Source organism: Labeo rohita, chromosome 25 (assembly GCF_022985175.1).
Source record: "Labeo rohita strain BAU-BD-2019 chromosome 25, IGBB_LRoh.1.0, whole genome shotgun sequence".
Lineage (NCBI taxonomy): Eukaryota > Metazoa > Chordata > Actinopteri > Cypriniformes > Cyprinidae > Labeo > Labeo rohita.
The window spans coordinates 5,619,145-5,763,323 of record NC_066893.1 but is presented as its reverse complement, the minus strand read 5'-3'; the positions used below and the strand labels follow the sequence as shown (position 1 = coordinate 5,763,323).

Sequence of the window (144,179 nt, the reverse complement as noted above, 5' to 3'; positions counted from 1 at the left end):
TCAAAATCATCCTACATCGCCGTTTTACCTTCTTTGTAAAGGGTGTTTGATCTTGTTTGCATGTTCACTTTGCAAAAACTGTGTCAGTACCTTTGTAGTGATGTAGGATGATTTTGAAATGATTTTTGAAGTTAAGGGAGAGTTTTTTGACATACCCTAATTGTCTTGAACCAGAACACAGAGTTCAGGCAGAGCAAAACAAGCAATTGAGGTTAAACCGTATTTACATTGTATTTTTTTTTATGTATAACCAATCGTTTCACTAGATAAGATCCTTCTTTCTTGGCTGGGATCATTTACAACTGCATTTGTGATCGCTTGAAGCCACATTTAAACTGCATTTTGGAAATTCAAACTCAAGGCACCATAGAAGTCTATTATATGGAGAAAAATCCTGAAATGATTTCCCTCAAAAAACAATTTCTTTACGACTGAAGAAAGAAAGACATGAACATCTTGGATAACAAGGGGGTGAGTACATTATCTGTAAATTTTTGTTCTGGAAGTGAATGTCTCCTTTAAGTAGCATTTAGACTAAATTTACCATCTAGAATTGTGTTTTTAAGAGGGATCACACATTAAAGGCCAGTCATGGTCTAATGGTTAGAGAGTTGGACTTGTAACCCAAAGGTCGCAGGTTTGAGTCTCAGGTCCGGCAGGAAATGTAGGTGGGGGGAGTGAATATCCAGCAGTCCCTCCACCCTCAATACCATGACTGAATTTAGACCGAACCCCTAACTGCTCCCCGGGTGCCACAGCATTGGCTGCCCACTCCGTGTTTGTGTGTTTGCACTTGGAGGGGTGTACAGAGCACAAATTGAGTATGGTTCCCCTCCTTTCCTACCCCTTAAAATGGACTAGTACAGGTTTTCTAGAAACATGGTACAAAACTTGCTAGTTTCCAAGAACTCTGTACACAAGCTCATCAGCTTCTAAAAATCAAAAGTACTTCTTAACTTCTACTGCTTCCAAATTAAGCCGTTACTTTTAAAGCACATGATGTATTCATTGCTATTCAGTGCTAATTTTATTCAAAAGGAAACCTCAAAGATCATGAATTCAAGACTTTAACTTTCGTAAGCCTGGCTTTTTACCCCAAGACATGATCGTCAAAGGAGATTGGCCCAAAGCTAGAGAAGAATGCAGACAGTAAGGAACCGCTGGCCGACACAGACCAATTAAAGCACATCAGATTAAATAGACGCCCCAGTCAGATGGCTTAGGAGATAAAGGTGTACTCCAAAACCAGACAGTGCTGGAATATTTTTAAACTACTTACACTCCCATAACAAATCACTTTCATGCAAGAACTTACGCCACCTTTGAGGAAGCACCGAATGGAAAACTACAGTAACTCAAATATGTTTACATGATCCCAAACAGGATGTGATTACGGATTTTGGGAGTTCGCCTAAACAAGTTTAGCAACACTGTATTTGATACTGCGTGAACTTTGCAAGGATGCATTTTCCATTCATCCAACTCTTGGCACGGTCATGCACAACAATTTCCATCTAAACGCAGCCAACTTATCAGTGCAGTTATTGCAACTTGAGTAAAGCTTTGGTTATCTAAACATCAGACACTACTGGGGCTAAACAAGCGTTTGCGGGAAGCAGGTGTGTCCAAAACCAACATCCCTGAGGACGCTTACCATTGGCAATGTAAACTTGAAAGACTAAACAACACCACCTCACGGCGGTGTTATAAAACCAAACACTGAGTTTGGATACTGAACTACAAAGACGTGCACTTCTTCCACACCAGTCGCCAATAACATCTCAGCCACAGAAGACAAAATACACTGGCTGATCAAGCGGAGCTTGATGGTTTTCTAGCTTGCCAAACATAAACACTGACTGCGAACCAACACGAGACTCTAAAAGTAGACAAAGGAACAAAGGACAGATAGATCAGCAAAAAACAAACTCAACCTTATAATCAAATACATCTGGGAGTTTTTCACATTGGCGAGCATCCTCGAGAAACTCTGGAACTTTAGCGATTTGTTATATATAGCAGTACCGCAGTAAAATAAAACTACAACCATATGTATCTCTCGAGCCTTCCACGTGAAGAGCATGCATTCACTAACTTTTGAACACTTGCTTAACTTTCCAAATCGAGGCTGAAACTAACATTGGAGAGGGCAAAGTCTGCCGTTAGCAGTGGGGAAAAGGCAAGCTTGGAACATAGTGTCCCAACCAACATTGGTCCGCAGCCCCCACACACTACAAAAAAATCATGAGCTGCATTGATTTTGAACTGCTCTCTTTTGCCGAAGCTTCTAGGTGTCATCTTAGGACTGATCGTCCAGCATAACTTGGCAAAGCTTCAAGAACATCCTCAATTCCTGCGAACAAGTATGCGGATAAAACATCCCAAAACTGGTACCTGTAAAAGAAGCAGTCACAACACACTAGAACCCCCATGCAGCTTGCGAAGTCAGCGATCAGATTGTCCCGTCCTCTGTTGCGCCGGCTTTAAGACGTACTACAGGTAAGCGGCATCCGTTAGAGCGTGAACTCTTGGCATTGCATCTGCAGTAGAGCCCCAAAGTGTTTCTCCTTACACTTTCTGACTCGCTCTCCTGTTTCCAGTTGCTGGACCGCACACAGTCGGGGCTTTGTTAGGTGGCGATTTCCCTTGGCGCGGTGCAGACAGAACAACACTTCAGTCAGCAAACAAACACAAGCGTCCGCAGCAGGCGAGCACAACACGTACAGTCGTTCAGCACTCGTGTGTTCCTCTCTGCTGATACCCTCAGTTTCCCCCTCCCATCTTGCCTCACTCTCTCTCTCTCTCATTCTGCCGCTGTCTCACTCTCCCGTTGGCTCTGACTTTGAGGCGGGAGCGCTGGGTTGGCAAATAGACTTGCTGCAAACCGATGACGGCCCACTGCAGGAATATTCTGAGCCAGGAAATTTTTAAGGGCCCAAACAGCCCCTGCAAATGGTGCCTTTAGGGAAATTTTCTTCCCATGAACGCTTTCTACGCTCTTAAAGAAAAATGTCAATAAAAACACTCACCATGGGTCACTACCTGGAGACAAGTGACCGATGTGAGGGGAAAAATACAACTCTGGAGGCAAAGCTATTAAAACATAAGTAGTTACTGGGAAACAACAGGAGAATGACTTAATCTATTATTATTATAAAACCAAATCAAAGCAAAAAAAATAATGTTCTAAGCATAATCTCAAACATTTCCCCCGTCTCTCATTGTCTCAAACAATTAGTCCCAAACTCACAGCATTGGTTGGGATTGGCAGAAAGCCACATCCTGATTGGCTAGAATGTATGGTCTCGTTTTGTTTTTCCATTTACAGTGCCTAGACTTGTCACAAAGACTAATAATTAGGCTAGTTTCCCCAAAATAGTCTGCCAAAATTTTACCTACACATTCCAAGCTATGTGTGTTATTTTTCTCAGTCTGAAAGAAAAGACAAATGAATCTTCATGCATCACTTTTTCATATGCCAAATAGACTCTAAATAAAGCAAGCATCCCAATAAAAGTCATTTTGTCATTAATTACTCACCTTCATGTCGTTCCAAACCTGTAAGACCTTAGTTTATCTTCGAAACACAAATAAAGGTATTTTTGATGAAATTGAGAACTTTCTGACATCAGTGGACACGGAAGTTATTATTTTTGTTTACTTAGTGCACAGTAAGTATTCTCATAGCCATTTTATCAATGTCCTTACTACCTTTATAGGCCTTGAACGTGGTAGTTGTGTTGCAGAGTCAGAAAGCTCTCGGATTTCATCAAGAATATCTTAATTTGTACTCTGAAGGACTGTACTCTGAATGAAGGTCTTACAGGTTTGGAACGACATGAGGGTGAGTAATGAAATTATGAGTAATGAACTATCCCTTTAAAGTCATCCACATGGCTTGTTCACTTTAACTTCTCTGGCAAACAGACCAAAATGTTTGTTGTTATACATTTTATGTATACCGATAGTCAATGACCAGTGCATCAATGTTCCTACATCAGCTTTGGCATCATTAAAAATATGGATAACAACAGCTTAACTGTATTTGCCAAAGCACAAGAACAAATCTCACTGGTTCTCGCAAAAGCGCAAACAAACCACATTGGTTCATGCGTCAATCAAGCACATTTAATCTTCTGCTTAGTGTATTAACGCCAAACTTCACTAATTCTTGCATGTATCATGGAATGACATCAAATGACAACATATTGGAAAATTAGAACGAAGGGCATGAAAATGACTTTAGAAGACTTAGAATATAGCACATTGGTCATACTGACTACTTTTATGATACTTTTTTGACTGTATGAACTGTCAGTGCATAGAAAAAAGATTTTGAAAATTATTTTTTAAATCCATATTTTCTGTTCAATTTAAAAATAAACAACAAACAAGTTTGGAAAGGCATGAAGGTGACTAGGAAAATGTAAAAAATATTTTGGGGTAATCTATCCAATTTATATGGAAGCCCATTTCTGCCACTGAATAAAAAAAAAATGGTAATTGCAAAATTTTATTTGACAATTTTGACTTTTTTATTTTAGAATATATATAAACACAATTATAAGAAAAAAAAGTCAGAATAGCATGTTTTTATCCCGCAATTGAGAGAATTATATTAGATATATAGAGCGTTTATATCTTGCAATTGTGACTTTTTTCTAAATATTGCAAGTTTATATCTCGCAATTGTTTTTTTTTTCCTCAGAATTGCGAATTTATATCTCGCAATCGTGACTTTTTTCCTTAGAACTGCAAGTTTATATCTCACAATTGTGAATTTTTCCTCACAATTACAAGTTTATATCTTGCAATTGTGACTTTTTTTTTCATTAGAACTGTGAATTTATATTTTGCAATTGTGATTTTGTATCTTACAATTCTTGCTATATATATATATATATATATGCGAGTTAAGTCAGAATTGTGAGATATAAACTCACAATTTTGAAAACAGTCTTTTTTCGCTCCCTTAGAATTGGACTTTGTTACTCACAATTGCGATTTTATATCTCACAAATATAAGAACTTGCAACTGCGTGAAGTGCAATTGTGAGATAAAAACTCACAATTTATTTTTTATTCAGTGGCAGAAGCAAGATTTCATATATTTATGATTAATGTCAGATTTTTAAAAGTAAAATGGCAAACAGTACAGTATTTTTTTGGAGAAAAAAAAAAAAAAAACACCTCAGTAAAAAAAGGTTGCCTCTCTTTTGTGTGTGTATACTTAAATATTATCAATTACCTAACCACAGAAACAGATTACGTCACCCATTGTGTCGATCTAAAACCACTGAGAGGAGCTAGACCTCAAGCATCAGTTTTAAATCTTAGCCCTCTCTGCATTAACAAAGCAGCAACCACAGTGATCTTCTCCCAGACTGGATGACGTTATCCCTACAGCAGCACAGACTGATTACGGAGCAGAAGCTCTGGAGACTACAGCGCCCATGTGATAAGAACCTTCCCTTTGTGATGAGAAAGCTGCATAGAGGACAACTGCTTTCTTTAAGACCTTTCCAAAAGAAGTAACGTTAGGAGAAAGTTCAATGGACCATTAACAGAAAATAGTTCTGCATGATGCGCTTGACGTTCTTGAATAAAGCAATTATTTTAAAGCCAGAATAAGGCTATGTGAGTAAACAACTAGATTTAAGAGCAGGAAAGCATGGTAAATAACACGAAAAGCGCATGTGAGAAAGTGCATGTGTCTTGTGTCCTAATGATCTGACTATGAATGGACTGGTCACTCAAAGACTAAATGCTGGACTCATTGAATCCAATGAATAACAGTTGCGAGGAGGCAGTAGGAACGAATGATGCTATGCGTTCGTTTCTCAATGGAAATAGGAGAAAAGTAACACCCCTTCCTCCCAAAAGCAAGATTTACAGGTTTACTGCTTTATTCCACGAAATCAAACCCAACGCTGTCCGGGTTTTACGGTTCGTTAGAAGAAACGTGGACCTTTTAAAACACGGAACAAGTTCGTAAACTAAAACAACGCTGCAAATTAAATCCGCATGCGGCTGGAATTGCTCGTTGCACATCAAACCTGACTAAAACATTAGTGTTTGTTAAGTCACAGTCAATTTAGACGATTTAAGAGTCTCTTGCAGTGGAAACGCGGACTATTCAAACGCCCTGCGTGACCTTACGAACGCGCGTAATGTAACGTAAATGGAACGTAACAATGAATTCGAACGCAAACGGTCACCATGCGTTAAATAACAAACAAAAGAAGCAAATTGGCGTGAAAACTTGAATGGAAGTCAATGAACGCATGCTTACGCCAGGTCGATGTTAAAGTGCTTACCTATTTAAGGTGTACGAACCGTTCCGTTTGAACCTCATTTTGGATGAAAAAAGTTTGACGATTAAATCCAGAACTGTAAAAATATCAGGCTGCTAACGGAGTATGTTACAGTAAGCTGCTGAAACACAAAGAGAGGGGAGTCCTGAGTACGAGACCGCCTCTAATGTCCGTTTGTCTCAGTAGGACTGGCTTAAAATCAGACAGGGGGATGAGAAGATTAACAACACTTCATTGTGTGCCTGTGAAGTTATTCATGCCAATAATACGTTGGGTAAGTTTCTTCTGGCGAAACCGGGGCTTGGAGGATGTTTGACTGCGCAAGGAAACTGGCAAACAAAGAGCGAGCGTTTTGCCAGACTAAAAAAAAATAAGCCGCGTTTAAATATACTGCCAAATGCGTGTGTGTTCTTGTGTTTGTGTGTGCAAAGCGAGAGAGGAAGAAAAATGTTGGGGTCGTACCACCAACTTCCACTCATTTATCTTCTTCCAAACAGTGAAAGCTCAAAGGATCCTCGTATAAGATAAGTTTGAGCTGTTTCCCAAGACATACATCGGGAGGAGCTAAAAATAGCCATAATGATATACTTTAGGTTGGTCTCAACCACAAGACCCCACCCAATACAGCAACACTGCCTGGTTCCACTTAACTTCAAGTGCCAGACTAAAAATAGATCCTGACCAAAAGTGAGAGCAGTACAGCTCTGAAAGCAACAAAAAGAACAGTGCATTCCTCACGTAGAAGGAGAAATTGAAAGATTAAAGTGTGGTATTACAATAAAATTACTATTAATGTAGGAATGACTCTTAAGTTTAAGGTTAAATGCTAATTTAAAGGAATAGCTCACCCAAAAATAAGATGAAAACTTTCTTCATGGGAACAGATTTGGATTAATGTAGGATTTCGTCACTGTGCTCACTAATAAATCCTCTGCAGTGAATGGGTGCCATCAGAATGAGGGTCCAAACAGCTGATAAAAACATCACAATAATCCACACCACTCCAGAACATCAGTTAACATCTTGGGACATGAAGCGCTTCATATGTTTCAGAAGCAAATTGATAATTATGGCGTTTTAACTTCAAACCTTCACAAATATGAGTCTATAATCAATGCTTTTTCCAGTGAAAAACTCAATTTCCTGTTGTCAATCTCATTAGAGATTTTTTTTTAGACAGTTTTTAACTTGTAAACGGTTCTTGGTCTGTGCATATTTCTCTCCTGATTCAGCAAGACTACTTTTTCCACTCAAAAAAAGCTGTATTATGAATAGAGGACTCATATTTCACTTGTAAGGAATGATTTGAAGTTAAAAATGCTGCAATGATGTATTTGTTTCTTAAAAACACGCAGCTTTTCGTTTTACAAGATGTTAATGTATGGACTGGAGTGTCCACTTGTGGAATATGCTGATGTTTTTAGCAGCTGTTTGGACTCTTATTCTGACGGCACCCATTCACTGCAGAGGATCCATTGGTAAGCATGTGATGCAATGCTACATTTCTCTAAATCTGATGAAGGAACAAACTTAACTACATCTTTGGTGGCCTAAAGGTAATTCAGTTTCTAGAAAAAAAAACAACCCACACCACTCCAGTACATTTACTAAGATCTTGTGAAGTGAAAGCTGCTTGTTTCTAAGAAACAAATCCATAATTATGAATTTTAAATTTTAAATGCTTCTTCCAGTGAAAAAGTCCATCTCCTGTTGTATTCTCACATCAAAATCCACCAACATATTTGTTTAGATCTGTCTTGGACAGTTTTCACTTGTAAACGGTGCTTGATCTGTGCATATTTCTCTCCTGATACAGACAAGACACTCAAAAAAGCAATATTATCACTAGAGGACTCATATTTCTTACAAACATACAGCTTTTCACTTTGCAAGATGTTCATTGATGGACTGGAGTGGTGTAGATTACTTGTGGATTATTGTGATGTTTTTATCAGCTGTTTGGACTCTCATTCTGACGGCACCCATTCACTGCAGAGGATCCAGTTGGTCAGCATGTGATGCAATGCTACATTTCTCCAAATCTGATGAAGAAACAAACTCATCCACATCTTCGATGGCCAAAAGTGATTCAATTGCTAGCAAATATAATCCACACCATTCCAATACATCAAACAACATCTTGTGAAGTGGAAAGCTGTATGTTTCTAAGAAAAGAAAAATCAATAATTACAGCATTATAACTTTAAACCATTGCCATCTCCTGTTGTATTCTCACATTAAAATCCACCAACATATTTGTTTAGATCTGTTTTGGACAGTTTTCACTTGTTAACCATGCTTGATCTGTGCATATTTCTCTCCTGATTCAGACAAGATTACTTTTACCTGCCATATTATGAATCGAGGACTCATATTTCACCTGTAATGAATGGTTTAAAGTTAAAAATATCTTAATGAATTGTTTCTTACAAACATGCAGCTTTTCACAAGATGTTAATTGATGTACTGGAGTGGTGTGGATTATTGTTTTTATCAGCTATTTGGACTCTCATTCTGACGGCACCCATTCACTGCAGTGGATCCATTGGTGAGCAACTGATGTAATGCCATATTTCTTTAAATCTGATGAAGAAACGTACTCATCTGCATCTTGGATGGGCTAAAGGTGATTCAATTTCTAGCAAATTTCATTTTAGGATAAAATATATTTGGTTTCAGAAAAAAAAAATCTTAGACAACACACATCTTTCAATGTGAATTAGACATTTATTTTATCATCAAGAAATGCTTACAAAACAGAAACCTAAAATAAAGCGACGAAACACTAGTGCAACATTTGTGTTCGACTTTGTGTTGGAAATTCCTCATGTGTGGCTGTGTTTAATTTCCATTTAATGAAATCCTCTTCCTGTTCTTCCAGTTCAGATTCCTATTCAGCATCCTGTAGGGTGTGGTGATTTCAAGCTCACTTCAAATGCACACTCATGACTTGAAAGGGAGCCAATTCTTACATTTGTAATGTTACCGACCCTGCGGTACGTGTCTTGCGGCGATCACACAGAATATGATAAATGTGTTTCTCTCTCTGTAGGTGAGTCCCTTGCGGAGAGCTTGGCTGGCTGGCAGGACCATCATTATAATTACAGCTAGCTGGCAGTGTCCTGAGTGATCGATCCCTGCGGCTGCAGTCTGCAAAGAGTTATGCAACCCTCAGCGAGAACCATCAGTGCAGCAGGACAAACCAGCCGTACAGTCCTGGGACAGACTGCTGAAACACGGACACACACACACCTACCAGTTTCATAAGCGCAGGACATGGTTGTGGCTAAACCTTTGGAAGCTGTTTTCTTGTGCTAGCTAGTTATTCTTATCACATTTTAAATTACTATGACATACAAGGCTGTTTACTCTGTATCTGGGTAACAGGGCAAAATCCCACTGTTTTTGGCTGAACTAATGCTCAGTATCAATTTCGGAGACAGTTTTGGGAAATTCTGTCTGCCAGACTCTTACAAAACGTAAGTGCAAGTCTCCCACATGCACCATCCATCACTAGGGTATGAGGTAAATGTCATGTTCAAGAACAAGATGGAAGACCAAGAAAAATGCTCAGATCGAGAATTAAGTCAATATTCCAAAAACATAAATTCCAGGAGCACTCAAAAAAAAAAGTATGTTTGTTCACAAACACAAAAAGGAAGTTTTAGTAAAGGAACAGGGTTGCCAGGTCTTCATTCAAAACCACTCCTAATGCAAAACTAAATTAGCCCACATGTATTTTTCCTTGGTTTTCCCCTTCATTGGGAATCCCTTCCATCGAAGGAGATCTCTTTAACCCACATACTAAAATACAAACAATGGCAAAAGTGTAAAATTATCCCAATTCTGCGGGAAAATTGCATACTTGGCAATACTGCTAAGGGTTTAATGAGCAAGTTTATTTCAACACATCTGAAATCTTTTAATTTAAAGTATCTTTGAATTTATTTTAAAGACACACACACATATACATATGTGACCCTGGAGCACAAAACCAGTCTTAAGTAGCACATGTATATTTTGTAGCAATAGCCAACAATGCATTGTATGGGTAAAAATTATAATTTTTTATTTTATGACAAAGATCATTAGGATATTAACTAAAGATCATGTTCCATTTATTTATCCATATATTTTGTACATTTCCTACCATAAATATATCAAAACTTAATTTTTGATTAGTAATAGGCATTGCTTAGAACTTTTTCTCAATATTTAGATTTTTATTTTTATTATTTTTTATTTTTTTTTCAGCACTCTCAGATATTCAAATAGTTGTATCTAGTTGTATCGCTATCCTAACTAATCATACATAAATGGAAAGATTATTTATTTAGCTTCCAGGTGATGTATAAATATCAGTTTTAAAAAAATTGACTCTTATGACTGGTTTTGTGGTCCAGGGTCACATAAATTCTAGATTATATAATTCACATATAATTATAGATTATATGAGCGATATCACACTTGTAGCCATGCGATAGGTAGGGTTGGGTATCGTAAGAATATTATCAATTTCAATTCCGATTCTGCTTATCGATTCCGATTCTTTTCAATTCCTAGTTTCGATTCCAATGTGAATAAAAGATGATATCAAGCATATTTATTCTGTTTCTTTTTTTGCTAAACATTTAGTTGCAGCTGAATACCATGAACAAAAACCAACAGGCTACATTAAAACAAGATTCACTTAAGAGCTGTTTGCAAAATAGAGCTGTGTGATTCTTTCAAATGGAAGTTTAAAATAATCTAAAAATGTTCTTTTAAATGCAATTTGTGGCTCTCTTACGATTCTGAAGAAAAAAAAAAAACATTAGACAACTAAACAAAATCACATGTAGGCCTAATATATAAGTAAATGGTTCAGTGATTCACTCAAGATTGACTTGGTTCATTACTGGATGAATCAGTGTTTTTGAATGAATGATCAAAGACAAATACATTATTAACAGCCCCCTTTCGCTCTCTACTGGCATAACAACGTAATCGATAAATCTTTAACATTATTTGGAACTTAAAATTAACTTTCAAAAGGATGATTTACTCCATTTTGATCTCTACCATACATATCAGAGTTTACATCCAGACTATGAACTTTAATCCCATGACTTCTGTCATTATCTGAATGTTTGTAACACAGAAATAATGAGCTGTGTGGTTGAAAAGACTGTGAAACTGTTTCATTCATATACATGAAGGTCAGCAGCAGCACAAACGCAGATTTGAATGATCAAATCACACTAGTATGATCGTTCACTGCAGGAAGAAAGGTTGAGGAATCAAACAGATGAATCATTGTAATTTAGGAACAGAATCACGTTGGAATTTAAATCGTGTTTGTGGTCTGTAACAATCTGTTAAATTAAAATGCTTTGTCATATTTGTGGTGACACCTCTATTGCAACATGTTTAGCTCATCACAAATATTATAGGCTACTTTGCTTTTTCGACTTCTGATCGCATTTAAATTCTGAGTATTTAAATTTTATTTTTTTAAAATGAAAATAACTGATCGTTTCGCTAGATAAGACCCTTCTTTCTCGGCTGGGATCGTTTGAAGCCGCATTTAAACTGCATTTTGGAAGTTCAAAATCGGGGCACCATATCAGTCTATTATATGGAGAAAAATGCTGAAATGCTTTCCTCAAAAAACATCATTTCTTTACGACTGAAGAAAAAAAGACATGAACATCTTGGATGACAAGGGGGTGAGTACATTATACTATGTGAATATTTGTTTTGGAAGTGAACTTCTCCTTAAATAGAAATATTCAATTAACAAAATCTCAAGATTAATCATTTGATTGGTAACAGCTCTATATAGTGTCTTATTATTCCAATTGCATTCAATGATTAAAAATCATTTTTAAAAAATCTCTGCAGTAAATGTGGATCTTTAAGATAAATTTCAGTAGTGCTGCTGATCTTGACTCGGTCTCAACACACTTTGGTCTCGGTCTCAGATATTAGGTGGTCTCGAATACAGCCCTACGTGACACAACAACAGTATATAAAATTATAGCGATTTGGGTGTCTGCCATGACACTCGCTGTGAAAAATAAATGATACAAACGGTGAAACGTATTGCACTTGTTTCAAGTAGCGTAAACTGTCATTGCTCAGACCTAGCACAAGCCATGTGGCTGTGGTGACGTCAATATTTGCTGAATGTGTCTGAGCTCCTGCCTGACGTTGAGCCTGAGGCGCACATCATGCACAATCAAATCAATCAGCACCAGCCCCGGATGAACCATACACAGCACTGCGTCTCATAACAAGCCTAATTACATGAAGAAAGATCAACAACAATACATCAAATATTATTTCTATTTGTTGTCTCGGTAACCTAATTAACATAACATGATTTTGGCGGCAGAGTCAACGCTATGATGAAGTGACTGACTGATTCCAAACCCCGATTGAGCAAGAAGAGTCGATGAAACCTCAGACGTCGTCAACAATTTGGCGCCAGGAGCAAGTTTATAAACTTATGTAACTGAATTTATGTTTGGATAAATAGCTGAAGAATGTGATATTAGTTTGCTCATAAGTGATATGATAACATAAGTGGGAGGTTGAGAGGAGACTATAACAGCCGCTGTGTTCATCTCACTCCTCTAGAACATTCCTCTCATGACTGCAAACTGCCCTTCAACATTGCTTTTAAACACACAGAAAGGAGCTGTTAACTTAACGTGTATCATTTAGCAGTGAAGACTGTGAAGATGAACCATCAAAAAGAAGAAGTATGTGGTGTAAACATGTATAAATATGACAAAATAGGTATGAGGCGCATGAACTTCTTTTGTAGTAGTAGTAGAAAGATATACTATTAGAAATAGAAGGCAGTTATGATTGGGGGTGGTAAAATGCTCCCATCTAGTGTTTAAATGAGGATATAACATCCTTTTGGACCTGGAACTAACATATGGGTTCAGAAGAAATGGAACTATGACAGATAAGTCATATGAAATACTTTAATGATGTGTTTTCATCCATTTCCCCCTTTACTGTATGGAAAAGAGCAGCCTGAACATTCTGCTAAATGATTCTTTTTGTGTTTTATGCAAGAAAGCATGTTGAATTAGTGAAATGACATATAGATGAGTGAATTATGATAGATTATTTTATTTTTGGTTGAACTATTACTTTAATTCCCCTGATGAATGATTATGAAACTTCTTATCAGGTGGTTTTTCTTCATGTTTCTGACTCGAGACTGAACTGGGGTTTTTGTGGGTAAATTCAGTGTAACCGTTTTGTCTCGTTGCAATATCCTGTAATTTAAAGCATAACGCTTTAAGTCATTATACGGCGTACGGTTTCGTTTCTGTTTCATACACTGAAGAACATCTGACACAAGGAGTTTCACATAGTCTGCAGACACGTGAGGAAGGGTGAGATTTTGACAGGATGTCTGAAAATGTTCTGGGAAAAGAAAAATGCAGAAATGTCTACAAACAGACTATTTGCATTCATTTTTGTCATTTTTTAATGAAAGTCACAGACATTTCCACTAGTGTCGTTTTCATTACAGTTAAAATTACAAACACTACTGTTCAAAACTTTAAGATTGGGAAGATTTTTAAAATGTTTTTGAAAGAGTGTATCTTTTTTTTTCTTTTTGTTGATAACATCAGTCTGTATATGATGTCCTGATACGGACCATGGAAAACCATGGAATTCAATAGGATATATATATATATATATATATATATATATATATATATAGGGCTGTCAGTCGCTTAACATTTTTAATCTAATTAATTACATGGTGTTTCGATTAAAAATAAAAAAAACAAAACAGCTTTGTTACCAACAGCCTTCAAAATACCTTGTATGATCCACAACGAATATGCAGTGGCTTCAAAGATAATATGTTCTCTGCAAAATTGAGCAAAAACATAATATTATTTTAAAAAATAACACAATATCAACTTCTTTATACTGAACTGTTGTATAAAATCACATTTAATGCTCTTGCATTATATATATATATATAATATATGAGACAAAACACATACAGGGGCATTCTTTTGCACCAATATCTTGAATTTTAGGGCACATCTGCATTTATGGAGTTGAATAATATATGAAATATAAGATGACGTACAGGTCTGGGGGCAGGGCCAGTGCAATAACTGCTTTAAAATATTTTATGCGCATTATATTTCGTAACAAATTACTTAACACGTTAAATGGACAGCCCTAATTTCTTTAGAATTATTTTTAGTGTATTATTTTTAGAGTATTTTTAGTGTAATTTTTAATTTGTAATTTTTATATTATATATATACAGGGATCCCACTCGTTCATGAACACCAGATTTAAGGACTTTCAAGGATTTTTAAAGCACCATTTATTTTATATCAAGCACCTATCAAATTCACACGCCAGCATATGCAGCGTCATGAAAGACAATATACTTACAGTACTTAAAATTTCACTTACACTTAACATTTAAAAATTTCAGAGTAACAAGGTTTTGAATGTGTAGGTTTAATAAATTTAGACCATTTTGAGCAGTCATGTTTAAAGGAATTTTGAATTTCTCAAATATTAATAAAAATGTATATTCTTGCATCAAACTGTTTTTTGCTGTAATTCTTGTAAAAGATTTAAATTTGAAAGAATTTCTCAATTTTTGATTTAATAAAAATGGTTAAACAGGGCTCTACACTTACTTTTCTTTTTAGGAGCACAGTCAAAAATTTCAGGAGCACCTTCTAATCAATAATCAAATTCTGATCAAATATTAGCCTTCCCATTACAAGACGATATTTGACTCCTTAAAGTGATTTACAGGAAATTTTGTTTTTATCTTTGTAATGGAATTTTTTTAACTTTATTAAAAGTATGTCATCTTTTGTCAAATTATATATATATATATATATATATATATATATATATAGGCTTTTATAAAAATTTCTAATTAAAACAACAGAATAAAAACAAGTACAATAAGAATAAGTTACCAATTAAAATCAGTAAAAAAAAATTTTTTACTACAGAGGTGGCACAGAAGAACACAAAAGTGGCTTGTAGGTGTATTTTCAGATGGTTTAATGAGGCTCAGTGGTTACATGAATTTCATAACTTCATGTTGAGGTTAATGTTTTATATATAAAATTTTGAATATAGAAATATTAAATGATTTAAATAACAGAAAAGATACTTTAAAATGACACTAAAACTGCCAGTAGGTGGCGGCAAGTCACTGATTTTAATCACTGAATCGTCATTGAATTGATTCATTCGAACGGCCTCTTCATTCAGGAATGAAGCAAGTGACTGTGTTTATGAATGTGAAATTGAATCAGATTTGTTTAAAAACACCCATTCATGCATAAACGAAACAACGCTGTGTTTGAATGGAGATGTGCAGCAGCACAGCTGTTACTTTGTTTGAAACTATTTCCGTTGACAAAATAGAGCAAAATCAAGCAATACTGTTCAGACAATGCAAGTCACTTAATATTAGCTTCTTGTTTAGTGGACTGTTGTATTAAATCAATATCATTTGCAAACTCTCTTAAAGGAGAAGTCCACTTCCAGAACAACAATTCACAAATAATTTACTCACCTCCTTGTCATCCAAGATGTTCATGTCTTTCTGTCTTCAGTCGTAAAGAAATTATGTTTTATGAGGAAAACATTTTAGGATTTTTCTTCATATGGACTTAATGGACTTGATTGGTGCCCCGAATTTGAACTTCCAAAATGTAGTTTAAATGCAGCTTTGAAGGGATCCCAGCTGAGGAAGAATGGTCTTATCTAACGAAACGATCTGTCATTTTTTTTCGGTAAATAAAAATTTGTATACTTTTTAAGCACAAAAGCTTGTGTAGCACAGGTTCTGGGATGCGCGTTCACGTACTATTGAATCATGTCGAAAGGTCACAACGAACGTAGGCGGAACTACAGACCCAGTGTTTACAAAGTGAACGCGACTAAGAAAGTGCAAGTAAGTCAAACGCTGTTTACAAACAAAAAGTACAACAATGTCGGGCGATTCTGAAGTTGTAGGAGAAAATAAGATGGAGTTTTTCGACATACTCTACGTTTTTGAGCCGGAGTACACAGACGATGAACATGATTCATAATAGTGATGGGAATTTCGGATCATTTTACCGACTCAGACCTTTAAGTCTCATTCAGCAAAATTAACGAATCTTTTTTTGAGTCGTTTAGTTCATTTTAGCAAAATATAATTAAAATGTTGTGTGTTACTTCCCTAACACTTCTACTGCTTACACAAACATTGATCACACTACAAACAAGACAAAACTATAATGCTATAAGAAACAGAAAAGATTAATTCATTGTTTACCTGGGTCTTTAGTCTATAGCTCACCTCACGTCTTATCTGACAAGTTTTCAGGTTTGAGTCGTTCGTTCATCACGTGACAACCCTATAAGTTTAACCAATGCAGTGTGAGCCGGAAAAAGAATTGATTAGTTCATCTCAGCTTTCGGGTTCAGTAAGATGAACAAACGACTCAAAAAACTTGAAGACTCGAAACAGGTGAACTAATTCCAGTACAGAACCTAATAGGATGTTGCGCATGCGCGACTGAACGACTGCTACACGAGCTTTTGCGCTTAAAAAGTATTAAAAAAATTATTTTTCGAAAAAAATGACAGATCGTTTCTCTAGATAAGACCCTTCTTCCTTGTCTGGGATCGTTTAGAGCCTTTGAAGCTGCATTTAAACTACATTTTGGAAGTTCAAAATCGGGGCACCAATCAAGTCCATTATATGAAGAAAAATCCTGAAATGCTTTCCTCAAAAAACATAATTTCTTTACAACTGAAGAAAGAAAAAAATGAACATCTTGGATGACAAGGGGGTGAGTAAATTATTTGTAAATTGTTGTTCTGGAAGTGGACTTCTCCTTTAATCAATAAATCTGCCTCTCTCCTTTGTTCATCATGATCAATGCAGCTCACCCACAGACGACTGGTTATAAGTGCGAGGAGGGGCATTTTTACAGCATGATTAATTTAAGCATTTATATGTAATATTTATCCAGAAATGGACAAATATTAATTCTGCTGTTCAAAATAAATAAAGAAACAGTGTAGGAGAGTGGTTATTATGTGCAAACAATTGGAAACTAATCATATTTGTGCAGTGTGTGCATGTCAAAAAAAAATCAATTCCAATTTGAAGCTTGTGACAAACGTGCACATCAACCTGATCACTTTATTTAGTGTTCATGTAAATGATACATTCAGATTCATCAATCTGAATTAACTGAGTCAGACTGAACCAAAAATTGTGCATGTAAACATAGTTGTGTTCAAGGAATCAACATCTGTCTGTGATACATTACTCACCGCTGCAAAAACACGCAAGTATGTTAGAAACCTAGAAACGCCCATTTGCATGGCCAACTATTACCCTAGTAAATACCCTAATCGTTGAAAGTAGAACTTGAAAGAAAAAAAAAAAAACGTGTTACTTTAATAGAGAACAGAAACCTCAAGGTTCAAAAACAACACAAGCACAGTTGTTGTTACTGTCTGTCTGAGGTCATTTCAGGGCGTCCTGCAGCTGTCAAGTTTTTACTTGCTAAAGACCACTAACTGCCCAGTAAGACAACTGTTCTGTGCTTCAGCGAAAGCCAAAAACACTGCACGCATCATATTTAGCGCTTCCCTTAGTAAATGTGCTTTTTATACAGAGATATATATGTATTGTTCTATGCAATACATGGACATCTGTTCTGTCTCATGGTCACAGTATTGGTGCATTTAACATCAGCATGCAAGTATTTCAGGATCTATATTGTGAAGCACTAATGGCGTCTTATTATGTGGATTATTTTCTGTCTGAAAAAAACAAGATGTGTTCTCAGCTTAGAAGCCACATCCACAGAGAGACGTGAAAGACGTTACGCACCTCTTCAACATTTCCCATTGCTCTTTTGAATCTGTTAGTTCCTTTTAGACGTTTAGCAATGAATACTTTCGCTTTTAGAATGAGTGGGAGCGGATATAAGAGGGAAAAAAAAACAAAACTCAAGAAAACTCACTCAAATTCTCATTCAAACTGAGTGCATTTAATTTAATGGCTCCAATGGTATCTGAGCCAAGGGCAGTTTATAAAAAATAAAATAAAATAAAATAATAAAATAAAAGAGCCTCATTTTTGTCGAGACTTTGAAATCGTTTATTTCTGCTGGTCTGAAACTATTGACGTGGCTCTTTCTTTTGCTGAATGGCATGAGGTTTTGGGTAGATCAGTAATATCAGCACCTATGGGATCTTCTGTCTCTGACTGCAGCTGTGAATGAGCTTTGGGTTTGACTCAATGCCAATGGCACAGGAATGTGAACTGATCTGACCTTGACTTGCTGTCCAGTGGCTGAATGTATTGCAGTCCTCCTTTTAATAATTACACAGCACACGTCAAAGAAGTTAAAGGTGATATTGTGCAATAAACAAACATTTTTGGTCCACTATGAATAAATGCTTCTAGGGAATACAAAAGATATAGAAATTCAGGCCAATATAGATTACAAAAATCATGTTTTCCACCTTATGGTCAATAACCACTATAATCACTTTTTTTTAAAATAATAATTTGCTCTGAAACAAATTAATGAATAAATTAAAAATATTTGTTTGTTTTACAGTTCCTAACACTTCCCTTTCCTATAATACACAGCTATATTGTAAGAAAAATAATAAATGTGTTTTGTTATAAAGACAGCAAAATTAAATAACACAATTAATTATTTCACATTTAATATTTTATATCATTGTACTATTTTTTTTTTTTTTTAAATATTACTATATTAATACTAACACGACTACATATTAAATATTACTATATGTGACCCTGGACCACAAAACCAGTCTTAAGTCACTGGGTTTTATTTGTAGCAATAGCCAAAAATACATTGTATGGGTCAAAATTATTGATTTTTCTTCTATGGCAAAAATCATTAGGAAATGAAGTAAAGATCATGTTCCATGAAGATATTTTGTAAAATTGTTAAATTTTTTATTAGTAATATACATTGTTAAGAACTTTATTTGGACAACTTTAAAGGCAATTTTCTCAATATTTTGATTTGTTTGCACCCTCAGATTCCAGATGTTAAAATAATTGTATCTCGACCAAATATTGTCCTATCCTAACAAACCATACATCAATGGAAAGCTTATTTATTCAGAAATAATTGACCCTTATGACTGGTTTTGTGATCTAGGGTCACATATAAATATTACTAGGGTAATACACAAGATAAAAAATTCAGACCAAAACAGATTACAAAATCACATTTTCTGTTATTGTCAATAACCGCTTTTGTTTTCAAAATAATTTATTCTGAAACTAATTACTGAACAGACAAAGTGTCCAAAAAGAAAAAAAATAATAATTTAATTTAATTTTATTTTATTTTATTTTATTTTATTTTATTTTATTTTACTTTACTTTACTTTACTTTACTTTAATTTACTTTACTTTCTACATTATAGTCAATAAACGCTATCACCACTTTTCTTTTTAAATCCTTTTCTATGAAACTAATTACTGAATAAATAGTGTCCAAAAAAGAAAAATTAATATTAATAAATAAATAAATTAATAATACATTTTTAATTTAATTTAATTTAATTTAATTTACATTAATTTGCATTATATACAATTTATAATGCCCATAATATAATTATCTCTTTGTGAGGGGACCCACACAAAGCGATGAGGTTGCTAAAATTACTGAATAAATAGTGTCCAAAAAGGAAAATAAATAAATAAATAGTACATTTTTATTTTATTTTATTTTATTTTATTTTGCAAATTAATAAGGCCCATAATATAAACATATCTTTGTGAGGAGACCCTTTCCTATAAAACACAGCTATATTGTAAGAAAAATAATACAAATGTGTGTTTTGTTACAAAGATAACAAAATTAAATAATACTATTAATTATTTTACATTTAACATTTAACATTTAATATTACTGTACTATATATATATATATATATATATATATATATAATTTGGAAGGAAAGAAATAATACGGTTTCCATAGACGCCAGATAGATAGATAGATAGATAGACAGACAGACAGACATATATAGATATATTATAACTACATTAATACTAATACTATATATAATAATAATATAATAAATATTACGTATATTTATAAAATAAATAAATATAATAATATTACTATATAAATATTTTTAAAATATATTATTTTAAACATTTATAATTTATTAAAACATTATATTTAATTTTTAAAAATACCTATATAGTAGTATTTTATATATTGTATTAGTATTAATATAGCAATATTTTAGTTGTTAAAAAATACATTTAGTACAATGATGTAAGCTTTTCTTAAAGTATAGCAGTATATTATAAGACAGCAGTACCCTAAGATAACTTTATAGACATAATATATTTTTAGACATAACTTTATTTATTTATTTATGTATGTATGTATGTGTAGTTGACATCAAGTACTTTTTGAAAGTTGTGTCTTAAAACTACTCTAAACAGCATTTTTCTAATTCTTTAAAAAAATATATTAAGCATATATCTTTTATAATCTCATGTTTATAGAGACGCAGAAAAAAAAGTTGTTAAAAATTAATTCAAATTCATCTGAATTCAAAACAGACGTTTAAAAAATGTGAAAATCTTGATGTTGATTAAAGAGCGGTCCATGAACACATCATGCATCAACAATCCTTATGTATGACGTCCAGCACACATAAAACAAAACCCATACATAAAGGAGACATATGGAGCTCAATATGTCATTTAAAATGGCGCAGCTGTTCCGTTCAGACTGATGTTTACAGACACGAAACGCGCAGCACAGACGTTCAGTGACAATGAAATAACGGCATCCAGCCTGAAGAGGGAGCGACAGCGTTATAACAACAAGCGAGGAAACCTGTGGAACCACTAAACACACTTACTTGGTTCTGTACCATAAGAGTTCAATGAACTGTCAAACTCATTTGAAAATCATTAAACCGTTGTCAATGGCAAATCTTTGCTTTTGATTCCATTAGAAAGGCCTTGAAATCACTTTTTATGTGATACAAAGAGATTTGACTACAAAGGGTAGCTATTTAAAAGCTGCCGAACAAAACCAATATTAAAAACATCAAAAGAACCTGTCACAGCGTGTCAGCCAAAAGACATGATGAAGTTTTAATAATGACAACAGCATGAGTGAAATCTGAAAGGACAAGACATGCTGTACCTCAGGACCAAATCAAATTAAAGACAGGCAAGATCACATGACCTTCTGTCTAATTAGAGCTCATTGGCCGACAGCAGACATTCCTCTTCAACAGCCAATCACAAAGACTCTGACTAAAGGTCAAAGCAACCGGGCATACGGGTTTGTTTTTGGTTTTAATAGACTGATGGAGTCTGTTTGAGCAAACATTACATAAGCTACCTCAAGACACTTTTATAAAGCTAGTTTATTGACGTTTTGTGTGCTGATGTTTGCTTTACAGTGCTAATGGCTACGTGAACCCTATGAGCTAATTGTTAGCAGCTCACTTAAGATAAAAGAGGTTAACACAATCACAAAAGGTTATCCGTTGTCACAATTGTCAGTCTTGCACGACTAGCTGAAATACACATTGGCCACAACACAGGCGATTCATCTACAACATTTTATACATCAAAATACGTTATAGATTCTACAAGTATTTGAGTCAAAGAAACAAGTATTTAGGAATTTACTTCATGCATTTAATATAGTTTTAAGAGCTTAATTTTTAAAAAAGGTAAAAAGTATATTATTTAACAAATATCTTGACGTATTACTTAGAATTTTCGGTTGCACCACATGACATTTTACAACCTGAACTATCCTTGCCTTGTCATGAAATGTTTTGATTTATTGATCCTCACAGTCATTGGGGTTTGCAGGGGTTTTCACTATTATTATTTGTTGGTTTGTTTTTTGCACATTGGTTGCACCACATGAATTTTTTGGCATTTTTTTAAATGTTACGTTTTGTGATTTATTTTTTCTAATAAAAGATAATAGTTTGTCAAGCTACTTATTTCTTTCATTAATTTTAATTATAATAAAGACATTTTTTTGCAGTATGCACCTCAAAAATATGAAAATTTTGAATTTGTAAATTAAAAACATGCTCATCATAAAAGAGGAGGTGGATTTTGATGCAAACATGTATAATTTTAGACATTTACAATTTATTAAAACATTTAATTTTTAAAAATACCTTTATAGTAGTTTTTTATATATTGTATTAGAATTAATATAGCAATATTTTAGTTTTTAAAAAATACATTTACTACAATGATGTAAACTTTTCTTACAGTATAGCAGTGTATTATAAGACGGGGTACCCTAAGATAACTTTATAGACACAACAATATATTTTTAGACATAACTTTATTTATGTATGTATGTATGTATGTATGTATGTATGCATGTGTAGTTGACATTAAGTACTTTTTGAAAGTTGTGTCTTAAAACTAATCTAAACAGCATTTTTCTAATTCTTTAAAAAAAAAAACATATATCTTTCATAATCTCCTGTTTATTAAGAGAGCAGAAAAAAAGTTGTTAAAAACTAATTTAAATAATTCTGAATTGGTTGGTTGCACCACACTTTTTTGGCAGACAGCAGTTTTTTAAATGTTATGTTTTGTGACTTTTTTTTTCTAATAAAAGATAATAAAAGTTTGTCAAGCTACTTATTTCTTTCATTATTTTTTAAATTATGATAAAGACATTTTTTTGCAGTATTCACCTCAAAAATATGAAAATTTTGAATTCGTAAATTAAAAACATGCTCATCATAAAAGAGGAGGTGGATTTTGATGTAGTTTTGAATAAATGTGTACAAAATATGAGACTCATTGACCCCTAAATAAGCATAAGGTGTTGTTAAAAATTCAAATGTATTTGTATGTAATTGAAATAGTGCATCATGTAAGAGCTGTGGCAGTTCAGGGATGTTTAAAATACAATAAAGAGCTTAATATTACTCAACTTTGGGCTTGTTTTGAAACATACTGGCACTGTTGGTTCTGCGCTAAGTATAGAATTTGCAAGCAAACTAGCAACTAAGCAGCAATGCCAAGTAAAACAAGTACAAACACCAAGGACAGATCAGGACCTTTCAGAAGGAAAACACACTGCCATAATTCAACAGCAAACAAAATCAAAAACACTTCTCAAGACTGCAAAAAATGGTTTCATTCATCAGATCCTAACTAATCACAGGTTACCTCCGCCTTATTCCATGTGCAGCACTTACATTTGTAGAATCACTGTCTAATAATGATCTAAAGGAAACAAGTGCATTTCAAAATAACTGTGCGTCAAATATTTAAACAATATAGCAACTAAATGACTAATAACTGAAGTTGGCCAGTCATAAAATCTTGACCTGGAATAATAAACATCGCGGCTATTGTAAAATCTGACACAGTTCCCATAAAGCACTGCTCTGAAAACAATGGCTCCCTCCACCCAGTGGACAGCACTTCCTTCCCTCCGGTCTTTCTGTAATGGCTATTTTTTCTACATAGTGGAAATCTCCACTCTAATAAAAGTTCTATACTCCATCCTATGTGTGTCAAGTGCCCTCCTTGACACCAATAGCTTATAAAGTCTATAAAACTACTGCTAGCATTCAAGCAGGGATGCTAACCTGTCCCCTGACAGAACCTGACTGTTTCTTACAGACCTTTTGTCTAAGTTAAAGATTACATAAAATCTGATATTAAAATTCTGGCATACCGATTAGCTGATGAATACTGACGTGTTATTGCAGCTAAGCGATAAGATGACAATTACTGACATGTTATAGGCGATAACAATAAGTTCATAATTACTGACGTGTTATTATTGATAACCATTAAGATGATAATTACTGGCATGTTATTGCTGATAACTGACATGTCATTGTCGATAACAGATAAGGTGATAATTACTGACATGTTATTGTTAATAACCGATAAGTTGATAATTACTGACGTTATTGCTGATTAATGACATATTATTGTCAATAACAGATAAGGTGATAATTACTGACGTTATTGTAGATAACCGATAAGCTGACCATTACTGACATGTTTAATGCAGATAACCGATAAGATAATAATTAACAACTTGTTACTGCAGATTACTGACATGTTATTGTCGATAACAAAAAGCTAATAATTACTGACATGGTATTGTCGATAACAAATAAGGTGATAATTACTGACATGCTATTGCCGATAACTGATAAGATGATAATTACTGATGTTATTGCAGATAAATAATAATCTGACAATTACTGACTTGTTAATGTCGATAACCGATCAGCTAATAATTATTGATATGTAACTGCAAATTACTGACGTTATTGTCAATAACAGATAAGGTGATACTTACTGACATGTTATTGTCGATAACTGATAAGCTGATAATTACTGACACATTAATGTTGATAACGATAAACTAATAATTACTGACATGTTAATGTTGATAACAGAAAAGATGATAATTACTGACACATTACTGCAGATTACTGACATGTTATTGTCGATAACAGATAAGCTGACAGTTGACAAACTGAAAACGACTGACATGTTTTTTACAGATAAACACTAAGATATTTATTGTCATGTTATTGACAACAACCAAAAAGCTGATAATTATTTATGTATTGCTGATAAACAATAAGCTGAAAATTATTGACAAGTTGTTGCCAATAAGATAAGTCTGTAATGGTCAACAACCAATAAGATGATAATTACTGACATGTTATTGCAGATTACTGACATGTTATTGTCGATAACCGGTAAGTTGATGATTACTGACATGTTATTTGTGATTACTGTGGTTATTGGCGATAACCTATAAGCTGATGATTACTGACATGTTACTGGCGATTACTGACATGTTATTGTCCATAACCAATAAGGTGATAATTCCTGACGTTATTGTCCATAACCAATAATGTGATAATTACTGACATGTTATTGCCGATTACTGACATGTTATTGTCTATAACCAATAAGGCGATAATTACTGACATGTTATTTGTGATTACTGTGGTTATTGGCGATAACCTATAAGATGATAATTACTGACATGTTATTGGTGATTACTGACATGTTATTGTCCATAACCAATAAGATGATAATTACTGACATGTTATTGGTGATTACTGACATGTTATTGTCCATAACCAATAAGGTGATAATTACTGACATGTTTTTGGTGATTACTGACGTTACTGGTGATAACCAGTAAGCTGATAATTCCTGACATGTTATTGCCGATTGCTGACGTTACTGGTGATAACCAATAATCAGATAATTACTGACATGTTATTGGCGATTACTGACATGTTATTGGCCATAACCAATAAGGTGATAATTACTGACATGTTACTGCAGAGAGCCGATAAGTTGATATTTACTGACATTTTATTACAGATAACTGATAAGTTGATAATTACTGACATGTTATAGATGATAACTAAGAAACTGAAAATGTAACAGTGTTAAAAGTGCAAATAAGCATTATATCCATTATGTATTTGTAATATCACCCAATATTAATACAGTATGTTTAAAAGAATCTGTAAAATCAATGTAACAAAAAACAAGAAAGAAAGAAAGAAAGAAAGAAAGAAAGAAAGAAAAACATAAAATATCAATCAACACTGATACAATATTGACCAAAAGAAAACTAAAATTGGCCGATAACAAAGTTGGTACAGCTACTGAATTAGCTGACCCAAATTAGTTCTTGCATAATATCCTGTTCGATGACTTTCACGTTGTCTTTATTGATAAATTTGCTTGCAAATAAACACAGGTCAACCCATTCTTGTGCCTGCATGTTGGGTGAATCACAGGGCAGAAACCAAAATGCCCCTTATGCAAGACATCAAAACAGGAAAGGATTTGGCCTACCAGTCTGCAACGGCCAGCATGATGTGGTTAAAACAGACAAAAACAGCAGCAGCAGTTCAAGAGAGGATGCTTATGTAATGAGATGGGAATGTGAATGTATGGTCACTGTCTTTGGACCTGTTAAACCAGCTGTATGATGGCATAAACCCATAGGAATGCCTGACAATGCCTGACCTTCTGTCTGTAACCAGATTAACATGTGACTTCTCAATGTCAGACAGCAAAGAGATGCTCTCAAAATGACACTCTGCTGCCTGATTCATCTTGCATATGCTTAAACCTAAATGAAATACATATATAAATTACTTTTACTTTTGCATATGGGAATCCGCATGTAAGTCAGTGAGAAAAGTCTGCATGGCAACAGCTAGTCAACACCCTGAAGGCGTTGATGGGTGACATTTATTTGAAGTGACAAAGTGACCACAAGTCACTCATTCTTCAATGAGAGTTGCTGATTTGATCCAACATGAGCAACAGATAGTTTGACTTTATGCAAACGAGCAGCGACGTAACGCAGCAACAACAAATGGGAGTGCAGACGGATGTTCACAAAGCTCTTAAATAGTGACATTGCTCAGAAGACAACGGCTAAGATGATTAAAATCTATGGAATCTATGGAAAATCTTATTTCCACTACGGAATAAAAAAATAAAAACAGTAACTGCGACTATTTAGCTTACAATTCAGACTTTTTCCTTGCAATTGTGAGATATAAACTCAACAGAAATTCAGGATTGCGAGATGTAAACTCAAAATTGTGAGATACAAATTCAGAATTGCTCAAAGTTCTAAGAAGAGAAGCTTTGTTTAAAAAAAAAAAAAAAAAAAAAAAAAAAAAAAAAACTATTTGAGACTTTTTATCTTACAATTATGATTTTTTCCCCTTGCAAATGTGAGTTTATCTCTGACAATTCTGACTTTTCAGTCAGAATTGCAAGATATAAACTTGAAATTGTGAGAAAAAAATTAACTGCAAGACATAAATTAATAGTTCTAAGAAGACAAGCTTGTTTAGTTTTTTTTTTTTGCTAAGGCATCAAAAACAAATTGCATCTTTTATAAATTCTGACTTTTTTCCCTTGTAAATTTAAGTTTATCTCTCTGACTATTCTGACTTTTTTCTTTGTAACTTTGATAAATTCAGAATTCTCAAAAAAAAGTTGCAAGATATAAACTCAAAATTATGAAAAGTATGAACTGCAATATAGAAACTCAGTTATAAGACAAGCTTTTTTTGTCAAGGAATTTTAAAAATGCAACTTTTTATCTTAAAATTCTGACTTTTATACTCAGAATTGCAAGTTTATACTTAGTTATTATATTGCGAGTTATTATATTTTTTTTAGAATTAAGAGATATAAGCTTAAAATTGTAAGAAAAAAAGTCAGATTTGCGACATAAATTCATAGTTCTAAGAGGACAAGTTTGTTTTTTGCTAAGGAATTTTAAAAATTGCAACTTTTATCTTACAATTCTGACTTTTTGTCTCGAGTTTATATCTTGCAATTGTGAGTTTTTAAGTTGCAAAATTGCAAGATATAAACTGAAAATTGCTATATAGACATGAAATTGTAATACAAAAAAAAGTAACAATTGTGAGATGTTAACTTAAAAGTCACCAAGTTCACCAAGAAATAAAAAAATAAATAAGGTAACTGTGACTTTTTATCTCACAATTCAGAATTTTTTCCTCACAAATCTGTTTATTTGACACTTCAGATTTTTTTTTTTACTTGCAGTTGTGAGATGTAAACTAAATTAAATCAGACTTTTCAATCTCACAATTCTGACTTTTCATCTCAGAATTGTCTGTTTATTTCTTGTAATTGTGAGTTGTTAACTGGCGGCAATAGGACTTTTTTTCAGAACTGAGAGATATAAATTCGATAAATTCAAAATAGTGAACTTAAAGTTCTTTTTCCCTTCGCAATTGTCAGACAAGCTCAGAATTGCAAGATATAAACCCAAAATAGTGAGAAAACAGACCTGAAATCAGAACTGCTCAAAGTTCTAAGAAGAGAAGCTTGATTTAAAAAAATAAAAAAGGTAATTGCAACTTTTCATCTTACTACTATGCTTGTTTTCCTTCCAAATCGGTGTTTATCTCTGACTATTATGACTTTTTTCCTTGCTACTTTGAGATTAACTCAGGAATGCACAATATAAACCCAAAATTGTTGGGAAACAGTCATAATTGCGATAAATAAACTTACAGTTCATAGACAACTTGGTTTTTCACTAAGGAATAGAATTAAATAAATAAATAAAGAATGTAATTGCGACTTTTTATCTACCTTTTTTCCTCGCAAATCTGTTTATCTCTGACAATTCTGACTTTTTTCTTGCAATTGATGCAGAATTCTGAGATGTTAACTAAAAGTTCTATGAAGACATGCTTGTTTTTCCACCAAGGAATTAAAAAAATAAATAAAGTGAAAATTCTGACTTTTCAAACTCACAATTCTGACCTTTCATCTTGTGAGTTTCTTGCAATTGCAAGTTGTTAACTTTTTTCTTCAGAATTTCAAGATATAAACTTAAAACTGTGAGATATAAACTTAAATCTGCTAAAAAAAAGTCAGAATTGCGAGATGTTAACTAAAAGTTCAAAGAAGACAAGATTATTTTTTCACCAATAAAAAAATTAATAAGGTAATTGTGACTTTTTATCCCACAATTTTTTTTTTTTTTGTGAGGAAAAACTGTTTTCCTCGCAAATCTGTTAATCATTAACAATTCTGACTTTTTTTAGTTGCAGATGTGAGACATAAACTCAAAATTGCATGATATAAATTCTGAATTGTAAGATATAAACTTACAGTTCTAAGAAGACAATCTTGTTTTATTTTTTGACAAAAATAAATAAATAAATACGTTAGTTGTGACTTTTTTATCTTACAATCTCTGACTATTCTTAATTTTTTCTTTGCTCTACTGTAAGATAAACTCAGAATTGCATGGTGTAAACCCAAAATTGTGAGAAAAAAGTCAGAATTTCGAGAAATAAACTCTAAGACGAATCTTTTTTTTGCCAAGGAATTAAAAAAAAAGGTAACTGTGACTTTTTATCCCACAATTCTGTACATTACAAAACAGTTTTGCTGCTTCATTTTTGTCCTCGCAAATCTGTTCTTCTCTGACAATTGTGACTTTGTTTACTTGCGATTGTGAAATTTAAACTCAGAATTGCATGATATAAATTCAGATTTGTGATACATAAACTCAAAATTGTGAGAACAAAAACAGAATTGCAAGATATAAACATTTCTAAGAAGACAAGCTTGTTTATTTATTTATTTACTTTATTTATTTATGTTTTGTTTTGCCAAGGAATAAACAAATGCAACTTTTTATCTCATAATTCTGAATTTTCATCTCAGATTTGTGAGTTTATATGTTACAATTGCAGTTTATTAACTCATAGGAATTCTCAGAATTGCAAAACAAAAAAAAGTTACAATTATCTATTTTATGACTTTTAATCTATTGCAGAAATAAGTTTCCATTAAAGCAATTTTTTTACCATGTTAAAAAAAACTAATTAATTTCATTTTTAGCTAATGAGGTAAATTCCACTAGACATAAATGGCACATATAAATCTCTAGTCATCTTTCATCAGTCAATTCTGCAGCAAAATAAAAAAAATTAATATAAATATATCTACAAATAATTGTCCTGTTATATGCAACACCAGTAACCTAACATGAACTTGCACATTTAAGCATGCTCATTACTTTGCATATGCAGTGCAGCTGTATAATTAATGAATTAGAGGCTGATAAAAATAAGTGCCATTTTGAATGCCAATATTATCCAAAATAAAAACAGTGAGGCTCTAAGAAGATCTAAACCTGTGGTGAAAATGAAACAACCAAATATAAGCTTGAACCACAGTCAGTCAACAGTTTAAAAATAACAGCGTCTCTACTGTTTTGAAAATCATAACCGTCAGATTAAACATCTGTCATCATGGCTGTTAAAAATAAGCAGGCTTGCTTGAAGGAAAATATGTCAACTGAACTAAAACTTGATTAGACATGCTACCAAACAATGTACAAAACAAACCTGACATCAGTACTGAATCACGAAAATACATCTCATTTTTATGAAATTAATGATTTTGACATTTGAATGAACTCCTGATGACTATGAAACACACCAACCAGAACAATCAAGTGTCCAATAATTGGAAGCTACCATTCAGGAAGTTAAATAATAATCAATATGGCTACCACCATGAAGGGGGTCCAACCTTATGCAGAATAAAACAGTCACTATGAGTCAAGTCTTCACTGCATGTGAGATAATATCACTTTAAACATATTTGTGACCCTGGACCACAAAACCAGTCTTAAGTCGCTGGGGTTTATTTGTAGCAATAGCCAAAAAAACATTGTATGGGTCAAAATGATTGATTTTTGTTTTATGGCAAAAATCATTAGGGTATTAATTAAAGATCATGTTCCATAAGATATTTTGTAAAATTCATACTGCAAATATATCAAAACTTAATTTTTGATTAGTAATATGCATTGCTAATAGCTTCATTTGACAACTTTAAAGGTGATTTTCTCAATATTTCGATTTTTTTGCACCCTCTGATTCCAGATTTTCACATAGTTGTATCTCGGCCAAATATTATAAAAGTTCTAAGAAGACATGCTTGTTTTTCCACCAAGGAATTAAAAAAATAAATAAAGTGAAAATTCTGACTTTTCAAACTCACAATTCTGACCTTTCATCTTGTGAGTTTCTTGCAATTGCAAGTTGTTAACTTTTTTCTTCAGAATTTCAAGATATAAACTTAAAACTGTGAGATATAAACTTAAATCTGCTAAAAAAAAGTCAGAATTGCGAGATGTTAACTAAAAGTTCAAAGAAGACAAGCTTATTTTTTCACCAATAAAAAAATTAATAAGGTAATTGTGACTTTTTATCCCACAATTTTTTTTTTTTTTTGTGAGGAAAAACTGTTTTCCTCGCAAATCTGTTAATCATTGACAATTCTGACTTTTTTTAGTTGCAGATGTGAGACATAAACTCAAAATTGCATGATATAAATTCTGAATTGTAAGATATAAACTTACAGTTCTAAGAAGACAATCTTGTTTTATTTTTTGACAAAAATAAATATTTCGATTTTTTTGCACCCTCTGATTCCAGATTTTCAAATAGTTGTATCTCGGCCAAATATTGGTCTATTATTGCAAACCATACATCAATGGAAAGCTTATTAATTCAGCTTTCAGATGATGTATAGATCTCAATTTCAAAAAACTGACCCTTATGACTGGTTTTGTGGCCCAGGGTCACATTTTGTCAAAAGTACTATTTATGTTTTTATATATAAAACATATTTGAATTAATCTACAAAACAAAAAAGAAGATACTTTGAAGGTATTTCTTGTTTATGCCCATACGATGAAAGTCAATGGGGTCCAATGTTTTTTTGGACCCTATTGACTTTCATTGTATGTCCAAAAAGACACTTTCAAACTGCAAGGTAAGTTGTAACTCAAAGTGACTTCTGAAAAGTTTGCATGGGAAAAGCTCATGCAGTCAAATTAATGTAAAACTAACCTCCTAATAAATATCCATCCAACCGTTCGCCAATAACTGCCAAAACGAACTATTTATTAAAAAGCCTTGACCTAAAATAACCTGACAGGTCAGGGTGTAGCTTCCCATGTGGCAGGATGTCATAAAGGAAACCACACAAGTAGAACGGAGTACCATGGTCTGTTTAAAGTTACAATTTTAATGTCTGACAATATCCTGTTTGAAATGCTACTGAATAACTGAGCCACTTGCAATACAGTTCAGTAGAGTCAGTGAGTTGTTTATATCCCACTAAATACCAAAGATTTAGTTTTAATAAAAACATCTTAAATTACATAAAGGTAGCATGAAACTTATGTGAACTATGAAAATTCAAAAAGGTGGGCAAAATAATAAATATTGAACTCACCCCATTAACCAGTCCATGCTGTTGGACTGATCCACGCCAGCTCCGCTTTGACTTTCACCGGCTGCCTCAAATTATATCCAGGGCTGGATTTGGTGTTTATGCAGTGCTCCCTAAATGTATAACAGTTTTGGACACAGAGCTGCTCCTCAATGACTTGAATGATTTCTAAAGAGCCTCGGTTTGAACTGGTGATATGAGGGCTGGCGGGGCTCGGTTGTCAGAACTGTGCTGATGTTGGTGTTGTGGGATGCCGGTGCTCCGCGTCTTGATGTCTGTGAAGTACACTGAGTGTCTAATGCTTCAGCCCCGCTGCTGCTTGATTTCAGGAATCCGGAAGTAAACAGAGACTGTGTTTCAAAACCCAGTGAGACGACTATCTGCACTGAAGCACGCAACGAGCCCAAAAATTGTTCAAAAATCCTGTCTAGTCAGGCAGCGTAACGTTACTAGGTTTGAAACACAACCGCCGATTCCCCCCAACCGTCGTTTCCGTAACGGTCATTGTTCACCTCTGCGGTCAGAAATAAACAAAAATATCCTGCAAGAGACATCTACACATTTTAATAAATATTTATTCCTCTTTATCGGACCCTGCCCTTTCTTATTTTAATTTTTTACTTTAATCTGTAATAATAATATTGAATAGAAATAATAAAAACGTTTTTTCTTCCACTTTAAAATATATTTGTATATAGTTTAACATGTTTTATTTTGAACTTCACTATCATACATTTTATTTTGAACCTCAGTATTGAAGTCGTCGGCGTTCAAGTCAAGGAATAAAGAAAAACGTCTCGTCCTACCAACAGATGGCGCTGTAGACATGATTATGTTTTCACATTAACAGTTTTCTAACCCTGCCTGACGTGCCACCTGAAATTTTGTTTTAACTTTTAAAAAAAATATTTTTATATTTTAAAACATTATTATTAACCCTTTAACTGTCACTCCCTGTCTATCTTGAACATAAACATGGAAATGCACTATCGAAAGTTAAATATTTATAATTCATGAACAAAAACATTTTGTAATATGATTCTGATGTACAATTTCCATGGTAGTGCAATGTCTGATTTTAAAATGGTTTTTAAAGGATGGATTTTGAGATTTTAAGTTTTCAGTTGATATCACTGATCTATAATAGAGATTACATTATATATTATATTACATATCGATCAGTGGTTGATATATAATTTCTTAAGATTTCTATTGCGTGATAGGGAAAAAGCAACGACGAAAGTCTTTTTGTGGCAAAGGTCAGAACTCATGTTATGATGTAGATTTTTGAGGTGCACTCTTGTCATATATTAATCTATTACTTTTCCTACATAATTTGAAACACAAAACAGTGGGAAAATATTTATTTAGGAGTCTTAGACCTTCCCAACGATGTATAGTTTGTCATGATTAGATTAGGATTTATTTGTAATATCGTGAAGTAAACACAGAGTGGACGGTGACCGTTGAAGGGTTAAATTTGCTGACTCGTTTTTTATATACTATCGGAGTAATGTGTTATTTCCATTTTCAATTTTTACACATTTTATTTAAAAACATTATTTTTATCAATATCAGTATCTAGTCTTTAGATGTACTTTAGTTTTAGTTGTGTTCGTCTGCAGCGTCATTTTCACTCGCGAAGCAGTGACTTTGATGTTATACTACACTCTGCAACAATTTATTTTTAAGAAAAGCATTTAAAAGTCCAGAAAACCTTACTTTGCCCTAAGAGTGGGCGCGGCCATTTGTAAATTTAATGTATCTGGCTTCCGGGCTCATCAGCGTCAACTTATTTTTTAGCTGTACAACAGTAAAACAGTTTTGCTGCTTGATATTGAAATTGGTGTGTTTCGCCATGTTATTTTAATATATTAAGTATAAACACATTGGTTTGTGGTGCAAACAGTTTTACTTTTTACTGCACGTTGTTGTTCTTCTGGTTATGGCGGCTAATAAACCGGAAGTCTCGCCCATATAGGTTTACTACCGCGTTGAAGAATGAGGTAGATAATCAAGGACAGAAACAAATTTCAGCTGAGGGAGTGTTACCTTAAGTCCCTGAAAATGGATCCTTCTCTTCAAAGTGAGTTTCTGTGGAGTGAATACTAAGAAAGAACAACTGAAAATCTCAACATTTTTATTAATTTGCATTTTTGTGCATATTAAAAAAATTTAATGTAATGTAAAATATCGTAATCATTTAGAATGACATGGCATTCGGGCCGATACAAGTACCAATTTGCACTACCAGTCAAAAGTTTTTGAATAGTAAGATTTTTAATCTTTTTTAAAGAAGTCTCTTCTGCTCACCAAGCCTGCATTTATTTGATCCAATATACAGCAAAAAGAAGTAATATTGTGAAATATTTATATATATTTTTAAGTAACTATTTTCTATTTGATTTTTTTAAAAATATAATTTATTCCTGTTATCAAAGCTAAAATTTCAGCATCATTACTCCAGTCTTCAGTGTCACATGATCCTTCAGAAATCATTCTAATATGCTGATTTGCTGTTCAACATTTATTTATTTATTTATTTATTTATTATTATTATTATTATTATTATTATTATTATTATTATTATTATTATCAATATTTAAAACAGTCCAGTACATTTTTTTTAGGAGTCTTTGATGAATGGAAAGATCCGAAGATTAGCATTTATCTGAAAAACAAAAAAAAACAAACAAAAAAAAAACTCCTGTAACATTATACACTATACCATTCAAAATCCTGGAGTCAGTGTAATTTTTTTTTTTTTTTTATGAATAATGTTACGAAAGATTTATATTTCAGATAAATGCTCTTCTCCCTATTCATCAAAGAAACCTGAAAAAAATTCTACTCAACTGATTTCAACATAATAATAATAATAATAATAATGTTTTTTGAGCAGCAAATTAGAATATTAGAATGATTTCTGAAGGATCTTGTGACTGGAGGAATTCTGCCAAAATTCAGCTTTGAAATCAGAGGAATAAATTACATTTTAAAATATATTCAAATAAAAACAGTTATTTTAAATAGTAAAAATGTTTTAAAATTTTGCTTTTTTCTGTACTTTGGATCAAATAAATGCAGGCTTGTTGAGAAGAAGAGACTACTTCAAAAAAAACATTAAAAATCTTTTGACTGCTACTGTATATTACTGAAAAACAGTTATATAGCAAATATACAGGGTGGGCCATTTATATGGATACACCTTAATAAAATGGGAATGGTTGGTGATATTAACGTCCTGTTTGTGGCACATTATAAGCGGTCAGAAACTTGTAAATAACTCATGAAAGAATAAAGTTACGTTAAAACCAAGCACACCATTGTTTTTCTTGTGAAATTCCCAATAAGTTTGATGTGTGATATATCCATATAAATGGCCCACCCTGTATATTCAGATATGTGTTGAGTTTTAATGACTTAAGCAAAACTGGTTCTTTTATGTCTCCTGATTACAAATAGTTACTTAAATTGCACTCTGTTCCTCACACAAAGACTTAAAATATAGCCCATATGTCTTTATGATGCTTATTTTTACAAACTGACAGCCCCAGTCACCATTCACTTTCATTATATGGCATAGGACAGCCTGGACATACTGTTAAACATCTCTTTTTTGAAAGTCATATAAGTTGTGAAATGACATGAGCATGAGTACAAGATGACAGAAGGTTCCCTTTAAGGTTATGATCTGGTCTTACTTGAAATTTTAGCACACAAGGTTATTTCCCATTAGACATTTGCCTTGTGCGAATACTGTACAAATCAATACACATATCTCTGATTCCAGACACGCCGTCTCCTGTCTTCCTCTGAGCGATGTGTTTGGCGCCTGAGGAGTCAGACCTACCTGTGATTCAAGCACACATCTGGCCCACCTGACAATTATAAATGGTGTCTCCTTTCATTGGCATCATGGAAATCACAGGAGAGCAGACGTGATGTATGTGGAAGGAGAAAGAGGTGTAGTGAATAATGCATGACTGCTGTTTGTCCTCCTTGATGACAAATAAACCAGGAACAACAATGTCACCAGCAGATGGCAGCACCATACAAAGGCCAAGACAACTGTGGTGAAAAGTGTGATGTAAGTAGTACACAGCTTGCTTGCAGGGCACATTTAAAAATATATATTTTTAAATAAATGTTCTGTGAAAGGAGGTGTAGCCTCTAGAAAATCATCAACTTTATTAGGTCTAAAGAATTATATGAGCAACAAAAAGCAAAATAAATGCATTTTAATTAAAAATTAAATGTAAACACTTATAATAATAATAAAAACATATGCTAGAATGGGTAACAAGGCTGCAAATTTAGCCAAAATGAAGTCGCCACTAATTAAGGGGCAGCTGATGAACACCACAGAGACCGAAGGAGGGACGGATTGGACTTAGGAGAAGGACAAAGGAGTGAATGTGGGATGGTGACATGAAGGCAGGCTGACAATACTGGTGGAGGTTCAGGTGGAGGAAAGACACCCGGGAGGAGGACGAAGAACAGAGACCAGGATGGAGATGACAGAGGGAGGAGCCAAGGAGGAAACAGGAGGAGCCAGGGAGAAGACAGGAGGGATTTGGAGCAAGGGGAGCCAGGCAAAACCCAGGCCGCAGCCATGAAGGCGACCTTTGGTGGAGCCGACGGAGGGAGGAGCCATGGAGGAGGAAGGACTGAAGACTCCAGGGGGCTGACCGATGGTGGCGGAGCAGGTGGTGGTGGAGCCCGAGGGGGAAACAGAGAGCGATGAGCCATGGTGATGTCAGGATCCGGAGGGCCATGGGGGAGCAGCGACAGCAACAGAGGTGGAGATGTGGGTCCGGAAGGCTGCAGTGGAGCCGGAGCGAAAGAGGACCAAGGTGGAGCCGGAGGGAAGGAGGAGCCTGACAGAGCTGGAGGGACGGAGAGACAAGGTGTAGCCGGAGGAGTGGATGGTCAACAACTGACCAAGGTGAAGCCAGAACATGGCCTCCCTCCAGTTCAGTCCCGTGATGTCTGGGAGATCCAGACAGAGGGAGGGATGGAGGGGGCTGGCAGGAAGGCAAGCTGACAATACTGGTGAAGGATGGACACCCAGGAGGAGGAACAGAGTCCAGGGAGGAGATGTGGAGGGAGGAGCCAAGGAGGAAACAGGAGGAGCCAGGGCCAGGAAGAAGACAGGAGAGACTTGGAGAAGGAGGAGCCAGGTGGGACCCAGGCCGCAGCCATGAAGGCAACCTATGTTGGAGCCGACGTAGGGAGGCGCCATGGAGGAGAAAGGGCTGATGACTCTAGGGGACAGCCAATGGCAGCGGATCAGGTGGTGGTGGAGCTCAAGCAACCGAGGCGGAGGCGGGGATCCAGGAAGGCTGCAATGGAGCTGGAGCGACAGAGGACCAAGTTGAGTTGAGGTGTGGCTGACAATACTGCTGGAGGTTTAGGTGGAGGACGGACACCCAGGAGGACGACGACAAAGAGAGTCCGGGGTGGAGACAACGGAGACAGGAGCGAAGGAGGAAACAGGAGGAGCCAGGGAGAAGACAGGAGGGACTTGGAGCAGGGGGAGCTAGGTGGGACCATAGCCATTAAGTTGACCTACGGTGGAGCCGATGGCACCATGGAGGAGGAAGGTCTGGCGACTCCAGGGCAGTGACCGACGGCGGTGGAGCATGAGGTGGAAAGCCGACAAGCCAGGGTGACGCTGAGGATCTGGAGGGCCAAGGCGGAGCAGATGGCTATGGCGACTGAGGCGGAGGCAGGCATCCGGAAGGCTACAGTGGAGCCAGAGCGATAGAAGACCAAGGTGGAGCTGGAGGGAAGGAGGAGCCTGACAGAACCGGATAAACAGAGGGACGAGGAGGAGGAGTGAAGTCCCAAGGCAGCAGATGGTTGATGACTTACCAAGGCTGGGGGCGGAGACAAGGTATCCTCCAACTACGATGCCGATGAAGACTGGCAGATTAGCGGCAATACCACCGGACATATGGTGAGCAGGAGATAGCCAAGGCGATGGTGAAGACTGGTGCAGAGGTGGTGGGACAGGGAGGCTAGGCGGAAGCTCAGGATGCTCAGGGGACTTAGAAACAGTGTATGGTGCCCACGCAGCGGGACCGCCAGCGACAGGGGAACGACTTCCATAGTCATTGTAATACAGACAGACAGATCAGGGCAGACAGATACATAGTCCACTGGGCTCGGCTCACCCTCAGCAACGGTACAGTGGGCGGAGCTTCCCTCCGTGCTTTCGCTGTCCCCATTGCAAGCACTGTAGTCAGCTCTCACACCTGGTCTGACGTCACAGGCTCTGGGGTGATCCTCAGCTCTGTTGATCCTATAGGCAACGGCTTTTGGGCCATGGTGGGCTCAGGCTCTTACTCAATGCAGCGGGGTGATGGTGGGCTGGGCTCTGGGTCCTGTTGTGGGGCGGAGCATGGCCTCCCTCTAGTTCAGTCACGTGGTGCCTGGGAGGTCCACGATGGTAAATCACCCCGATCCGGAACAGGGACTTCATGGTCTCATTGTCAAAAGGCCTTCCGTTCCATTCTTTTCTTCTGTTCTTGGGTCTGGTATTCTGTCACAAGTGCGGCTGTAAAATGAACATACAAAGAAGTTGAAATCAAAGAGTCTTTAATAAATCCACAAGAGGGTAAATCCACAACAGAAGGGCATACACACAACACAATGTTAACATTCACATTAACAATACCAGACCCGTGAGCACAGGACAGACTACAATATAAATACTAAAGCAAATGGAGATCATTAATGACACACACCTGAATCAAATGATACAATCAAACATGAGGGAAAACTAGGTCACGGAGCATGTGAGGGAAGAAAACATAATGAAACAGGTCTATAGGTGTGACACATAGGTAACAGAGTTGAATAGTTCAGCTTGACTATAATTTGTGTAAAAATGTAAAAATTTGGTAAGATAATTTGCTCGCCTTCAAAAGGTGAAAATGATATTTCTTTTGTCTAAATCAGGGGTCACCAGACCCGGTCCTGGAGGGCCGGTGTCCCTGCAGAGTTTAGCTCCAACCCTAATCAAACACACCTGAACCAGCTAATCAAGGTCTTACTAGGTATACTTGAAACTTCCAGGCAGGTGTGTTGAGGAAAGTTGGAGGTAAACTCTGCAGGACACAGGCCCTCCAGGAACAAGTTTGGTGACCCCTGTTCTAAATAATAAATTTAAAAAAAAAAGGTAAATGAAAAAAAAATCACTTTTAATTAAAGCTTGTAAATAATGTAAATTTATTATCCTACAATTATTATGGTCAAAATAATGAACATTTTCTGTTATTTTTATTGTTACATACAGTCATGAAGGTCAAGACCCCCATTTTAAGGGAGAGACATTTTTTGTCAAATTTCTTAATTTGCTAGATAGTAGTTTATCAAACTAATTAAAATTTGTTAATTGGTTATCAAATAAAATATTAGGTGCAAAGTAATAAATACAAAAAAAGGTTATTTTATACATATACACTATATGGTTCAGATATTGGATATCAGATATATGGAGAGTGACATATATATTGTAAATTCCCATTTGTGTGTATAATGTTACTTTGATGTGTACATTTCAAAAAATGATATTTTTTTGTAAATTAGAGAAAAGTCATGTTTAATTAAAATGTGTTAATAACTTGTTAACTGATAAAATGTTACAATTTTGGTTTGAAAAATCTAAGCAGAATTTTTTTTAAGTTTTTTTTTTTCAAAGTATTTATTACTTTGCACCAAATATTTTATTTGTTAACATATTATTAACAAATATTGTATTTTTTTTTTTACAATAACTATACACATATATACATAAACAGAAAAAATTAATTATTATGACAATGAAAAATAAATACAAATTATTCACAAACTTTAATTAAAAGTGATTTTTTTAAATTAATCTTTTTTTTTTAAATTAATCTTTCTTTAACTTATGGCAAATATAAGTTCATCAACAAAGAATATATATATATATATATATAATATCAAGGAGGTCTCTGAATGCAGGGTAGCTTTTAGCATTAGGACAAGAAAGCTGCTAAATGTTGCACTCAAGGGAAGATCGGCTGCAGGTCAAACAGTCATTAAAATAATTACACTCCAGGTTTGTAAAGAGGTCTGTTATAAATTGTAGTGGCTGGTTTTTGTTTTTGTTTTTTTTTCTATTGACTCTACATTGGAAGGCAGCCACACTAACATAGCATAAAAATGCTATAAAGTGCATGAATACATAATTTTGTGCCACCAAAAGTTTATAAAATTTGTTATGGCAAGTCTCTGCGGTTTTTCTTTTATAGTGTAGAAACATTTTCACATGCTTTTGATTTACGGTCATTCGAGGACACAGGCAATGGGGCAAGAAATCCCACGGAAAGTTACCTACCGACTCCAGCAAATGCAATTGAAGAGAATTGTTGCTATGATGTAACAGTTTTATAAGTCGCCATATATAAACTCTGGGACCGGAGAGCACTCTGGCACACAACGCGACTGCATCTGGGAACAATCAGCTTCAGTGGAACTTGTCACTCTCATATCCAATAGCTTACAATAACACACTTTTCTTGCACTCAGACAAAAACCTAATTAGGCAGAATTAAATATGCTTTATTAAATTAAAACATAATGCATTATTATTCTTTGGAAAATAAACCAGTAGCAATTGAAGCAAGTTTTGCAGAGCCTTTTAAAACCTGCTCATGAACTTCTTGTTGAACATACACTACAACAAACCAAGGCGACGTTAAAATAAACATTTTGCAGATAGTCTGATTGCAAAGTAGTAAATAAAAAATAAATACATTTTTTTTTTAAATAATATTTCTAGCGAGACTTTATCAAAAATATTAAGAAATATAATTTTTAATTGTATATAATTATTATTTCTAATAAGATAAACATACTGTGTTATAAACTAAAACAATTTAATAGCAAAAATTAAATAAAAAATTAAATACGCACATAATTTAGTTCCAAATTTATTCAAAAGTTACTAAAAATGTTACTAAAAACAACAAGCATGTTTACAGATTTTCAGCCTAAGAACTGAAAGAATATAGAAAGAATATTTGGTGCAAAATAAGTAATAAATACATTTAAACAGTTATTTTTATTTCTCGCAAGACTTCATAATAACTACTAAGAAATATATTTTTTTACATAGATTATTACTTCTAATAACAATTGAAAATCATTTTTGTAATAAAATAAAACAATTTAATAGCAAAATGATGTGCACAAAATTAAATATGCACATAATTAAGCACAATATTTACTCAAAAGTTACAAAAAAATATTGAAAAACAACAAGGATGTTTGCAGATTTTGTAACAGAAACTGAATGACCAAATATATATATAACAAAAAACTAAAAGGAAACAGAACAATTAAAAATTATCTGCAAATTATAAGATTTAAAATCTATGTAAATTATGATTGTTCTTTTTTTACTTCCAAAAATTGTACATTAAACAGTATTGTACTGTAAAAATACATGAAATGTAAGGTTAGAACTATTACATTGTCTCCCCTGTGTATAGTTATGGAAGTTTCTCTTAACCAATTATTAAGTATTGTCGTATTTTTACAGTCGCCATTTATCATTTTTGAAGTTTTTACTCAGAAATTGATAGTAAATTTACAATTTCAAACAAATGGGACGTAACACTGAATTAGTTTCTCTCCCTTTAGCAATGAGAATGAAATCTGGTAGCCACAGCATTCCTGTTGAAAGTGGATGTTTGAGCTTTGATGGTGATGTGAGGGATGAAGACAGGGTCTTTTGTGTCGACTGCATGTCATCATGCGGTCATCGTCAGCTGGGCTTCCGTAATCATTATCTCTCCAGAACACGCAGTCCAAACACTGCCTCATTTGAATTACTCAACAAACATCTGATTACGTCACACGGGTACATGTATGAATCACCTCCACCCCGTGTCATATGCCTTCATTTGCTTGTACAAAGTAAAATTTGTTCTTTTAACATATTCCACAGACCAAAAGCCGCAGATACCCACACAGTTTTTTCACTGCGCTCACATTCAAAAACAAGACGAGGAATGAAAGAAAAATCCCCAAGCCCAGTGAGAACAGAATGGTATTCTCGAGTGGGAAGCGGGGAATTTTTCCTCCTTTTCCCAATGGATTTAGTGTTCCTGGTCATACGGAGGCCTTTCTTACCGCTGGCTTTCACCTTGACCCTGTGTTGTAAGTGGGCAGCTGGGATTGGACTCAGCACTGTTGGTGTGTTGTGTTCACTCAGGTTTTTATACCACCTTCTTCTCTTTCCCGGGGGTAGACGATGAAGACAGGTCTTTATTGAGGAGAACAATGGTGAGGAGTTATGGCAAAAGAGACTTTCAAAGCATGCGTGCTATATGCAGAACTTTAAAAAAGGTCAGGTATGCAAATCCCACTAAGTACACACTATACTGTATGTCACAGTTCAGTGTTTCTCAACTGGTTTTGCTTCAGCACACTGCTGAAAATATTTATCTAACATTGAACACTTTAAAGGTGTGCTATTATGCTTTTTCACTTTTTAAATTTTAGTCAGTGTGTGGTGTGTATCTTTGGGCATAAAAAAGATCTACAAAGTTACAAATCTCAAAGTCCACTCCAAAGGGAGATATTTCGTTTTTAAAAAATCTCTTTCCAAGAACTACAACGAACGCCTCCTTTGGGCTACAGCGTTTGTTTTCTACATGCATTATACATACATATATATATTCGACGTTGTCGATCATTTGAGTTTTTGAAAACCGCTTAAAATGGTTGAAAACAAACGGGACTATGAACCATTTTGAAATCGGGATTACTACGTTACATCTAGCCCATTTTAAGAAATGTAAGATGATTTTTCTAATGGCTTCGACTGTTATATTTTACGTCGAGACAGCCTGTTTTACCACACCACAGAGCAGTGAAAAACACTGAAAACGTGAAAAATTCTTTATAAACGTTTTCACAAATCAATCTCTATCTAAAATAAGTGATTTTGCATTAACCCGGATTGTGTGATTATTGGAATCTGTCGGAGGGCTACGCAAACACCACGTTCAACAAAGTAAAATGAACTCGACGCTTTCCTCAATGAAACAAATAACTAAACATCTAATAACTACAAATGCTGACACATTATCATCAATATTTAAATAAAATTACTTTAAAATGCTAAAATATCACTCACCTGAAGCACTTGAGAGGGGAATTGCCGCCTTTCAGTCAAATTGGCGCGGTCGTCGTAGCAACCGAGGTCATCAGCCAAACTTAATGTGTTTTCCAAGTGTAATCCAAATGTTAGCCAGAAGTCGATGTTTACCAATGTCAGCCATAACTAAACCTTATTTGGTTCTAATGTGTTTGTTGTTATCTGGACCTTAAAAGGAGCTGTGAACCAAGCAATAATTTCCCGCAAATTCTAAACTTGCAAAACATATATGGTAACAATCTGGTCCATATCTGTTTAGCCATGCCATATCTAAGCCATATGTGCCAGCTATCTGCCACATTTGGCCCAAAAGTTCTTGCTATCTGGGAGCCTTGCTGAACAGAAGAGACGGAAAAAACAAACAAACAAACAAAAAACAATACACAATGTTACAGATACCAATTTGAACGCTATGTGTGAATGCTATAATAAATGTATTAATAGAGCTGTTGTAATTATTGTTATCATTTTGTAATTTTTTAATTTTATTTTACAGAACAACAGTAAAATTACAATGCTAACATTTATGAATGTTGACTTTTATTTTGGCGGAAACCCGCAAGCAGTCCTCAGCACTTCTTTTTACAGCAGCAGATTTATGAATGATTCTCATCACGCTGTTTCAGAGCAGATTTTCCTTGTGTTTTGGACTTTGAACCCTGGTTAACAAGCTCGTGCAGCGCTGTCAGAATACATACAAAACGTTTTGTAGCTTGTTGAGTAATGTTTAGAGGCCATTTTGCGATTTCAGTCATCATACAGTAACCAGCAACACCCTTCCTCTTCTCATCGAAGACATGCATAATGATTTTTGCGCCTTTCTCGGACAGTTTTAAACAAGTACTGCTCACTGCAGAGCCAAATGGCCTCCAGCTCCACCTCTGTGTGAACTAATGGGTGGAGTTAGGGTTAGGATAGGGTAAGGGGTAGGGTTAGGGTGTGGTTAGGTGTCTATCTCCACCCATTACCTCCAGCGAGGGGGAGCTGGAGCTCCAGCTCCTCCCATCTGGCTCTGCAGCGAGCACCCTCTCGTTTTAAAACAACGTTTCCATTAACCCATGTTTTTGTTATGCGACAAAAACGTAATTTGTTCCTCTTGCGATTTACCATGGCAACGGATTTTGGTGGGATTTGGACGGATTTTGGCTTTTTTTTAATCGAAAGAGGCATATGCTTGTATCTTTACAGAAGCAGCGCGGAGAGCCGCTTCAGAAAAGTGTGCGACGCTGCTGGTATAAACATAACATCAGCTCGGGTGATCGCGTCGGAGCCGTTACGCGCCGCAGATGCATGCAGCGTACATAGTCTAAGCATTAATATCAGGGAAAGCCCCTTATACTTGAGAACTACTACTTATGAAGTGTTTCTTGGAGTTTGTAGTACATTGAAGAATGGTCATATGACTTTTTACATATGCCATGTGACTTGCAAATGCGGGAAAAGCCCTTTCCGTTGCAGTTTTCCGAAATATTCCTTTTTTGCGAAATTGATGCACTTCTATTAGGCGTATTTTCAATTCACAGTTTAAATTTGCGCATCTTGAAGGGCAATGGAAACGCAGCTACTGTTCGGTATAATTGATTCGGTCTTTTCGCTTATTCGGCCAAACACCGAAAAAGCTTTTTTTTTTTTCGTCTGAATAATTTCGGTTTCCAAACATTCGGTGCATCCCTAAAATTTAGGGATTTAGACATTTACTCACCCTCAGGCCATCCAAGATGTAGATGAGTTTGTTTCTTAATCAGATTTGGAGAAATGTAGCATTACATCACTTGCTCATCAGTGGATCCTCTGCAGTGAATGGGTGCCGTCAGAATGAGAGTCCAAACAGCTGATAAAAACATCACAATAATCCACAAGTAATCCACTCCAGTCTATTGATTAACATCTTGTGAAGCGAAAAGCTGTTTGTAAGAAACAAATCCATTATAAAGGCATTTTAACTTTAAACAGTCACTTCCAGCTAAAATATCTAGTTCTCTAACAATATTGCTTTCTCCAGTGAAAAAGCTGTCTCTTCTGAATCACAAGAGAAATATGCACAGATCAAACACTGTTTACCAGCAAGAAACAGAGCTGAACAAATATGTGGGTGGATTTTGATGTGAGAGGACAACAGAAGATGGACTTTTTCACTGGAGGAAAACATTATGGTTTATGGACTATTGATTATTTTGTCCAGAAGTGATAGTTTAAAGTTAAAATGCCTTAATAATGGATTTGCTGTTTTACAAACATGCAACTTTTCGCTTTACAAGATGTTAATTGAAGGACTGGAGTGGTGTGGATTACTTGTGGATTATGGTGATGTTTTTATCCGCTGTTTGGACTCTCATTCTGACGGCACCCATTCACTGCAGATGATCCATTGGTGAGCAAGCGATGTAATGCTGCATTTCTTCATATTTGATGAAGAAACAAACGTATCCACATCCTGTTTGGCCTAAAAGGGAGTTATTATTATTATTTTTTTCCTATTTATTTAATGATGCACAATTATATGGTTTAGTCTTGCATTTATTATGTTTTTCCCTGCATCCCCAACCTTATTTGAACATATTTGTAACCTTTTTTTTGGTTAGGGTTAGGGTTAGATTACTCTTTAGATTATTTGAAGTGCATTCTCAAATTAAGTTTGCAAAAAGAAAAAAAAAATCAAATATATTAAAAATTCCTTTAATATCCACTAGATATAAGTTACATCAACATAAGAAGAGTTAAGATGCAAAAGCCTCTAAGTCCATCTGACGTTTTTTTTGTTTTGTTTTTTTTTTTTAAAAAGCATTTTTATCAGGCTTCTATGTATAGGTTTCTACCTAAGTACTGGTACTTCTGATTGGGCTGAGGCTGGGATTTAGCGAGTTTGAGGTAAAAGTACTTGATGGATGTATACTATGTGTTGAGAGCATTCACTCAGTGTCATTACCTCAATTTTGATCGAGGTGGCTTTGGTTGATTTTTTTTTTTCTTTCTTTTCTTCTTGATTTTGTTTTTATTGCAGAATAAAAAAATAAAGAGCTTTCACAATTCAGACTTTTTTCCTCAAGTTTTATATCTCACAATTCTAATTTATCTTCACAGAATACAAAATATTTTTAAAATATATTTTTGCGAACTGAGAAATATAAATTCAGAATTACGAGAAAACAAAACCCAAACCCAAAACCCAGATAAATGTTGCAAATACCTTTATTTATTTATTTATTTTTATTTTTTTTTTGTCCTATGGCAGAAATGGGCTTCCATAACAGTCAGATGAACTCCATTTTTTTTTTTTTTTGTTCTTTTTGCTCCGATTTTTGCTCATGCCCGATTTTTTTTTACTATTTGCATGGAGCATCACCAGAAAAGCTGAGGTGACAATGCCTATAAACTTCTTTTTGTACTTTATCTAATTTCTAAACTATGGAAGATTGCTTCTGCTACGGAATAAAAATAAGTAATAAATTAGGTAATTAGGATTTACACTGCCGTTCAAACGTTTGGGATTAGTACGATTTTTAATGTTTTAAAAGAAGTCTTTTCTGCTCATCAAGCCTGCATTTATTTGATTAAAAATACAGAAAAAACAGTAATATTGTGAAATATTATTGTAATTTAAAATACTGGTTTTCTACTTTAATACATTTAAAATATTTTTTTTTCCTGTGATGCAATGCTGAATTTTCAGCATCATTACTCTAGACTTCAGTAATCATTTTAATATGTTGATTTATTACCAATGTTGGAAACAGTTGTGCTGCTTAATATTTTTTGGAACCTTTGATACATTTTTCAGGATTCTTTGATAAATATAATGTTAAAAAGAACTGCATTTATTTACAAATAGAAATATTTTGTAACAACATACAATACCATTCAAAATTTGGGGTCAGTAATTTTTTTCTTTCTTTCTTTCTTTGAATAAATTAATTGTTTTATTCTGCAAGGATGTGTTAAATTGATAAAAAGTGTTAGTAAAGGCTTATATAGTTTCTATTTTCTATAAATACAATTTCTATTTTGAATAAATGCTGTTCTTTTTTATGTTTTTATTCATCAAAGAATCCTGAAAGAAGTATCACAGGTTCCAAAAAAATATTAAACAGCATATATTGATAATAAATCAGCATGTTAGAATTATTTCTAAAGGATTGTGTGACACTGAAAACTGAAGTTATGGCTTATGAAAATTCAGCTTTGCGTCACAGAAATAAATTTTAAAGTTTATTAAAATAGACAGCTGTTAATTTAAATGACAATAATATTACACAATTACTTTTTTTCTCTATTTATCAAATAAATAAGTCTTTGATGAGCATATTTTTTTTTTCTTTAAAAAACATAAAAATTCTTACTGATCCCAAACTTTTGAACGGCAATGCATCTACATTTTTTCCCTTGCATTTTGAGTTTATATTTTAATTATAATAATAATAATAATTAATTGATTTAATAATAATTATAATTAATAATAATAATAATAATTAATTGATTTTTTTCTTTCAGAAAAAGGGCTGAATTGTGATATATAAACTCAGAATTGCAAAAAAAAAAAAAAAAAAATAATAAAATAAAAATAAAAAAAATAATAAAAAGTCATAATTACCTCTTTTATTTTTAAACCTGTGGCAGAAACAAGTTTCCAAACTAAACTGTATAAAACTCTTTAACTCTAACATTAATAGAATATTAGAATGAATTACAATATGCAAAAATAAATGCTGATCGTTGGGAATCTTTGATCTTGCACAACTACGCTACTCCAAAAATCGCAGAAAAAGAAATAACGAAACATTTTCATATTTTGTAATGTTTGTATTTCGTTTCATCGTCACAAAATGGGTACATGGGGAGGAACAAGCCTTTCAAAAGAACCTGAGGTATTTTGCGTCAAGCAGCCTAAGGTATCAAGATTTTCTCTTTAAAAAAAACCCCTATATCAATTAGTTTTGTTGATACGATGCTATTAACACAACATATAATAATAATAATAATAATAATAATAATAATAATAAAGTTGCCAACTATTTAACAGTTTCAGCAAAAAAGGACAGCCTGCATCTTTTATTACATGTTTTAAATAATGATAACAATGTCTTTAAAATTATAGTACAGGGAAGGAAAAGGAAATACAGGTAATGTCTCACACAAGGAAAACAAATTACAGCAGCACAAATACAAGATTTGCCATACAGAAAAGCTAACTGAAAAATACAGACATAAATAAATCGCTGAACTATCTCCCATTCACATTTGCACACAAACACACCCTTTCTGTGTTATATTTAACCTTTGGAGCGTTCTAGAGATGAAACAGAGAGGATGAAGGGAAAGGAGAGAAAGAGTAGAAGAGAAATCGGTGCTAAAGAGAAAGCTCAGAGCTCAGACATGGAATTGACTCATTAAAAGCTCCCCTGAGAAGAAAGCAAGCAGAATGTATTGTCACCGTAGTGCAGATTCTGTTCTTATCAGTTACTGGTCTTTCATATAATGTTTACGATCCAATAGAAACCAGGTTTAAATGCGTCTAGTTTAGGGATTTATCTCCTCTCTCTTAAGTTGTCAGTCTACATGAGCATCTGCAAAGGGTCCATCTGTCAGGCATTCGCAACATCCATCCACACATCCTCCCGCAATCAGACCCAAACAAACAATAAATAATGTCATAAATATGCAGAACAAATGGGGGACACAGACAAACCCCTTTAGAGTCCCTGTCATGTTTTCTTTTTCATCCCTTCATTTTGTCTCGTGTGCTTGTTAATACAAAAATCAAATTGTTGAAAATCAAAATGAGTCGCTACTCATTTGACAATGCTGGGGTATCATACATATTTTCTTCTAGATGACTCTAGATTATTCATGCTGGATTAAAGTCTTTAATAATTCAAGCCAGCAGGCCGGAGAGACAAACGAAAGCCATACCAAATATGCTTTAGTTTGTGACACACACCGCAGGACATCAATGGTTACACGTGATTTTTTTCGTAAAGCGTTGTGGTACCCTTTTAATGAGAACGTCCAAAAACTTCCCTCTTAAAGCAACAGAAAGTGCATTTAAACATCCTGGTAATAACCGGCACTCCCTTATAAAGTCAAAAGAGGAGAAACAAAAAAAGTAAAAACACATATTGCTTGTAGTTGCGTATCAGTTTCGCGAGTGTGTTTTTGTACATATCACTGAAAAAGAGAGATCAACACTGAGAAGGAGGAAAAATAAAAACTCCACAATCTTTATATTATTTCTCATTACCAGAATGAACCAGTAGAATAAATTAAAACTGTAACTAAGGAAACGTTCGTGTTCGTATACTATTCGTCTGTAAGGAAAATCAGCAGCCTTGACGCATGCTTAGTGAGAGGAACGTGGGTTGCGCAACAGTTCGAGCATCACCACTTGGGCACAGGAGGGGAAGGACAAGACCCTGAAATCTGGGTAACAAAAGAATGACAGAGAACATTATGGGAAAACGCCCACAATGCGTTTCCTTCATGACATGCCTGGTTCCTCCTCCAGGATTCCATGAATGCTGGGATACAGGAGCAGGGTGCACAAAGAGGCCTTCATTCAGCCAGTAAAAGCATGTACCACCGAGGCTTAGTCTGTGCTGACTCCTTGTGCTGTCCAGGGCGGCGTAATAAAAGAAACAAGTGTGAGCGTAACAGCCATGCTTGATTCTCAATACACCAAAAAGGCTGGTAAAGCTTTTATGAGGAACAGGGGGGCGATTCTGCGACTGCAGTCTCAGCTCGTTGTCATCTGGGGATGGCTATGGCTTAAAAACAGTAGAAAGACAAAGCAAAGTCAATCTGCGTCCGGTTCCACCGGCTCAAAAAGACAAAAAACTCCCATTTCTGAGAAGTCTATGAACTAATATGAATGTTCCACAGCCTCGCCAGGCCCCACTCTTAGTCATTCTTGCTCATAAGTGGCGCCCGTTCGTCTGTGCGTAAAGTCCCCAAGGGCTGTGCAGGTGATGTCAGGATACTTCAATGATTTCCATGCTTCCAGAAAAGCTGGACTGTTTGCTGATCTTCCCCAGTTCCTCCCGTGAACGTGTCTCCGATATCCCCTCTTCGAACTCCATCTGACAGCTGCGCCTCTTGAACTGCTTATCGGCGGCGCTGGAAGTGGGAGCGTCCTCGTGCCAGCTGCCCCTCGAGTCTCGAGGCTCCCCCACCTTCTCCCGTAGACGCACAGCCTCGCATGGGCCGGGGAGGCTGCTGCACCCCAGTGCAGGAAAGTGTACCGCTCCTCCTCCGCCTCCGTTACTGTTCATTGACTCCGAGCTGTAGAACCAAGGGGCTTCGCCTGTTGGCGTAACAGGGGTCGTGGCCTGTACGGTGTCTCGATGCTTGGTCCACATGGGCCCGGTGCCCACAGTGGGAAGGCTGAGCAGCAGGGAGGGCTTGAGATTGTCTTCAAGACTTGGGCTTTTGTGTGCGGGGAGTGAGTGTCCGAAGTTTAGGCTGTGCGTATGCACAGGAGAACTTCCAGCGCTGCTACCATTGTGCTTGCTTTTCCTCCGCGAACGAGGTCGGGAGCTGCTCTCAGGAAAGAGGCTTGGAGATTCAGCTAAACTTGGGCTGATAGGTGAGTACTGGCATACGCCATTGGCTTCTCCGGCCTCTGGGCTATCCAGCTTGCAGAGTTTGGGAACATCCTCGGTATGCGTAGGCACGAGGCGAGGACAGTGGTTGGGCTCGTAGACCGATTTGATATCAAGCGAGAAAGAGCGCTTGAGCCGGTTGGTGTCCAGGATACGCTCTGCCGACAAATTCAAGCCGTTGAAGCCCTGCTGGAGGGAGGATGGAGAAGGTAGCTTGGCGTCCAATTCCGTGCCGTCCTTCTCAGCCTCCAGGCGACCCTTTTCAGGATCACCGGAGGATTCTCCTCTAGGTTCTGACTGCTCCAACTTCTCCTGTCCTGAGGACAGTGCTTTTAGCAACCTCAGGCCTTTCTCGAACTCCAGCAGCTGTCCCAGGAAGTTAAAGTTGGGTGATATCGAAGGTCTGCGGTCCTTCACGAACCTGGAAACACAAGAAGAGTAAAAACGATCACCCTAAGGACAAATCCACACGTTGCCAACACAAAGATGCATCATGTGAGCTTGTAAAGGTAAATGTGTTAAGGACGACGGGTATTGTTTACAAGTCTCTATGTCGCAGGAAACGGATCTAAAATTACAGCTAGCAGAAAATGTCTTTCTGAGACTGTGCAATTTAAGCTGCAGGGTGTCTGAGCGAGTTTACCTGTACGCGTCATCTGATGACAAGCCCATTGTCTTCATGATATAAGCGATGGCGATGGTAGCGGACCTGGAGATGCCGGCTAAACAATGGACAATGACTCGACAGTTGGAAACCTTGGCTTTGTCTGAAAGGGAGAAGGGAAGCATGTGAGCAAACACAAAACACGCGAGACAACCAAACACCTCTTCAGCGACAAGCCGTATCATTTCTGCAAATATACTTTGAGGATCAGATTTGTTCTTCACAGGAGATCCTACTCAGTTTTCAAACAGGTTCACTTGAAGAAAATCTGGTTCTTACCAATAAACTCGTTGGTTTTGTCTAGCCACGGCAGGAGTTTTTCACAGTAGTTGTCATTGACGGGAATGCGCATGAAATGGCTTTCGGAGATGAACTCTGGCTTTGGGCAGGTGTTGCTTGCATTTAACACATACGTGATGCCGTTTTGAGCCATCAGGTCCTGAGAGTGCAAAGAACCAAGGTATGATATATGCAGTGCAATTACGTTTCTAACATTTCAAGACCTTACAATCAGTCGTACCTTGTTCAGTACATCTTTTTGTGAGCCCAGATAGAGATGGGGCAGGATTCGTGTGGGACCAACATTTGCCACAGGTAGACATGGCTGAGACAAGCTCATAGGCAGAGTGGCCACTGGCTTGCCTTCACACAGGCCCGGAAAGCAGGATGAGAATGCTGCAAAACCACCTGAAAAACACAGAGAAAATGAGAGAACATGTTAGAAACAAATAACCCCCTACCTATGTGAAAGAAGAAAGACGAGACCAACAAGAATGCTGGATTTGGCGACTGTCAACATGGTCATTGTTGTAACCTATGTCGTTATGTAAGGGATGCAACTCAAAATCTCTCAAGCAGGACAAAGGACTCAACAAAGAGCAACCTGTAGTAATAATAAGAGGCATATTTCAAGTCAAAACCTTTCTTGCTAACAAAAGACCTGCTGATGTCACATACCATTTGTCAAAACCAAAGCAAGAGAGGATTCAGATGTTAAGATTATGGCAATCTAGGTCAGTGCATGTATGAACGTAGGCCAGTTGGCCTAAAGAAAGATTTGGCCTCTTTAAGAGGCGGGTGGCTCCAGTTTTGGTATTCGACCGCTGGAGTTCCTTTTCCTGAATGACCTAATATCCTCAACTGAACAATTGCGTCAGGCTAAGAGAATGAGGGTGGTCACAGGTGCAAACCAAGCCCTTGATTCATAGCTCTAGGGCGTTGGGTGTCTGGACAGCGACATGCATACAAATGCAAGGTAAAAATCTGCAAATGCATTCTGCAATCGGGAAAGATGAGGAAGAAAGTAAAGTCTTCATTGAGCCGTGCAGTGCTGCCAGAAAGCGTGAGCCCCGGCAGATGGGTTTAGACCTTAATCTCAGATGAGCTCCATGAGAATCTGGGACATGGTAACCCTGGGAGCGTGCACACACAGCAGTCAACCAGGGAGCCATGAAATCATTTCATCCCGGCCAATAGTCCAAACAAAAGTGACTGTGTTAAACAGATCTGGGCGGGAAGGAGGAGTTAAAACGAACAAGTCAATAAAAATGAGTCATGGCAAATAAAGAGCGAGGTGATAAGGTGGTTTACAACAAAGAGAAACGTCAGTATTGCATGACATCATCCCGAATCTATACATCAATTAACCGTGAACTTTAAAAGCCACCTGCTTTGCGCTAACTGACAACGAGGAACACCTGTCCCTCTTATCCATGTGCAAATCACCATTGTTTGTTTGGGGGTGCCTGGTGCTTGAGAGCTTGAGCGACAACCTGTCTGTTTCCTGCTATTAATGGCAACGGCTGGTACAATGACATCATCTCTCAGCACAGAAGACTGAGGGGTGATTTGCATGTCACTCAAGCAGAACCAACGAGGCCCCGGTGCCTCCTCCATACGCTCTCAAAATCATGTAGATGAATGACTGCCGACCAAATGTTCTACCCCCCACCAAAACGAAGCCCACATTGATACAACCATCAAATCTTGGATGTCTGGTCCCCATCCCCCAACTGTAACTCCCCTCGCCAGCCCAGTGACATAACTGCCTAAAAAGGGTTGGTCACTATGTCAACACTGTCAAGTAACACTCCAGATTTTGCCTGGTTAAGGCTTGTTAAAACTGGCTTCCTTTTCTACATCCCTCAAATGCATTGCTTTTGCCAAAACAGGGAAGCAATGCTGACCTCCCATCCTTCTTCCTTGAACTCAAAGGTCAAGGATTTCAAAGGGGATCTGAGAGCTGTGAAAGCAAGACCACAGCTCTCCTTTGGAGATCTTTCATTTTCTCAAGGATCTTGAATATTGTCCTGCTTCGAAGATCAACTTCATATAGCTTCCTCGAAAAAGCGTGTTACTGGACCACAGCAACACAAACAGGAACAAGAGCAGCACACTGTTGAAAAGCCAAGAGAGGAAATACTTGAGTGAGGTCATCAGCTATCATTTCTAACTGGGCGGTGGTGGTGACAGTTAGGATTACAAGGAAACCATAAGCTTCCGTATCTGTCTTAACATCTTGCTAATGTTGAATCAACGAACGCCTACGAGCAGTTATTTGCACCATGAGCAGTCAAGTTAAAGAAGAGCTCCAAATACACTTTTAAAAGTTCTTCTACATGCACAATGCACAGACGCAGACTTAGGCAACATTAGTCACTTTTATAGACTCCAGTTACGTAAGAGGGCAGTGGTGACGTTTCTCGAAAACCACTAGGCTTGAGTGCAAGTGTGTTTTCAGCAAGAGAAGTGTGCCAGGGTCAATCTCACACTGGACGAAAAGGCAATGTGCCACTCGCACACTTCCTCTGTTTTTTTTTTCCCTCTTTCTCTCCGAAGCTTACATAACCTCTATTCACCATCCAATTTTCTCTGACGTGCCTCAGATCTCAGTTCTTCAGGAAAGTGCAATAAACTTTGAGGAACTGTAACATCATGGAAGAATTTGCAGGGTGAATAGCTTGTACAGAGCCTATAATGCTCAGGTTTAATACTTGCCTAAACTCTCCTGCAGCTGCAATACCAAGGTTACATTTTGCGGATATGGCCATTGACAATCGAGTCGTGTTTGTGTTTAATAACAGAGTGCACAGTTCATTAACTCCGGCCTTTGATATCACTTCATTGTCCTCCGGCACCTGACCTCCATCTTTGGGAGCCCCTCAGTTTTTTATCTTTTCAGCTGGGCTCTATAGCCACTCTCACACAGGCTTCCATTCAACGCTCTACATCCAGCAGCATTGATGGGCCCCTGAATGAAACTAACGCACATCAACACACACACACAAGTCTCCAGATGCAGAAGACATGACGCCATTGAGGAGCAGCCCCCATCTGTCCTCATCTCTGCGCGCACACACACACTTATTAGCATCTCAATAAGGCCCCAATGACATCATTGCACACATGCATGCTGCACAATGAGGAACACAAAAAACAGCAGGGGGTTGGTGGCTACCTCATCACTCCCGGCGCTTTGTGTCATGCTTGACAGATTAGAAGTGTTAAACCCCGGGACCCTGTATCATCGAATCATTAACTGTTGGCGCTATTACAATTATTGCATTTCTACCCTAAAGCTATTACGAAAACACAGACGTCAGTGCAATAAAAGTAAATTGCTTGGCAAAGTCCAACTGTTTAACTTGGTGACATCAGTAGAATGCATACGTAGTGACTCAAATATGCATGCCTGCATAACGTTACGAACCATGGACGCAACTGTATTACTAAATGTCCTCAAATCAAATAAATCAATTGCACGTCTATTTCATTTTCTACTACTCCAGAAGAATCATAAGAACTGTATAGCAATGCTACCCAATCTTTAACATGAATTGATGGACTTCTAGAATTCTAACATCTGCCAGAAAAGAAAGAGCAAGATATTACCAGATATTACAAGATATTATGCATAACCTCGAACCAACACGTGTTTGACAGGTACTGTTTGAAAAGCACCATCGGTCCAGGTGACAACAGTTGCTACACACCTCTCAGCTTGCGTTCTTTTCTCATCTTGCGGACTCTGATTTTGAGCCTCATGTCTGTTGGCTGGATCCCCGGCCAGAAGCAGTTCTCCGGAGGGGATATGACCACGTCTAGGGGCATCCGCACCAACACGTCCAAGAACTATACGTCCAAAAGGTGCCGAAAGAAGGTACAATCCTAAAAATCACTCAGGAGGGAAACTCCACAGGAAAGCGACAACTGCGTCCCCCCTCACAGAAACGAGGGCAGGAGAAGTGTGTGGTCTTTCCTCAGGAGCGCCACGGATCCTTCCTCGATCTCATTCTGTGTGGCAACAACTGAAAGTGGAGCTCGCTATTGTTGTACAGCCTCCGTTCGAGTCTTTCCCCGCCTTCTCTCTCTCTCTCTCTCTCTCTCCCTGTGTGACCTTAGAGTGAATGAGCTCATTTGCCATGAGCATAGTCTGCCCTGTCTCTCTCCTCTCTCGCTTACTTTCACTCTGTCTCCCCCCCGTCCTTCCTCTCTCTCTCTCGCTTTTACTGTGTGCGAGCTGAATCTGGCTTATGAGTAAGGCATGCAACCGCATTCCTTACTCACCGAGCAAATATGCAGCCACCTTAGGGGCCCACTCAATGTTTTTCTGAAAATGAAAAATATAACACCCTCTCAACTTTGTAAGACAGGAACCAGACTGTGGGTACACACTTTATATATGTACACAAAGAAGCGTTTGATCTTCTCTTTTCACACTTCTTCTAAATGCGTTCAATTTACAATAACAAAATGCATTACACTGTGCACATTTTAAAATGTAAATCAATAAATCTATGATTATATATTAATTACTACTATGGGCCAGATTTACTAACATCTTGCGCCAGCACAAAACGTCTTTTGCCGTTAAAATAGTACTGTCAGGATTTACGTGCAGTGAAGAATTAGCGCTGAAAAAGCCGTGGACACAGTTATTTTTGCTCCTGAACTTATTGAATATGCATTTGTAGGAGTTTCCCTTTCAGACGCAAAATTTATAGGAGGAGAGTATTAAAACGAACCACGCAATGTGATTTACATTTGCGCTGGTCAAATTACTGGTATTTGCGGCATTATATAACGCCCAAAAAAGCATGTCTTAATGCTTAATTGCATAAGTGTATGAGTAAATTCTGAGTCATCTGCGTGTAAAACAGACCTTCCGGAAAACTGTCCTCTGGATTCACAAACGCTTTGTAAACGTCCGACTCAGGTTTGGCTCCAGTATACTGCATAAATGCAAAAAAGACTAATAGGCCTTATGCCTAACAATAAATATTCAATAACGTGTGTCCACCAAAGAGTTTTTAGCCAACTTTAAAAAAAAAAAAAAGGTTAGGCGCTCTTCTTAAAACGACCAGCTGGTGGCACTTGAAAACGCTTTAGGGGCATAGCATTTTTTCCAACTGAGACACTTTAGTTGCTATGATTTGGACTATCCACGTCATTTTAAAGAATTTTACTACATATAAAAAAGCAGTAACCAGTAATATTGACTTTTCTATTGTTGTAGGTAGTTGTTGTACAATTATTATGGCAGTGCATCAAAATTCAGTGTCATCAGTTTGGCAAAAAGAACACAATGTTTTACGCACCATTTACATGTGGTAGGGAGCAGGTGTATATTTCTTTCGTACCAACTAACATTTTGAAAATACAAACATTTTCATGATTTTAAAAGTTTACGCCAAAACGGCTTTACGAACGATTTACACAAAAATCCGTTGGTTCATAAATGAGGCCCGTTGTCAGTAAATCACACGTAGAATTTTCCCCTCCCATCTGTTCTTTCATGGAATTGCACTCTAATGCTAATTTGCCCTGTTTATTAATTAAATCTGGCCCCATAAATGAATTTTGTGTTATCAACCTCTTTCCTGATTTTTTTGAGGGGACGGTCTATGGGCGGGCGTGTGCTTGGACCTTTTCCGATCTTTCAATCTAGTATTGCGAAAAAAGGATGCACATTTTATTTATGAATATTTATTATACCGTTTCTGCTCTGATAGCCACAAAACTATGCCAAATACTTTGATTTTGTGTTTTAACTTTTTTTTTTTCACATTCAAATGAAACTTACGATTTCAGCCAGCAAAGTGTAAAGGGATAGTTCACTCAAAAATGAAAAATCCGTCATTAATTACTCACCCTCATGCCATTGCCAAACCCGTAAGACCTTTGTTCATCTTCAGAACACAAATTAAGATTTTTTTAATTAAGCTTTCTGACCCTGCATAGACAGCAACGCAACTGAGATTTTCAAAGCCCAGAAAGGTAGTAAGGACATTGTTAAAATTGTTCATGTGACATCAGTGGTTCAACCGTAATTTTATGGAGCTACGAGAATATGTTTTGTGTGAAAAGAAAACAAAAATAACGACTTTTTACAACAATTTCCTTTCTTCCGTGTTGGTCTTTGACACATGTTCATGTTAGATTTTCATGGATGAAAATCTGAATCTCAAATAATTAAAAGGTTTATCTTGATTAAGTTTCATTTTTATTTTATTTTATTTATTTATTTTTTGGCTTCATTACAGATGTGAATCTGACTCATGAGCGCTGTCCTATCAAAAAAAGCGCACTGGAGAATGCGTACTCCGTCATGTCTGTATAGTGCAGACTACACGGTAATATGTTTTTAATGGGATTTTTAAGAAAAAGGGAATAACCAACATGGGAAATTTCCGTCGGTTCGAAGTTCTGAATTCGGTTTCGATTACTTTTCGATTAATCGCCCAGCCCTATGCTTTTGTTAATGCGCTATAAAGGCTGGCACGGAAACAGAAGAAATTGTTGAAAAAAATCTTTATTTTGGTTTTCTTTGTGCACAAAAAGTATTCTCGTAGCTTTATAACATTATGGTTGAACCACTGATGTGACACGGACTATTTTAACGACGTCCTTACTACCTTTCTGAGCCTTGATCGTGGTAGTTGCGTTGCTGTCTATGCGAGATCAGAAAGCTCTCCGATTTCTTAAAAAAAGTATCTTAATTTGTGTTTGGAAGTTAAATGAAGATCTTGCCGACAACAGACATGTTAATATTAATGGGATTAAAAAAACTAAATAACCAACATGGAAAAATTACGTCGGTTAGAGGTTCTAAATTTCGGTTTTGATTACTTTTCCAGCCCTACGTTTTTTGAATGTGCTGTAAAGACTGAAACAGAAACAGAAGAAATTGTTGAATGAACTCGTTATTTTTGCTTTCTTAGTGCACAAATAGGAGTCTCGTAGCTTCACAACATTACGGTTGAACCACTGATGTCACATGGACTATTTTAATAATGTCCTTAACACCTTTCTGAGCCCTGAATGTGTCAGTTGCGTTTCTGTCTATACAGGGTCAGAAAGCTCTCGGATTCCATCAGAAATATCTTAATCTGTGTTCCGAAGATGAACGAAGGTCTTACGGGTTTGGAACGACATGAGGGTGAGTAATTAATGACAGAATTTTCATTTTTGGGTGAACTATCCCTTTAAATTCCATCTGGCTAGTGTTTAAGAATTAGGTCAGTAGGCAGAAAGGCAGTCTTTTGTGCTTGTTTGAATGCATTCAACCACATGTGTTTACACTATGAACGCAACCTGGTCGAATGCGTTTTTTACTACGTCTGGAAGTGGACAAGCTCAAAGCGTTTCAAACCCTGTTTACAGCTGTATTTAACAGTGTTAACTAGTGACCAGATCGACAAATACGCATCTTAAAACCAGGTGGAAATTGCCTAAAATGACCCTGTAGTGCAAGTCTTCTATTCCCAAAAAATGGACATACTAAATGCAAACAAACACATCTGAGAAGTGCGTAAATATAGCTTACTTAAAGTTTAACATATTTGTCCATCAGCCTAAAACTGTTCTAAAGTGCATTACTGCATGTTGCAATAACATACTTGGTTCAGTCAAATGCAATATAGGCACATGAAGCATTCCTGCTGAAAAGACCAGATCCAAGCTGGTGTATGCTGGCTAGTTCTGGTTTGATTGCATCATTCACTACTTTGTGAATGTTTACAGCATGAAACATCTCAATGGCTGAGTATGATCCTTGTAAAGGTGCAGTAGGAAGAAGTTGTATCAAAATACAACACATTACACTGCAGGATCGTCTATCAGGTGAAGCAAAATAACCACATCATTCACGCAGTGTGGCTGCAACTCCACAAGCCTATATGTGCAGATTATGGGGTGTTGCCACAATATATTGAATCTATTTATACAGCGCTTCTGGGATCTAACAGAGGATGGTGTGTGCATGCGAGAGGAATTTTTGTGTGAATGCGTGTGTGGAGTAGGAGGGGGTTAGCGCTGATAGCGCTTGTTGTCAGAGCACCAGTGACATGCGATACGCGGATACATCAGTCCATGATGTAATGCTTACGGGGCCCCAGCTGTCATGCCTGAGGTGTGAGGTAGCCTCCAGTCGAGCGCAACGCCAGCTCCAATCACTCAACGCTCACATGTGTGCATCAGCCTAAGTGTGTCCAAATCCCCCCGTCTGCGATAAAACAGCGTGAAATTTCACTGGAGTTTGACATACATATCACATAAATGGATCCCAATGGGGGATCTCTCATTTACACTCACGATATGGGGCGAAAGAACTAGAATTCTCACCGCATGATTAAGCTTCTAGATGTCTTATGTATACAAGCCATAAGTGAAGTCATGATGAAGTCATGGAAAGAAAGAAACACAACACGTGCGCGTAGACATTACATGCTATGCACGCATGGCTATATCGTTTCACCAACAAAACGGCAGATACAGGCCATACTGCAGTAAATGTGTGTTTAATGCTGTGCTGAATGATTAATCGTAATAAAACAGCAAATGCAATATGGCTTAGTGCAATTATCAAATCGCAAAGGCTGCAGTGTTTCAGAGTGAAGCACCATCTCTGCATCTGCTCTGAGTTTGGGAACGCAACATGCGCCAACCATCTACCTATACGTGTAAGGAGAAGTGCTTATCAACAAAGGTAAAACTTTAAAGGGATAGTTCACCCAGAAATCTAAAATACGCCATGATTTACACAACCTCAAGCAATCCTAGGTGTATATGTCTTACGACTTTCAAACAAATGCAATCAGAGTTATATTAAAAAATGTCCTGGCTCTTCCAGGCTTTATAATGGGTGTTGAGATTTTGAAGCAAAATAAAGTGCATCCATCTGTCATAAAAAGTGCTACACACTGTTCCAGAGAGTTAATAAAGGACTTCTGAAACAAAGTGATGTGTTTAAGAAAAATATCCATATTTACAACTTCTTAAACCATGATCTCTAGCTACCCTTCCAAAAGTAAGTATTCTTAAAGTTTATTTCATGAAGTATACTTAAGTAAAATTCAGGTATATTATTAAGTATACTTTATGTAGTAAGTCAGTGTACTTGTAGTATACTTGTAAGTGTACTATTTCAATACTCCTTGGGACTAAATTGGCCCACTTTCTAGTATATTAAAGTATACATTTAAGTATACTTTAAAGGGGTCATCGGATGCAAAGTTCACTTTTATATGTTGTTTGAACATTAATGTGTGGCGTCACACCGACAGAGGCCGCTCCCACGATAGTTGATTGACATGAGCGTCTTACCTCAGACCCGCCATAAATCAGCTGTAACAGTCCGACCTCCATTGTTTTGATGCCGGAGCAGGGATGTAAGTTAGACAAGAATATCTCTGATTGAGCGATTGAGGTGTTGTGTTGCTGAATGTAATAATGACATAGTGGTCCTTATATACTCCCGACATCTGAGCCATTGAAGATGCAGTGGATTACATTTGTTGGTGAAGGAAATGCGCCTCCCGATCTACATAAATGCGTCTATGTTTGCGCAAATCATTTGTGATCCAGCTTCACTTACAGCAGAAGTGAGTATAAGGGTTTTTTTATGCATCTCTGCATAGCTCTTCACTCTTCACAGAGAGAAGAGAGGGGCGGGGTGAGCAGAGCTCATTTGCATTTAAAGGAAAATCAACCCTCAGAATGAGATGATTTTTGCAGAGCTCATTTTGACAAGGTAAAAAGGGTGTTGTTTTACACAACCATTGAGAATTTTTAACCAAAGTATATTATAGACTTTTCATTAAGACCCTAAAGAATCATATCAACTTGTGGAAAATGGGCATCCGATGACCCCTTTAAGTTTAACAGTGGTAAACTTTAAGTACACAACTAGTTTTTAATCTATGTTTTAGTTTGTACTGCAAATATACTAGAAGTGAACTTGTAGGTATACTGATAGTTTACTAATTAAATACTTGTCTCAGTAAACTACTAGTTTAGTAGTTTTATACTGCAAGTATATTAAAAGGTTTTCTTTAAGTGAACTTTACATCATACTTTAATTATACTACTACCTCCCTACTATTAATTTGTATATATTTTGTTATATGAATATCTGAACATACAAAATATCAAAAGAAAGAACAGTGTATCTACTTGTGTTTGTGCATTCTTTTTTATAAACACTTGAATGTGGGTAAGTTTAATCAATGATAATAAAAGATAATTAAACAACAATTTGAACAAAATGATGAAAGAAGACTATGAAATGGATTCAGAATGATCAAAATGTAAATGGAGTTGATCAACACCACAAAGCTTGACAGTCATTATTACCTCTTCATGGGTCACATTTTATTCCGTAACGTTATAGTTTTGATGCTGTTTTATGACTGCTGATCACATTAAAAATGTGTGAAAACATCTGTTGTTTCGGTTTCTTTATTGCTTGTCTTTTGGAAATTCTGTACAGAAGATGTGTAATAGCTGTAATAGCACCCCTACCATATAACTGATGGATTTTTGAACAATATTGCTAAAATATATATATATATATGTATAAAATAGACTTTTGCTGTGTAAAAGTCAAGTACACTTAAATGTCATTTTAAGTATATTTCTGAGAAGAACGTTAAAAGTATACTTTCCTATTTTTAGTCTAAAAGAAGTATACTAATAGCACACTTGAATAAACTTCTTTTTCGCTAGGGTACCGCTAACTGTCGTACGTGCATTTGCAAAAAGTGGCGTTTCAGTGGATGATGTACGATGTGGGTGGAGCAAACACAGAAGCACAGAGGACAGAGCAAAACACTGGTCATGAATTAGAAGTACAAAACGAGGATTTGTAAAGAAAAATGTCGGATTTTGATATAGGTCAAAAGGAGACTGGTTTTCATTTGCTGTAAACAAACCTTGGTTCTTGCAAGACTATAATATTCTCACAGAAGCTTACGCTACGCTTGCGTCCTACGTCATCCACTGGAACGAGACTATTTTGTGAATGTGTGTACGATTGAATTTTATTAAGTTGTAAATATGGTTATTTTTCTTATACAAACGCATCGATTCACTTCAGAAGGCCTTTATTAATCCCGGTAGCCATGTGGAGTACTTTCTATGATGGATGGATGCACTTTATTGGACTTCAAAATCTCAACAGCCATTTACTGCCATTATAAAGTTTTAAAGAGGCAGGACATTTCTTAATATAACTCCAATTGCATTTGTCTGAAAGAAGAAAGTCATAACACCTAGGATGGCCTGAGGGTGAGTAAATCAAAGAGTAATTTTCATTTTTGGGTGAACTTTCCCTATTATATATATATACATAGATATATATAAACCAGACATTTTGGCCAAATTGTGTAGTCCTACAAACAAGCACTGCAAACCTGGATTTTTTCATCAGAAAAATTACAGTTCAGTTACATTCAGCCCCAGGTGTCCTGCTCTATTTTTAATATCATTCAATCATCCTTTGTTGCACCCACCTGTTGACGTGCTTTAATCAGACACACGTGGCCGCAGCAAACGTGCTATTTTAATTTGAAGTGTCAACTCGGACATATCCCAGCCGTTAGGCAGCAGCCCACAAGGTTTCCAGACGTAGGAGTTTCCACACACGTGATGATTACACATTTAAATACCACTAATCTTACTTACACTCAAGAACTTAAGAAGGTTCCAAAAGGGGTTTTTCGCAATGACGCCATAGAAGAACCATTTTTGGTTCCCAAAGAACCTTTCAGTAAGGGTTTTTTTTTTTTTTTCAACAGAACATTTAAAGTACTTTTCCCACTAGGAACTTTACTTACTTTTAAGAATTGATCGAAACCAGTTGTAGATTTGAGCCCTACAGAGAGTGAACTGTCACTACTGTGTTCTTGAGAAAGACACTTCCCAGATTGCTTGAGGGTGACTGTTCTTGTATGGAGTGTACCGTAAATCACTTTTTCCTTTTCCAACTTCTTAACACCACTAGTTTTATTGTAAAGTTATATATCCCCTCACAAGAGGATATGGCTTTTGGTTGGTGATCTTGCTGTGACTCAATGTTTCTATCAATACTTCCAAATCTCCTAAAACAACCTATGAGGTGATAAAACACCATTGCTTGACTCTTATTTAACAGCGCCAACCCTGTTAAGCACTATTAATGCTAAAAAAGCTATGATCTAGATCTTGTTCAATTCAGAAAAATTTGAGGCTTCTAAGTGTGAGGGCTCAACAGGATGCCGTCACTCAGTACTGGGCTGAAACCCAATGTACAGGTCAAAGGTCAAGTTCATTAATCAAGGTCTGCCATGTTTCAGCTATGTTACCGAAAGACCCGGTTTTAACCGGTTTTAACACTCTTTTGGAGGCCAGTTACATCAGATGTGAATTTTCAGATGTTTTGCAAGGATGTGTTTATAGCCAAAAGCTTAAAACAGTCTTGTGTGATTCATACAAGTGGATGATGACATTTATGGGATTAACCAAGAAATTTGTTCTTATGTCACTGTGACTCGTGAAAAAGACAAGTCGTCCCGTGAAGATTATTGACAAACTGTTGCACTCCTTCCTTTTCCTGAGCTTAACATTAATGCTATAATGGCAGAAGTTCAAATATGGGAAAAAACTAAAAATTCAATGGGGAAGCTGCTAATAAAACTGCAACTGGAGTCTGTTATGAAATATTAAAGTAATATTACTACTATAGCTGCAAATCACATTGTGCTGTTGTTTGTGAATGTGCAAAATGAATTCAATTTTAACATTTGCACCAATGGTTGTGATATATGGGCAAACATGCATCAAAACGTCACCTTTGTATTATATTTATATCTTACCACATTTCATGCATCATCTATTCCCACGTTGTCCATTCTTTTCTTACTTAAGAAGAAGTGGTGATTGAGAAACTAGGGTTGATCTATTAATGTGGACGAAGGTCTCTGTTCCCCAACCCTTCCCCCCTTAAAAGACAGCGAAAGAAAGCAATCTAAACCCCCTATGGAGAACTATGATGTCATCGGGCCACATGTAAACCAGGATAGAGGTCTCCAGAGAGAGTTACACAACTGGGAGGATGTGCTTCATGTGGGAAGGGAAGGGGGAGATGGAAAGAGAAAAGGAGAAAGCCTGAGAGAGAGAGAGAGAGATAAATGAGAGGGAGTATTAATGCTTGCAATAAGACATCAGAATTATGACAAAGCCCGCATTCTTTACACAGGGGCTTCAAGCTCCGCTGGAAATCCAAATTTAGCCGAGGATGGAATGGAAGGATTTTGGGCCTCAATCAGGAAATGAGCGCCGGGTTGCGTCACTTGTTTGTGTATGTGTATGTCCTGTGTTCTGCAAACTTTTCCTGGAATTCATTGCATTCTTGAAGAGCCACCAAAACCCTTGGAACTTTTGGAAGAGGCTGTTCATTTAACATGTTAATTTAGAACTGAAAGAAACCACCAAAATGTTATCAGGCTCCCTGACCCATATGTGAATTCTGTAATAAGGATTTTCCTACCATTGGAGCAATTCAACACCCAACATGTAATATAAAAAAAAAAAAAAAACTTATAATGAAATTATGTTCAACCAACAAACCAAAACAAACTAAAGTGGTAGCACAAAAACAAGTTGTTCTAACTAATTGAGTTGTGACCCTGGAACTAATTAACCTCATGTATATATATATATAAATAAACAACAACCGCTAACATAGCACATGTTAGATGTAACTTATTTACCATGTAAATTTAATAAGTGGGATTTTACTTGTCATTGGCATTCATAGTCATTGCTCACATGGTCTATGTAGGTATTCGCATAACCGCCCACAACCTAACCACGACATCTACAACCACAAGAGCTTCAACATAACAGAATCTCTTTTAAATGTCAAACATAACCACATTAAACATTAACAGGTCTTTCTCTTTTCTCGTTTACTAAAAAACACAAAATATTCCAACATTTATTCATCTTATCCTGTCCTGTGCAAAGCATGTTGGGAATTAGAAATTCAAAGCAGAAATTTAAGTTGACACAATAATAAGTTAAAGTAATGATCAAAATAATTGTCAACAGAACTCTTCAAATTAATGTTTGAAACTTTAATTATTTTAGTACATTTTTAATAAAAAGTTCTAACTTGCAACCATGCATTTATTTAATTAAATATTACAGATCCACTGAATTTATTTATTCTTAGAATGTAGAAACCCTAGAAATCACATAGTAATGGCCTAAATACCTTAGCAACTGCATAGCAATGTTTTGGCAACATTCACAGAACCTGAAAACTGTGTAAGAGTATTTTGCACAAATAACACATGTCCTTCAAAAATAAATAAAATCTAGTTATAACACTAAAAATGTGTAACAGCATTTTACCAGCAACAAAGTAATCCATATAGTCCCCTCTGGTTTTACTTGGCCCGCTCAGAGCAAGATTCGGGTCACGACACCAATATAACCCCTTTAGTTCTACTTGGCCAAATCCGAGTGGGATTCGAACGAACGTTTTTGGCATAGGAGGCGAGAATGCTAAATGGCATAGGACGCTAAAGAACCACAGCCTTCAGTGTCAGTTGCTAATGCACCTCTTGAGATCATGGGAGTACTCTTATTAGTTGGCCTCTGTTACACTAACCCCCCTAAACCCCACTACCATCACCCCTTTACTTGGCCTGCTCTGAGTGGGATTCGAACCAACGTTTCCGACATAAGAGGCAGGCACTAACAAGGGCACTAAAGACCACAGCCTCTAGTGTCGGTCGTTTGTGCACCTCTCAAGATCATGGGAGTGAGGTTTATCAACACAGCTCTTACACGCTGGCCTGTTACACTCACCACCCTAAACCTCACTACCATCTTGGTCACGGCACCAATATAATCCCTCCAGCTCTACTTGGCCTGCTCCAAGCGGGATTCGAACCATCCTTTCTGGCATAGCAGCCGTGCGCAGTAATAAGGACGCTAAAGACCAAAGACTCTAGTGTCAGTTGCTAGTGCACCTCTTAAGATCATGGGAGTGTGGTTTATGTACACAGCTTTTACTAGCTGGCTTCTGTTACACTCACCCCCCTAAACCTAACTCCTATCCGGGTCATGGCACCAATGTAACCCCTCAGGTTTTACTTGGAAAACTCAGAGTGTGATTCAAACCAATGTTTCTGGCATAGGAGGCGAGAATGCTAACAAGGACGCTACAGACCACAGCCTCCAGTGTCAGTTGCTAATGCACCTCTTGAGATCATGGGAGTAGGGTTTACCTATGCAGCTCTTACTAGTTGATCTCCATTACACTCACCCCCCTAAAACATCTGGGTCTCGGCATCAATATAACCCCTCCAGTTCTACTTGGCCCGCTTAAAGTGGGATTTGAACCAATGTTTCCAGCATAGGAGGTGGGAGTGTTAACAAGAACGCTAAAGACCACAGCCTCTAACACCAGTTGGCAGTGCACCTCTAGAGATCATGGGAGTGAGGTTTACCTACACAGCTACTAGCTGGCTTCCGTTATACTTGGCCCCCTAAACCTCACTACCATCCGGGTCATGACACCAATATAACCTCTCTAGTTCTACTTGGCCCACTCCGAGAGGGATTTAAACCAATGTCTCTGGCATAAGAGGCGTGCGTGCTAACAAGGACACTGAAGACCACAGCCTCTAGTGTCAGTCCGTTGTGCACCTCTTTTTTATCTATAGGTTTATCTATACAGCTCTTACTAGCTGGGCTTCATTACACTCACCCCCCAAAACCTCACTACCATCCGGGTCACGACCCCAGTATAAGTGGGAATCGAACCAACGTTTTTGGCATAAGAGGGACACACGATTAAAAAGATGCTAATGCACCTCTTGATCAGAGGAGTGAAGTTTACCCTCACAGCTCTTACTAGCTGGCCTCATGGAGAATTTACTGAATTACATAGAGAATTTACTGAAACTAAGTTGTAAAAATTGCAGCAAATGTGAAGTTACAAACAAATTTGGCAGACATTTTCTTTTCTGCATTTGGTAAGATGTCTCTTTTCCAAAATGACTTGCGTTGCATTACTGTACATATATATTTTATCAGTTCATGCATTCTTTGGGAATCAAACATATGACCAGGTTGCTAGCGCTGTGCTCTACTGTTTGAGCTACACGAATTCCAGAAACCATAAACTTGGCCCGCCCTGCATGAAATATGCTGCTGCTTGGAGGTCAGCCAGTCATACCAAGTCATTTACATAGAATTCTTTAAGGTCCAGTAGCAAAACCAGCCCTTTGTGGGTGGAAAAAATTAATTACGAATTGCTGCAAGAAACCATCGCTAATGGTGTAAAAGAGGATAAAATAAAAAGCTCCAAAAGTGCTGAATATGGTCCCTCTGGTTCTGTATGTTGGGCATAGAGTGGAAAAATATTCCTGAATTTAATTACGTGCACTGAATGTTTTTATTTTTTTAAGGGAAATTTGGATGGTAGGTAGATTCAAGAAAGGAAAGTGGGTGTGGGTAAACCAAAGAAAGAAAAGAGTGAAAAAAGAGGGAGACAGTAGCAGAGAGTAGAGGAGAAGTAGTTCATGTCATGCTGAAAGTATTTGGCACTGGTCAGCCCGCTGACATTTCTTCATTTCTTCAGCTTGTTTCTCAGAATTGACATAACACATATAATTTGAGGTCTATGAGAGCACAGAGAAACTAGAGCCAAGTTTACAGCGGGCCATATGTAGGACAAATGCTACTCATTTCCTCATACCACAAAGTGGTGTATGTGTATGTCGAGGGTACAGGGTGGAGACCGAAAGGTCATCTTTTCGACCTTTGCGAATCTGCGGCGTGTATATGTGTGCTGTTCAAGTAGGCGACTGGCGCCAGATGTGATGACCACAGGAGCCTGAACTAAAAATAGAGCCATGCTCTAATCAGAAAGACATACGGCCAGAGAAAGAGTTGAGTGTGTGTGTGTTTGTTGAAAATAACAGAGCACCACGAATGTCCCTAGAGAGCTTACCTCATCCTAATGGCAACAGTGGCTCTTTTTCAATAGAAACATTGATCCCCGTGCCTCTCTGGGACGATAATGGAAACGGGTTACGTAGACACAGGAAGCCAAGCTGCTGCAGGATGAAGTTTTAGATGTTAACCATCTAAAGTCATTTAAGATATGTTGTACATGGTGTTTTATTATGGCAAAGATTTAAAAGGATCGTTCACCCCAAAATTTTACTTGTCATCTTTTCCCCTTAAGTTGTTCACCACCTGTATGAGTTTCTTTCTGTTGTTGAACACAAAAGAAGATATTTTAAAGAATGTTGGTAACCAACAGTTGACAGTAGCCAAAAAAATGTAAGTCAATCGAGTACAAAAACCGTTTGGTTACCAGCATTCAACAGAAGAAAGAAACTCGTACAGATTATCAAGGGATTTTATTGTTTGCATGTTGCTTTGGTCACTATTTTTCACTTGTAAGACACTTTGGATAAAAGTACCCGGGTTTCCTTCCAAAGTTTCCATCTTCCATTACTGGCATTAACCCTTTTTCGCACAAGTCAAAAACCACTTCAAGCGAGCGTAATTTTTTTTTTTGCAAATTAAGGGATTTTTATTCAAAATTTAGTGTTTCTATCTCACATTTTTAATGTGATACTTAAAAATGCGCATTAAAACAGGGTGATGGAAACATACCTAGTGTCTCCTAAATAAACTGTTATTTTCTTATTTTCTAACCTAAGAATAAAGTTAAGGACGCTTGAAAACAGAACTGCACTTAGGAACATTCTTACAAACTTTTTAGAATTTAAGACCTTTCGTAATGTCTTAAGAAAACCGTGACTCTGGCACATCCCCTTTAGATATGACTTGGGATTTTCATCGCACATTTCATCCATCAGGCAAATATTCTTTGATACGCTACACAATTTCAGGCATTCAGATTTCTTGTTTCATTTATATAACTTCTGAAAGTACAGATGTTGAGCTTTGGTCCTTATATGGGAAACTAAGGTTTGAATCTGGCTTGCACAGATTCACTATTGCACAGATGGACTAGAGTGGTGTGAATTATTTGTGGATTATTATGATGTTTTTGTCAGCTGTTTGGACTCTCATTCTGGAAGTGGAAGTGATGTAATGCTTAATTTCTCCAAATCTGTTCTGATGAAGAAACAAACTCACCTACATCTTGGATGGCTTGAGGGTTGCAACACTAAAGCTGCAACACTAATCCAGTCCAGAGCGGGATCTCATTTGGTGCCATTTTTGTTCGTGATTTCACTGACAAAATTAACTTTGACTATACATTTATGTTTAGAAATGCATCTTGGAATGTTGCTGAATGTTTAGGATAAAAATACGATTGACTTTCCTGTTAAAACCAGGTCTTACAAAAGTTAAAGTCAAACAAATATAATAGGAAACATTTTTTCCAGAGTCTCTCAGACTTTTTCCTATGCTGGTTTAAATCATGAATGCCCTCCTGTCCTTTACCTCAACTGGGCGTAGAAATGGCGGTAAAATTGGAGCTTTGGCTGACCGTGGCGAGTCTGGAGTCTGAGAGAGAACGTAATGTTGAGGGCAGGCTTACAGTGAAAGGATATATTGATATTGTTTTAGAGCGAATGCGTCACCACCTGTTCATTACCTCATTTTGGCGAACACACACAAACACTTCAACAAGAAACGCCCAGTTGCATAATAGGAGCCGGGAGCGAGACAAAGCTGAATTCAGCTCCAAAAGCAGCTAAATACAAAGGGGGAAGGAACAGCCGCACTCTGCTCCCTGCCAAGCTAAAACTTTCATCTTCTAATTGAGCATAATTTGCTACTTTCTGCCGAATTCCTCCCACTTTTGCTGAGTTAACTATTGATGGGACAGAGGACATTTGGTGGATCTTTTCCATGTTGGTCATAACGCATATTTTAGATTTTTTTTTTTACTATTTTTGACCGTTTTATCACCCTAAAATTTTACTAGCAGAAATAATTCTTAAAAAAGTTGTATATAGGACAAAATTAAGAATAATACCATTGACCCATATAATACCTTGAGAACACATATAGGTGACCCAGTGGACTTGATGTCCTAACATGCATAGAAAAACAAAGGCAGATGGCTACAAGCTAGCGAGATTAAGAGCGACTGCACATCTGCAGGACACACACGTTCGTTTTGCAGCACGTCCCTGTGGGTGAGGTGTGAAAGCTTCAAGCGGTGTGTGTAAATGTGTGTGTGCCATTCCAATAAGAAGGACGGCATGGACGAGATGCCTGTGGAGCGAGATGGAAGATCAAATTCAACAACAGCTCGCATAACATTTCAGATCCTGTGATCGCCAGACATTAATAAGAAACATCGTGCCAACTCAACAGGCAACAAAGGGCGAACCCAAAGAGTTAAACCCTAAGAGTTGGTTCAGGTGTGTTAGTTTTATCTAAACTATGCAGGGAGTGACAGAGATGAAGAAGTTTGCAGACAAAATAAATACACTTGTGATTTGCACCACCTCATACTTTTCAACGAGCTAAAGGCAGACGAGATCTTTCACGTTATTAGGGGTTAAAGGACTTAGCCTATTGTAATTGTTAGAATGGCCAAGGATCAACAATCTCCACGTAAAACTGATCAGGCAGACCAAACCGTAAGTCGTAGAGACTTGAAACTTGGAGGGACTGTAGTACTCAAACTGTCTACAACATCACCAAGGCTCACCCCAATCGGCCTGACGGGGGCGCTACAGCAATCAGAAGTACGAAATCGCTCATAACTTCTAAACCATTCATTGCAGGCTCAAGTGCCTTATGTTGTTGGAGGCCTTGGTTCACAACGGATTCGTTCGTCACCTACAAGTCCTAGGTTTTTCATCCGATCGAACCAAACCAGTGTAGGGAGATTCTCTGGAGAGTTAATATCAATAATGATCAAAAAAGATAAATTTCGACTAACTGTCAGATAGGGACACCAAAATGTTTGAAAGGGGGAGGGCAGCTTTTACTCAAATGGGTATAACTTTTTAACGGAATGAAATATCTTCACCAAACTCAGAACATGTATGTAAGAACTGAATTTGAGGGCACATGAAAAAAGTCACTGAGCTTGGCCACTTCCTGGTGCTATAAGAGTGGAAAAAACATAAAAACTAAAATGGCTACGCAACCGTTTGTACTATCAACATGAAAATCGGTACGCACAGTCTTGGTCCAAAGTGCCACAAGTGCCTATAAAGACATTTGCGTATATCAAAAAACATGGTCACCTTTGGCCGGTGAATTTTGAGCACCTATTATACAAAGTTAATGGAGGTCATTAACAGAGGGTGCAATCACATTTTGCAAGAGCATAAACGATTGTATATTGTACAGTTTTTCACACATACACACAATATTCATATTATATGATAGACCTCCTCATTCTACTTTTCATCTAGAACCACTGCTGTCAGTCAAACCATTTACTAAGAAGATGTAAAAAAAAAAAAAAAAAAAACTACTTTTGCGAACTAGTCCTAGGTTTTTCACTCAGTCTGAAAAACAAAACAAAACAAACAAACAAAAAAAACACTGTAGTACAATTCTCTGGACTCTCTAGGTCAATAATGATCACAAAAATGTTGAAATGTATCCTTTGGGAAGCTATAATGAGGTCGTTTAGAAAAGGGGCCTGTTCAAATATACCCAAAAGCCTATAAAGCCAAAACGAAAACTCAAAACTTCACAAAACCACAGCACATGCCATACGTAATTCTAAACAAGCGTGCAAAGTTTAAGGCAGATTGGACCAAAGCTTGCGCTGTAACAGTCATAGACATTAAAAAATCATATTTCTATGGCAAATTACCTGGATTTGCCAAAAAATGCTTTTTTAAATTGCTGCTTACAGCTATATATTTCTCCATATATTCCTCTATATCACTGCATAAACATGACCAAGTATGCTGGCTAACTGACAAATTTGCACACTAAACAGATAATAACGGTTCTTTGCGTTAACAGTTCATGTCACTCAACCTGAGCTGCTAAACAGTACTGGAAAATTGGTGAAATTATGGTATTGTACCATTTTAGATTTATGGTATATTAATAACCTTTTGCCATCCAACTCTAAGGTCTACTGACCAAGATTTCACAACAGTTCCTAATATTTATAAGGTTTTTTAAATGATTACATTTTCCCAGATATGAATTTGGGAGAAAATCGTGATCCACGGAACCATGACCTCAAATGAGAGGTTCTTTATAATGAAAAAAAAAAGGTTCTTGAGATTTTTAAAATGTTTTTCACACTAAGAAATAAAAATGTTCTTATAAGAAATAATCACTGAAAGGTACTTTAAACAGCTCAAAAGTGCTTCTTCTATGGCCCTGCTGTGAAAACAACAAAAACAGCAACAACGAAAAACCTTTTTGAAACATTTACCCCCAAGAGTGTAGACAAACATCTCTGAGAAGCACTTATAAAAAAATGCTCTTTTAAAATAAAGTGTTGAGATTTCAAGAAATGAAACTATCACTTGCTTTCTATTACATCAGTCAGTGTTGCTTTGAGGGACTTTCAAAGGTGGTTTATGCATAAATGGCACTCTTTTATCCAGATAGCATTTATAGTAAAGGAAACAGTGATCATCTAAGACAGGAAGTGGTCATAAACTTCCTGTTCATTTAGAGTCTATCACTTACAATCATCACTTTTCCGATCACAACACCATATCTAATCTTACACTTAACCAAAAACACTGCTGCACAACTCACTAGTTCTGATTCACACCCTTTGTGAACTGCTTGCATAACAAAAAGTTCCAAACTTTCCCAAAAGATACTTTGGTTTTTACATGTACGCTAGTGTGTGCATACAGTTTTTCCGCAACGTATTTTGTCCACAAGGTGGCAACACTTGCTCCTCCATTGTTTTGCAGTAAAAAAAAAGAAACTTAAGAGGCCTTTTCGTTACAAAAAAACTTTTGAAGAGAAATAGTGCAAACACTGGTGCATCAATTCAGTTTAACAAACACACTAATGTTACAGTCCGACTTCAAGAAAATGTGGCCCAAATCTGATTCTCTTGCTCATGTGTGACTCATATGTGACTTTTCTTTGTTCATTACAAGGTCAACAGCACTAACCATACGGGAATCTGATCTTTTCGATTCTGACTCGGGCCACTTCCACATGTGGTCCTAAATCAGATACAGGTCAGATGTTTTGCAATGCGACCTGCATTCATCATAATTCTTGCTGACTGGATTCAGCTCACACGAAACTTGAGTAATGCTCACAGTTGGTCCCAGTAGAGTTTGACATTAGCGTGTTGCTAAGCTAACAGCACAAAAATGTCAAAAATATGGTAAAAAAGATGATCAACTTTCCACATCAGTGCTTTTTAAAAAGTACTTGCCAGCCACCACCAGTACTTTTGATCATTTTCATACAACTTTCATAGCCCCCAGAATATTGTTGTTTATATATCTGAAAAAAAAAACAAAAAATCAAAACAAAAGAATCTGCTTTTAAAGGGGACATCAGATGCTAAATTCACTTTTTACATGGTGTCTGCATATAAACGTGTTCTAGCATGTTAGACACAACCACCCTACAATGCTAAAAATCCATTCACTACTTCTTTTAATCCTTAAAAAACCTAAACAGTCACAATTATCGAGCTGTTTTGATTTTCTGAGCAGTATGATGTCATAATGCTCAAGCCCCGCCCATTAACCGCTGACGGACTGTCCCGTATCGGCACGTTTCCACCCTCAGCCAGTTGTAGCAACAACGTCTTGTAAGCAATCCACTGAGGACAAAGTGGATTTGTTTTGTTTTTGATGATAACGCACCACTGAATACACAAAAATGAAAAAGAGGGGCGGGGCGAGCAGTAGCTCATTATCATTTAAAGAGACATGCACAAAAATGGGTCGCTGTGAACAGAGCTTATTTTTGACTAATTAAAAATATGCTTTTTTACACAACCATTGCGGAATTATAACTAAAGTTACATTGCAGATGTTTCATGAAGACCTTAAACTTGTGGAAAATGGGCATCTGATGTCAACTCAAGTTTATTCTAGCTTCTAGATTTAATCAACACCACCCAAGCTGCACAGTCCTAAACTATTTTCTGTGTCTGCATTTTATTCGGTAACATTAGGCGGTTTTAATTTATATGCTGTTTAATATGCTGACATACGCGATTGCTTGTTTCTGCTTCTTCTTTGCTGTGTTTTGATCTGGAGATTCAGTACTCTTTCAGAAGATTTGCAATAGCGCCCCCTACCTAACAGGGAAAACACAGAAAGCTGGAAAATGGCAGGAAAAGAGTTAAAGGAATGCGTTTCTTTATATATAATATATATACACAACCAGTCAAAAGTTTTTGAACACTAAGATTTTTAATGTTTTTTTTTAATAAAGCCTGCATGTATTTGATGCAAAGTACAGCTATGTTTACTATTTAAAATAACTGTTTTTATTTGAATATATTTTAAAATGTAATTCATTCCTGTGATTTCAAAGCTGAATTTTTAGCATCATTACTCCAATCCTTCAGAAATCATGCTAATATTCTGATTTGCTGCTCAAAAAACATTTTTTATTATTATGTTGAATAGAACGTTTGAATAGAAAGTTCAGAAGAACAGCATTTATCTGAAATGGAAATCTTTTGCAACATTATAAATGTCTTTTTCATCACTTCTGAACAATATAAAGCATCCTTGCTAAATAAAAGAATTAATTTCTATAATTTCTGTACCAAAAAAAAAATGATAAATGCTGATCTTTGGATCTTTCTATTCTACTCAACTGTTTTGAATATTGATGATACTAATAATAAATGTTTCTTGAGCAGCAAATTAGAATATTAGAATGATTTCTGAAGGTTCATGTAACACTGGAGACTGGAGTAATGATGCTAAATATTCAGCTTTGATCATAAAAATAAATTACATTTTAAAATATATTCAAATAGAACGCAGTTATTTTAAATAGTAAAAATATAGTACAATATTAGTGCTTTTGCTGACACTTTAATTAAAAATCTTACTGTTCAAAAACTTTTTTCTGGTATAATCCACATTTATATATGCATATGCTAACATAAAATACACACAACTAAAGTTCATGTAATGAAGATACTCAACTAAAATAACTAGAAGAGATCTGTAGCAAAATATGCTATATTTAAGAGCAACGGGAGACACGCAAAAGCTTTCATCCCTGCAAGTTCTGGATCGAATACATCCAGAAACATTACATCATCTCCTCTAGAGCTGTCCTTTAATGTTTATCAAAGGCCGCCAAGAGCCATTTGTCATCCATATTGTCTTAATATGGTCTTAATAAAATCATGACGTCTTCTCTTCTGGCCTCATTTACACAAAAAACTATTTTCAGAGTCTGAGAATGATAATACAAGCACGGATATTAAAAAAATATTTCATGCAGTGTCTATGCAGCGATTGAGCATAGTAAAGCAAGCATTTTAGCAAATGCCAGTAATAATTGCGTTTTATACTTTAAAGTGTTTTATATTAATATCCAATAGTCTATTTTTAGATTAAAAAAGTGTTTTTTCTAAATCAAAGGTGCTGTCTCAGCTTCAGCGATGGCCGTTTTAACTTCCCATGTCATGTGTGGCACTTTTCTAATTTAAGCTTTCCGAAAAACACTAAATGTGATTCAAGTTGGTCTTAAGCTTTAAAAGTGACAGACGCTTCAGCGCATGCAGTCACATAATCAAAGATTTGCAGAAGTGGTGAAATTTCCCCAAATCCTGACTGAAATAAATTTGAGCTTCTTTACACTGCTGACACATTTGGATCAAGAAGCTTAGCAAGAAGTGAGAGGAAAAAATAACATAAGCTTCACGAAAAACTGCCTACTGTGAGGATTTCTACAGACTCATCACTTTGAGAGATGAACTGTGCTGTGACGCTCGCTTTTAACAGAAAGTATTTATTACAGGGAGTGACAAAAAGTTGGTATTTTTGGGATGTAAAAAATGTGTGAAGTGTTTTCTTGGGGTTTGATGTCTATATGCGGGTTAATGCCTTTGGCGAGCAGCAGCTCATTTGTTTATCATGACATCATTTGATTGACAGCAGGAGATTCCTGTCAGACCAGTGCACAGCAGCTGCACAATGGTTAGCATTACATCTTTAATGCTTTTCCTCAGAAGTCGTGCAGATAAGGATGGGCGTTTTGATTGATTTTTACAACTCCATATTTATTTACAATATTTGCAGTATCTATTGCTTTATCTAAGACTGATGTATTTTGAAAGTACTGTAATATATTAAGTATATGTGAAGTAAATATTAATGTTTATGTATTAAATATAAACAATGTATTAATATATATTACTATGATATATTGCTTCAAGATTTACATTGTACAATAATATCTTGTTACAGTATTTTTTTATATTTTAACAATACTATATATATATATATATATATATATATATATATATGTGTGTGTGTGTGTGTGTGTGTGTCAGTATTTACATAAACTGTTTTATATATTATTGTTATAGATAATATTGTTAAAAAAAAATATTAAAATTAACTAAAAAGGTGCATGAAATCTTGCCTTGTTGTTGTTGTTATTATTACTTATTATTACTTGTTACATAAAATGGTTTAAAAAATACTATTAAAGCACATTTAAAAAAAAAAACTTTTCCTAATAATTCAATGACTAATATGCAATAATAAAAGCATTAAACAAAAAATAAAAGTCAAATTTAAAAAGTTATATTAAAAACAACAACTAAAATTAATTATACATTAAAAATGATTAAAATGTGCATTACATTTTGCTTTATTATTTATTATTATTATTATTACTATTATTTACATCAAATAGTTTAAAATAAAATGGTTTAAAAAATACTATTAAAATACATTTAGAAAACTTTTTGAATTTCTACTAACTTAATGACTAACATGCATTAATAAAAGCATTTATTATTATTATTATTATTTTTTTTAATGTTACATCAAATGATTAAAAAAACTAGTAAAATACATTTTTTAAACACATTTTTAATTCAATGACCAATATGCATTAATAAAAGCATAAAACAAATAAGGACAAACTGCATATTATATTATATTATATTATTATAATATAAATAAATTATAATATAAATAAATAATACAAATATTAAAAACAACATATTAAAAATAATAAAAGGTACATGACATTTTTCCTATTTTTTATTATTATTGTTGTTGTTGTTTTACATTACATCAAATGGTTTAAAAACATATTAAAACATTTTTTAAATGAATTTAATAAAAAATTCTACTAATTCAATGAACAATATGCATTAATAAAAGCATTAAAAAAAATAAAAGGACAAAAAAGTTGTATTTATTAAAAATAACAATTAAAATAATTTTAAATAATTTCTTTATTATCATGAAATGTTATGTCACAAATAATTGTTTTCAAAAAGCTAGCTTGATCAACCTACTAAAAAACTTATTAACTTATTATTATTTTATAATTACTTTTATTTATAATAATTACTATTAATTCAGTGACCAGTATTAATAATAAATAAAATGTAGTCAAACATAAAAAGTTACATATAAAAAGTTACAGCCTTTAACAACAGTGGTAACGGGAAGATTTAGGTAAGTTTTAGAGAATTTCGTTGTTGTCTACGGCAAAAAACGACGCAAAGGAAAATCACTCTGCAAACCTTGAAAAGTGTTTTAACTCGACAACTACATGGTGCAAAACAAGTACTGGAGCAGTCGAGCGTGTGCATTCCTCCAATGATGACATAACAAAAATGTCTGTCAGCGAACAACATAAATCATCAAGGCCTCTGATTCATTTACACGGAAAACAAAACAGTCAGACAAGACAGAGCCGTGAGGGAAATTAAAGAGACAGACAGATACGTGTAAAGTAAATGTGAGGGAGTGACAGCAGAAAACAAGAGTGTGATGTAAGACTCGCCCTCTGCTGGTGTAAACCAGAACTGACACGTTCCCGTCTCTCTCCAGCAGATCAGAGCTCAGGTCTGCAGAGTTGGCGTATGTCTGTACCTGTCAGCAGAGACACCCTGTGGAAGGTGCCGTCCAGCTTGCTCAGGAGGATGTGGACGAAGCTGTCTTTGGGAAGCTGACCGGCGTCTTTCGTGCTCTGATCGTACACCACCACCTCCTGCCTCCGGCCCAGATCAACCTTCAGAGCACAAACACACACAGGAACACATCAGTCAGACTCAGATGTCACACGTCACAGTAAGCTGAGGGCAAACACACAGCTGACTATTTTCACAATATAGCAAGGCTGCTACGATGACATATGTATCGTACAAAAAAATAGCTCAAATAATCATAAATATAATTTATATAATCAGATGGAACAATCAGATATGTAAAGTCAGGGCCCTGTGATTTCCACGATGCGGGAAACGCGGACTGAATCTCGGAATCCAGTCATAAAAATGGAATTTACCCTATAACACGGAATGTGACGGAATTTGCCAAGTTTGGATGAATACATCGAAAGTAGGTCAGTACACTTAAGTCAAAACACAATATGGACTAGTGTCTGTGAATATTAAGCTGAAAATATACTATTTAAATACCTGCATGTTCTGCGTGTCTCTGTGTGAATGAATGGCACAGATGCACAGTTTCATTTACTACACACATGCTGAAGTGCGCGTGACGCTTGCAGTGTTTTTAACCTTTGCCGCCTCAGTATATGAGTACATGAACACAAACATAATCTCTAGAACTACTCTGAGAGTCACTTCATGAGCATTTTACCATTTCTTTTGAGAAAAACTGTCCACGTAAACAGACACCTTTAAGTCTTTACAGCAACCCGTCAAAATAAAAGTTTGGTTTAACTTGAAGAAATTGTGACGGAACTATTAACAAGAGAAAAAAAAACTTATTTCATAGAGCTTTTAATTAATTACCCTTAAATTGTGCAAGTTTTATGATTTCAAGTAATTAGACATACTTTTTTAATATTTTTTAGTGCTGTCAAATTATTAATTGCGATAAATCGCATCCAAAATAAAAGTTTTTGTTTACGTAATATATGTGTGTACTGTGTATATTTATTATGTATACATAAATACACATGCATACAGTGTGTGTATGTATATATATATATATATATATATCCTTGCATATGTCTGTCTTTATATAGTAGTACACACATATATTAAATAAACAAAAACTTTTATTTGGATTAATTGCGATTAATCATTTGACAGCACTAATGTAAAACAGAGTCTAGAAAAATTAAAACGGGGGAAAAAACGGAATCCAAAAAAATTAAACCTGGGGGAATAAAAACTTTGGGAAATTAGAATTTGGGAAAATAAATAAATAAATAAATAAATAAGGAATTTGGGAAAAAAATTAATTGGATTGGCCCTATAAAGTGAATATAAGTGAATATTACTGATTATTCATATAAACATTTATTAACATAAATTTGTATGAATACATTGTTATAAATACGTACAAATATAAACAAATTAAATTATAAATTCATTTATTCATTTACAATCCTTAACAATGGATATTGCAGCAAATAGTATAAATATTATAAATAATAAATATCTAATATTGTAAATAATACATTTTGTTAAACATCATTGTATACAAACACATATTTAATGGGTATAATATACTGTATAGTATTAATACATTTGAATATAAATGTTTATATACACAATATATCTTAATACATTTAAATATTAATGTTTGTTACAATATTTACTGCAGTATAAGACTGAACATTATTGTACAGCATTGTTCATATTATATATAAAATGAATATTGTTGTGTTTATACAAACTATATTATGTAATATGTACATATTTAAATAGAAGTTATACAAACTAAAATATGATATGAATTTTTATTTGTTTACATAATATATTTGTATAAGATTATTATTATTATTTATTATTTGCAGTATAACAGTTATAACAGTAATAACAGTAATTACTGCAGCATCAGTGAATATATATTAGAATATATATGAATATAGATTATTATAATACAATACATTATATAAAGGATGAATATTCAAATGTTTATTTAATACATATATTTTAATAATACACATTTGCATATATTGATAAGGTTGATGGACTGGAATTAACAATATACTGTATATTATAATACACATACGAACTGAACATTAATGTTTTTATAAACAATATATTATTAATATTACACTCAAAATTCACTAAAAAACAAGACAGATAGATAGTGGAACTGACACAAGAGGGAGGGAGACAACATTTTGGCCATGCATTTGTAATTATTGACCCATTAATCAATCTGTCCGGATTATCAATCAATGCAGTTCTGATCCTACCACAGTGTATTTTAAGAAATGCATTAGCTTTTAATATGCATTACATTTACGTCATGCTTTAGAGTGTGAAATCGACAGCAAAGGTGTGGGATTTTCTCATATTCCTGCTCCAAATGCCAACCCTTTGCAGAAAAAACACATCTTTTGCACATTGAGCGGTGATGGTGAGGCTTAACGTGTGCACCGGTGCATAAGACCTGAATCTGAGTGTGTGTGTGTGTGTGTGTGCTGCACGCGAGCCCCGCTGTCTCAATGTTGTCAGGCAGTTTTTAATCACATGACCATCAGCCAGAGCCGCTGCAGAATGACTCACTACAATACTGGAGCACTACTGGAGAAAACACACAGACAGGAGAGGAGGGGAGGAGAAACCAGGCCAGTGACAGGGGAGGAAGATGAGGAAAGATGGAGGGACAGAAAAAAAAAAAAGGGATGAGAAGAGGACAGTCATGCTGAAAGCAAAAAACACACAATATTGGCAATTAATAGGAATACATGGGTGTTTTGCAACAACTGCATTGGTTGGTTATATCGGTCAATATATTCACTGGAATACACAACACCACTGCAATTCTCAATCACTATAGTCAAAAAAAGCAATAATATAAGCCAAGTATGACTTTATTTCCTTTGTGGAAAACAAAAGAAATTCTGAAGACCATCCAACTGAAATGGAGATGAAATTAAGCTTTCGAGCGTCACAAAGCGGCTCATAAGACTGTGTAAGAAACAGAAATTTAAGCTGCTGTTTACTAAAAATCATGAAAATAATCCATTGAAGCTTAAATAAGCAAGTTTATCAGAATAGCAGAAACTGGTGATGCACAAAAATTGAATTCTTTGAAGTCACTGAATTCTTCATGATATTTAGAGTGCTGTATTGTCAGGTCATTTAAATCAGTCTTGAAAATTATAGAAAAATTCTTTGTCAGCAAACTGTCTAATTATGTTTCAGGTGAACAGATTTTACATCTTGTATCCATGCATAAATATCATTGGAGAAACGTTAATTTAATTTAATTTAATTTAATTTAATTTAATTTAATTTAATTTTAATTTAATTTTATTTTATTTTATTTAATTTTATTTATTTTATTTTATTTTACTGCTGTTCCAAAATGTATTTTGGATTTACATTTATTGATGTCCAGTAAAATTTAATATAATTTTGTGTAAAATCCTGTGTAAAAAATGAAGAAAAGACAAAAATACATGAAAATGCCTTTCCCCCCTTTTAAAACAAAAAAAAAAATATATATATATATATATAAAAAAAAAAAAAAAAAAAAAAAAAAAATCTAATTGTGCAAAATTCTGTGTACAAACAAAAAAAAAGAAAAGAAAAAAATGAAAATGCCTCCCCACCCCCTTTTTAAATGTAATTTTGTGCACTGACTTTTTTCTGTTTTCGAAACAATATTTTCGGTTGCTGAGATTTCAGGGCACCACCAATAACAATGTCTGATTTGTCAATGAATTATTCTTTTGAGTCAGATAATGAATCAGTTACACAAAATTAATTTGAATTAGGTTTTTTTCCCTCAATAATTCAAATGATTCAGAGTGAGTAAATAATGACAGAATTTTCATTTTTGGAAGAATCTGATGAGGTCACTAAATTTCCAAAGTGGTCTGTGTTGTTATCGTTACAGTTGTGGTTTGGAATTGTTTACTACTCTCACGGAATTACAATGTTTATTAAAATTTCACAGTTGAAGGGACAGTTTACTCAAAAATGGAAATTACCCCATGATTTACTCACCCTCAAGCCATCCTAGATGTATGTATTCTTCTTTCAAACAAATATAATCAGAGTTACATTAAAAAATGTCCTGCCTCTTTCAAGCTTTAAAATGGGTGAATGGGTTGAGATTCTAAAGCCTAAAAAAGTACATCCATCCATCATAAAAAGTGCTCCACATGGCTCTGGCTAGTTAATAAAGCCCTTATGAAGTGAATCAATGCATTTGTGTAAGAAAAAAGTCCATATTTAAAACTACTCTTGTGAATCCACGTATATTAATATTATGGCCTGTATAATGTACAATATAACGTATAATACTTATAAATTATAATTACAAAACATAATTTACTATATAATATATTTTACTTTATTAATTATTTTGTACTATATGAAGTATAATACATATTATTTTATTTATTAAATTATTTTAGACAATGCATTGCATAATGTATAATATCTATTATTTACTAAACATTTCAGATGATGAATATATATATATAATGTAATGCATTCTGTATAATATCTATTATTTTATTTAATAATTATTTCTGACAATATTATGGCCTGTACAACGTACAGTATAATGTATAATACTTATTATTTTAAACAACAAATATGTAATGTACTGTAAGATGTATAACATATTTTACTTTATTAATTATTTTGTACTGTAGAAAGTATAATATATATATATTTTTGATCGATTAAATTATTTTAGACAACGAATATATAATGCACTGTATAATGTGTAATATCTAATATTTATTAATTATTTCAGACAATAAATATATAATGTAATGTAGAATGTGGAATAATATGCATGATTTTATTTAATAATTATTTAAGATAATAATATTATGGCCTGTAGAATGTACAATACAACGTATAATACTTATTAATTATTTTAGACAATACAAAACATAATAAACTACATAATATGTTTTACTTTATCAATTATTTTGTACCGTATAAAGTATAATATATATTATTTTATTTATTAAATTATTTTAGACAGTACATGTATGAGATTATGGTTCGTAAAGTTGTAAATATGAATATGTTTCTTACACAAATGCATCGATTTGCTTCACATGGCCTTTGTTAACCCACGAAGCTGTGTGGAGTGCTTTTCATGATGGATTTAAATACTTTTTTGGACTTCAAAATCTCAACACCCAACACCCATTTACTGCCATTATAAAGCTTGAAAGAGCCAGGACTTCATTTAATATAACTCAGACTGTATTTGTTTGAAAGAAGAAAGTCATAGACACCTAGGATGGGTAGAGGACGAGTAAATCATGTGCTAATTTTCATTTTTGGATGAACTATCCCTTTAGCTACTAAAAAACATCAGCTGATTGTTACATAGCAAGAAATCTATCTTTAAATAAAAGGTCAAATCTTACTTAACCTGGCCTCTTTATTTGAAACAGCACTGACCTGATTTCAAATCCACATCAATGGACTTCAGTCAGTTCTATCTATAGTATGACGTTATCATATTCCCTTTCATTCGAGTTAAGCTGAGCTTTGGACTTCACCACACATTATATTGATCACTCATTTAGAAATAGCACGGCACAGGCTTGCACAAACAGGGTGTATCTAAAAGCAAGTAAGACGGTGAGAAGACGTACGTGTGAGAAACCGAAAGTCTGTGCGTGTTACATTACGACTCCATCAGCTTGGCGTCGGGCCTAAAAGGTGATGTCACCTGCCGAAGGTCGGCCGCGGTGGAAGATTACCGTGTTTCCCTGCCAAACCACTGCGAAAGTTAAATAACAGCACCTGGTTTTAAAGTGCCTGGAGTACATTTACACGTATTGCTCTTCATTTATCTTGAGCGATTATGCAATTGAAGCTTAGCTGTTAGATAAGGTATTAAACTGAGGCTATTGATTGATAGAGGACAGTGAGAAACTAGGCCTCGCTCCTCATCGTCCTGTCTGTCTCCCGCAGGCCCCTCCCCCTTTGTACAAGGTGTTCCGCCTTAATTGGATGAAGGCTAAATCTAGATGTTGACATCATCACATGAGGATTATGGGCTCTCGTGAAGGGCTGCTGAGGCCTGGGTCACCTACAGGGCAAACACGAACGCTGCCATGTTCACACGTGTGACTGCGTTAATAATAAGTCCTTGTCAACGTGTCAACGTCAAAATTATAAGTATATTATTACTTCAATTAGTGACGTCTAGTTTGCCTTAAAATTAAAAATTTTTAAAAAGAAGAAGTGCATTGCATTGTGGGATTTTCACTGCAGTGAAAATTTATAATATGTAATGGCCTGTATAATGTATAATGTTTATCATTTTATTATTTTAGACAATAAAGTATTTCATGTACTGTGTAATATAAATATATATTATTTTATTTATTCATTATTTTAGACAATAACAAAATGCAAATGTTTTTGGTATATCTACTCTTTTGTTTAATAATTATTTCAGACAATAATATTATGGCCTGTATAATGTACAGTATAATGTATAATATATTTTAATTTATTAATTTTGTAATGTATAAATTATTATACGTAATACTTTATTTATTAATTATTTTAGACAGTGAACATTGTACTCTATACCATATAATATCTATTATTTTATTGCATAATTATTTTAGACAATACTTTTATGACCTGTATAATGCAAAATATATTTTACTTTATTAAATATTTTGTACTGTATAAAGTATAATATAAATTGTTTTAGTTGTTAAAATATTTTAGACAATGAAGATATAATGTAATGTATAATGTATAATATCTATTTTATTAATTATTTTAAACAAATGTACTGTATACTGTATAATATGCATGCTTTTATTTAAAATTATTTAAGATAATAATATTATGGCCTGTAGAATGTACAATATAACATAATACTTACTAATTATTTTAGACAATACAAAACATAATTAACTATATAATATATTTTACTTTATCAATTATTTTGTACTGTATGCAGTATAATATATATTATTTTATTTATTAAATTATTTTAGACAATAAACAATGCATTGCATAATGTATAATATTACTTATTAATTATTTTAGATGATGAATATATATTGTACTGTATTCTGTATAATATCTATTATTTTATTTAATAATTATTTTAGACAATAAATATATAATGTAATGTATAATGTATAATATCTATTTTATTAATTATTTTAAACATGTACTGTATACTGTATAATATGCATGATTTTATTTAAAAATTATTTAAGATAATAATATTATGGCCTGTAGAATGTACAATATAACATATAATACTTACTAATTATTTTAGACAATACAAAACATAATTAACTATATAATATATTTTATTTATTTTTTTATCAATTATTTTGTACTGTATGCAGTATAATATATATTATTTTATTTATTAAATTATTTTAGACAATAAACAATGCATTGCATAATGTATAATACTATTTAATAATTATTTCAGATGATGAATATATATTGTACTGTATTCTGTATAATATCTATTATTTTATTTAATAATTATTTCTGGCAATATTATGGTCTGTACAATGTACAGTATAATACATAATACTTATTATTTTAAACAACAAATATATAATGTACTGTAAAATGTATAACATGTTTTACTTTATTAATTATTTTGTACTGTATAAAGACTGTATAAAGTACAATATAACTTATTTTATTTACTAATTATTTTAAACAATAAACAATGTATAGCATACAATATCTATTATTTTATTTAATAATTATTTCAGAAATGTATAATGTGCAGTATTATGTATAATACTTATTATTTTAGACAATAAATATATAATGTACTGTATAATGTATAATTATAGCATCATATATATTATTTTATTTATAAAATTAATTTAGACAATAAACAATGCACTGATATAATGTGTAATATATATTATTTAATAATTATTTCAGACAATAAATATATAATGTACTATATAATGTATATTTTTTATGAATTATTTTAGACAATAAATATATAATTTATAACATATTTGAGACAGTAATTATCTACTTTATTACAGTCTATTATTTTGCTATTTATTTTAGATAATAAAGATGTAAACAATGTTTTATATAATATATAATATGTACTATTTAATTATTATTTCACACAGCAAATATATAATGGCCTGTGTTATGCATAATATATATTACTGTATAATGTATATAACGTATTCTTTATTCATCACTATTATTTGTACTGTATAATATATCAAATAAATATATAATGCATTTAATATTTTAACACAAGTTAAAATTCCAACTAATGAAACTATATTAAATACAGTTGCATTAAAATACAACTACAATATTGTTGTGTTCATTCAGGTATTCCATGCATCCACAAATGTACTCAATGTGAATAGTATCAAGTACATACGGCATACTCAAGATATATTTAAAATAGTATGGTAATATGCTATTCCGAACATAGCCAGAGACACTTCGAAAATCCTGTCAGCAAATGCTATGGGGTTGTAATTAGGTACCCACTTAATACTAAACCAAGCCATGGAGAGGTTCAGTAATAGTTAGGTGTCACCCGCAAAGACGAGCGTGTCAAATAGCGACATGTTCCAAGAGCCACAGGATGCTCCCAAGGTCACACAACACATTCAGATCGCTTACATGCTGTGACATCAGCAGGATTTAAAAAATGGCACGTTCGATTTCTATTTGTGTCACCTGACGGGGCCTGTGCGGACACGTATATCCTGAGACCGTCTCTCCAGTGCCATTCATTTCTCGCCTGCCTCATCTGTTAGAATTTAACTTGTTGACAAGTATGTCCTCTGTCCCTTCACACGTTCACTAGGCACATCAGGACACAGTCAACAATGTGCAAGTCATTTTTCACATCAAAACTGTAGGAAGCTACAGGATGGCGAGCTACGTACAGCTTTTTAGTGTGTTTCCGCTCAAGTCAAGTCATTTATTTCACCTTTTATTTCAGCTGTAAAGCAACTCTACAGAACACAACAGTGTCATTTATTCAGTTCATAAATTTAGTTTGATAACAGTGTCAGTGTTACAGACAAGTGTACAGACAATCTCTATAATATTTATTATTTTAGGCAATAAATATATTATTTTAGATGGGCTGGAACAATGTACTGTATAAAGTATAATATCTATTATTTGATTAATTAATTATTTTTGGCAATAAGTTTATAATGTGCTGTTTAATTACAATATCTATTTAATCTAAAATGGGCCTAACACAGAGCCATGGGGGACCTCTGCATTATCTCAGTGTGGATGTACGCTATTTTTGTATAATGTTTAAAATACATTATTTTATTACATTTTTCAAAGACTTCAATCAGAGATCTTACTTATCAAAAAATGTCTTCGAAAAAAAAGATAAATAGATAAATAAAAAAATACTAGTAAAACAAAATGGCAAAAATAAAGTGAAGCACATGCAAAGTACTACTACTAAAGTATTACACATTTACTATAGTAAAACCACAGCTAATACTTTTCTTCTTTCTTTGTTTTGGTTTTAGAACTGTTTTCTATTGTTTAAGAAAAAAAATCAGAAAAAAAGATTAGATTTGCAAAACTGCTCGGAAATGCTGGAAACCAATGATTCGCCACATGTGCTTCGAAGTCCCAAACTGAATTAAATGATTCGTGTACTCGCACCAAAGTCCTGATCTGAATCAAAAGATTCGCAAACTGCGCTCTAAAGTTCCGATCTGAATAGTGATTCGCAAACCATCATTTCAGACCAGGACTCGGAGCGTGAATCACAAATCATTTGACTTAGATTGGAACTTTGCGTATCACAAATCATTTGATTTAGATCGGGACTTCAAATCATGTATCGTGAATCATTTGATTTGAATCATTCAATTTGCGAAATGAGTCATGAACCTGTTTCAAACTAAATCAAACGTTTTGCGATACGTGCTCCGAAGTTCCAATCTAATTCAAATGATTGGTCATACGTGATTTGAAGTCCCAAACTGAAACAAATGATTCGACATACAAGCTCAGAAGTACCGATCGGAATCATTTGCAAACCATCATTTCAGACCAGCACCCGGAGCGTGAAATGTGAATCATGTAGATTTGCGAAATGATTCACAAACCCGTTCTGATCTAAATAAAATTATTTGCCATACACGCTCCAAAGTCCTGGTCTAAATCAAATGATAGCGAAGTTCCGATCTAAATCAAATTATTCATGATACGTGCTCTGAAGTCCCAAACTGAATCAAATGATTTACAAACTCAAACCAAAGTCCTGATCTGAATCAAAAGATTCAGATCGGTTCTAATCTAAAACTAAAGATTTGTGAACCTACTTCAACGTTCTGATCTAAATCTAATGATTCACGATACGCAATTTGAAGTCCTGATCTGAAACAGCGTAAATGGGTTTTGATTTGGTTCATCTGTTCCTCTTTTTGCATTTTCAGCAAAAGCTGATCCGATCTAAATCAAATGATTTGCGATATACAATTGAAATGTAGCGTTTCGAAACAGAGAATCATTTTGCAACGCAATGGTTTAACTGATTCAGAGTTTTGAAAAGCTCAGTCAATCGAAGTGGTTCCAGTGTAAATGACCCGGTTGATTTGGTTCATCTCTTCCTCTTTTCGCATCTTCGACGAAAGCGTTTCAGTGTTTTGATCTAAATCAAATGATTTACGATACGCTATTCGATTGGAGCGCTTCAAAACAGTGAATCATTTTGCGATGCAATGGATTAACTGATTCAGAGTTTCAAAAAATCTCAGTTTCACCCATCACTACATGCTTTTTGAGATCATTACAAGCGATGTCAAAATTCAAAAACTAAATGGCTCTTTTAATTTGATCAGGCTTTTGCTAGTGCATCTCTTGAAATAAATGACCAAAGTCACAACTTTGAATCAATCAAAGTGGTTCCAGCATAAATGACTCAGTTGATTGGTTCATCTGTTCCTCTTTTTGCATCTTCAGCGAAAGCTTTTTACCGCTCCGATATAAATCAAATGATTTGCGATACACGATTTAAAGTCTTGATCTGAAACAAATGATTTGCGATACGCAATCAAATTAGAGCGTTTGGAAATAGAGAATCATTTTGCAACACAATGGTGCTGATTTGAAGTTTCGTAAAGCTCCCTTTCAGCTATCACTACGTGCATTTTAAAATCATTACAAACAATATCGAAATTAAAAAATGAATGGCTTTGATATCTCTTGCTAGTGAATTGCTTGAAATAAATGATCAAAGTCACGAGTTTGAATCAATCGAAGCGGTTCCAGTGTAAATGATCAATTTATTTGGTTTATCTGTTCCTCCTTTCATATCTTCAGCGAAAGCATTTTACTGTTTACTCAGCGAATTGTCAATACTGCTACATAAAACTTGTTAGTTTTATGACATTAACTAAAATAAGTAAAACTTATTTCATAGATACATTGTCTTTCAGTAATTCAAGCACATTTCCAGTACCTGTTCAGGAATATTGCTATTTTCCAGGGTTTTCCAACTCTTATATTTCAAAAAGTCACATTCAAGCACTTCAAGCACCTTGTATAACCATTAATTCCATGATGCTGCTTTGAGCAATTTGAATAAAGCTGGAAAGAGTTTGATTATGATTAAAGAGTGCAGTACAGTAGTGACGTACTGAAGTTTTTGAAAAAAACAAAACAAAAAAGTTTTGGTTTCTGAACAGCATACTGATTTCAATTACTTGACGGTCCAAATTTAATTACCGAAATGTTATTTTTGCAATACTATATTGCACACACGTCAAGTTTGTGATCTGAAGAGACCTCCTGATTTTAGCAGACAACAGTCAAAGATAAAAAAATCCCAAAGACTTGAAAAAGGAACCCATGCCAAAAAAATGCCATCAAAATATCATGGAGACTTAAGAGTAGGCTAGCAATTCCCACAGACAACACTAGCAATGCCTCGCATCACCCTATTATCACGCCGACCAGTTTTGCGTCGAAAAGCACCATCAGCGTTTTCTTTCGAAAATATAAAACTCTATTAATTTCTACGTGTGAAATTTTTAAAAGGTGATGTTCTACAAAGAGTACAAGATAAAGGCCTGGAGAATAAGCTTCCTGTCTTTGTTCAATCCGCACATCCTTAAGATCTGCCTATTCGGCTGTCTTCGCTCTAGGCGAGCGCATAGCCATCTGTCAGTACCAGCTCAACGGAACATTCAGCAGCACAGATTACCATAAGCCAAGACTGTTCGAGGCTGCAGAGGAAGTCCTGCTCCTGCACCATTGCACTCTATCTACTGCACTTAACACTGACCCATTTACAATGCAGGCCAGGCAATCGGTGCATATGGTGCCTTCCGCTGATGTAATCTGAAATGGGCCGAACACAGAGCCATGGGGGACCTCGGCATTATCTCAGTGTGGATGTGCGCTGCTCGTCCATTAATACCCTCTTTCACTTCCTTCCTTTATTCGCACTCACAATGGACCACACTGGTGGCCTTTGGTTGCGGTGATGTCGTTACTTTCAGCTCGCACATTGATGCCACAACTTCTGCCAATGGCAGCTGTCCAAAGCGGTGGGGGGGATGGAGGGGGTAGGGTTTTGTCTGGATGCTGCGCTAGTCGCGTAGACGTTTTGCACATGCTCTGCAAGCGCTCTGCCAATGGCCACACTAAAGATTATGATGTCATGCTCATCCAATAACAAAGAGTTTCCAGAATTCGCCCCATCCCGCCTTCCCCCACTTACACCCAGATAGCTCCAGCTTTATCCAGGACTTGCATTAATCACGAGCGTTATCCTCTTCACTGAAGGAGATAATAAAAGCCACACAGCCTCTAGGCTCGGCTATGGAAAGAAATGGGGAATGCTGCGAAAGAGTGACCCAAGAAAACAGTGCCACTCTGTTAAGTTCAGATGGAACTGGTTTTGGCCAGCAGATCCGAATCAAAGTGCCCATTTTTTAGGAAACAAATAGCACACAAAGGCCCAGAGCTGACACGTTTAGGGCAAGCACCATATTACTGTCTTTTAAAAAATAAACAAATAAATGAATAACACACTGTATTAAAGGAGGTGTCCGAAATATCCAGATGCTGAATAGTTATGTACAGTTGAGGTCCAAAAATGTACATACACCTTGGGTGATCTGCAAAATGTTAATTATTTTACCAAAATAAGAGGGATAATATAAAATGCGTGTTGTTTTTTATTTAGTACTGACCTGAATAAGATATTTCAGATAAAAGACTTTATTGAATTTATAAAAATGACCCTGTTTAAAAGTTTACATACACGTGAATGATCTGAATGATTCACAACTGTGTTTTTTGTTTAGTGATAGTTGTTCATGAATCCCTTGTTTGTCCAGAGCAGTTAAACTGTCTGCTGTTCTTCAGAAAAATCCTTCAGGTCCCACAAAATTGGTTTTTCAGCATTTTTTTGTATTTGAACCCTTTCCAGCAATCACTGTATGATTTTGAGATCCATCTTTTCACCCTGAGGACAACTGAGGGACTCATATGCAACTATTACAGAAGGTTCAAACACTCACTGATGCTCCAGAAGGAAAAACAATGCATTAAGAGACGGGGGGTGAAAACTTTTGAACAGAATGAAGATGTGTACATTTTTTTTTTTATTTTGCCTAAATATCATATTTATTTTCATTTAGTACTGCCCTTCGGAAGCTACAGAAGATACTTACATGTTTCTCAGAAGACAAAATAAGTTAAATTTACCCTCATCTTCAAATCAAAAAGTTTTCACCCCCCAGCTCTAAATGCATCGTGTTTCCATCTAAAGCATCAGTGAGTGTTTGAACCTTCTGTATTAGTTGCATATGAGTCCCTCAGTTGTCCTCAGTGTGAAAAGATGGATCTCAAAATCATACAGTCATTGCTGGAATGGGTTCAAATACACAAAAATGCTGAAAAACCAAAGAATTTGTGGGACCTTAAGGATTTTTCTGAATAATAACCACGCAGTTTAGCTGCTCAGGACAAACAAGGGACTCATGAACAACTATCACTAAACAAAAAAACACAGCTGTGGATCATTCAGGTAACAACACAGTATTAAGAATCAAGTGTATATAAACTTTTGAACAGGGTCATTTTTATAAGTCCACCTATTATTTTCGCTTAATATCGTATTCAGGTCAGTACTAAATAAAAAAATTTGGTAAAATAATTAGCATTTTGCATATTCTGCAAACTTTTGACCTCAACTGTAAGTGAGAATCACGTAAATTATTTGATCGGACAAAAATTAGCATCTAATCAACAGTTCAAAATGGGCTCGGAAGTCTTTTACTTACAAACCCAACAAATTTACATCTAACAAATCGAAAGCCAATATATTTTAATTGCAGAAATTTAGGGGAATGACACAAACTCACAGCTGCAGTTAAAAAAAAATTAATGAACCAGAAAAGCACAGGGTGAACTAAATGCATGAAAGATCACTCACTCATTCGTGAATCTAAATATGAGGAACTAACGAAATTGATTTCATGAACCAACAATCACAAAGACAAGTCATTTCTATGCCCTCAAAAACAGAGCGTTCTGTGATGGCATGAGGCCATTTATTTGCATTGTAAGCTGACAGAAAATCTGTGTAATTTTTTCGGGAAAGCGAGGCGTGCAATAAAGGCGGATCGGTTTTCGACACTGACCTCATCAGCTGTGGCATGGAGTTTTACGTGACATCTGTCGCTGGTTGGATTTCCCCCTAAGAGTTCTGTCAGTTTCACAGAGTGCCTAAAAATATAAAGACTTGGCATGCCAGTCAGGCGGGAAAAATGATGTCATATTCGATGTAGAAGTCATGGAAAACCCAAGTCTCCAATTTCAGAGCCTCTGATAACCAATAAACCTACAGTGGTCCTTCCAAATTTAGAAATGCTACAGTAGCTGCTAGCCAGAAACCCTTGATCCAATCTGACCTTCTCAAGCATTTTCTTCAACTTCAAACTCACGACACCTAATTACAAACTCATTGAGGAAGTGTCAAATACTAAACGTGCATACGAATTCGACTGCAGATGTTGCACGTTGGTGCCAAAACAGAGACTCTTTAATGAGTGTTCACAAGTAAACATTACTTCATTATGATATTGTGCAACGACACGGTTGTGAAGTCCACACAAAACTAACAGCATCGTAAAACGATCCCTTCAAAGGCTCGCAGCCGTCCGCGTACAAACATCAACCATTAACCTTTCTGATGCAGTTCCCCAATTTCTCGATTACGTAAACTAGCCACACGCTCTCTCTCAAACACACACTTGATACCTTGACCTTTCCGTTGGGTTGGAGGAGCTCGGTAACTGACACCTTGTCCTGCTGAAGCCTCCTCTTGACCAGTTTGGAGCAGCAGACGTTGACGGCGCCGTGCACATGCGAGGCGTTGTACTCCGAGAAAGTCCGGCTGTCGATGACCAGCAATCGCCCGGCTCCGCGCTGCAGAAGGCCCGCTAGGCGCTTGATATCCATGGCGCTGCGACGGCCCTTCTCCCCCGCCATGAAGGTACCCAGAACTCCTCTCTGGATGAGGGTTGCGCACAACGACAACCAATGCACAGACGGTGGATCAGTGATAAAATCACTGACGCGGGTCACAGAGAGACATCAAGGTGCACATGGTGTCTGTGGAAAAACAAAGGCAGCAGTTTTTTTATTGTTTTATTTTAGACAGCACTTCGTCAACAATCATAAACGGGCAAGGCACATCCCATTCAGACTTTTCGTCGGGTAGTTCCTTATTCGTTGTTTCTTGTAAGGAAAAACAATGCAGGACAAAAACAATGTCTGTTCCTGCTTGTTCTTTTCAGTATATGTGCAAACATTAGCTGTCAGAGCAAGGACTGAAGAGTGTATGGGAAAAAAAGTGTCACAAACATCTGGGCCCAAACAAGAACACAGAAGTACATGAAAGGACATTCTTTGAAACATCATTCATTGTAGTGCAGATGACTATTTTGATTATGCAACAACATGGACCACAAAATCAGTCTTAAGTAGCACGGCTATATAGCCACAAACACATTGTATGGGTCAAAATTATTGATTTTTCTTTTATGCCAAACATCATTAGGATATTAAGTAAAGATCATGTTCCATGATGATATTTTGTAAATTTCCTACTGTAAATATAGCAAAACTTAATTTTAGATTAGTAAAAATTTCATTTGGACAACTTTAAAGGTGATTTTCTCCATTTTTCGGTTTGTTTTTGCACCCTCATATTCCAGATTTTCATATAGTTATATCTCGACCAAATATTGTCCTTTCATAACAAACACACATCGGTGGAAACTTATTTATTCAGCTTTTAGATGATGCATAAATCTCAATTTTAAGGAAAATGTGTGACACTGGACCACAAAACCAGTCATAAGGGTCAATTTTTTTTAAACACAATTTCAATTTCATCTGGAATTTAGAAACATTTTTTTTTTTTTTAAATGTACGGTTTGTTAGGAGAATAGGACAGTATTTGGCCGAGATACAACAATTTGAAAAACAGGAACTTGAGGGTGCAAAAAAAACCAAAATAAAACAAAACAAAACAAAAACAAAAACAAAAACAAAAAAAAATCTAAATATTGAGAAAATCTCCTTTAAAGTTGTCCAATGAAGTTCTTAGCAATGCATATTACTAATAAAAAAATTAAGTTTTAATATATTTACAGTAGGAAATTTACAAAACATCTTCATGGAACATGATCTTTACTTAATATCCTACTGATGTTTGGCATAAAATAAAAATCTATAATTTTGCCTATTTGCTACAAATATACCTGTGCTACTTGTGACTGGTTTTGTTGTCCAGTATCACATATGTTATCAAAATTACTCCACCAATTAATATTTGAAAATATTTTGTTCGCCCAAAGTCATGTGGTACAACCAAAACAACAACAACAACAAAAAACATAAAATAGGAAATTATATTATAAAAAGTCAATAATTCTCTTAAAATAACAGATCATTTCACCTTTTTATAGTTAATTAAGGAATTAAGGTTAGTTGGTTGTAAAATGTCATGTGGTGCAACTCCAAAAACTTAATGATAGTTATTAATTATTAATGCATTACCAGCAATTTACCAGCAAATACTTTTTAACTTGAAAAATATTTTGACACTTTTTTTCACAATAATTGATAATGACGTAAGGAAAATGTGTGACCATGGACCACAAAACCAGTCATACAGGTCAGTTTTTTTTTTTTTTTTTTTAATGTATGGTTTGTTAGGATAGGACAATATTTGGCCGAGATACAACTATTTGAAAATCAGGAATCTGGGGGTGCATTAAAAAATTTAAATATTGAGAAAATCGCCTTTAAAGTTTGCCAAATTACGTTCTTAGCAATGCATATTACTAATCAAAAATTACAGTTACACAGCTACACAAAATAGCTTCATGGAACATGACCTTTACTTAATATCCTAATGATTTTTGACATAAAAGAAAAATCGATAATTTTGACCCATACAATGTATTTCTGGCTATTGCTACAAATATACCTGTGCTACTTACTTGTGGTCCAGGGTTATTTTCATTGAATTTTACTTGATGGTTACACCACATGACATTAAATTAAATAATGCCCCATTAGTTAGTTGTTAATGTGCTATCTAACATTAACTAGCAATACATTTGTCACAGTGTTTATCAATCTTTGTTAACATTAGTTAATAAGAATACAACACTGTTCATTTTAGCTCAGGTCTATTAAACAATATTAACACATACAAATTTAGATTATAATTACGTATTAGTAAATGCTAAAATGAACTACCTTAACTAATGCTAATAAATGGAACTGTATTGTAAGGTGCTACCAAAGTTTATATAACATATATTTTTTAAATATTTATATACAGTACGCACACATATATTACGTAAAAGTAATCTTTTATTTTGGATGCGATTAATCGCGATTAATTGTTTGACAGTCCTACAAATTGCTTATTGATTTCCCCTAATCTTTATCCTGGACAGTGCTGATATTTGTCACTGTCATTTGTCACAAACATTTAAAGCTAACTTTACCATTTCTATAAATATTGAGGTATATTACCTGTAAGTAATGCAAAAATACATGCTACAGCACACTTGCAATTCACTGGCCAAGCATTCACATCTGCATTTGCGTATGTTTGTGGCCTTAAAGACACTAATGAAACAGGAACCACCTGCGTTAGAGAGTATGAGAGCCAGCTGCAGCCCGAGCCGCATCTGCCGTCGCATGAAAATCCTAAATAAATTCATCAAGCGCCTCCTCTCATATATCGCCAGCGATCATGGCAGCTATTCTTATCCGTCCAAACAGACCAATGCAAATGAAAACCCCAAATGCTAAAGTATAAAGTACAGAGTTGCTTGAAATGTACAGTAAACACTCTGCTATGATTAATACAGTAATAATTTGATAGTGTTGTCTACTTGTTGTCCACAAACAAACAAAAAAAGATTCAGGGTTGATTATGTCAAAATATAATTTTGTATGAGAATTTAAATTTAGTATAATTTCACAAATTATGGCACGACTCTGGCACAACCACTGTTTACTAACAGTTTTAATGCTATATTACCATCAAAGACTGTATTCATGGCAAAAAATAAAATAATAATAATAATAAAACAATACAATATACAGTTAAATTTATAAGAAAAATAAAATATCTAGCCTACATAAAATCATTCGTTTTAATATTAGAGAGAAAGCTGACACTACTGTAAAATTATAATATATTTAAATGGACACAGTGTTTTTAAAATACTGTTTATGCTATTTTAGATACATTTACATATCATTAATTTGCAAGGAATTATCTTATGTTATATTTTGTAACTATAAAGTTGGAAAAAAATTATAAATACCCATTTAACTCACTGTATTATACAAAACAACTCTACTACATATTTACAGTTTACAATATTTAATATATTAAAACATTTTTAGCAAAACAATTAAGTAATAATTAATAAAAAATAAGTTAGCATAATTTTGAGTGTATATTATGTAGTGCTATGCAACAATTAATCCAAATTACATTCAAAATAAAAGTTTTCGAATTGTATTTTGAAAATATTTACATCTATGTATTTTTATTGATATAATTAATATTGTATATTAATATATGTAATATATAAACATAGCATATTTTGCTTAAATATATCTATGCATGTGTGTGTATTTATATATACATAATAAATGTGCACAACACATACATATATTATGTAAACAAAAACTTTTGTTTTGGATTGATTAATCACGTTTAATCGTCGCACATTATGTGGCAAAATATTGTATTTTGCATAAACCTGTACACTACAAAAATATTATTATTATTATTACTATTATTATTATATTTTAATTTTATTTATTTTTTAATGTTCATGTATTTATTCATTTATTTAGTCAGTTCAGGCCATAATAAACCTGTACACTACAAAAATTATTATTATTATTATTAATATTATTATATTTTTATTTTTAATTTATTTCTTTTAATATTCATAAATTTATTTATTTATTTAGTCCATTATTTTGAAGTTATACATAAAACAAATATCATTGGACTACATTTTACAAGAAAATACTATTTCTGTAATAGTATATAAATACTATAATACTATTTCACAATTAATCATTGCACATTATGTGGCAAAATGTTGTATTTTGCATAAATCTAATTACAACTGTAAATAACCAACAAACTAATGAGGCCATAATAAACCTGTACACTACAAAAATATTATTATTATCATTATTAATAATGTTGTTGTTGTTATTATTAATATGATTATATTTGTATTTTTATTTCTTTTTTAATTTTCATTTATTTATTTAGTCAGTTATTTTGAAGTTATACATAAAACAAATATTATTGGACTACATTTTACAAGAAAATACTATTTCTGTAATAGTATATAATTACCATAATACTATTTCACGATTAATCGTTGCACATTATGTGGCAAAATATTGTTTTTTTTGCATAAATCTAATTACCGCTGTAAATAACCAACAAACTAATGAGGCCATAATAAACCTGTACACTACAAAAAATATTATTATTATTATTATTATTATTAATTTTGTTATTATTATTATTATATTTTATTTTTATTTTCATATATGTATTTATTTAGTTAGTTATTTTGAAGTTATACATAAGACAAGGATTAATGGACTACATTTTACAAGAAAATACTTTTTCTGTTTTAGTTTCAAAATCGGCGTTTCTTTCTAATTGTTTGTAGATTTTACTAGCAATTTCTAAATGAAAACAGCTGTTGTCAAGACTCATATTTATTTAATGGTTATGCATTTTATGAATGGCAATATTGATTCCAGCTCAGCAAATCTTGATCGGAAACAAGCGATCCATTTCATACTGTCCCTGTTTGTATTACAGCCAGAGAGGATGTGACGTTAGGAAACTCAACCAATACAGATTATGTAACAAGACTGGAAAAAATGTGCCATTTATAGCCTCGGCTCCAAGGATCATATATAGTCTTTTCAATAATCTCGTTATTGCAGAAGCACATTTAGCCTAAATATTCCACTTGGCAGACAGAAAACAGTTTTATATATTCAGCGTACGCGCATCTGTGTTGGAGGAAGGCATGTGTGAAGGAGGGCGAGCGATTGTTTATGGCTGGATGAGTGGGGCGATGTTTTGATCAGGCCTGAAAGAGCAGGAACTGCTTGAGTATGCAGTGACCTTCTGAACGCTTCAATCTCCACACCGCTCACCCCATTACATTATGCAGAGCAAAAGACGAATCCAAAAGCCAATCGAGGATGAGGGAAATATGCGTTTGCACTGCAGCAGGTTCAAACATTCATAAAATCTAATGCTCTTGCAGTAACATGCGGCCACTGTACAATTTTTTTTCTGTGGAGCACGAAATAAGATACTTTGAAGAATGTTCCAGCTGTTCAATAAAAGTCAATGGGGTCCAAATTTTTTTTTTAGTGTTCCACAGACAAACAGGTTTGGCGTTATGATTTTATTCAGACAAAACTACGGTTACCATTGTAAAAATGTGAAAACACAGACAAATATCATAGTAGTCCAACATATTCTCAAACAAAATTGCTCATGCGTGTCGTATTCTACTCTCCGCCACGCTAGTTGTAAATAAAACATGGCGTTGGCTGGCTCCCTCCTCCTCTCTCTTGCTAATGAAAGGTTAACCACACCAAAAGTGAAAGTAGAAAGAGGTAACATTTCTCCTCTAACCGGACAAACATGTCACTCTATGACAAAGTCTGTTGGTTTGGAATTAATGCCTTCGCTAGAAAACTTTCATGTAATGAGTTTCCTCATAAACGCCTTCTTGCTGACATAACAGAGCAACTAAGCAGAGACAGCATACTGAATGAAGACAACCAAGACTGGTTAAGGTTAAGCAGGTGATCAAGATAAGCTGTTCTCTAACTGCCAACTTAAACTGTCAGACTGTAAGCAAAGATTTGGAAATTTAACTAGCTTGATTTTTAGTTCATTGTGTATTTTTATATTAAATTACGATGAGAAGTTAAAGTAGGGCTGGGCGATACGGGCAAAAAAATTATCACGATCATTTTTTTCATGCCAGTCGATATTGATAATTATCACGATAAATGTCAAATCTCTATTTCTTTCCAGTTTAATTCATAACAGCAATAGTTAAATAGTAATATCACTTTTTTTCTCTTAGAAAGCACATTTGATAGTATCTTGAGAATGAAGAGGTGAATTTTTGTTCAATCAGTAACATCTGTAAAAATTGTAACAACCTCAGTTTTGGTTAAATTTATTTATTTATTTATTTATTTTAATTAAGCATTGGTCTCCCATTGTAGCAAGCATACGTTTTAAATCATGATAAACACAGTTAAAACCACACATAATGGTACCTCAATAACATGGTAAAAATATAACTACATGATTTTATAGGTAGCCTATTAGTATGAAAAACGGTAGTCTAAAAACATTCAGTATAAATGCACACGTACTATCGCTTAATCATAAATACATACATACTGTAATTATATACCATTACTCCTGTAATAAAATTCAATGTGAATATCCCACATTGCTGCCACAATTCCATGGTGCAGTGAGTGTTACTACAGTAAATCCATGGTAAATGAAGGAGATGTGTAGATTGAAAAGCTTTCTGACTGTCTCGTTGCACACTGCTTTAAACTAGTTTGAATCACAGAGTCATTTGTGCTCATTGCTGAATTCAAGTGTTTCACACTGGATCTCACAGTGCTGTTTAGTGCTCGCGTGACGGAGCCGTTCACATATTGTGTCTTTTGCGCGTTCAAGTTCGTTATTTCAAATGTCGGCGCGCTGCAGCTGCGCTTATAACAGAAGGGAAGCGCATGCGGTGCGACGCGCTCGGCTTTTCCAGACGCGTCCGCGCCGCATCGAGATAATAAATGCGTCTTCTGTAGTGAGCTCGAGCAGGGCGGCAGTTTGAACTTTGGTCCGAGCGGATAAACGGTGGCGCGATTCAAATGATTTGCGCTGTTTCGTTCTGCTTTTGGCACATAAAAATTATATCGAACATTTATCGAACTCCTCATATCGTTTTATCGAGGAAAATTATATCGTTATCGAATTATTGCCCAGCCCTAAGTTAAAGTAGTTTTATTGGTTCAAAAATAGTTTTTATTCCATCTGTATCTTCGTAAAATAAAGCAATAAGCCTCGAGAAGCCGTGGTTTACAGTGAATTTATAATAGCTAAGGGGCATTGTTAGGTATGCCGCCGTTATAAATTCACTGTAAACCATGGCTTCACAGGGGTTACTGCTTTTATAAAATGGTTATTCCATATATGTAGTAAGGTTTCACAAAATAAAACAGAGTAAATAAAGTGTAATGATATTAATACAAACATTCTTTTCAACAAACACATTTTTTTCAGTTTTTGTTTGAGCTATCATATCTATTTTTTATTTGTTTGTTGTTTTTATTTTACTTAATACGATGTCAAAAAACTCTAAAGAAAAAAACAAACAAAACAATACATGAAAACTTTAAATGCGTTTTCTACAGGATTTTAGCACACATTTATATCTTGTTTATTTTTCACACAATTGCAAAAGTTATTTTTATTTAACTTTAAAAAACTGCTGTGTTGTTTTTGTTGTACTCAACAAAAATAAAACACAAGAAACTATAAAGAAAAATAAAATGTAAACAATTTTAGTTTTTGCTTTGTTTTTGTTAAATTGCAAATGTTTTTGTTTTTATTTTGCTTAAAAATAAAACAGCAAAACACTACTTCCTCTTTTGTAAGTTGCTTTGGATAAAAGCATCTGCTAAATATCTAAATGTAAATGTAAATGTAAATGTGAAGAAATATGAAAAAGAACAGATAAAAACAGATGACAAGTAACCTTTTTTTGTTTTTGTTTGTACTATAGTGCATTTAATGCTATAGTGCATTATTTTTTATTTGTTTGTTGTTGTTTTTTCTTAACAATACAATGTATAATATAAAAAGCTATAAAGAAAATGTTTTCTATTGTATTTTAGAGAACATTTATATTTTGTTTATACAAACCATGAAGAAAAAAAAATAAATTATTTTAGTATTTTTTTTTTTAGATATTGTTAAATTCCAAATATTTGTAGTTTTATTTTACTTAAAAAATAAAAACAAAAAACTACGAAAGAAATGAAAGAAAAAAAAGAAAAACTACAAAAAATCCTTTCTTGCAAATGTTCATGTTTCATTTCACTCAACAATAATAAAACAACAAAAAGAAGAAAAAAACATAAGCTGACAGTTTCCATTTGTATTTTGGCACACATTTATAGTTTTCGTTTTTACGTCTATTTTGATTAATAAACATTAAAAAAACCCAGTCATAATCAAACAATCACAAAAAACCCAGACGCAGATCCAAATGTTTGTTTTTATTTTACTTAACAATAATAAAATGGCAAAAAAAACAGTATAGGTTTTGTTTTTACTCCTATTTTGCTTAATAAACATTAAAAACAATCAGAAATACAAAAAAAAAAAAAACTTGCTTGCAAGTGTTTGTTGTTATTTTACTGCAAAATAAAACAACAAAAACACTATGAAAGAAAAACTAAAAAAAATCTTTAAAATGTTATAAAAATTTGATAAAATAGCAAAAAACTAAAGATGAAAAAACACCATTTTCATTTGTATTTTAGCACACATTAACAGTTTTAGTTTTTGCTTCTATTTTGCTTAACAAAAATAAAAAACAATCAGAAATATGAATGAAAACCTGAAAAATTTGTTTTAATTTGAAAAGATTCGCTTTACTACTCCTTTTTGTCTTTGTAATAGTTCTCGTTGACTGTTGGTTTCTCCAAACTTTCACACTTTTTCTTTGCATCTATCTCTCAATCCCTCTGCTGCTGCATTGAGGGAGGGTGATGCTGCGACGCCGAGATATCTGCAGCGCCATGCAGAAATCAGCAGGGAGAGACTGAGACAAACACAGACTCTCAAACACACATATAAACACTCACACATTCTACACAAAGCTGTGCATTCTCATGCCATACAGAACGCAAAACAAGGAAAACAAGCATTCCAGCAGCACGTCTGAGAACATAAACAAACACACGCACGCAATCTCCATTTCACTGTTTCTCTCCAAACAACTTCAAGTCAAATAATCAACTCGGTTTCACGTCACGTCCACATAAACAAACCCAGCGCGGTACGAGCGACGCTGCCAGAGGACCAGCCTCACGCGACCAGCAGCATCCCAACATGGACGCCTTTGTTTTGATCGCATTCCCAGTCACCACAAGTAACCATAACCCGCATCTCACCAGAACGCACACACGCGCTGGATTTCCACAAGCCACCGGAGACCCCAGCCTCCTTACCATCCTTCGCTCTCTCTAATCGCTCCACAGGAAGGATGTTGAGCCACACCTTGGAGAAAAGCAACCCCTCGGTAACCTCTCCTGCAATCGGCCGATCGATAACACGACAACAGCCCCCCCGCGGGCCGCAGGATGAGATGGAGAAGTCGGCGGGTGAAGTGGAGGCACGTCAGAGCATAACAAGGCTGACGCTGCATGTGTCTAATGGCGTTCCTTCTGCTTCACAACTCCAGTTGCGGGGTGGGGGTGGAGGGGGGGCGGTTGTGCACTGCAGTTTGACATCAAGAGAAGGTGTGCGTTCTCTCGAGACCTGCATTATTATGCACTATTATTTCGTATTCGCACCTGTCGTGCATTTACTGAAACGACAAGGTGTGGCACGGTTTATTTTGGTGGCGTCGCATCGATGTTGTATTCATGCATCTTTGTAGATACTGTACTTCCTCGAAAACGCCGGCGTAAACAGTGGTGCAAAGTGCTGATGTGGAGACGGATGGAGTGAGATTACACTGTTGCCATGGCAACTGAATGTAAAAACAGAAAAGGAGGAAAAAGTTGACTGGGCATGAGGAGAGGAGAGGTTGCGGAGGCTGTCGCCTCACATCCCAAAGCGAGAAACACTCCAAACATCTGTTCTATTGATTTACAGGGATTTGATACTACTTCCGAGACGCATGTCGGGAAATGGGACCAAAGAAATCTAGTTGAAAGAGGGTTTTTTTTAGCCGACGCTATAAAAAGGATTTTTTTGATGTTGTAAACTATTAAAAAAGACAAAGGCATTTACACAGCAATTACAACGAAAATACAAATGTTTTTCTTTTGTGTTTTGAAAGGTTTTTGTGTAAAGACAACAACGTTGTCAAAACGATCCCTGTTCACACGGATCCATTAAACGCTGAAAACGTCACCGTTTTCACTAATATATAAACTATTTAAAAGACAAAAAAACTAAATATAAAAATCAACGTTGTTTACACAAAACCATCCAAAACATGAAAGAAAAGCGTTTTTTTCGCTTTTAAAACTGGTTTTAGTATAATAGCTGTTGTGTAAATGTATCCTTAGAACGATTTTATTTTAACATTATCATCCTTTCAATTTTTCAACAATTTTTGCTCAGTAATCTTGTTTTATTTACTTGTGTTTTTGCCTTTTTAATATATTACCCTGCATCCCAATGTGCATACTATCCACCCTAAATAGTATTGAAAATGACGATGATGATGTCACATGGATAGTATGCACATTGGGACGCAGGCATAGTGAAAACGTTGACTTCATGCGCATGTGTATTACGTGTTCAGTCGTGACATCGTCAACTACTGGCCTGGCATGATAATACAGCGTTTTTGCATAAAGACAACGTTGTCAAAACGATCCCTGTTCACACAGATGCGTGAAATTGACTAAAAATGCTGTATTATCATGCCAGGCCAGTAGTTGGCGACGTCACGACTGATCACGTAACACACATGCGCATGACGTCACTGTTTTCACTAATATATAAACTATTAAAAAGGCAAAAACACAAAATATAAAAATTTTAAAACTAGCTAATACTAAAATGAAAACAAAAAGTAAATACAAGTAAATAAAACAAGATTATTGTAGTACATTTTACAAGAAAAGACTATTTCAGTTTTTCTACTTGAAACTGGTTACATTGTAATTGTAAAATTCTAAGTAAAAATAGTTTCTAAGTAAACGCTCGTTCACAGCAAGGACGATAATGTTAAAATAAAATCGTTCTAAGTGTACATTTACAAAAAGATTGTCGGAGTGCATTTTACAAGAAAATACTATTTCAGTTTTTCTACTTGTAATTTGTTACATTGTTATTATTTATGAAATTCACAAACAGTTTCTAAGTAAAAATAGTTTCTAAGTAAAGGCTCGTTTACAGCAATTACAACGACAATTATACTAAAAATTAAAAAGTTTTTCTTTCGTGCTTTAAAATATTTTGCATAAAGACAATGGCGTTGTCAAAACGATCTCTGTTCACATGGATCCGAGAAATCGACTACAAACGCTGCATTGTCATGCCAGGCCAGTAGATGGCACATATTACACGTGCGCATGACGTCACCGTTTTCACTAATATATCAAGTGTTAAAAAGACAAAAACACAAAATATAAAAACTTAAAAGGCTTGTTTACAGCAAGGACGACAATGTTAAAATAAAATTGTTTTAAGTGTACATTTACACAACAACAATTATACTAAAAATGGAAGCGTTTTTCTTTTGTGTTTTGAAAGGTTTCGTGTAAATACAACAAAAACAACAATGCTGCCACAACGTGGATCTGTGAAAACGACTAAAAATGCTGTATTATCATTCCAGGGCAGTCGTTGGCGATGTCACGACTAAACACGTAATACACATGCGCATGACGTCACAGTTTTCACAATTTAACGTTTTTGTAGTTTACACAGAAACATTAATGGCAATGTTGCTAAGTTTGTGGTTTTTCCACAGAATTGGGCTATTTGGAAACTGTTGCCGCCGGTTGTTTTTCACGTCCGTGTGTTGAAGTGATCCCAATAATGTGAATATTAGCTCCTGGAATACGAATTTTACCGTGGAACCCACCAAAAAAATGTGTATTTTACTCCCCGGAACACGATTGGCTAGTTTTGGGTGGGTTTTGTTATGAAAACCTGGCAACCCTGGTTAATGGCATCATTTTCAAAAACTATTTTAAAAAGAATCTTTTAATTGTTATGTTTTATTTTGCTAGTTTGTTTAGCATTCCATATTTGTGACCCAGGATCACAAAACCAGTCATAAGGGTCATTTTTTCAAAATTGAGATTTATACATCATATGAACACGAATAAATAAGCTTTTCATTGATGTATAGTTTGTTAGGATAGGACAATATTTGGCCGAGATACAACTATTTAAAAATCAGGTATCTGAGGGTGCAAAAAAATCAAAATATTGAGAAAATCACCTTTAAAGTTCTTCAAATAATGTTCTTAACAATGTATATTACTAACCAAAAATTAGGTTTTCATACATCTGCAGTAGGAATTTTACAAAATATCTTAATGGAACATGATCTTTACTTAATTTCCTAATGATTTTTGCCATAAAAGAAAAATCTATAATTTTGACCCATACAATTTATTTTTGGCTATTGCTACAAATAAAACCCAGCGACTTAAGACTGGTTTTGTGGTCCAGGGTCACATTTAAGCAAATATCCTGGTCCACACTGCAGTCCAGTCTGTGGCGGTAACGCACCTATAAGTTGGTTTGTCAACTGCCAATAAACACCAAAGAATAAGAATTCTCAAAAACGTGCACTTCAACGCCTGTTTTCAAAAGTTTGCATTTTGCCCTTAAAACGCTGTTGTTGTGTAAAAAAGTGTGTAAACACCCACTAAATCTATGACAATAAGGAGACACATAGGAACAATATCACTGGAATCACTTTCAGAACTATTTTTTCCAGCTGATGAACGATAAAAACACTGACAGCCAATCAGAATCCAACGGACTTGAAAGAGTTGGAACATTTAAAGTGACAGATCACAAACCTGCAGTGCACTTATAATAAACAGAATGTTAACACCTATCGGTGTGGATGCTAATATAGTTATTGTTACACTTATCATTTTAGTGTGCGGGCCATAAATCCAAAAGCAATGTTTTTCAGTGCCTGACAGTCAAACAAAGAGAAGCACGTCTCTATTGACAGCGATTGCTTTATAGTGACAGACTGCACCTGAACATCGCTGAATGGAGGAAAAAGGAAAGCAAAATATCTTAATCCGGGTTATTCATTAACTGTATGGATGACATCACTTATTTGGACTCTGTGCCATACGCACGCTGATGCAGAGCATTGTTCTGTCTGAGCCTGCATGCGTTTGTTAATCATTGTTGCAGTGATATCATCTGTTGTGATGAACTGGATTTGTTAAAAGTGGGCCGAACTGTGTTTTACATTATGGCGCAAGAAGGTTTAGTTTAGTTTTAAATCACAAAAAATTCTAATCAGTGCCTCTATATCCCAATATACACCAACATTCATAAACTACAGTCACATTATAAGAAAGCCCTCAAGATCTCAATAAGATCTGGCAACCCCTCGTAAAGCCTCTTGTTGTCCATTCAGTGTAATTCTCAGCACTGGCTCAGCTCTGCAGGGGTCTGAACGCTGACAGCCTGAGATTAACGCTCTGATCAGGGCCGGAGTAATGCACACTACTACCCTGAACCGCCACATCCGTCTCCAGACTTGTCTTAAGATTTATGCTGCAATATGACACTGTGGAGACTGATGCACCATTTAATATAGTTCAAATTTCTCCTAATTATTTAATTAAAGTCTATTTATCTATGCGTTTTGATACTATTTATTAAATAATAATGCTAGTTTATATACAGAATGTTTACAGTGCAGTGCATTTTATATTATGTTAATATTTATTATTATGCAACGCAATAATATTATAATTATTATTTTATTTTAATAGAAATTAAATGGGAAAATAAATATATAAATATAAAAAAATACATTATTTTACATTTGTCATTATTTGTTATATTGTTATAACTAATAACAATAATAACAGCAAATATTGTCTTTATTAATAACAAATCAAATTAAATAATCAAATCAAATATTTTTGTGCATTATAATATATTTTATATATTATGATGTTAATACTGATTACAACAATTCAGAGATTCTATTAATTATTAATACATATATACAAATTTAGTTTCTAATTAATTGTTATTGTATTATGTATGATGTTATATTATTACTAAAAACAATAATTACAACAACATATTATTGTTATGGCTAATAATGTTTAATTGGTGAACAAAATAAATAATATCATATTGTATATACATTATAATATACTTTACATTATAATATATTTATTTAATTTATTGTATCATGTATTATGTTGTTAAATTATTACTACAAACAAGAATTACAACAAAATATTATTGTTATTACTAATAATAATATTTAATAAATGAACAAAATAAATAATATCATATTGTATATAGATTATAATACACTTTATATTATAATATAAATATTTATTTTTTAATTTATTGGTATTGTATTATGTATTATGTTGTTAAATTATTACTACAAACAAGAATTACAACATCATATTATTGTTATTGCTAATAATACTAAAACAAATAAAACAAAATAGATAATATCATTTTGTATATACATTATAATACAGTACATTATAACATAAATACTTTACATTATAATATAATTTATTTTTTATGTATTGTTATTGTACTACAGATTATGTCGTTATATTATTACTAAAAACAAGGATTACAAAAACATGTTATTGCTAATAATATTTATTTTAAAAAATAGATATCATATTGCATATACTTTATAATATACTTTACGTTATAATATTAATACTTAACATTACAATCTAAATATTTCTTTTTCTTTTAGTGTTAATGTATTATGTTGTTTTATAATTACTAAAAACAAGAATTACAACAAAATATTATAATTGTTATAGCTAATAATATTTAATTAATAAACTAATTACATAATATCATATTGTATACACATTATAATACACTTTACAGTGTAATATAAATACTTTATATTACAATATATATATATATGTATTTTTTTGTTTGTTTGTTTTGTTTTTCAATTTATTGTTATTGTATTATGTATTGTTGTTATATTACTTCTAAAAACAAGAATTACAACATATTTTATTGTTATTGTTAATACTTAATTAATATATAACTTAATATATAACATCACATTATATTATATTATATTATATTATATTATATTTATTGTACTTTTTACGTCTATTTTTAATAATTTAAATAATTTCTATTGGTTTTAAATGCAATTAAAATATGTCCATTAATTATTATAAACAGTTATGTTCATACATAATTATAAAAAATATGTTAATTGTTATATCGCCATATATAGGTAATATTATTACTAATAACAATAATAGCAACATATTATTAATGACATTGCTCATAACAATTAGTGATCAAAATAAACAATATATCACTTTATATTACTATTTATCAGTAATAATCTCTGACTGTTTAATTTATAGTTATTGTATTATGTATTATGTTAAATTATTACTACAAACAAGAATTACAACATCATATAACATCATATTGCTACTGCTAATAATACTATTAAATACTAATACTATTTATATCATATTGTATATACATTATAATACACTACATTATAACAAAATACTTTACATTATAATATAATTCATTTTTATTCATTGTTATTGTACTACAGATTATGTTATTATATTACTACTAACAACAAGGATTACAAAAACATGTTATTGTTAATAATATTTAATAAACAAAACAGATATCATATTGCATATACTTCACGTTATAATATAAATACTTCACATTAAAATCTAAATATTTCTTTTTCTTTTAGTATTAATGTATTATGTTGTTTTATAATTAATAAAAACAAGAATTACAACAAAATATTATAATTGTTATAGCTAATAATATTTAATTAATAAACTAATTACATAATATCATATTGTATACACATTATAATACACTTTACAGTGTAATATAAATACTTTATATTACAATATATATATATATATTTTTTTTTTTTTTCAATTTATTGTTATTGTATTATGTATTGTTATATTACTTCTAAAAACAAGAATTACAACATATTTTATTGTTATTGCTAATACTTAATTAAAATATATAACATCATATATTTTATTATATTATATTATATTATATTATACTGTTCATGTCTATTTTTAATAATTTAAATAATTTCTATTGGTTTTAAATAAATTGAATTGGTTTTAAATTGAAATCTAAATATTTGTTTTAATTTATTGTTAATGTATTATGTTGTTTTATTATTACAAAATATTATAATTGTTAAAGCTAATGATATTTAATTCATAAACTAATTACATAATATCATATTGTACACTTTACATTATAATATAAAGTATTTAAAATTATTTGTTATAAAGTGTATTATAATGTGTATACAATATGATATTATGAACATATTTTATAATGAACATATTTTAATTGTACTTAAAACCAATAGAAATTATTTAAATTATTAAAAATAGACATGAATAGTATAATATAATATAATATAATATAATGTTATATATTTTAATTAAGTATTAGCAATAACAATAAAATGTTGTAATTTTTGTTTTTAGAAGTAATATAACAATACATAATACAATATATATATATTTATATATATATATATATATGAATATTATTAAAACAATAATTATAACATATTTTATTGTTATTGCTAATAATACTTAAAATATAACATCATATAATATTATATTATTGTGTTTGTATCTAATTTTAATAATTTAAAAATTATTTTGGTTTTAAATACAATTAAAAATATGCTAATTATAAAAACTTGCATTCATAAATAATTATAAAAAGTATGTTAGTTGTTATATCGCCATATATAGGTAATATTATTACTAAAAACAATAATAGCAACATATTATTAATGACATTGTTCATAACAATTAGTGATCAAAATAAACAACATATCATATACTTTATAATATTACTATTAATCAGTAATAATCTCTGACTGTTTAATTTATTGTTATTGCATTATGTATTATGTTAAATTATTACTACAAACAAGAATTACAACATCATATTATTGCTACTGCTAATAATACTATTAAATACTAATACTATTTATATCATATTGTATATACAATATAATACACTACATTATAACATAAATACTTTACATTACATATTACATATTTTAATTGTATTTAAAACCAATAGAAATTATTTAAATTTGAATTTTATTTGAATTTTATTTATTTTAATGAACAGTATAATATAATATAATATAATATGATGTTATATATTTTAATTAAGTATTAGCAATAACAATAAAATGTTGTAATTTTTGTTTTTAGAAGTAATATATATATATATATATATATTCCCAATTCAATTTATTGTTATTGTATTATGTATTTTTGTTATATTACTACTAAAAACAAGAATTACAACACGTTTTATTGTTATTGCTAATAATACTTAATTAAAATATATAACACGATATTATACTGTTCATGTCTATTTTTAATAATTTAAAGATTCTATTGGTCTTAAATACAATTAAAAATATGTTCTTTCTTTATTATTAAAAAATCATGTTTATAAACAATTATAAAAATTATGTTAATTGTTATATCGCCATATATAGGTAATATTATTACTAAAAACAATAATAGCAACATATTATTAATGACATTGTTCATAACAATTAGTGATCAAAATAAACAACATATCACATACTATAATATTACTATTTATCAGTAATAATCTTTGACTTCTTATTGTTAATACAATAAATAATACAATGTTATTATAGACAGATAGATAGAGTTTATAAACCTGATGCTAGACTATAATAACAAAGCTCCAGCCTCCATCTGTGCACATGCTGTATTGTAGACACCCAAAACAAGCCTCGCTCAAATCAGAAAAGAGACGTGCATCGTTATTTGCCATATCCTCCTGTAATTCTTATGCATAAGCGCCCGATGATCCATTCTCTGAAGATGTCATTGAGACACACCGTTGCCCTCATCCAGACGAGACCCTAGTGGTCGACAGACACAAGGCAGTACGTCCATCCCCAAACTCTGATCAAATAAAGCCATATGCACGCTCTCAAATATCAATCCGCCCCTTTCACAGCCCGCGCTCACCTCCGTTTGCCCTGTTCCCGAGTGTTTCAGCTGCTCTCCATGTAGGGCGCTGCGCTCCGATGGGAAGCCATTCGCCAGCAGACGTCACTAGTGTATACTAATCATGAGTCCGGACTGTCACATGCGAATAAAAGCATGAAAACCTCGTCGTTCCCCCGTGTCGCATCTGGGCCGGCGCGCGACGCCGCGGCGAGCGGAAAGATGAGCGACAGCAGATATTAGCGGGCCGGGAAAACAGAAGGTGCACTTAGGCACTATAAATGAACTAAGGATGAGGTCATGGTTCAGGAGGAAAAAAATGCCGTTGACGTCACCGCCAGCCAATGGGAGCGCGTGGCCCAGGGGGTTCGCTGACGTCAGCGCGCTGATCCGCAGATTAAAGGGACACTGAGGTTTTAAAGCGAGCTGCGCGTTAGGGTTAGTGCGCACTTTGTAGGTCACCCGCTGGACGCGACTTAAACCTCGTGTGCTTAATATTTTCACGCGTTTTGTTGCTTTTAATAATCCATAATCAACACATGAGTATAAGCATGGGAGCTTTTGTTTTTAGTTTAGTATTAGTCTGATTCAATAGTCAAATCGGTGTGCATTTTATAGAAATGTTTATTGTGTCATTCAAATTTCAATTCGGTGTGAAGTAAACAATGTGTGACAATGTGGAACGTCTCTAAACGAGCGCCCGCTGCTGGACGAGGGGAGCAATCACAGCGTCATTTTTTACTGCAGTGACAGTCTGCTGTCTAGGGGTAAAGGGCTGAATTACACTCTTCAGCATACTTCATTCACTTTCTTCAGTACCTTTTTTTTAATTCATGTGAGGAGTTGTGTAACATTGTATAAAATATTGTCTAGTGAATATTTAGTTACATTTATTTAGTTAGTTATTTACACAAATATCGTGGTGTGACCCTCAAAAGGAGTCCTGTATTTTCAAAAGTCATTTTTGAAAAACAAAAATTGAATAAAATATTGCCTGGTGAATATTTATTTATTTATTTATTTATTTATTTATTTATTTACTGTGCTGGAACCTACAAATGTTATAAGTTATATATTTTAAAATTGTAAAGCCACTTTTGAAAAATGAAAATGATATAAAATGTGAAATTTGAATGTTCAGAATATTCAGATGAATGAATGAAAGAATGAATGAATAAATAAGTTAAAATATAAATATATATAAAATAAATAGAAATTAAATAAATAAACAAATAAATAAAGACTGTGTTTTAAAGCAGGTGTTTTCAAACCTTTTAATAGCTGGAAGCCTCAAAAGGAATTAAATCTTTTCAAATGTAAAGTCATTTTTGAAAAACAAAAATTGAATAAAATATTGCCTGGTGAATATTTATTTATTTATTTATTTATTTATTTATTTATTTACTGTGCTGGAACCTACAAATGTTATAAGTTATATATTTTAAAATTGTAAAGTCACTTTTGAAAAATGAAAATGATATAAAATGTGAAATTTGAATGTTCAGAATATTCAGATGAATGAATGAATGAATGAATGAATTAAAATATAAAATATATATAAAATAAATGGAAATTAAATAAATAAATAAATAAACAAATAAATAAAGACTGTGTTTTAAAGCAGGTGTTTTCAAACTTTTTAATAGCTGGAAGCCTCAAAAGGAATTAAATCTTTTCAAATGTAAAGTCATTTTTGAAAAACAAAAATTGAATAAAATATTGCCTGGTGAATATTTATTTATTTATTTATTTATTTATTTATTTATTTACTGTGCTGGAACCTACAAATGTTATAAGTTATATATTTTAAAATTGTAAAGCCACTTTTGAAAAATGAAAATGATATAAAATGTGAAATTTGAATGTTCAGAATATTCAGATGAATGAAAGAATGAATGAATAAAAAAGTTAAAATATAAATATATATAAAATAAATAGAAATTAAATAAATAAATAAATAAACAAATAAATAAAGACTGTGTTTTAAAGCAGGTGTTTTCAAACTTTTTAATAGCTGGAAGCCTCAAAAGGAATTAAATCTTTTCAAATGTAAAGTCATTTTTGAAAAACAAAAATTATATAATGTATTTTTTGGTGAATAACCAGTTTCTATTACTGACTCTGTGTAAGTAGTTTAAGTTAAAGTAACTAAAGTAATCAGGTATAAAATTAAAGAGAAATATAAAATGTTGATTGTAGAATAAAATAATGATTATGATTTCTCGTTAGACTTTAGAAAGAAGGTTTATTTATTTATTTATTTATTTATTTATTTATTTTTACACTATTTGTCTCTGAACTTTATTTATTTATTTAACATTTTTACACTATTTTTCTCTGAACTTTTCCACAGACTATAAATTGAAATATTTCATAGCTGATTTCATGTTTCCTAAACACGCTTCAGTTTGACTAACAGCTTGATTGGAAATGGTGAATATAATATATAGATTTTACTTTATTTCTTTGTTTTCTTCTGTCTACACAATAAATAGTGAAACATTGTTTTAATCTTTGTTAAAATGTTGTTATTTAACATTTAATAATTATATTTTGTTAATGGTTTTTAGTTTAAGATGGGTCTGGATAATTAATTAATAAATAAATAAATAAATAAATAAATAAATAAATAAATAAATAAATAAATAAATAAATAAATAAATAAAATCTAAAAGACGTCTGAAAATTAGAGAGAAAAAAACAACAACAACAGAAAAACAGACTATGATCGGTAAAATTTTATTTATTTATTTATTTAACTTTTTTTCAACACTATTTTTCTCTAAACTTTCCCAAAGACTCTCTACAACATGAAATAACTCATAGGTTATTTCATAGCTGATTTCATATGTTTCCTAAACACACTTTTAATTTATATTTTTACACTTTACATAATTTGACTAACAGCTTGATTGGAAATGGTGGATATGACACATAGATTTTACTTTATTCCTTTGTTTTCTTCTGTCTACACAATAAATAGTGGAAAATAGTTTTAATCTTTGTTAAAATGTTATTTAACATTTAATAATGATATTTTGTTAATGGTTTTTAGTTTAAGATGGGTCTGGAGCAAGAGCAAAAACTAAAAAAATAATAATAAAAATAAAATCACATCTAAAAATATCAAAATTACGATCAGTAAAATGTATTTATTTATTTAAACTCATTCTTTGATCAAAAATACAGCAAAAATAAATAAAGAAAATCTTAATATTGTGAAATACTTTTGCAATTTAAAATAAATGCTTTCTATCTTAATATATTTTAAAATGTAATGTATTGCTGGGATTAGAGCTGAGCTACATGTTTTTAGTCACTTCTGAAAAATAAATTATATAAAATATCAGGTTTCTGGTTTCTATTACTTTCTAACACAGTATGTTTCCTACCCACTATCAAAGAAAAGATATATATATATATATATATATATTTATTTAAATTTTTTTTTTTTTACACAAATTTTCTCTGAATTTTAACCTATCAAATGAAATGACTCAGTTCATTTCATAGTGTCACGCTCAGACAAAGCACACGAACAACGACGTAAATAAACGAAGGTATTTAATAAATCCACGGGGAACACAGGAGACACAGGAACACAGGGTAGTAACATCAACGTCCAACAAAGCAAGAGGGGAAACACACACTATATATACACACACACAGACTGATTACACACACAGGTGTAGACAATGAGGGAGAAACCAAAACACACAGAACTGCAGGGGAGATGATGGGAGAAACCAACTAGAAAGTCCAGGGGTGTGACACATAGTTTCCTAAAGACGCTTTTAATTTTTCACACTTTTTACAGCTTGACTGTAAAAGGTGCACAGTAATATTACTTTGTTTCTTTGTTTTCTTCGGCCTGCTCAATAAATATTGAAATCTTTAATCTTTAAATGTTCTATTTTAATCCTTGTAAAAATTATTCAGTTTAAAACTAAATTATCATAGTTTTACATTTAATGATTCATATTTTGTTAACAGTTTAATGTGGGTCTGGAACAAGTGTAAAAAAAAAAAAAGACATCTGAAAAGTAACAAAAAAACAACAACAACAACAACAAAAAAAAAACAATCTAACAACAATATAGACTAGTGATCATATTGATTGATTGACTGATTGACTGATTTAAACTTATTTAAAGAATACAACTATTTAAAATAAGTGTTTTCTATCTTAAAATATTTTAAAGTATAATTTATTCCTGTGATCAAAGCTGCATTACTCCAGTCTTTAGTGTCACATGATCCTACAGAAATCATTCTAACGTGCTGATTTGATGCTTAAGAAACATTACTACATATTGTTAACTGTTTTCAATGATGAAAACAGTTGCGTACATTTGCAAAGGAAAGTTCAAAGGAAAAAGAAAGAAAAAAACATTCAAATAATCAGTAACTTTTTAACAGTGTACATGAATGCACTTTATAAATAGAACTACTGTAGATAAAAATGGGAGCTAGTGTTGCATTGCATAAAGTAGCATATTATGCAAAATACAGCCTGCAGGTCACGGTTACAATTTCACAGCTGCATAAGAGAGAAGCATTGAACACTTAGGAAGGCATTACTGTAGGTTATGATGAACGAACAAGCAGTTATGAATGAACTAAGCAGATTATTTCACAGATTTTTATTAAAAAATCAAGGAAAATCGTGTGGGAATCAGTCAGGCAGTTGGCATGTGCCAAAAAATGTTCGCTCTGTACAACCTGACTTTTCTCACAAGGTCACTGACAGCGGTATTCAGGCAGAGAAAACTAAGTAAATATAAAGTTAATGATCTAAAGAAAGGCCAATATTCGGCGGCCTTCAGATGGCGGGACGCCTAAGAACTGATCATTCCTGCATTCCTATTCACCGAGCTGAAATATTTCAAGAATTTAATCAAAAATATCTATGTGACTCTTGCTTTTGAATATTATTAGCTCATATATATCCATAAAGAATATCTTTGAAATGACGCTTAAAACAATGAGAATGAAGCAAGAACTTTATTCTCTTCACACAGAAAAGTTCTAGTCACTTTCTCTTGAAAGTGTATGTGAAAGTTACGCTTTACAGCACAGAATCCATTCTTGTGGTTAATGGATTATTATTTGTGGTGATTGGAGAGGAAAACATCACTTTTAACTTTGGGGCCGCTCACACAGACAGTGTTTTTGCATTTATAAATGTGCGTTATATAATCACATTTATACAATCACAATTATACAGTGTCTACCCTGGGCACAAATGTTGCAAATATATTTATCCGGTGCCAGTCCTATGCTTCTGGGGGGCCCCAAGCAAAACTTTAAGGGCCCCGTTGCAGTTGCAAATGTTAATTTTATTTTATTATTATTATTTTTTGGCATTGGAATAACACACACACACACACACACACACACAAAAAAAACTGAGAAGAAAAGTCAAATCTGATACAATTCCACACAGAACCCAAAAAATGCACTGGACAAAATAATTGGCACCCTTAACATAATATTTGGTAGCACCCCCTTCGGAAAACAATAACTGAAATCAATGCTTCCTTTCTCACACCTCTCTACTAGAATTTTGGACACCTCTTCTTTTGCAAACTGCTCCAGGTCATTCAGATTTGAAGGACGCCTTCTCCCAACTGCTGTTTTGAGATCTCTCCACAGGTGTTCTGTGGGATTCAGATCTGGACTCATTGCTGGCCATTTCAAAACTCTCCAGCGCTTTGTTTGTAAACATTTCTGAGTGTTTTTTGAAGTGTGTTTCGGGTCATTGTCCCATGACCTCTGGTGAAGTGGCAGCTTTCTGACACTGGTCACTACGTTGCGCCCCAAAATTCTTTGGTAATCATCAGATTTCATGATACTGTTCACACAGTCAAGGCATCCAGTGCCAGAAGCAGCAGAGCAACCCCAAAACATCTTTGAACCTCCACCATGTTTGACTGTAGGGACTGTGTTCTTTTCTTTGAAGGCCTCATTTCTTTTTCTGTAAACAGTGCCATGATGTCCTTTATCAAAAAGCTCTACTTTTGTCTCATCTGTCCACAGTACATTCTCCCAGAAGGATTGTGGTTTTGGCAAACTTCAGTCTTGCTTTTTTATGCCTTTGTGTCAGCAGTGGTGTCCTCTTCGGCCTCCTACCATAGCATCCCTTTTCATTCAGATGGTGACGGATAGTGCAAGCTGACAGTGTTATACCCTGTGTCTGCAGATAAGCTTGAATTTGTTTGGAAGTTAATCAGGGTTCTTTATCCACCATTCGAACATCTTTTGTTGTAGTTTTTCATTATATTTCCACGTCCAGGGAGGTTAGCTACAGTAAACCTCTTGATGATATTGCGCACAGTGGACACAGAAACATTATGATCTCTGGAGATGAACTTGTAGCCTTGAGATTGTCCATGTTTTTCCACATTTTTTTCTCTCAAATCCACAGATAACTCTTTACACTCCTTTCTTTTCTCCATGCTCAGTGTGACACACAACACAAAGTTTGAGTCAACTTTTCTCCATTTTAACTGATTGCAAGTGTGATTACTATATTACACACCTGTTACTTGCCACAGGTGTGTCTAAATACAAATTACAGGAGCATCACAGGCTTGAAAAGCAGTTATTTCTTACAATTTTGACAAGGTGCCAATCATTTTGTCCAGTCCAGTTTGAGTTCTTTTGAGTTTTACTTTTCTTCACTGTTTTTTGTGTTGTTGCAAGGCAAACAAAAACAATAAGCATGTAAATACCAAAACATTTGCAATTGGAACAATTTTCTGAGAGAAGTGTTGCATTTTCTGACAGAATTGCAAGGGTGCCAATATTTTTGGCCATGGCTGTATCTTTTTTTGGGTAACCATATAGTTGATGGTAGCCGGTGAATTACAATACTACGGAAGTCAATGGTCACCGTCAACTGTTTGTTACAAACATTCTTCAAAATGACTTCTTTTGTGTTTAGCTGAAGAAAGAAATTCATACTGGTTTTGAACAGCTTAAGGGTGAGTAAATGATAACATTAATTTTTGGGTGAAATATGTCTTTAAATGACACAGGCGGCAGCAGGTTTATTAGGTTGCTGTCACTTTAAGACCGAATGCACAGATCTAATATACTGACAAGCATTCATTAATTTTACCAACTTTTATGTTCACTTAAGACACAACTGACTGTGTTTGAATGAAAACTCTCCAAGAGGGTAATTTTGATATATTTTTGTGTATTGGTGTAGTTCACCCCAAAATGAAATTGGTGATGTTAGTGCCATAAATTATGTTATAATGGACTATTTCACATCCAGAGATGAAGGATCGGATGATGAAGTTACTAAAGAGGAGGAGTCCAATGAAAGTCTGTTAGATGCACAGTCTGTGAACAGTTGCGTTGCGCTCGCTTTTCTAAATGTAAACTACAAGGTACACTATTTGTGCTATCTAAACGTACGAGGGGTGATCAAAAGTTCAGGGACTATGCCCATGATAAACAACTGTCCTCTTCAGGGTAACGTTAGTCTGTTTGTGTAATGATGCAGTATAGAGCTCCTGACAGCTCTCGTTAAACCTGTGAAGTGAAAGTCCTCCCACTTTAAACCCGTTTTCTCAAAATTCCATTCCTGAAAATTATAGCTATCGGCCAACTTAAGACAGACATAACTTTGGTTATGTTCAAGCTATGGACAAAATAAAAACAGTTTTGGAAAGGGCTTTAACCAGCTTTTATATGGTATCAAAATCTAAAAAAGGTATAATTTTACCATCGCATGACATATTGCAGTTTTTCATATTAACCGACTGAAACTGGACGAGTTCAATGGCAATTCATTTTGAGCAAATTATTTTTTGTGAATTGGAATCTGTGCCAAGGATTGTGGGTAACTGAAGGACCTGATGCATCTTTAAAATAGGTCGAATGAAGTACATGAAATGAAGACTTCCTACAAAGGATCCTTCAAACTGCGATGTCCTTCGATAGCGTTGATGATGACGTAGAAGCCAAGATAACGTAAGCAGCCTTACAAGGATACGTCCTTCCCACTGAAAAGCACCCATTGTCTTTAGACCTTAGTCAGGGTGGTACCATGTTTAGTTTTTGGCAGAAATATAAACAAGGCTATGAGGGACAGAAGTACAGGGTATTCAATGGATTGAACTGCTGTTTAAAGGCATAGTTCACCTAAAAATGAAAACTTAATTACTCACCTTCATGTTGTGCCAAACCTGTAAGACCTTGATTCATCGTCAGAACACAAATTAAGATATTATTGATTAAATCTAATAGCTTTCTGACAGCAATGCAACTGGCACATTCAAGGCCCAGACGAGTACACTGTAAAAAACAAAAAACACAATTTGTTGAGTCAGCTTAAAATAATTTGTTACCCTGCTGCCTTAAAATTATGAGCTCAGTCAACTCAAATAAGTTTTGTCAACTTGAAATGTTAAGTTGTACTAAATAACAACTTAGATATTTGTGTTTGTTAAACTTAACAGATGGGTAAGTAACCCAGCTGCCTTAAAATTTTAAGTTGAATCAACTCAAATATCTAAGTTGTCACTTAGTATAATTTAATATTTCAAGTTGAACAAACTTTTTTTTGAGTTGAATGAACCTAAAATTTTAAGGTAGCCAGGTTACAAATTATTTTAAGTTGACTTAACATATAGTTTTTACAGTCTAGTAAGGACCATGTGACATAAGTGGTTCAACCTCCAATTTAAGCCACAAGAATACTTTATGTGCACAAAGAAAACAAGAATAACGGTAAAAGTAATTGTTAGAATGGCCAAGGATCAGACTTGAAACCTGGAGGGATGATAGTATTCTCACCGCCTACAACGTCACCAAGGCTTGCCCAATTGAACTGACGGGGCGCTAAAGTGATCAAAAGTGCAAAATCGCTCATAACTCCTAAACCATCAGTCACAGGCTCAAGTGTCTTGTGCCGTTAGAATCCTTGGCTTACGCTGGACAAAACATATATCACATTTTTCAAGGGTGTAAACTACTGTTTATGCAATGCTCATTCCGGACAATGTTGCCTCTAGAACCACTGCTGTCAATTAAACAGTTTGTTAAATGATTGAGAAGACGTAAAAAAAACTACTTTTGCAAACTAGTCCTAGGATTTTCACCCGACTGGACCCAAACCAGTGCAAAAAGATTCTCTGGAGAGTCAATTTCAATAATTATTTAAAAAAAGTTTAACTTTTGATTCATTGTCAAACGTTCAAAAGGGGCGGGGCCATTTTTAGTAAAATGCCTATAACTCCTGAACGAAATGAGATATCTTTGTCAAACTCAGAACACGTATGTAAGAGCTCAATCTGAGGTCACAGGAAGAAAATCACGGATCGTGGCCACTTGGTGGTGCTCTAAGAAAGAAAAAAACATAAAAATGGCTATAACTATGCAGCCATTTTTTCTATCAACATGAAAAACGCTGTGCACAGTCTTGGTCCAAAGTGCCACAAGTGTCTATAAGGACATTTGCGCATCTCCTAAAAAAAAACAAAAAAAAAACATGGTCGCCATTGGCTGATTAAGTTTGAGCACCCTTTAGACAAGATTAACGGAGGACGATTGAAACAAAACTGTGTGGGCCTGTTTGACTCACGGCCCCAAAGGTAATGCGACATCGTATTTTTCATAGGAACAAAACGATTGTACATTACATGTTTTTTTGCACATATACACGATAGTTGTATCATATGATAGACCTCATTCCAGTGTTGCCTCTAGAACTACTGCTGCTAGTCAAATCGTTTGTTAAATGACCGAGAAGATGTGAAAAACCTACTTTTGTGAACTAGTCCTGGGTTTTTGTCTCAATCTGGAAAAAAACCCATTGCGGAACAACTCTCTAGGCCAATAATTATCAAAAAAAAATGTTGAAATTTATGGCCAAGGTATAATGGGGAAGCTATAATGGGGTCAATCAGAAAAGGGGACTGTCCAAATTTACCCAAACTCCTATAAAGCCTGAAAAAACCTCCAAACTTCACAAAACCTGGTGAGCACATGTAACAGGTGATGCTAAACAAGCATGCGAAGTTTTAAGGAGATCGGACCACAGCTGTCACAAACATAATATTTCTGTAGTAAATGACCTGAATTTGCCAAAAATGCTTTTTTAATCATTGGTTTAGGTGGTTACAGGCTTGCTAAATAATGTATTTTTTCATATGGGCAGAGAGAAGAGAGAGGTGGGGCGAGCTGAGCTCATTTGCATTTAAAGCAGCCTCGACCAGAATGAGATGATTTTTGCAGAGCTGATTTTGTCAAGGTAAAAAGGGTGTTGTTTTACACAACCATTGAGAATTTTTAACCAAAGTATCTTATAGACTTTTCATTAAGACCCTAAAGAATCATATTAACTTGTGGAAAATGGGCATCCGATGACCCCTTTAAAGCATGTGAACCCCAGATGTTAATATCAATAAATGGAATATATTTTCTTACTCTTTGTATTTTTTTATGTCAGTATGGTACAAAATTATCCTATTTGAATCAATGTGACAAAATGAGTTGGGTCAAAAGTAATCTAAAAGTAATCATAAAGTAGTCTGTTTATATTAAAATGTGTAATGTAATGGATTACTTTGCTAACTACATTTTTTGTCATGTAATTTGGAATCAGTAACGGATTACAATTCGTAAGTAATCTACCCAGCTCTGTTAATCAATTACTATTTCACATGGCCATGTAGATTTTGCGAAGGCTTCAAGTTGGTTTCTGCGCTGATTAATAGAAAGCTGCTTGGTTTGTATTGAAAATAAGAATTTCACATTACTACTCACGACATATGGGCAGTAAGACTGAATCAAGTGAGATTGGGTTTATGATATGATCTGTATGTTTGTGCCAGAGGTTTCTTTGTTTATATGAAGCCAACTCAGAAAAGAGAGAAGAGGGACTGGTTTTTAATCAAAGCTGATAATGACCTCCTTGAGAGGAGACACCCAGACCCAGGGGACATGGGACAGGGGCCTGTAGGCATCTCTGCATGGCCCCTTCACAGATAACTCTGAAAGCGTTATCATACAGTCATCATAGTAAACACGGAATATCCAAGAAAAACTTTAGAACTGCTAAATATTTGTATGCAAACATGGTCATTCCTCTCATGGGCATTGCACAAGTGTAATTAGTACTATTTTCGTCCAGAACTTAAGTAAACAAGTTCAGAATGGGGGTTTAGGGAAACCTTCAGGAAGAGAAAGATTACACTGGTGAATAACAATGAAATGAGCGTATAGTGTTGAGCCAAGGTGTTGGATACAGTACACTGTAAACAGTATGTGTAAACATTTACCACCATATAATTATATAAATCTTCTTAATCAAAATATCTTCTTAATTCGGTGAGGATATAATTGCACTACCAAGATTTTTAATGTTTTTTAAAGAAGTATTTTCTGTTCACCAAGCCTGCATTTATTTAATCCAAAAAAGAACAATGAACAGACTGGGGCTTATAAACACTAGATAACTAACACAGGTACGACAAATAACTAATCAGACAAAATGAGGACAGGAACAAGACTATATAAGAACACAAGAGGGTGTTCCAGGGAGCACATGAGGAGAGAAAACACAACAAAACAGTTAATGGGCGTAACATATCGCTCCCTTCCTGGAAGTCCTGGAAGGCTGTGGGAACACCAAGGAGAGAGGCAGGCATGGGTGGGGATTTGGGCAGAGGCTCGGGAGGAGGACGGACAACCGGGAGAAGGGTGAAAGAAGTCCAGGGTGGAGACAATGGAGGAAGGAGCCAAAGAGACAACAGGAGGGACTTGGAACAGGCGGTGCCAGATGGGACCCAGGCCACAGCCATTATGACAGCCCACTGTGGAGCCGGCAGAGGGAGGAGCAACGACCAACGGCAGCGGAACAGGTGGTGGAGGAGCCCGAGGCGGAGATGGAGAACCAACGAGCCAGGAGGATGCCACGGATCCGGGGGGCCAGGGTGGAGCCTCTGGCCGACCAAGACGGAGGCGGAGATCCGCGACGGAGCCGTACCGACTGAGGACAAAGGTGGAGCTGGTGGGAGGGAGGAGCCCAACAGAGCCGGTGGGACAGAGTGACGAGGTGAAACCGGAGAAGCGGAGTCCTGAGGTGATGGCGGGACGACGCCCGATCAAGGCGGAGCCGGTGGGACGGGGGAGCCCGGTGGAGCTGGTGGATCGACGGGTGACGTGAGGGAGCTAGGAGCTGAGGTGGAGCCGCTGGGTCTGTGGGCTGAAGTGGAGTCCGGGCTTCAGAGGCTGAAGGGGGAGGTGAGGGACCCGCGGAGCTCACACCGTATCGATGGTGGGCTAAGGGTGAGCAGAGGGGCTGCCAGATGACAGCGGTGAAGGAGGCAGGAGTGGGCAGCTGGGTGGGCATTCAGGATGAGTGGGCTCTGGAGGGCACTCAGGAGGAGTGGGCACTGGGGGGCTGGACAGGACTAGCGGAGACGAAGGAGGGCTGGACGGGATCAGCGGGAACGAAGGAGAGAGGAGAGGGAGCAAGTTGGCCTCCAATGGAGCTACGATCAACTTAGGCTTACAATGCTTTTGGGAAACGCAGCCCAAAACAGTTTCCTAGTCAATTAAATCTTCCTCAAAGTCCAGCAGTCCCAGCTGCGGTACAGGGGGTGGAGCTCCACTCCGCACTCACACCATCCACGGCTTGCTTCCTCGCGGTGGGCATGGTCACTGGCTCTCGCACCTAGTATGACGGGTTGAGCTCTGCTTCCGGGGCGATCCTCCGCTCAGGCACTCGGCATTGCGCTGTCTCGTTGATCGTGCCGGGAAAGGGCATTCAAGAGTTCAGCGCAGCATCATCGAATGCAATTAAAACAGCGAGCTGGCTGAACTCAGCTGCATACTCCAAGACAGAGAGGTCTTTGCGGGCGAGGGAGGTGAGTTTTACTGCCAGGGAATCCATACGGGGAAACACAACACAAAGAAAAACACTGGGAAAAAAACACGGGAAAACACAGAAGACACTGTTTTTTAGGTCAGCTGTTCTGTCACAATTCTATCAAGGCGAAGGAGCGAGGAGACATGGAAATGTTTAAAAGTCTTTAATAAATGAAGCACAGGGAAAATCCAACACAATGAATATGTTTAACACATTGACAGCCAACAGAGACACAGTGAACAGACTGGGGCTTATGAACACTAGATAATTAACTAACACAGGTGAGACGAACAACTAATCAGACAAACGAGAACAGGAACAAGACCATATAAGGGCATAAGAGGGAGTCCTGGGAAGCACATGGGGATAGAAAACACAACAAAACAGTCTGTGGGTGTGACGCTGTGTGTGTGTGTACTTGTTTTTGCTACATTGTGGGGACCAAATGTCCCCACAAGGATAGTAAAACCTGAAATTTCTGACATTGTGGCCTGCGGTCCCCACAATGTTAAAAAAATATTGAAAATAGTAAATGATGTTTATCTGAAAGTGTAACGATGCAAACGTTTTCTGTGAGGGCTAGGTTTAGGGTTAGGTTTGGGTTAGCGGATAGACAATATCGTTTGGTCAGTATAAAATCTACAGAAGTCTATGGAAAGTCCCCACAATTCACAAAAACAAACATGTGTGTGTTTGACACATAACACTGTTTAATTTTTATTCATTTTATATGTATTTATTGTAATTACCTGTATTTGAATATATTATGAAAAGCACAGGCCTAAGTATTTTTTATTTAGTAATAAATATTGTATTACAAAGTTTGTGATCAGTAAGATATGTAATGTTTTTTAAAGAAGTCTCTTATGCACCAAGGCTGTATTTATTTGATCAAAAATATAGTAAAAACAGTAATACTGTGAACTATTATTGCAATTTAAAATAACTGTTTTATATTTTAATATACTTTAAAATAAGCTGAATTTTCAACATCATTACTCCAGTCTCCAGTCACATGATCATTTTTTTGAGAGAGAGCGTAATTGATTAAAATAATAATACTAATAATAATTAATAATAATAATAATAATAATAATAATACTGTGATACTTTTTTCAGGATTCTTTGGTGAATAAAAAAAAATTAAAATATCAACATTTTTTCAAAATAGAAATCTTTTGTAACAATATACACTACTGGTCAAAAGTTTGCTTTTATTTATTTATTTATTTAAAAGAGAAATGAATGCTTTTATTCAGCAAGGTTATGTCAAGTTCATAAAAGTGACAGTAAGTACTTACATTGTTTTTACTCATCAAAAAATGCTCATAAAAAACAGATTCCAAATAAGCAGCACAACTGTTTCAAATACTGATAACAAACCAGCATATTTGCATAATAATTGATATCATATATTCACAAATATGCATTTCATTTCCTGTTTGGTCATCTATAGGCCTATACGTACTTTGTGTGGGAGTTATGCAAATCTTCATCAGAATGGCTCGCTATGAGGAAAGCAGAAGTGTTTGGTACAGCTAGAACAGGGCCAAATAAAAGCAAGTTTCAATCCACGTAAATGATAAGCATAAAAGTTACAGTAAGGTCTACATTTAGGCTATCAGACATATAAAATCATCTATTGGTGCACATATTAATTTATATTATGTCATGCAACTAAATATTACAAGGAAGTAAAGCATGTAAATACAATTCGCAGGGTCTCATCGGATTGGCTCACTGGCTTTTCCCACACTGTCATAAGTTTGGTCTCTACAGTGGTCTGTTTAAAGTAGTGGACATTATAACTTCCTGGGGGCGGAATGGCAAGCATTATTTGTGGTGATGTAGTGAAGCGTTGAGTGAAGCGATGAGTTTCCGTTTAGCAGAGGCGGAACATTAACACCGTGCAGTTTTAGTGCAACATTAAACTGTGGTGACAGCAGTCAATCAGCTCCACCTTCTGTGAGAGTTCACACATTTCACATTAGTGCTTGGTGCGGTCAGAAGAGCTGCTTAAGAAAGTGAGGAAAAAGTCGCGGGGAAACTTTTCTGAAGATGATTTGAAGATCCGCTGCTCGGGAATATCACGATCCCTGAGAGAAGATGGGATGTCTTTCTATCAAAACTGTTTGTAAAGGCACAGCGCTTCTGATCATTGTCATTCTTCGGGTAAGATATGTTCTTTATTTTGCATAAATATATTAGTATGATGACTGATTGACTGTGAAGATAAAACACTAATAGTGCATGCGAGCACTTGTTGCTGTTAACTCTTAATGTTACTGAAATCTCGTCTGCAAATAGAGAACTTATATTTTGTTGGTTGAATGACACGGGTTGCTCTTGTCATCATGTTGCTTATTCAAAACTTCTTGAAACAATATCTGTTTAGTATTTTGTATTTCCTTCTATGTAAAGTAATCCCAGAAATATTCCCTTACGACAGTTACTCATGGTTTTACTATAGGAGCAAAACTAAATGTTCCATATTTTGGATGTTATTGCAAAAATATGAAAAATATTTATCTGATTCATTTGTTTGGTTGGCCCCAAACAGACAATGAAAAAGTACAAATGCCATTGCATTTTATAACTTACTAATATTATATTATTACAAAAAAGTTGTAAATGACAAATAAAAAGTATTTAGACACTATTAGTGGATCATGTCGCTGTCACTGGGGCGGTGCCTTTTCAAAAGTTACACTTTTGGACCTTCTTTACCCCTAAAAGATGCATATTAGTATCTTATGTGTTCATATTAATACATAAAGTATGCATAATAGTACTTTTTAAAAAAGTATCACCCTAGTGATAGATTTTGTGCCTCTGTAGCTGATGTGACGAACCTGTGGTTATTCTGGTCTTACACCTGCGTGATGAGGAGAACTGACTTCATAGTATACATCCGCTAAAACACCCATTCATTAAAACAAAAAAAAGTGTCAAACAGTTCGTTGTGAGAAATGCCTGTGCAGCATTTGTTTTGAGATGCCTGTGTTTATATATTGTTGTGTAATGAATTGCATATTTTTACATTTCAACTGCGCGTTACGTGTACAGATTACATTCAGCTAAATTACATTCTGCGTTCACTGGTATGACATAACAGTGCTGAAAAACCATTTGCTGATCTGTAATATCTTGTAAAAGTCTAATTCAAAGCAGATTCAGGATTTTAGATAAGCTGTGAAGAACCAGTTACACTTTGAAATTGTCTCCAGACATTATCTTTTTTTTTGTTTTTGGCTGATTTACAAGAAGATATCCATAATTTGTGTGCCCGACAATCTTCTTGAGAAGTTAGTACTTACTGCACGAAGTCACAATTGTAAAATGACTTGTTTTATGACATGTGATGTGATTGGAATAAGTGCATATGAATGCATAGAGCAATTTTTTATTTTCTCTCCTTCTACTTACTGAAAATAATAAATGCTTTAGCAATTTATTAATGTTTAATGGAGTACTACTGTACATTATATATATGCTATACATACACATATCCAATGTGTAGATACAATTATGTATCTATATACTGCATTGCATGTTTGTGTAATTTCAAACAACTGAGAAAAATATTTTTTAATATTGTTTTGTTCAGTCTTTTACATGCAGTTGCATTGAGCTTTGCAAAGGACACAAAAGCACCACAGTAGCATCATAACATTGGTCAACATGATGTGTGCAGTATTTTCCTAGCTTTCTAAAGTCATGCGATAAGCTTTGTTTGATGAACAGACTCAAATTTGCATCATTGATTCGAGTTAGGAAGCACTGAATAAGTCCGAGTCTTAAACAAATTGACTTAACAAATTTATTAAAAAGATCCAGCCTTAAAAAAACATATTGATTTATACATTTGATATCAGGATCCTCTCAAGTTTCCCTCATATTACTCACAAGGACAATAAAAGTATGGGACGGCTAATTTACATGAGTAAATGACAAAAATGCTAAATGTTTTTGCTGTACTTTTGGTTTTAATTGTATTAAATGTGCACTTGCAAAAATAAATAAATAAATAAATGTTGTATTTGAAGATAATATAATATAATATTAATATATTGAAACAAGTGTACCAGAAGATGGTACACTATTAAAACATGCATTTTGTATTAATGCCAAATTCAAAAGTACAGTTGAGTTTTTAAGAATCTTTTGTCATTTATGCACTTATTTTGATGTGATGTCTAAAGCACATGTAAAGTACTTAATGTTCTTTTTAAATTATATTTGATATTACATTTTAATTGAATGTGTTTTAAATGTACCAAATTGCAAATGTGTATTTACAAATGTATTTAAAAAACTTGACATGCAAGTTTCAGTAGAAATGACCAGGGGTGTGACGAGACACTTATCCCACGAGACGAGACACGAGACTGGGTTCACGAGAACGAGACGAGACGAGATTTTTAAACTTTTCTTAAGAAATCCGCAATGATGAAATATATAGGAAAAAATAGTTTTTTATTTAACTGAAAAAGACAAAATGCAAAAAAATTAAGGTGCATTTTGAACTTTATGAAATTAAACTTCCATTTTAATGAATTATATGCTGTAATAAACAACATTTAAACAAGAGCTTCACGATTCTGGATAAATTGAGAATCCTAGTTGTTTTTAATAAATTGGAGACCATGATTCTCTCACGATTCTGGAGAAAAAAAGATTAGAAAACTAAACAAAATAACAAAATTTACTCGTGGTTCTGACAAACTGTTTATTGCTTAAGCCTTTAAAAACATATATTCATTTAAACAAAATAATAAAAAAAAAACATTCAATGAAGGAGTCAGTGTCTCACTTCATTAAGACTTGTTTGACTATTGAAATCTCCTGAATTAATGATTCAATAACATACTTTTTTTAAAAGGCAGTTGTCGCCACCTCCTGGCGGAAGACGATAAGCGTTACTATACATACAAGTGTTAAGATACTTTTGTTTTGATCACTACTGTTTATACCCAAACTATAAACTTTTATCCCCTACTTCTGTTATTTAAATGTCTGTAACACAGAAATAATGATTATAATGTGGTTGAAAGGACTGTTTGTGTTGCTCTTTCTGTGTTCACATTTACCCCGACCCTCTGATTCATTAACATGGGCAGCGACAAAACCTGCTTCTCACGCTCCACTGACACTCGCGATGTGAAACAGTCCTAATAGACATAGCTAAATCGTTGTCATTCAGGAATAAGATCGCATAGGTATTTGAATCGACACCTCGATATTTTAAGGATTAATCGTGCACTGCTAAATATTTTGCTAGGATATTCTCGCGAGATCTCCTGCCACAAGATCTCGTCACATCCCTAGAAATGACATTAAATTATATTTTAGTTTACCATAAATGTTTATTATTTATTATTTCATATGGAATCTTGTTTCTTCCACTGAATAAAAATAACAAAAATCGTAATTGCAACTTTTTATCTCAAAGTTGTGTTTTTTTTTTCTAAGAATTGAATAATATGAATTCGAAATTGAGTTACAAAGTCAGAACTGTATGATATAAACTTAATTCTGTAAAATAAAGTTGCAGTTCTGAGAAATTAACTCAGAATATAAACTCGCAATTGCTAGAAAAGGTCAGAATTGTGAGATTTAAACTCGTAATTCTGAGAAATAAAAGTTGCAATTCCGAGAAATAAAGTCACATTTCTGAGAAAAGTTCATGATAAAAACTAAATCCTGTAAAATAAAGTCGCAATTCTGAGAAATAAAGTCAGAATTGTGACATATAAACTCGTAATTTTTAGGAAATAAAGTCGCAATTCTTAGAAATAGTCACAATTCAGCCTTTTTTTTTTTCTCAGAATTGTGTTTATATCTCACAATTCGAACTTCATATGATGCAATTGAATTACAAAGTCAAAATTGCATGAAATAAACTCAATTCTGAGAAATAAAGTCAGAATTAAGCGACATGAACTTGTAATTGTGAGAAAAAAATGAGAAATGTGTTTTTGAGGATCGATACAGTACTGCCAAACAAAATATCGCGATACACACGTATCGATATTTTCTTACACCCCTATTATTTAGTTGTGATGTCTAAAGCACATGTATAGTACTTAATATTCTTTTTAAATTATATCTAACATTACGTTTAAATTGAATGTTTTAAATGTACCAAATTGCAAATTAAATGTGTATTTTCAAATATATTTAAAAAACATCACATGCAAGTTTTAACAGAAATGACATTAAATTATATTTTAGTTTACCATAAATGTTTATTATTTATTATTTCATATGGAATCTTGTTTCTTCCACTGAATAAAAATAACAAAAAACGTAATTGCAACTTTTTATCTCAAAGTTATGTTTTTTTTTTTTCTTTCTAAGAATTGAATAATATGAATTCGAAATTGAGAGTTACAAAGTCAGAACTGTATGATATAAAACATACATTTATGAGAATAAAGTCAGAAAATGTGGATTTAAACTTAATTCTGAGAAAAAAGTCACAATCAGAATTTTTTTGTGAGATTTAAACTTCTGACTTCATTCTGAGTCACAAAGTAAAAATTGTAAGAAGAAAAATAAAGTAAAAATAAAGTTGCAAACTTCTGAAAAAAAGAAATAAAGTCACTTTTTGCAATTCTGAGAAAAAAAGTCAGCAATTGTGAGAAATAAAGTATCTCACAATTCTGACTTTATAAGATGCAGTTGTGAGCTACAAAGTCAAAATTGCATGATAAAAACTGAATTCTGTAAAATAAAGTTGCAGTTCTGAGAAATTAACTCAGAATTGTGAAATATGAACTCGCAATTGCGAGAAAAAGTCAGAATTGTGTGATTTAAACTCGTAATTCTGAAAAATAAAAGTTGCAATTCTGAGAAATAAAGTTACATTTCTGAGAAATTGAGAAATTGTAAAATATAAACGTGCATTTGTGAGAATAAAGTCAGAAATGCAAGATTTAAACTTAATTCTGAGAAATAAAGTCACAATTTTGACCTTTTTTTGCAATCGCGAGTTTATATCTCACAGTTCTGACTTCGTAGCATGCAGTCACAAAGTCAAAATTGCATGATATAAACTCAGTTCTGTGAAATAAAGTTGTAGTTTTGAGAAATAAAGTCAGAATTGTGAGATATAAACTTGCAATTTCAAAAAACAGTCAGAAGTGTGAGACTTAAACTTGTAACTGAGAATTTTTTAGGAAATAAAATCACAATTCTGAGAAATAGTCACAAATTCAGACTTTTTTTTCTCAGAATTGTGTTTATATCTCACAATTCGGACTTCACATGATGCAGTTGAATTACAAAGTCAAAATTGCATGATATAAACTCAATTCTGAGAAATAAAGTTGCAGTTTTGAGAAATAAAGTCAGAATTGAGATATGAACTTGCAATTGCAAGAAAAATGTCAAAATTGCAAGATTTAACTCATAATTGAAAGAAATCACAATTCTGACTTTTTTCTCGCAATTGCGAGTTTATATCTCACAATTCTGACTTCATAAGATGCAATTAAGTTACAAAGTCAAAATTGCATCTGAGAAAAAAAGTCAAAGTTGCAATTCTGAGAAATAAAGTCACTTTTTTTCTCTGCAATTGCGAGTTTAAATCTCACAAGTCTGACTTCATAAGATGAATTTGTGAGCTACAAAGTCAAAATTGCACAATTTAAACTCAGTTCTGTAAAATAAAGTCGCAGTTCTAAGAAATACAGTCAGAATCGTGACCTTTAAACTTGCAATTGCAAAAAAAAGGTCAATTGTGAGATTTAAACTTGTAACTGAAAAATAAAGTTGCAATTCTGAGAAAAAAAAAAAAAAATCAAAGTTGCAGTTCTCTGCAATTGCGAGTTTATATCTCACAATTCTGACTTTGTAAGACGCAATTGAGTTACAAAGTCAAAATTGCATGATATAAACTCAATTCTGTAGAATAAAGTCGCAATTCGGGGAAATAGTCACAGTTTTGACTTTTTTTATCTCACGATTCTTTATAAAATGCAATTGAGTTACAAAATCAGAACTGCATGATATAAACTCACTTTTGTAAAATAAAGTCAGAATTGTGAGATAGAAAATTGCAATTGCGAGAAGGAATTCAGGATTGCTAGACTTAAACTCACAATTCTGATGATGTTTAAGATGTACACAATTTAACACAATTTAAGATGTACTTAAATCCTATACTGTACTTAAGTACTCCAAAGTGCAACCAAGTGCATTTAATATAAATTTAAATGAAGGCATATTCATGTAATTGCAGTTAACATGCAACTAAGAGATTGAAAGAATTCCATTCAGTTCACACTTAAGCAGATTCTTTTGAAGTGTATTATTTCCATATTAGTTATGGTGAAGTTGTTTTTGATTTTGCCAGATTTCAATGGAAAGTAGGTGAAATTACTGGGAACAAATGCAAGTGTGCTTGCTGTTCAAGGCAGAGAAGATGAGAGCTGATGTTCTGAGGTTTTTTTAGTCACCATATCAACTGACTTTCTGATAGATTACAATTGTAGGCCATACAATGTTTGTTATGACTGTGTTGGAGCATAATTCAGGCCCTGAGCCAATCATAACAAATTATGTAGCCGGTTGCTGGACATACTTACGTATGTAGGTTACGAACCGCCTTCTGTTCTGAGAGTTAAACAATAAGGTCTTAAAAAGAACAGAAATTGGCCTTTTGTCCATATCAAAGTGTGAACCTGAGTCTGAGGCCAGACGGTCTGGGGTCACGGTGCTGGAAAGCCCAGCCTTAAGAAGTTTACTTCATTCTTTTCCTGTTATTCCCACCACTCGATCACTTCGGCCGCCCTGTTCTCCCGGCCCACAGGAAGTTCTGCTGCTGCCATTCTGGCCAGTGAGTTCAGTATGTGAAGGTCAGGAATATAATTTTGAAAAATCCAGCAGTGTTTGAGTCGGGCCTGATGGTTTAGCTCTGCTAAATAGACACTTTATCTTTTTGAAATTATGAATAGGCTCTTATTGCTGCTAAACCGTCATTTTAAGTGGACGTAATTTAATTTTAATTCAGTTTGTGTGGTCCAATGCATTTTTTTCACTCACCAAACAAATGTGATTAATAACTTAAATTTTAATTTGTTCCTCACATAAGGCTAAGGTTTGACTACTTTTAACATATTCCTGTTTTTAGATCTTTATTAGGCTTAAACAAATATTTAGTCGATCTCACCTGATAGCACTTGTGGCATAACGTTGATTACCACAGAAATTAATTTCTACTTATTTCTGCTGTCCCTCACTTCAAAAGTTTCAAAAGTTTAGAGATGAGACATGAGCAATATGTTTAATAAAATAATTAAATTATTAAAAATATATGATGTTACATTATAATGTAATATATATATATATATATATATTTATATATATATATATATATTTATATATATATAGTAATAATAATAATATATGAATATATTATATATACTGTAGTAATGTAGATATAATATAAAATATATAATTAATACTAAAATATGTAATCGTTAATATATAATAAAATAAATAATTCATATAAAATTAAATAAAAATGATGAAAAACTATATATATATATATATATATATACACACACTGTAATAATATAGATATAATATAAAACATAAAATAATACGTAATACAAAAATTATTACAAATGAGAAATAACTATAACTGTATAAATGTTTTAAAATGTATTAAATATTAATATAGTAATAAATACAATATAAAATATATGTAATAGTTAATATATAATAAGATAATAAGTTAATATATAATAAGATAATAATTCATAAAAAATGTAATACAAAAAATTACAATTATATTACAAAATTATGACTATAGTGTAACATGAAATAAACTAATAATAATAATAATAATAATAATAATAATAATACCAAGTGTAAATGTTATATTCAACTTTGTTGCCATGACAAAATAATGACTGAAATGACTAAAGCTGTAAAACTGTAAATTAATATTTATTAAATATTAATATAATAATAAATACAATATAAAGTATGTAGTAGTTAATATATAATGAGATAATAATTCATATTAAAATCTAACAAAAATACAATTATATTACAAAATTGTAATTATAATGTAACATGAAATAAACTAATAATAATAATAATACCAAGTGTTAAAATTAAATATTAATATAATAATAAATACAATATAAAATATATAATAGTTAATATATAATATAATAATTAATATAAAATTAAATAAAAAATACAGTTATTTTAATAATAATAATAATAATAATAATACCGAGTGTAAATGTTATATTCAACTTTGTTGCATGACAAAATAATGACTGAAATGACTAAAACTGTAAAATTAAATAATAATAATAATAATAATAATTAATAATAATAAAGTATGTAATAGTTAATATATATTAAGATAATAATTCATATAAAATGTAATAAAAAATTACAATTCTATTATAAAACTGTAATTATAATGTAAAATGAAATAAACTACTACTACTAATAATCATAATAAAGTGTTAAAATTAAATATTAATATAATAATAAATATAATATAAAATATGTAATAGTTAATATATAAGATAATAATTCATATAAAATTCATAAAAAATAGAATTATTTTACTAAATTAAAATTATAATGTAAAATGAAATAAACTAATAATAATAATAATAATAATAATAATAATAATACAAAGTGTTAAAATTAAAGATTAATATAATAATAAATACAATATAAAAAATGTTTATACTATAATATCAAAATAATATCGTAATTTTGAATTGCAAGATTTAAACTGTTTATTTTGAGAAATAAAATCACAATTGTGAGATACAAACACGCAATTGCAAGAAAAAAAGTCAGAATAGCAAGATTTAAACTGGGAAATAGTCACAACCATCATAATCATCATTTCATCACAGGCTTGTGAGAAGGGTCCATTGCATGGAAAAGAGCAACTAGTCTCCTCACGTGTTTGCATCAGCAGGATGACAGTCATTTAGAAACTACAATTAACTAGTGATGCATTACTATGTTTTTTTTGCCCTTGTTGGCGGGTGTATTCTCTTTAACAATTTGCATTTTTTGAAGTCAGCAACTTCCCTTTGCTTCTCACGAAATCATTTTAATATGATGCCAGGGTTATTTGGTTGATTTTGTATTTGGTTTGATAAGAAAGACGTGCACTATTTTGCATGGTTAATTTATGAAAACTTTACAATCCTGGAAAGCTTGTAGGTATAAATTAGCTTGCACAGAACAGATACTGTGTGCGCCTGTGTGTCTCAGTTTCATACCATAACGCGTATCATATTCCAGTACATAAGCTTGTGATAAACCAGACTGTATTCAACCACTGAATCCATTTTGTGTTGCTTTCGAAAGTTATTTTATAGCTCTTCAATTGTTATTAGTTGTAGTGGACTCAGAGCGAATATAGTATGTAGGGAAGTAAGGTAAATCTCGTAAGGAACTATAGTACAAATAATGTAAAAGCAGCAGATAAACAAATGTGACTTGACATAATAAGGAAGGTTTTGCTCCTATATTGTCTGTACAGGTTAAAATCTTGACTCTTACTTTGGCAGTAAAATAATTAACTACTTTATTAGCACAGTCAAATAGTTTCCTCTTACAAACAATTTTTCCATGGCTCTGGTAAGTCAAGCTATGTAAATTTCATTTAGAAAAACAAGTTCACTGTTTGCAAGCCTGTTTATGTGTAACAGTTGATGTGCTTAATCCAACTGTTTTTACTAGTATGTACCTTAGGAAACGATACCAATAATAAGTAATAACCAATTAGTTATTTATTTATTTTTTGATGCAGAAAATGGAGACTGACTGAATAAATAAATAAAGAAAGAAAGAAAGAAAGAAAGAAAGAAAGAAATAGTATCTAGGAAACTATACCAGTGATGCTGCCATTTGCTAACCAAATTATTTTGTTTTATTTATTTATGCATTATTTATTTATTTATTTTTTGATGCAGAAAATGGGGACTGACTAAATAAATAAACAAATTAATTAATTAATTAATTAATAATAATAATAATAATAATAATAATAAAGTATGTACCCTATGAAATGATACCAATGACGCTGCCATTTGCTAACCAAATTATTTTATTTTATTTATTTATGTATTATTTATTTATTTACTTTTTTGATGCAGGCAATGGGGACTAAATAAATAAATAAATAAATAAATAATAATAATAATAGGAAAGGAATACCAGTGACGCTGGCTTTATTTATTTATGCATTATTTATTTATTTATTTTTTGATGGGGACTGACTGACTGAATAAACAAAGAAAGAAAGAAAGAAAGAAAGAAAGAAAGAAAGAAAGAAAAAAATTGTATCCAGGAAACGATACCAATAATGCTGGCATTTGCTAACCAAATTATTTTATTTTATTTATTTATGTATTATTTATTTATTTATTTTTTGAAGCAGAAAATGGGGACTGACTGACTGACTGACTGAATAAAGAAGAAAGAAAGAAAGAAAGAAAGAAAGAAAGAAAGAAAGAAAGAAAAAAAAATAGTATCCAGGAAATGATACCAATAATGCTGGCATTTGCTAACCAAATAATTGTATTTTATTTATCTATGTATTATTTATTTATTTACTGTTTTGATGCAAAAAAAAAGGGGACTGACTGAAAAAATAGTAGTAGTAATAATAATAATAATAATAATAAAGTATGTACCTTAGGAGATGATACCAATGACGCTGCCATTTGCTAACCAAATTATTTTTTTATGTATTCTTTATTTATACGGACTGAATAAATAAATAAATAATAATAATAATAATAAATAGTATGTACCCTAGGAAATGATAACCAAATTATTTTATTTATTTATTCATTATTTATTTATTTACTTATTTGATGCAGAAAATGGGGGCTGACTGAATAAATAAATACATAGTAATAATAATAACCATAATAATAATAATTATAATAATTATTATTAAGAGCTTTTTTGATTTGATTTTATCTCAAAACACTATCACAGCATTTTTTTTTCTTCAGTTTTTGCATTAATAACATGAATATGCATTTGGCATACAGCTGTATTTACTTATTTATGTATTTATTTGTGAGCTACAGGAACACTAAGATTGATAAAAGGTTGATCTGACACATAATAATTATTATTATAAAAAAAGTGATTTATGTAATCTACTGTAATTATTATTCATAGTTAAAGACAGAAAATACAGAAAAATGCCAGAAGTGATTAAACAAAGTAGTTTTAGAAGTGGAAGCAGTTATTTATTTGAGTAGTTTTTATTTTATTTTATATATATATATATATATATATATATAGATAGATAGATAGATATACAGCCCTGCTGACTATAGGTTATATATTAAGAATAGGTAACTCTTTTTTTTTTTTTTTAATTAATTTTGTTCCATCCTGTGGACTTGTGTGGACTTCCTTCGTCATTTTGATTTTAAAGTAAAGCATCTTAATGCCAAGATTATCATGGTTTTATATTTAACAGTATAGCTAATATTTAATTGCTATAGCGGGTAGTTTTTGGAAAGTTTCCCTCTTTGAGTTTCTCTCTGCTATTTAACAGTCTCTTTGTTTGTGACAAGGAAGTTGGTTTGGTGACGTCGTTACTCGTTTGATGTCTCACCTGTGTTATTTGGATAATTGCGTGTCAGTGTTTGTATTATAAAGCCAAGGGGGAAGAACTTTATTTAATGTTTTTTTTTTTATGAAATGAGATGTTCATTGTATATAATACTTCCCCTGAACATCCTTTTGAAAAGTACTTCACTGTATCTCATTATTTCGGATGCAGAGAAAAGTATGAACGCATTCACAACAGTCACTGTCAACGAAACTAAAAAAAGAGATATAATTGTGAAAAGACAGCATTTCATTTGTAATAACGAGGCATTTTGCATGTTCTTGTTTAAAAGGACTGGTCAAAAGACACACAAAAAAGACATTGTCTCCATCTTGTGGTAAAACAGAGTATTTGATCAAATTTTAGCCTTTAAGTGACAGAGGTTTATGGTTGGGTAAATATAACAAAAACAACATAAAAATTTACATACGGAACAACGTAACCAAATAAATTAAATGCGTGCTTTGGCAAATATATTTAGCTCTACACTAAATATTACACAAAAAGCTTCACAGGAAATCTCAACTGATCGTGTGTGTTGTTATCATAATTTCCAAATGTTAGATACATTTCAGATTTCGTCACAAAGTGGGTCACGTAAAATTGTCGTTTTATTATATATATAATATTATGTAGCGGCACGGATTTTACAGATGAACGAGAGGCTTTTACAAACAAAGGTTTTGTCGTTAATAGGTTTATATTGTCAAACGACTTGGATTAGTACGTTAAACTGAATCATCTCAATCTCACTTTATTTATAAAGCACAATTAAAAACAACTTCAGTTGACCAGTGTGCTGTACAATATTCTAAAAGACTTTTAAAAACATGTATACAAACCAAACAAACAACAGACAACAAAATACATCACGAATCATATGCTATGTTGAATAGGTATGTTTTTAACTTTGATTTAAAAATATGCAATGTCGGTGCAGTTTTAATATGGATCGGTAACTTGTTCCAAAGTTTAGGTGCGGCTATAGCAAAAGCTCGATCACCCCTAGATTTTAATTTTGACTTTGGAACAGTTAACAAACTCTGGTTGGCAGACCTAAGAGTTCTTTCTGGATGATATTCACACAAGTCAGAAAGGTAGGAGGGAGCGAGGCCATTTAAACATTTAAAAACAAGCATAAGCACTTTAAAATCAATTCTAAAGCGTACTGGGAGCCAATGTAAAGACCTTAACACAGAAGTAATATGTTCGTGTTTGCGAACACCTGTTAAAAGACGTGCAGCTGCATTTTGGACCATTTGTAATCTTGATATTGATGAACTGTTAATTCCCAGATATAGGGAATTACAATAGTCAAGTCTAAAAGAAATAAAAGCATGAATTGCAGTTTCGAAATGCTTAAAAGAAAGAAAAGTCTTCACTTTAGCCAATGCTCTTAATTGGTAAAAACATGATTTAACAACTAAATTTATTTGCCTATCAAATTTGAGTGCACTATCAAATAAGACGCCCAAGTTTTTTACACATGATTTAACTGAAGAAAATAAAACACTAGAATTTCCATGGTGAGTGTTTGGGACATCAGAAGAGCCAAACACAATGATCTCTGTTTTACTCTCATTAAGTTTTAAGAAATTCAAAGACATCCAGGCTTTAACATCAGAAAGACAGACACAGAGGGAGTCTACACCATTTCTGTGTTTCAAGGGCAAATAAAGTTGAGTATCGTCCGCATAGCAGTGATAGTACAGGCCATGCTTTTTTTAAAGATAGAGGCTAAAGGAAGCATATATAAAGAAAACAATAAAGGGGCCAAAATAGAGCCCTGGGGGACCCCACAAGACAGGGGGACCGCCCCTAAATAATAATATTGCCCAATATTGATTGAGAAGCTTCTATTTTTAAGATATGACTGAAACCAACTTAATACAGTTCCTCTGATGCCCACAACTTGCTCTAGCCGAGCAAGCAAGACCTCATGGTCAACTGTATCAAATGCCGCACTTAAATCAAATAGTACCAGCACAACAGAGTCACGCGAGTCAGTGACCATTAAAACATCATTTACCATCACCTTTATAAGTGCTGTCTCTGTAGAGTGAAACTTTCTAAAACCTGACTGGAAAATGTCAAAAATCTTATTGTCATTCAAAAATCTCTGCATCTGCTGAAAAATTTTAGATAAAAAAGAAATATTAGAGATAGGCCTGAAATTAGATAAGACTGTTGGATCCAGACTAGGACTTTTCAAAAGAGGTTTAACAGTGGCATGCTTCAAGCAATCAGGTACAATTCCTGATTCCAGGCACTTATTAATAAAAACTAGAAAAACAGGCCCAACCACATCAAAAACTTCTCTAAAAAGACAGGGAGATATAACATCACAAGGAGACCCAGACGGCTTTAGTTGATTAACAATATCATGTATAACAGAAATGGAAACGGAGCTAAACTGGCTAAAGATAGCACTAGGATTTGAAAAAACAGCAGGATCGTAAGTAGAAGGTCTAATATTCTGCCTAATTTTCTTTATCTTCTCTTCAAAAAAAATGACAAAAACTTTCACACATCTCAACTGTTTCAGAAAGGTAATTAGAAACAGGAGGATTCACCACAGCATTTATCGTACTGAAAAGCATTCTTGGTCTATGAACATTCTTAACAATGAGCTCAGACAAATACATAGACTTAGCCCATCTTACGACTTTCATAAGAAATCTGAAGCTTATCTTTCTTCCACCATCTTTCAGCTCTTCTACAAGTCTGTCTAAGAGCACGTGTAGCATCGTTTAGCCAAGGTACAGTCTTTGGTTTGGATTTTTTAAACTGCAGAGGAGTCCAAAATATTAGTGCAGACATCATTAAAAGAATGTATAAGCTTTTCAGCACTTTGATCAGATGGAAAGGAAACTAAAGACTGAGAAAACTCTTTGAACATTGATGAGAAAGCATCACTAGTGGAGGATATTATTCGAGTCATACAGGCAGGTTTACATGATTTAACAACTGGAGATGACAAAGGAACTGTAAATAGAATAGGTTTATGATCTGAGAAACTATAATCATCTAATTCAGTGTCCAACACTGAAAAACCACGGGACAGCACAAGGTCAAGTGTATGTCCATGTGAATGAGTGGGACCTTTCACCAGTTGAATTAAATCAAATGAGTCTATAAGGCTGATGAAGTCCTTAGCCAACAGATTAGAGGGACAACACACATGAACATTATATATTCATGTGAATAATACCACTTAAAAATGCAGAAAAATCAGCAAGAAAGTCTTTGTGAGGTTTTGGGGGTCGATAAATCAATGCAGTCACCAACGGATTAACAGTGCCCAGTGTCAGGAGTTGAAGTTCAAAGTTTCAGAGCCCGACAAGAAAAGTTCTCTTTAAAAATAGTTGCCAATCCTCCTCCCCTTCTCGCAGTTCGTGGGGAATTTAAAAATGTCATGATATCAGGTTGATGAAATAACCTCACAAAATGGCGGTATATAGAAAAATATGTTTTGACTTCACTGTCGTTGGTCACTTACGTCTGAATTCAAGTTCAGTTCAAGTCTGAAGTCATTTGTTAATGAGTTCAAGTCAAGGTTTAAGTCATTTTTTGGCAATGTAGAATTTCATACTTGAGTTTTCATCGTTGTTAATGCACTGTGCTTTTCTCCTCAGGGGTTGAATGCACAGAATACGACAGGTCAGTAACCTTTACAGTCACATCCTGAGTCAACTCAAATATCCACGTTTTCATGTAGCACAACTTAACATTTTATGTTGGCTAAACTTAAAATTGCAAGGCAGCACAAACACGAAGTTATCGATTATCAGGAATACCATTCCGATGTTGTTTATGAGATAACGTCACTAACTAGGTACCATTAGCCTCAACAGTTACGATAGTGTTTCGTCGTCAGCATTTAATGTCCAGTTACGTGTTTAGGTACTCTCCTGTCATTATCAGGCTTTGCATATTAAATTGTATGTTGTTAACATAAAATTGCATGTTAATGCCGCAATTTAAATAATGTTGCAATTGTTTTGTTTCTCAGTTTCTGACAAGAATGAGAGGTTTCTGTAAGAGTTTCAGGAATCTCTACGCATATATACCACATCAAATGACGCCACTTTATGCAGAAGTCCTAAAGAAAACTTACGTTTTAAGTCGATTAAGTAAATGTGGTAATAGGAAAATTATATCTGTATTTTATTCATTTTACTGTTAATGTAGTGTATTGTAATAATAATTGCGCATATTTCATATCGGATCCAAAGAGTCAAACATCAGCATCTACGTGTTAAAATTTACACTGGCAAATAGAACATAGTAAAAGACAAAAACAAGAGACAAAATTTTACTCATACAGCAATTCAATCATGGACAGTTTATTATTTTTTATTGTTAATGTGGTATATTGTAGGTCAGCAACCTTTACAGTCTCATCCTGAGTATGAAACATACAGAGTTATATTGTGTAATGTAATATGTTATTGTTTCATCAGTAAGGTGTTGTGATTCCAGTCTTAATTGTATGAACAGATGCCCTTTTGAGCTTGTGACATTGGAAAAATTGAATTTATGCTGGTTACAGTTGTCATATAGTCTTCAAGTAATAATTCTTAAAATGCATACATTCATTACATTCAGACGTTTTCTTTTAAGCATGTCAATGGATATTACTTAATTATTATTTTATTATTTCTTTGTACACCCCAGCCACAGAAAGCGATCTTTCAAATGGGACTCAAGCAAGTGAGTATTGGACAGTGGACTATATACACAGTTACTTCCTGGTTTTAGATAAGACAACTCAGTCATTTCTGGTCAGCTTTCAAAATCAGCTGTTTTATAAGGGGAGCGCTCTTTGCTTCGTTTCAAAATTAATTTACGATTTGAAGAAAAGTTTTGTTTGTCTATGAGGACTAAACGTCCACATATACTATTTCAGGAATGACAAATGCGAGTGAATCCACTA

At 34.1% G+C, this 144,179-nt stretch overlaps 3 protein-coding genes across 8 annotated transcripts in view; 1 reads left to right on the top strand and 2 right to left on the bottom strand.

Moving 5' to 3' along the window:
• mob2a (MOB kinase activator 2a) overlaps positions 1-32,530 on the bottom strand; it is a 61,982-nt gene extending 29,452 nt beyond the window's left edge. The window contains exon 1 of one of the 3 annotated variants that reach the window (XM_051099601.1): positions 32,233-32,530. In XM_051099601.1, the coding sequence (XP_050955558.1) occupies positions 32,233-32,249 (17 nt within the window). In that variant the 5' untranslated portion in view covers positions 32,250-32,530. Of the gene's footprint in view, positions 1-2,394; positions 2,761-6,317; positions 6,563-32,232 lie in introns of those variants that run through there. The other 2 variants (XM_051099599.1, XM_051099600.1) reach the window with 2 other exon arrangements.
• Positions 32,531-48,446: 15,916 nt separating this feature from the next.
• Positions 48,447-113,006, bottom strand: dusp8a (dual specificity phosphatase 8a). Of its 4 annotated transcripts, none has more exons than XM_051099170.1 (7): positions 112,743-113,006; positions 94,350-94,703; positions 79,012-79,150; positions 52,206-52,372; positions 51,965-52,124; positions 51,665-51,788; positions 48,447-51,442 (listed from the first exon to the last, which is right to left on the bottom strand). In XM_051099170.1, exons 2-7 carry the CDS (start codon positions 94,578-94,580, stop codon positions 50,392-50,394), a joined length of 1,872 nt encoding a protein of 623 aa, XP_050955127.1. In that variant the 5' UTR covers positions 94,581-94,703; positions 112,743-113,006; the 3' UTR covers positions 48,447-50,391. The 4 variants fall into 4 exon arrangements, with proteins under 4 accessions (XP_050955127.1, XP_050955128.1, XP_050955129.1 ...); XM_051099171.1 differs by lacking the exon at positions 112,743-113,006 and adding an exon at positions 103,959-104,180; XM_051099172.1 differs by lacking the exons at positions 94,350-94,703; positions 112,743-113,006 and adding an exon at positions 93,731-94,266.
• A 14,411-nt stretch (positions 113,007-127,417) lies between these two features.
• Positions 127,418-144,179, top strand: part of LOC127156939 (receptor-type tyrosine-protein phosphatase eta-like) — a 194,981-nt gene continuing 178,219 nt past the window's right edge. Inside the window, exons 1-3 of the mRNA XM_051100109.1 lie at positions 127,418-127,782; positions 142,879-142,903; positions 143,921-143,956. Of these exons, the coding sequence (XP_050956066.1) occupies positions 127,717-127,782; positions 142,879-142,903; positions 143,921-143,956 (127 nt within the window). The 5' untranslated portion in view covers positions 127,418-127,716. The remainder of the gene's footprint in view (positions 127,783-142,878; positions 142,904-143,920; positions 143,957-144,179) is intronic.

What these genes read in the sequence shown, in the direction of transcription:
- dusp8a (XM_051099170.1), bottom strand. Translation starts at nt 94,580, where the DNA reads ATGGCGGGGGAGAAGGGCCGTCGCAGCGCCATGGATATCAAGCGCCTA. An exon ending in CAGGGTGTCTCTGCTGACAG is followed by an intron (nt 52,373 to 79,011) that starts GTACAGACATAC and finishes TGTGTTTTTCAG; the next exon opens with GTGGTTTTGCAGCATTCTCA. An exon ending in CAAAACCAACGAGTTTATTG is followed by an intron (nt 51,789 to 51,964) that starts GTAAGAACCAGA and finishes TCTCCCTTTCAG; the next exon opens with ACAAAGCCAAGGTTTCCAAC.